Consider the following 124,862-nt stretch of genomic DNA (forward strand, 5'->3'; position numbering starts at 1 on the left):
TTGCTTCTAAAATGCAAGGGGATTTAGGATTAAGGATAGCAAATTAGCCTTTAGGTGACTGCAATGTTAATGCATTTCATGTTGCCTTGGGGGAAAAAGGGCAAAGTAGTCATTTCTGAGACCAGGTTACAGGTTTCCCCACAAATCAGCAAATATGACAGATAGGCAGCAGTTGTATAACTACATTGTACTATAGAAAATATGCAAGAGTTTAGGTGTGAGATTGGTATGGGAAAAAAAGTAAATACAAACATGTTTTAAGCAACAGAAACATTTATTTTACAACTGCAAATCAAATAAATTACCAATGATTTTCAGCAATACAGTACATAAATAACCATGCTAAAATAAACATGACAGTTTTTATGTACAGGAATCCATGGGCATCAAGTCCTGTAGTTAACATAACCACATCTACTTACATCAATTTCAACTATGGTCCTAAAGAATATACCAAAAAATTTGCAGAACAATGGTTTATTCTATTTTTACACCAATAACTTGAATTTTAAAGAAGGTCAAGTTTCAAATACAGTTCACACAATGCATTCTGGCTTTACATTTTTCTTCTCAGCAGCCACATTCAACAACATCTGGGACAATCTGTAATTCAGTGTTATCTCTGTACCAAACGAGAGCAGTATGCATCAAATTTAAAAAATGACAGTTGTTCATTTTAATTCTGGTAACAGATTAAAAAAAAATCAGCTTATTTGATCACTGATAATAAATGTACTGAATGATCAAATATCTCTTCTGTAGTTGCAAATTTCAGCATGGTATGTCACAAAAAAGTACACATGCAATCTTGATTCTGCTTCAGACAAAGAAAATTGCACCCTTGGTCTGCAAAACCAACATTCAGACAACACATTTCACTTTGTTTTACAACTTAATTGGAGAGCACAAAAGGTTTGATTGAATTAACATTTGCAGAGCGGTGAGAGGAAGCAATAATAGGCAACCTAAGATTTTCATCCTTCAACAAACAGAAACAGGCTAGAATCCTTATTTCACAAGCTGCTTTTGCATTCCTTCATGTTGCTACAAAGATAATGGTCTTATTATTAAACTATTATCTGGCATAATTATTAAGAAAATGTTTACAAAAAAAATAGTAAGAACCTACACAAAATTCATCTGAATTTCAGTCAGAATCCCCAGTAGGCACAATAAAACTTATATTCCTATATAGCAACTTTTTCAATGCTAGATAACTAATTAAATAAAACAGACTGCAAACTAGTTATGGTCATATAGACCACCTGAACGTTTGACCCTTTGTTTTCTACAATTTGGTGCATTACACACCCTGTGCCAATGTCGGTATATCAAACAAGTATCAGAAATATTCAAGCAGCAGGAAAAACTGGCATCATTTACCTAGTTCTTAGGAATGCGTTAACTATATTGCAAGATTCTGTAGATCATTTATGCTTCCAGACTCGTGAACATTAAAAATTAAGTACTGTACTCCATCATTCAGCACCATGGTACCAGCTGTTCAAAAATCTGTTCTTTTATTTCACAATGTTAGCCTAAATATAAACGTCAACGCATGAGAGGAAAATAACTATATATAAACAAAATAATTTACAAGATATACTATTAAAAAAAAATCAATTACACCTATATTTTGTGCATTTGAAACGGAATCATTACAGAATAAAGCAGTTAAATTCTCCACAATAGCATTACATTTCCACATGTTACTGTAGCAGACATATTACTACTGCGATAGCCAACTAGACTGATGCCAATTTAACTGAAAGGAAGCAAACCATGCTGGAAATGATAGCTCACTTTGAACTTTCTTTTAAATTAGAGATGGACAGTGCATATAAGCTATTTAATATTATCAATTTTAAGAAAAACTTGATAAATACCATAACTAGAAGGAATGCACACTAAACAGTAGAGATAGGCGGCTTAGAGACAATACTTGAATAATTCTACGGACATTGTGTTGAGGGCTCACATTGTTGGCTCCTGGAAATGCTATTAGTGAATTGCCACATCTCATTTCAACAACACATTTTGAAGTGCAGATGGAGTCCATCTTGCACCTTACTACATCCAACAGGTTTACAGATCCTTTAGAGACTGCAACTTCCATATCTATCAATTGCTAGAGTAAACAATCATGAGGGAAGAACTAAAGGTGGCACAGGAAAAGGTTTTGGATACATCAAATGCACTACAAAAACGAGTCAAATGAGTGAATGCTTCACATAAACAAGTATCAGGTATTCTCGGCTGACAGCTCCAGAGAAGCTGACCTGGATTCAGCATTAACTACGTTTTGTGAACATCAATACAAATTCCATGTCAGCGTCTTTTCGGTCCATTGTTACCTATTTTAAAATTATAATAGAATGATGTCTGTGCATCAGGGAGACAATGGACATGTCTCCCATTGATTATCAAGCAATATAATTAAAAGCAAAGTTCGGAGGATGGTGGAGATCTGAAATTAAAACAAAGTGCTGGGGGTTTCAGTAAATTTAACAGTATCTGTGCTGAGAGGAAGAGTTAACATTGAAGTTGAAGAATCATCATAATACTTGAAACAGTAACGTTTTCCCCCCCACAGATACTGCCAGACTTGCTGAATTGCTCCATTATTAGGCTCAAATATTTTTAATAAATCTGTTCAGAAGTGTTATTGTACTTTTCTGGAAAAGGTGGTACTTGAACCCACAGCTTTCAGCTCAGAGGTAGGAACTGTGTCACAGGAGACCACACTTTATTAATTTCATTGACCTGATCAAGTTGATTATAAATTAATATGCAAGTTTTCAATATTTTACTCAATTAGTTAACTTTAATCCATTAATGATTGAATAATATTCTGAATTTTAGCTAAAAGTGTCAATCCTGAAAAAAAAATCTTGACATTTTAAGTACAGATGCATATTCCAAAGGGATAAAATTTATGTAATCTGAATATTATCTTTTGTGGTTTGTATGCTGAATTAATAAAATTAGATTTATTTAAATATCAGATTTACCACACCTCAAAAGCTTACAGAAGCAATGACATCACAAAGCGGAGTTAACATTAAGAAATAATGACTTGCAATTACATAGCATTCTTTAATGATCACCAAACTTCTCAAACATTTTATACCCAAGTACGTACTTTTAAAGGGCAGGTCACTATTGCAATATAGGAAATGTGACAGCTAATTTATGTGCAGTTACCTCCCACAAACAGCACTGTGACAATAAATGTGTTTTTCGTGATATCGATTGAGGGATAAATACGGGTCAGAAAATGGGAGATAATTCTTTTACTTCTTTGAAATAGTGTTATGGGATCTCTTAAACAAACCTGGGCAAGCAAATAGAGCCCTGGTTTACCATTTGATAGCCTGAAGGTGCAAACCTGCAAGGTAATTGTAATTAGCAGCATGAATGTTTGAATTAGACTTAATTACAGGAACAAAGTTAGTATAATTTTGAAGGAGAAAAATAAGGTTAGTAATACAACTGAAATAAAATAATCTTATACTTGATTTCCATCTGAAAAAGTATGATGCAATGACAAAGCAACTATAGACTAGACAAACTTATGACTTAAGCAATGAGTATAAAAAATTCAGGATGGAAAATGTTTAGAATGATTCAAGCCTTCAAAAAAAAATCTATTGCTATGACTCAAATTTTCTCTGCCAGAATCTCACTTTTATGTAACAACGTTCAAACTATCAATCTCTGCAATTTTTGTTTTTTTCCCCCCTTTGTAGCAATGTTATATCCAATATAGATTAAAAACTAAAGGAATAAGCATTCAAAGCCACAATGGAATGAACCATCCATACTGGAAGTAATTTGCTTAAAAGATGCAATTCTTAATAAAAAAATAAAATAAAAGACTTATTTCAAAATTAAAGTTTTTTTTATTTATCAGTGTCTTCTTGCAAATGATTGCCAACATTTGTTAAAATCTAGATAAACTTGTTGAAGGTTATGGTCAAAAATTAAATACCCTAGCTTTACAATCTGCTTTCCACAAAAGCAAAGTTAAGGAGTGAAGCACAACTAATTTGGGACAGGTGGCAACTTGTTCGTGCTGCAAATGTTCTGTCTCCCAAAACCTAGGTTTTTTAATGTTAAAATGGTAAAAGAACAATTTTTACATTTTTTGATTCTTTTAGAATTTTTCTCTTTCAAATGCAATGATAATGGAAAAATATAATTTAAGCAAAGCATAGTACAGATGAGGATTAATGGAAACCTGTTTAAAGCAAGTCAACGAGGATTTAGTGGGGGTGGGGGTCGGGGGGGAGACCTGTACAGTTTAGTGGTAAAGCTTCAAGTTAAAGCCACAAGCAACTTCATAGCTTTACATCAATTACAGCTTCACTTAGTCACTTACATTTTAAACCCACTTACACCCATCGCTCATTTCTATAACAATTATGTAGTATAGTGTTTTAACTCTGCTAGCTACACAGCTTTTCAAGGGAACAAACAAGAAAACAAAAGCTGTATTTCAAACAGAGCACAAGGGAGTAAAGTGTGCTAAACACACACTTGATCCATTTGCAAACTTGAATAGATAGATAGACAGACAAACAATACAATTATCAATCCTTGATGTTGTAAAAGCAATAAGCCCCACAGTAACCCTTGCTTTAGTGCAATTGTTTCAATATTAAGATGCCAATAAAAATCAGCTCTTTCAGAGCAGTATAATTTTTAATATTAATTTAATTATTGTGGTCTGAATGACACTGCAATGCAGTATCTAACTAGCATTGAATTTTGACCAGTTTTGGAAGACCAAGCTCCTAGAAACTGGGCTGAGAACTAGATTTACTTAGAAATTTTACAGCCAGAGACAATAGCATAGATCCTCGTCAGTTTAGACCAGATTCAAACTTGGCTCTTGGAAATGAATGGAGTGCACGTTTAAACATTTTATTAAAAATATCAATGCTGATGGAGTCAACAGAAACTCTAAATAAAATGTTGAGTTTGTCTGGATTTTGTCTAGCAATTTGCTACAGGCAATAACATTAGATTTTTAAAAATATGTTTTATTATTTTCAACTTCATAAAGGAGAGATTCACAAATAGTTTAGACTTGCATCAAACTATTTAACACTTCGGTGCAGAAAAAGTGCTAATTTAGTAGAGATAATTTTACTCCTATCAAAGATCATTCTTTAAATATGTATTGCCATCATAACATCATAATTAAACTGGAAATGTATAATTGTGGAAGCTTAGTTTTTAAACATATTCCAAGTCAATGTGAAATAGGGCAATTGCAGAAGGAACATGCTTTTGTAAAATGAACATTAGGATAGGAAACTAGATCAAATACTAAGAGCTCACTCCAGCAGTACACACTGGTATTTGAACTGTCAGATGCTGTTTTTGCATGTATACTTATTTAGCATTCTATTTTCTTCAAATGAAACTAGGAATCCAAAGAGAAAATGTGCATTTTCAAGAAATGTTAAAAGTGTGAACAATTTCTTAATTTTGTCCCAAACCTGTTCTTTTCATGTGAATATAATTGTTTACATTGGCTCACCGATCATTAATACAACCTGATTAAGTTTGCACCATAACTGAAAAAAAAAATTTCATTTCAAAACCAATTCTCATTCTTAGGTGAATGTTTGCGTGGAGCAAGATTACTGAGTTCATACTTTACAGCAAAGTTTTTGATTATTACACGAATGTCAGAAACTGGCAGTAAAGCATCGTAGCAAAATACTACACAATTCGATAACTTGGCAAGTATTACTTTGGACCTCAATATTAAGCTTCAAGAGATATTTCAGAAATTTTAAAAGACTGTTACGCCAACAAATGGAATACCATTCCCTATTACAAACAAGTAACTGCACACCAAAACTCCCTGAAACTTGAGCACAAAGTCTGTCATAATGACAAAGACATTATTGGCCATAATTACCCAGAGTTCCACACCCCAAAAATAAATCAGAACAAAACTCTTGATTGGCAACAATCTACAAAAGCTAACAGAAGGAAAACAACAACAGGAGTGTCAGTGGATTTTCAGGTGAATCTACTTTGGTTGTTTACATGCACTGGCTCTACTGGAAGTTAATTAGGAGACATCAGCCCATATGCACCTTACAATATGCAATTCAAATGAAAAAAAAAGTTAGTCTTCAAATACTGGTTGCTACAGCATTTTGTTACGAAGGTAATGTTTAGTGGTAAAGGCAAGAAAAAGGGAAGGTGGTCTCCTCAATGTTGGTGGCTGCTCTCATCTTGGCAGGCAATCTTGTGAAAATTCTTTCCCCATTTATAGCTTTAACTAACCCAGTGTTGAAATGAATTTTAAATATACTTTTTAATTACAAGAACAAACTTGGCTTAGTTAAATCATTCGGTGTGATAGCTGGGGTGACTGTCACTAGTCAGCTGGGTTGTTTCTGTGGCCGATGTTGGCTGCACCACAATTGCTCCGTCTCCCTCTGAAAAAAAGAAAACAAAATGTTCTAGTCATTTTTTTAAAAAAAGGATCAATCCTTACAAGTGCTGCTTTTCTTCAGGTTCATGCCAGTAATTGACAGGTGCTTAATTTGGAGTCTTTATTTTCAATTCAAGTAGCTATTTGAATACATTTTTCTAGATTGAAGGTCTGTTTACCATATTTGGACATGGCAGTGTAAGAACAAACTTTTGCCAATACAAAAACCAAAGGACTCTACAGTTTTCAGACTGAGGTGGAATGTGGGCCAGTGCTGTTGATTAACTGTTATTTGGCTTCCCAAACTAAGCATCTCAATGTACAGTCTTTAAGGGCAACCAAAAAATCCAGAACTGGAGACAGGAATAACATTGTTATGGCTGATATTCAGCTCAAAAGGCTTAACATGAGCAAGAAAAGCACAGTGGCAGATAATGGCCTGGTGGCAAAGGATTAGAATGGAAAGAAATAACCACGTTCTCCATTTGGAGGTTAGCAGTGCTCAGCAAACACATGATACAAATCAGTAACCTACTCAGGAAAGAAGTGAAAGCAGTTATTGAGGCTCCACAACAAAAGACATTGGCCCAGCCTCCACCAGGGTATTAAATGGGCCCACATGACCCAGTGTTGTGGCATGAAAAGAAACCCCATGCGACTGGGGTTTATCAAGTGAAAAAGATGGTGGCATAGTTTCAACAAGGGGACCCCAAAGATTATATCCAGAAACAGACACAAGCAAACACAAGGTTGATGATACTGTTCCTCTTACTTTGAAGTAATTGAATAAACTTAATTAGTCAACACTGCACAAAATCATTACAAACAATACTGATATGAGTTTCTGGTAGAACCACATAATCGAGATTGTAGGGAACTGAGCTAAAAGGGTTTCTGAGAAGTGCATCACTTTGCTGATGACTGTCTCTGTGGAACTGCAGTAGCATAGGAATAGCTGCCAGATAAGTGACAAATATGAAGGAAACGGCACTGGAACTCCATAACAAGTCATGAAGGATCTTGTAGCTAAAATTGGTGCATATACACTGAGTGGGCTGCTGGATAAATTTGAGATTCTTTTTTGTTGTATCTGCTACTGTATAATTTATCATTTATATTCAGCATAATGTATTTATTCATTCACGTTGACTAGATTCATTGTTGCTCTAACATTCAGGTCATGAGATTACAGGAGTAAATGCATTGAGAGAATTTTTGTTTTATATTAGTAAGAAAACCAAACATTACATTTTCAAGCCATGATTTCTGCTTTTCACACTTCATGGTTCGCTTAACAAAAACACAGGAAATTGTGCTAATCCTTCCTTTATGGAAACAATATTTCAGGGTTTTATTTAATACTGCCCTCCAACATCACGATCACGACTGTTTTAAAATTCCTCAATATTTGAATAAATGTAAGGACAATGTCACTTAAGCCTACACCGAAAGGATCATCATCTGCAGAATGCACATTTTATGCAATTAATAAAGTGGGTCAAAAAACTGCTACAGTGAATACATATTTATCAAAAAAGAATGCTTGAGAGTTTAATGTATATTTGTAATTAGACCAGTGTTACAAAATTTATCATCTGTGAAAGGAAACGTCATTTTCATTCTATATTCATCAGGATTCTGAATGCTGCTTCATGTCTCAATGCATGGGCAACCAGTGAGGTGTATACACTGATTTCTGAATTTTTTGAAAAACAGGCAACAGGTGCAGAATGACACTAACTACCAGACTTAAGTGTTCATGAATGACTGCTCAAGAGACAGCAGCTAATAAAATACTCTGACATGCACTGATCCAATTGTTCCCAGTCTGTCTGCCCATTTCAAACTAGCAGCTGACATTTTTGTGATTACACATCCTGTAAGGGAAAAGGTAGACTCAAAAACATTAATTTTGAAAAAGTATTCTATGGTAGCTGGTAACGTATTACAATTATAATATGTAAATTAAAAAAAACAGCAGCAACACAATTGTCTTTTTCCCTGACTATTCCTAAAGCTCAAAGTGTGGGAACACTATTCCATGGTTAGTTCAGTCAAGCACCACTACGAAGGGGCACGGTCAAGTCCTAAGTTCCATCACATTCAAGCGATCATTTAAAAAAAGATAAGATGCTGGGTGGTATCTGGGTAATATTCTTAGCGACCTGAATATTAAAATTCCAATACCCATGAAGTTGAGGAAACGGATTTCAGGGCAAGTATTGGAAACTCTCAGAACTCTATTTAATGTTAACCATAAATCGAGAGGAATGCGAATTAGGCTACCAAAGTATCAGCAGCTTGCACCAATGAAATCAAAATTTTACACGGTCAAACTTCTCACACTGTTTTTTAGCAAAGATTATACCAGTGGTTCTTTTACAAATTTACAAACAGCTTGAAGAAAATCTCCATTATTCAAATTGGCGTTTTACTCTTCTTACACGCCCAGGATGTGACCTGTTTTACAGATAAAGGCACTGTATACACACATTTTTAAAAAAATTACACCTATACCAATGAAAATGGTGATAACGAGAACTATCAATTTATATACTTGGCAATAGTGAGAACCACAGACTCTGGAGAATCAGAATGGAGCTGGAAAAGCACAGCAGGTCAAGCAGAGAAGGGGAGTTGATGTTTCAGGTTGGACGCTTTCATCATGACCGGGGAAGAGCAAGGGGACCGAGAAGGTGGGTGAGGTGGCAATAGATGGATCCAGGTAGGAGATGGCTGTGAGATTGATCGGTGGGAAGGGTGGAATGGATAGGTGAGATGGAAGAAGGGGTGGGGGCGCAGATTTGGAAGACTGCGAATTGTGTTGTAAGCTCTTGAGACGGAAGAGGAGGTCCTCTTCCTCCAGTCTGCCTCTGGTCTTGTGTTGATGGTGAAGGCAGCCCATAATGGACATGTCTTCAGGGGAGTAGGGGGGGGGGGGGGGTTGAAATGGCTGGTGAGGTTGACTGGAGCGGTGGTTGGAGAAGGCCCAGGATGGGCATGTCTTCAGGCGAGTGGGAGCATATAGTCAGGGAAGTATATCGTAAACCCAAGTCTATAAGTTTGGCCTTAAAAGATAAAAAGGAGAAGGTGAGGACTGCAGATGCTGGAGATCAGAGCTGAAAAATGTGTTGCTGGAAAAGCGCAGCATGTCAGGCAGCATCCAAGGAGCAGGAGAATCGACGTTTCGGGCATAAGCTCTTCTTCAGGAATGAGGAAGGTGTGCCAAGCAGGCTAAGATAAAAAGTAGGGAGGAGGGACTTGGGGGAGGGCCGTTGGGAATGCGATAGGTGGAAGGAGGTTAAGGTGAGGGTGATAGGACAGAGAGGGAGTGGGGGTGGAGAGGTCGGGAAGAAGATTGCAGGCCAAGGAGGCAGTGCTGAATCAGAGGGTTGGCACTGAGATAAGGTTGGGGGGTGAGAAATGAGGGGAAATGAGGAAGCTGGAGAAATCTGCATTCATCCCTTGTGGTTGGAGGGTTCCTCGGTGGAAGAAGTGAGACGCTCTTCCTCCAAGCGTCGTGTTGCCATGGTCTGGCGATGGAGGAGACCAAGGACCTGCATGTCCTTGGCGGAGTGTGAGGGGGAGTTAAAGTGTTCAGCCACGGGGCGGTTCGGTTGGTTGGTGCGGGTGTCCCAGAGGTGTTCTCTGAAACATTCCGCAAGTAGGCGGCCTGTCTCCCCAATGTAGAGGAGGCCACATCGGGTGCAGCAAATGATGTGTATGGAGGTGCAGGTGAATTTGTGACGGATACGGAAGGATCCCTTGGGGCCTTGGAGGGAAGTGAGGGAAGTCAAAGGAATAGTTATAACACTAATTCAATAATTATCTTGTCTTTTTACTGCATTTTGTTTGCATTTCTTCTATGAAGAGTAATGCCAACTGTCAAAATGTATCATCCCTCAAAATGGCAAAAGTAAACAGCCACAATAAATAAGCACCTGTTTTCTCTCCATGCTCCAGTAGAGTTACAGCACTCAAGCTATATTTAAAATGTACTACCCCTGGGAAATTTATCAGATGGATTTAGAACAGAAAAGTTTCTGAAAACTGCTCGCTAAAAATCATATAATAACATGAAGTGCCATACTAAAAAGGTTCCTGCCTTTTTTTTTAAATAAAGGAAAAGAACAAAAGAATTTTATTACCTTTATTACAAATCAAGTGCTATTATCAATGCTGGGACTTGAGGCTTAGAAAGATCACCTTGGCAACCATGTTATTGTAGAGATCCTTACAGAGTGCAGGATCATTTTGACTTTTATACCACAAGTGCCCACTGATAGTTTAGATGCTACCAATAGCTCTTAACTGGCATTTTGCCAGAATCCACAACTTAATGTCGATTCTGATGGCAAAATTCTTTAATGTTGCGATTCTACAAATTGGGGCATTAAAAGAAAACATGATACAACAATACATAGTTGCATCTACACTTATTGGCCTTCAAGATTTGCGAAAAGACTTTTAGCTTGGGCGCCAGTTATTGTAGTTATGCCTATGTTTATCGAGCTGGGAAGTTAATTTGTAGACGCTTTGTTCCCTGTCTGGTGACATCTTCAGTAATCGAAGCCTCCTGTGAAGCGCTGCTATACTGTGTTTTCTGGAATGTGTTTGGCTCCGTTCCTGCTGTTTCCGGTGGTTTGTTGTAGTGGCCAGTATATTGGGTCGAAGTCTATGTGCTTGTATGATAGAGTCCATGAATGAGTACCATGCTTCTAGAAATTCTCTCTCTGGCTGACCTCTGTTTAGCTTGTCCTATGATCATTGTGTTGTCCCAATCAAACGTGTGGTCCTTGTCGTTTGGGTGTATGGCTATCAGAGACAGCTGGTCATGGCATTTGGTGGCTAGTTGGTGTTTGCAGATGCGGATTGCTAGTTGCTTTCCTATTTGTCCTATATAGTGGTACGCGCAGTCTTTGCGTGGAATCTTGTAATTGTGTACAGAACGGATATCCCCTCAACTTCAACTGTAGATGCCTAACAAACAACGTGACAAGGACATACCACAACCCAGCACACTAACCACTCCAACCTTATTTATAAAACGTCTTAGAACTGACAGCCAGGGATCTCCGACCACTGGGATTCATGACAGCCCATAAACCGACAGCCACGCTCAGACAACAACAGATCGGGACAAAAGACCATATACCCATCATGTGCAAGATTAGCGCAATTTACAAGATTCCATGCAAAGACCGCGTGAAACACGATATAGGGCAACATAGCAAGCCACACCCACAGAAGCCAACTAGCCACTAAATGCCACAACCAGCTGGACCTACTAGACACACAGACACACACCAAGTACCACAAATTCGACTGGGACAACACAACAATCATTGGTCAAACAAAACAGAGGAAGCCAGAGAGAATGCCTAGAAGCATGGCACTCAGTTACGGACTCCATCAACAAGCACATAGACCTAGACCCAATATACTGGCCATTACAATGTACATCCAGAACTGACAGCCAGAAGCAGTAGAAACAGAACCAAATAAATTCCAGAAGATAATATAGCAGCACTTCACAGGGAGGCTCCAAAGCAGTGAAGATTTCATCACCTGTCGAGATAATGCAAACATCTGCGAATCAACTTCCTAGTTCGAACATATATACAACTATGACTTATTAGCCTGGATTTTTGCTAGCCCCACAGTCATTAAGCCAACATAGATAGGAGTTGTGAATCTTGCAGAATTTGCATTGTAGCTCACTTTCACAGCAATTACCTGGGAAATTTAATTTTCTAATCAACAATTCCTCCATGCCTGGAACTCCAAACATTTCCATTTAAAATTGGAGACTGGAGGGTTCCGATGAAATAAAATAAAATAGTTACAGAGGAAAAGTTGGATGATTAAATACATAGCCTAACCCAGAGTAACTATTCAATAAACCCATACTTACCTGATACACACTGAACCAGCTACTCATTCTCCAGACGCCTTACACCCCCAACACCCTGCTTTCGAACTCACTTCCCCAAGACTCTCCCGGAACTCCCCAGCATTGAATGGAACCTACCTGACACCACCCCTACCAATACAACCTGAGCAGGTATCACCCCTGCTGGGTCAGCCAACAAACCACCTCCCCTATTGAATGAGTCAAATGTCCCCTCTGGACCTAATCCAAAATCCTTCCACCCTTACAGGCGAACCCAACATAACCCCCCTACCCACCTCACCAGACTCAACATCTCGATATCCACTCACCTTCCCTGCAGCCCCCACACTGAATTCTCCCATTCATCCTAAACATCGCATTACTAACCTTTACCACTTTGCAACCAACCCAACTGGCATCCTATTAACCTAGCAGCCTGCTTTCCCAGCAGCCCAATATCACAATTACATATTTGTCGTTTGACAGCAGCTGTCAAAGAGGTTATCAGGAATCTTAAATTTCAAAAGGGTAGCTAATTGCCTTCCTCTAACAAGAGATGTGGTTACAATCTCCCCTCAGAAATGCAGAGCTCCTTTCTTTTGTAAAAAATGTCCAGCATGGCAACGTGCCCTCAGAAAATTTGGCCCATTGTTTTGTGATTTATGAATGCATAAACTATATTCTTAGCTTCCAAAGCATGACTGCCACTGTCAGCTGAGAAAATATCAGTGACTTGCTATCATTCCCAATGTTTCTGCACGATTGGTGTGCATTATTTTCCTTCCCCTGATAAATAAGATATATTTTGCATAAGACTGCAGACACCACGATCAACAACGACAGGCAAGTTTTAGCAACAAGTTAACTCCAATGAGTTGGGAATCAAATGCTCTAAATTCAAGCTGGATTGTGATAGCATTTGGTTTCATATTGAAGGAGCACGTTGTACCAATTATCTCTGTCAGGATATCCCAGAGTATTTATTCAAAGGCTTTGAAATACAGGTATTTTGCACCCAGCGAGATCCCACACTTCAGTAATTTTAAGTCAGCTGATAGGAGGGAAAATTAGCTAAGATACTGGCAAACTTGCTGTTCATTTTATATCCAGAATTCTTTATGACAAAAAAGGTGCTATACAAAACAAATTATTGTTGTATTCTTTAATATTTTTTGAAAGAATTGTTGCAAACTCTAATCATTTTAGCAGTATCTAAGGTAGTGCTATGAACCGCATGACAGTTACTTGCAAGCTGATCTAAATAATGTATTCACATAATAAAACCGTGCATTCACCGGTCCCAACAAGGCTCTTTTGGCATTCATAAATGTCAAGTCTGCAAATTAATGGAGAACTTCGATCATAACGGAGATAGGTGTATGGTGTTTATAATGTATGTTCATTTAAAGATATACTTTTCTCTTCAGGGTATTGTTAATTACCCCAAGTAAAATTCAAATTGTTACACGACCAAAGTTAATCAAAATATGTTTTAACATATGTAATAGTTCAGGCACTTTTAAAAAATACTAGTGTAAAGTTTCTCATCATCAGAAAGACTGCTTGATAATGAGAACCTAACTTCTACTATGTACCTCTTTCCAGGTCTGACTGTAACTGTGCCTCCAGATCTTCTGGTGAGACATAATAGTCGTGTTCCTCCCCCTCAGGAGGCTTCGGTTTACACTTCCCACAGCAGCAATTACAGCAGCAGCAGAGGCAGCAGCAGAAGTAGCAGCCAGTGATCACTCCACAGAAGACAAACAAAGCCTGAAAGAAAAGTCATTCACAGAAAGTTCAATCTCATGTGGGCTGGAACCAACCTGACTGAATGTTTAAATACCACAGATTTCCAGTAAATTCTACAATAACCATTACTCTTTCAAACCTAAACTGTTCCTATGTTTAGAAAGCTCAAACACAGATGCTGGTTTTAAGATATTTTCTAAATGATCTATTTATAGATTTATTACACATCTTTGGAGCAGGTGGTATTTGAACTTAGATCTCTTGGTTCAGAGGTAGGGATACGACCATGCATCACAAGAGCCCTTGGGTGTTAGCTCTGAAGGCCCCCTTAATTAAGTAGGTTGTCAAAACATACATTAGAATGGCAAATTTGATGAAGTGGCAGAAGGCTAAATGCATGTCAGTAACTACATCCCAACAAAGTTCAAATTCTTCTATTTCTTCAGAACAGGCTGGTAATATTGAAATAGATAATACATAAAAAGATTATTGGAAAGTTATGCAAAAAAAGCTTGAAAAAGATACAGATAACTGAAAATATTAATGTCCAGAAAGCAACTTAAAAGATTAAAACATTTTATCCCACATATAACCTCAAGGATGACTGCAAGAGAAGCTCAGTAACTAACATATGTGGGGAGTTGCAACTAAATATTCAGAAGCAAAGTATAGCCATTTGATTTTAATAAAGATGCTTAAAGAGTAACTGGTGGATACCAACAGAAAATACTTCAGGCCATTATCTTGTCTGAAATTTGAAATTCTTCAGAAAGTGCAAGTAATTTGGGGTTTTTGCCAAACTGATATGGCTAGCTTTCCTGGCTAGCTTATTGTACAGGTAGAAATAAAAAAGGGGTTAGGAGCTATAAAGCTATATAGGGGGAAAAAAAAATCACATATTTGTGCTTTAAAATATAAAACATTTAAATGGTAAAGTTTCCATTGGTTTGCCATTCTGCACCATATGTAACAGATAGACAGAATACATACATACATCAGAATAACTGGATTCTAAAGAAATTTAAAATTAAAGCAGGGAAGACTCAAATTGGTTGCCTGGCTCCAGTCTAAAACTTTCGAAGGTGACCTCTGTCCCCAATTTCCACGTTCTTTTATTAATGTGCTATGATACTGATTGAAACGTGCAAACATTTATAAACCTAATGCAAAATCTGAACTGAACAGATTAATGAAAAATAGGTAAAAACAATGACTGCAGATGCTGGAAACCAGAAAAATAGGTCTATATTCACTCGTTTGCACGGATTGAAGCATACAAAACAAATGGGGATATTTACTGATACTACCAAACCTGTGACCTCATGTCTTTTATTTGCTCAAATTGTTAATAATCAAGTATATTTAACCTAAATCAGTTTCCAAAATAAACTAGGTGTATTGAAGTGACTTGAAAATAAATAAACCTTAGCAGGTACTGCCAAGTGAAAAGTACGCAGAGAATAGAAGATATCTAAAAGGCAAAATGTAGATTTTGCAGCTTCTGATTCAAAATCAATGCGAAAACCTGTTCACGAAAACCAAACAAACTACTTCTAGGTGCTTTTTGAGGGGAATACAGCCTGGAGTGGTCCCTTGCTTGTTTCGCCTCATGTGCCATAGGAGGGTTTACATGCTTAGAAGGTAGAAAGGGTCCAGGCATATATCACATCCAAAAGAAAGTGGCCCTGACTGGTGTCTGCCAAAAGTGTGCGCTCAAGAGGCTATTACTATGCAGCAAATATTCTCAGTTTATTTATTGTTTAGTTGGCCTGGAGGTATAAAAAAAATTGTAAAATTTTGTAGGTTGGAGCTTTAAAGACAACAAAATTGTCAATCTAGGCAAAGGTGGTAATGCTGTCTGACATCTACACACGCATATAGCTAATAGAAACTTGTAATTGCTATCAGAGAAATCATACTCCTTTCAGGGTGTAGTGTTGCAGTTGTTGGAGATGAATTGTCATGAACTTCAACCTTTTTAAGAATACAGTATAAAAAGAACAAGAATGCAAAGCCTTATTGAATCTCATGAGTTTTTAAAAGAGAACATGCCAATAAGGCTCAACACATTCTCACCCTGCAAAGTTAATTTCCAAAGAACATTTTAAAAATTCTGTTTCTTTTAAAATGCGAATTACAAATTTACGCTAGATTAGAGTCCCTACAGAATGGAAACACAGCCTTTGGCCCAAGTCCACACTGACCCTCTGAAGAGTAACCACCCAGACCCATTCCCCTAAACTATATTTATCCCTGATTAACACACCTAACACTACGGACAATTTAGCATGGCTAATTCACCTGACCTGCACATTTTTGGATGGTGGGAGGAAACCAGAGCACCCAGAGGAAACCCACACAGACATGGGGAGAATATGCCAACTCCCCACAGATGATCGCCCCAGTCAGGGATCAAACCCAGGTCCCTGGCGCTGAGAGGCAGCAGTGCTAACCACTGAGCCACCCAAGTTACAATTGGGTTGCACAAGCTTCATTCCTGACGAAGGGCTTATGTCAGAAACATGGACTCTCCTGCTCTTCAGACCCTGCCTGCTTTTCTAGCACCACACTCTCACTCTAACTTCATCCAAATTAATGCTGGAAATCAAAAACAGAATGGTGTTGAGTCTTATTCTGAAGAAGAGTTATACTGAACTTGAAGCACTAACTCCATTCGCTCGCTAGATACTGTAGGATTAGAGTTTCTCCAGCATGCTCAGTGTTTCTTTCTAATTTGATCTGTTGTGTATATGTCCTAATCTTTATTTCACTTTCTGTAAAAATATTAAAATGCAGATTATAAAGTCTTATTTGCTTTATTAGTATAAAGCTTCAATCAGGTTGACTGATTCACTTGTCAACCTGCCTGCATTAGACCCAGCATATTGTCAAATTCAAAATTATGTTGAAATGGAGGAAATGGATATTCTACAGCTCACCAAATCTTTTTCGGTCATCTTTTCTTGGAGGCCAGAGGCAACTGCTGACCTTTTATTGCTGACTGCAATGCTTTAGTAGCCAGGCGTCTTAGCAAATGATTAACATTTTTGCTCAAATATTTCAGTATATTATAAATCCTCACCTTTGCCCACCAGCTAGACAGGACGAAATACGTATTTACATTCTCCTCACCAAACTGTTCTGCCACGTAGAGACCCAATGAGCCATACTTATCATAGATATTCCGTTTTGTTGCATCAGTCAGAATTGCATGAGCATTGTTTATTTCTTTAAATTTCTCTGATGCTTCAGGGTTATCTGGATTTTTGTCAGGATGGTACTTCAGTGCAAGTTTTCTGCATAAAAAGGCAACACATACAAGTAGTTAGAAAGAGTAATTCACTTGTGTGAACACCGAAGAATGGTGCAACTTTTAAAACTGTTCCAATCTACTTATCATAACTACTAAAACTCCTGCTCAACTTGCATAATAGATTGATCGATAGATAGGTAGTGTCAGGAGTTATTTTTAAGAACTACTGACTTCAGTACATTACATACATCAGTACATTTCTTGTGAAATTTCTTTCCAAAGTTATCTGCACTCCAACACAGTACACTAATATCCACTCTATGGGCATCCATTGATAGAATCAGGGCCCTGAGCTCTAGTGAAACCAAACAAAACACCTTAATCTTTCACCCAGGCATGCATTTCCACACTAAAAATTCACTGTAAAGACAAGTAAAATAATGGACAGCAAGCTAAAGGAGGAAGTTTTATTCAAGATGTTGCATTTTAAAAAGGGATTTAGGGGAGGATGGTTGGAGCTTATTATGGAGCCAATTAAAAAAACAGCCAAATGGCAACAGCAGCAGTAGCTTCTTACATTTATAGCACTTTTGATGGAGTGAGTTCAGAGATGCCTCAGGAGCATTATAAAACAAAAATATTGCACTAAGGAGTTACTATGTTAAGTAAACAAAACATGCAGTCTTTAACTCATTAAAAGGAACAAAGAGGGAGCGAGTGAGGTAGAGAAATGGACAAACAGTAATTCAGAGCTGGAGGCACAGTCACTAACAATGGAGAAAATGAAAATCAACAGGCCAGAATTGAAGAACAGAGGTATCCCAGAGGGCTGTTGGGCTGGAGGATATTACAAAGATAAGGAGGCAAAGAGCATATAGGGATTTGAAAACAAAGTATTTTAAAAATTGAGGTATAAATTTAATGTAGGTTACTGATCAATGGGACAGGTCATTGAGGAAATGGAATCTTGCTGAAACTATACAGGCACTAGTTAGACCACACCTAAAAATGCTGTGGGCAGATTTGGTCCTCTTATCCAAGAAAGGGTACACTGGTATTGGAGGCAGTCCAGAAATAATCTTAAGAGAAGAGGCTAGAGGCCTTTAGAAGAACAAGAAGTGATCTTATTGAAAATAAGATTTAGACGCTGTTTTCCCTGTGGGGCAGTATTGGGCCAGACGGCATTATCTCATAGTAAAAGATTGCCAAGTTCAGATATAGTTGACAATAAATTTCTTCAGAGGGTAGAGAATGCTGTAGAAGTTGGGTGGACAAATATAATTCAAAGCCAAGATACATATTTTTAACTAGTAAAAAAAATGAAGGGTACTGGGGAAAGCGCAGGAAATTGGTGATGTGAATCGGCAGACCAGCCACTATCTCACTGAATGATGAGCAGACTTGATGAGCTGAATGGCCTTCTTCTGCGTATACATCTTGTAGTCTTATTAATGAGCAGAGATAAGTCAACAAATGGTTAGCGAACTTTCAGCAGTGCAAATAAATGGAATGTGACGGAGAGGATTTGGGGTCAGAAATTTAGATTAGGACTGAAAAACCTTCTTGGTGAGCACAATGCCCATATCAAAAAGTGAAAAACTTAGAATCAGCACCTCAAAAAATTAGATGGATCATATCTAACCCAAAAGAACTTCTGCTGCAGTCATTACTGTGATCAGTTTCATTGCATTTCATTCCCAACAGTCAAATGTACGAACTACTTCTAATTTGCATGCAGCAATTAAATCACATTTTAACTCAAATTGTATGATTCATTCAAAGTTGACCTGCCCCATGTCAAGACTAAACTACAAATTGGCTTTGCAGTTGTACGATATACTGACTTTTACATTGTAATACACAATTATAAAACAATGTTGCCTAGCAAAAACACTTTAGTATCAGAATTAAGCATTTTGAAACCATTTTTTTGTTTAAATTCACCTCATTCTTCAGTTGATCACAGAATTAGAATAGGTGATGCAATTTAATATGCAAAGCCAAAAACAATTCTAGAGGTTAATGAAAACAACTAATTTATTTAAGAATGCAAGGTAAAGCCTGAGAACTATAGACCTGAGAGTCTGACTTCAGTGGTGGGTAAGCTGTGGGAAGGGATTCTGATAGATAGAATCTGTATATATTTGAAGAGGTAAAAACAAGGACTACAGATGCTGGAAATCAGATTCTAGATTGGAGTGGTGCTGGAAAAGCACAGCAGGTCAGGCAGCAACCTAGGAGCAGGAAAATTGACGTTTTGGGCAAATGCCCTTCATCAGAATCTATTCCTGATGAAGGGCTTTTGCCCGAGATGCCGATTTCCCTGATCCTCGGATGCTGCCTGAACTGCTGCGCTTTTCCAGCGCCACTCCAATCTAGAATATATTTGAAGAGGCAAGGAATGATTACAGATACTCAGCATGGTTGTGTGTAGGGGAAATAGTGTCTCAGAAACTTGATTGAAGTAACCAAGAAGCAACCAAAAAGATTGCTTATTTGGATTTTAGTAAAGCCTTTAACAAGGTTCCACATGATAGACTAAGTAGTCAAGTTAGATCATACAGGATTCAGAGTGAGATTGCAAATTGGATTTAAAAAGTTTGCTGAGCTGCAGGAGACAGAATGGAGGAGGACAGCTATTTTTTGCACTGGAGGTCCATTACCAGCTGTGTTCTGCAGGGATCAGTGCTGGCTACTTTTGTCTGTCTGTCATTTATATAAGTGAGTTATGAAAATATAGAAGGCATGGTAGTAAGTCAGATGACATCAAAATTGGTGGTATAGTGGGCAGTGAAGCAGGTTATCTAAGAGTACAAGGATCTTGATCAATTGGGTCAATAGGCTGAGGAGTGGCATATGGAGGTTAATTTCATTAAATGCAAGGTATTGCATTTTGATAAACAAACCAGGACTTATTAGGAGTTGGGATGTTGAGGTTTTGTACAAGATATTGGTGAGCCCTCTTCTGAAGTGCAGTTCGCATTGCCCTGGTAATAGGAAAGATACTACTAAGCTGGAGAGGGTTGACAAAATATTTACCAGGATGCTGCCAGGAATGGAAGTTATAAGCAGAGGTTGGATAAACTGGAACATTGTTTTCCCGCTGGAGTGTAGGAGTTTGAGGGGTTATAAAATTATTGGTGGGGGGGTGGGGGGTGCATAAAATAAGGTGAATAGCAAGTGCTTTTTTCCCTAGGATGGGGAATTTCAAGACTAGGGGGCATATTTTTAAATCATTTTCCTCTCATCTTTAAAGACATGATTAGCAATACTTTTTCTTAAAAAAGGCAGTAACTGGTGTGTGGAATAAATTTTCAAAGGAAATGGTGGATGAAAGTACAGTTACAATGTTTAGAAGACGTTTAGATAAGTACGATTGAGAAATGTTTGAAGGGATAGTTTAGTTTGGGATTAGGGTCGACATGGACTGGTTGGACCAAAGGGTCTGTTTCCAGGCTGTATGACTCCAATTCAAAGACACCAGCATAGGGAATGAAATTGACTGTACTGTGCACGCACAGGATCTCAAAACATATACTGGTAACGTTCAGTGAATAAATTGCACCCTCTAGTGTTTTGTTTCGTAGTGACAGTATTTAATACCACATCAATAGTACTGAAATTGCAAGGCTTCTCCATTATACCACAAAAATCAAATTCTTATCTAAGAAAGAAGATCTAGAGTTGAGCTTGCTCAATCACCAAGATAATGGTTGACCTCTTTCCACAATTCCATCTTCCTGCATTTATCCCCACAATCTGTAAATCTATTAGCACCCTAATATTGACATGTATTGAAGATACTCAACGAGCACGTAAAGTTCTCTGCAACAGAGGATTCCAAAGATTCACAATCCTTTTGACAATAAAAGTTCAAATTTATTTTAAAATACCAGTCTATTAACTGGCATTCCAGGTTCCCAGCCACTGGATGCATTTTCTCAACATCAGGGAGAACTAGCCATTTGGATACAGAACTGGCTTGAAGGTCGAAGACAGAGGGTGGTGGTGGTGGGGGTTGTTTTTCAGACTGGAGGCCTGTAACCAGTGGAGTGCCACAAGGATTGGTGCTGGGTCCACTACTTTTTGTCATTTATATAAATGATTTGGATTTGAATAGAAGAGGCATAGTTAGTAAGTTTGCAGATGACACCAAAATTGGAGGTGTTATGGACAGCGAAGAAGATTACCTCAGATTACAATGGGATCTCGATCAGATAGACTAATGGGCTGAGGAGTGCCAGATGGAGTTTAATTTAGATAAATGCGAAGTGCTGCATTTTGGGAAAGCAAATCTTAGCAGGACTTATACACTTAATGGTAAGGTCCAAGGGAGTGTTGCTGAACAAAGAGACCTTGGAGCGCAGGTTCATAGCTCCTTGAAAGTTTGGTCAACGGTAGATAGGATAGTGAAGAAGGCATTTAGTATGCTTTCCTTTATCAGTCAGAGTATTGAGTATAGGAGTTGGGAGGTCATGTTGCAGCTGTACAGGATGTTGATTAGGCCACATTTGGAATAGTGTGTGCAATTCTGGTCTCCTTATCAGAAGGATATTGTGAAAACTAAAAAGGCTTAGAAATTATTTACAAGGATGTTGCCAGGGTTGGAGGATTTGAGCTATAAGGGGACGTTGAATAGGCTGGGGTGGTTTTCCCTGTAGGATGGGAGGCTGAGGGGTGATCTTATAGAGGTTTATAAAATCATGAGGGGCATGGATAGGGTAAATAGACAAGGTCTTTTCTATGGGGTGGGGGAATCCAGAACTAGAGGGCTTAGATTTAGGGTGAGAGGGTAAAAGATGTAAAAGAGACCAAGGGGCAACTTTTTCACGCAGAGGGTGGTACGTGTGTGGAATGAGCTGCCAAAGGCTGTGGTGGAGGCTGGTACAATTGCAACATTTAAAAAGGCATCTGGATGGGTATATCAATAGAAAGAATTTGGAAAGATATGGGCCAAATGCTGGCATATGGGTCTAGATTAGTTTGGGATATCTGGTTGGCATGGACAAGTTGGACCAAAAGGTCTTTTTCCATGCTGAACATTGCTATGATGCTACTGCATTCCAATAAGGACTGCATATGTTTCAATTTTCAAAATGGCAGAGACCACAAACTCAGTCCACTAAATTGCTCCTCACAGGCTGACTTGCTCATTCTAGGAATCAATTTATTTATTTATGATTCTACTTCCTATGAACAAATATACAGGCAGGGATTGGGGAAGGTGGAGCAAAAAAGACAGAAGCAAAGCCACAACACGTTCCATTAGAAAGAACAGAATGGCAGTTTTGTTCTGACAATAAAATCAAAAAGAAATAGCAATTTCAAAAAAAAAAGCAGAAATTGATGGAAAGGAGAGTCAACGTTTCAGATCCAGTAATCCTTCATCAGAACTATTTACCAGTTTTGAAGGCAGGCTACTGGACCTGCAACATTGACTGTTTTCTCTCCACAGATACTGCCAAATCTGAGTTTCTCCAGCAATTTGTTTCTGTTTTAATTCTAGTTCTGACAATCTTTAAGGCAGAGTCAGAAAGAAGTCTCAAGTTGCTTTAGCAGTACTTAATGTTTTTAGAATTAACTGAGAAAAATCAACATTTGTAACCATTGGAGGGAGACAGAGAATCACAGTGTGAATATGGAGAATGTCACTGATAAGAAAGACTTCTGACCTCATTAGAAGAGTAAAAAATTCTGAAATGGAGATAGGAGCAATATTTCAAAATCAGATTTCGTGGTTATAAAAGGATATTGTTGGAAAAATGGTTACTTTTGCTATTCGCTGGTCAGGACTAGATTTTTCCAAAGTGCTTTTATGCAGATTTGGTTCATTTTCCTTTTGTGCAATACACTTGTAGTACTTAGATGGATCACTTGAACTACCACTGTATACATGGAAACAGGCCAAGTGTTGGAAAACATGACTAGGATAGATAGGTGCTTGATAATCCAACAAGACTTGATTGGGTTGAAGGTCTCTTTCTAAACTGCAAAACTAACTCTAAAGAATGCTACATTGTTGTAGGATAACACTATTTTACCATGATTTAATTATTCTGTGATACGACATTACATCATCTAAACTTCAATAACTATAACTAAAACGACCTATCATCCTACAATATAGTTGACTAGTCATGATACTGTTCTTTCAACATAAAATCTGCTCATTCTCATAATCAAACTCCTTTTGCATCATTGTTTCAATCTTCAGGTACAGAAATTGGAAGTTGAATTAAATTAAAATAGAAGTCATCTTTCCTTATTTGCACTCTCTCCCTTAGGGTGAGAGGAACACAAGAATGACTGGCTACCTATACAAACAAGGAAAGAACACGTTGCTGAGGGGAGCATCACAGTCAACTAATAATTTAAAAAGAATACAAATGTCAAGGTTGGGTCAGTTTGATACAAACTAGGGAGGTATATTTAATCAGAATTTTTGAAGCAGCAATAATGAAAATGAGATGGGCTCATCTTCTTCGAAACCATGTTGATAATTACTGGGAGTGAAAGAAAGGAAGGCAGTCTCCAAAGATTCAATTCCAGACAAATACTTCAAAAATCGAAGTCTCAGGCTTTGAAAGAAAAAACAACCTTTGCATAAGAGTGTCTTCAAATTGTGCGAACTGCAGCATTTCATTTTGAACTTTGTTCCAAGAACCTTTTTTAGCCCACTAAAAAGAAACTACACGATAATGATTATTCACATATTGAACTGTCTGGTTTAGCTACTTATCAATTTGGGATTGATTATCTTAAAGAAAGACAAGCAAAAAGCACCTTGCTTTCTCAGTTTGAATTTACTCATTTCTTAATAATCTTAATGAAAATTAGCTACAGTGTACTTGACGTTATCACATTTCTGATTAACACTCATTCTACCAGATTTATTTTTCACCATTTGTGGTGCAATAACCTGACAATATTTGTTTCACAGGCCACACTTTCAGGTGTCATAGGTCTGAAAGGCAACATGGTAAATAAATACTGAAGATGAGGTGTAGATATCACATTATTTGTGACATTCCACATTATTTGAATGCTTTACCTGTATGATTTCTTAATGTCTTCTGGCGTAGCATTTTTGTCAAGTCCCAAAACAACATATAATGTTTCCCCTGAGGTGGACAATGAGCGCTGCCTTTGGTCAGCCATTTTACACTAACAGAGGAGAGAAAACAAGAAGTGATGAGAAAACACAAATGGTCGTTTCTCAACAAATGTAGGTTTAATTCAAATAGCATTTTCAAACCACAGTGAATTTTAACCAACTGGAAATGTGTTACAGTAACATGGTTTTAGAAACTGCTAATATTAAAAAAGAAACAAATTTAGAAAAAATTGACCTAATTTTTCCAGTGCATTCTATCTGTACTGACTGTTTACAACTGCATCCTGTACTGCTTAACATGCATGTCAGTTGTAACTTTGAAACCTCCAAAGCTGTAGATTATGGTAAAATGCATTACGTTGAATTAATTAATTATAATGGATTGTCTGTAATATGATGCACAGATTTTTGTTTTTACTGTGTATCTTACAAGCTATATTCTGCATTATTGCATTAGAAATTGAAATGTAAGAAGTTGGGGAAAGAATTTCAAACTACATTTGAATTTTTGCTACTTGCCCAGAGAAACATCCTCAAAATCTATAAACATCTATCAAATTGAGACAAACTATCTCCCTGCATTCATCTGCAAAACTGTACAGAGGTGGATTTTACTCCATCTGATCAACACATTTTATGGGCAGGTGCAGATTGAAGCTACCAACACCACACAATGCCCCTTCATTAATTTTACACTATTGCAGCCAATACATAATACACAAAACAGTAAAACATATACCTTTATACATATTGGTTACACATTTACAATAACCTTTAAATAAATAACATGCTTCCACAGTATTGCGATTTTTAACTAGATTTTGATTTCATAAGTTTTAGGTTAAATATTCAACGGTTTTGCCATCATGTCCATCTTTTGTGTTTTACAAGTAGTGATTCGGATTTTCAATGCACTTATTAGAAAAGATGAACATTGTTATTTACCACTAATGAAGACAATGTGCTCAAATTAAAATACCAGCAGGCAGACATTCAAGATGTTACAGCATAACTTTCCCCATAAGTAAAAACAATTTAACATTCATCACCACAAGTATTCAGATGGATTTATATGCAAGTCATCATTACCAGAAAGTACATGCCCATATTGCTGGCTGCCAGTAAAAGTCTTGAAAATCAGTAAGTGACAAAACAAAAAGCTAGAACATAAACAGACACACCATGCTGACAAGAAACAATATTGAAAATGCAAAATCGTGAAGTTTGAGGTTTGCGTGAAGATTTGTAGTTCGGGTGCCAGTTGTCATAGTTATGGGTAGATTCTCTGAGCTGGGAAGTTGATTTGCAGAGATTTTGTCCCGTCTAGGTGATATCTTCAGTGCTTTGGAGCCTCCTGTGAAGAGCTGCACTATGGTGTCTTCTGGAATTTGCTTGGTAGTCCATTAGGTGCCCCATTGATCTGTTCATAAATTTGGTTGTTGAATGTGAAGTGTGTCATCAAGTACAGGTTTAGTAGTTTGAGCATGAAGTCCTTGTTGATAGGTTCTCCCCTCTTGTTGTCTGTTCTGCCTGTCCAGGAGGTTGGCTACTGTCCCTCTGGCTTGAGTTTTGTCATTTGAAGTGAACAGCGCCGTTACATCAAATGAGCCCATTGCTTTGTCTTTGTCTATGTTTATGTTCTTGACATTGACTAGGAATTCCTGTGATGATTGCATAGAGTGTTGGGATCTGCTGATAAGATGTTTCAGTTGCTGTTGGAGTTCTTTTGTCAGTTTGTGCGATGAAGTTCCTAGAAGTGCCACCATAGGTCTAAGTGGTATGTCTCATTTATGTACCTTTGGAAATCAGTAAAATCTTGGGGTATTGTTTCCTTCTGGTTTCATTCTTGATAGGTCATTCCTGGTTAACAGTCCGCATACTCAAACTATTAGACTTGTGCTTGATGACACACTTCACATTCAACAACCAAATATATGAACAGATCAATGGGAAACCTATGGGCTCAACCATCTCCAGGCTCATAAATGAGAAAAGTATACAAGGTATGACCAGGTGGGGAGAGTGTTAAATTTAGGGTTGCTTGACAAAGGCTAAGCTGGCATGATTTTGACCAGATAAGAAACTGCAGTTATCAATGAGGTGCTGGAGGAAAGGATAGTGGGTTACTGAGGTGAAAAGCATCCATTATGTAATACCAGTTAACAAGGATAAGAACATCCACTGTATAACGCCAAATGGTTTAAACATTACTGCAATGCTTGATGCTTGCTGATTGCAACAGTCACCCAAACATTGATGCTGCCTTATTCAGATGCTGCTCCCTGCAAGTAACTATATAATTCCTTAAGAATCTGCTGTTCAAGAGAAGACCAAGAATTGAGAGGCAATCGTTTCCTCCAGGGCCCGAAACAAAGATGATGGAGGTAAAGCTATACTGGGTCTCTGGGTGTTTATTTTGACTGATACTCTGATAGAGAAATGGGATGACAATAGCAGAAGCAGTGAAGCAAAGACTGGTTTCAAACAGCCCTCCCACAAATCTGACCCAAACTCTGCATCAGATATGCAGACAACACTTGTGTAATTAAGTTAACAGAGATTGAGAACACACCAATACCATGCTTACAGAGATCAAATTTACAAGAGAGGAGAAAACCAACAATCAACTCCCATTCCCAGATATGGTGGTAGAAAGAACACAGAACAGTGAATGCACCACAAAAAACAAAATGCACAGAAAAGCCACACACACTGACCAAGTCCTGAACTACAACAGCAACCACCTAAACATACACAAAAGCAGCTGTGTTAGGGCCCTGTTCAAAAGTGCTGCAGTGATTTGTAGCCCTCTCGACCTGCAAAGAGAAGAGCACCTCTACAGAGCCTTCATCAAGAATGGATATCCCAATAACTTCATCCATAGATGCCAAACAAACAAAGACTAGGACATGCCATGATCCAACACACTAGCCACACTACCTTACAGAAATGACATCTCAGAACTAACAGCCAGACCTCTGCGACCACTGGGATTCATGGCAGCCCATAAACTGACAGCCACACACAGACAATTCTCACCAGGACTAAAGATATTATACTCATCATGTACAAGACTAATGTAATTTACAAGATACCGCACAAAGACTTCACAAAACACGATGAAGGAACAAACTGGCAGACAACTAGAAATTTGCATCCATGAACACCAAATGGCTACTAAATGCCACGACCAGCTGTCCCTAGTAGTCATGCATTCAGAGGACAAGGACCACAAATTCGACAGGGACAACACAACGATCGCTCGTCAAGCAAGCAGAGGACAGCCAGAGAATTTCTAGAAGCATGGTACTCATCCACAGACTCCATCAATGAGCACATTGACCTAGACTCAATATACCGGCCACTACGCTGAACAACTGGAACTGGCAACCGGAAGCAGCAGGAATGGAACCAAATAAATTACAGAAGAGACAGTACAGCAGCACTTCCCAGGAGGCTCCAAATCACTGAAGACGTCACCCAGAGAGGTAACACAACATCCACAAATCAACTTCCTAGCTTGGCAAACATACTTCACAAATTACTGTGGCTGTGGTTGTGGTTATCAAAAAGTGAACAACAAATGGAAGTAACTGACATGCGTGCAGTATGAAATATAAAGAGCATTTGGCAAGGATATCAAAAGGAAAAAGATCTTTCTTGACCAACTTAGTCAATTTTGTTTTTAAACAAGGTAACAGTGGCAATGAAAATGCATTTTGTAGAATCTACTTGAACCTTCAAAAGACCTTCATAAAATGTCAGACAACCTGTAGTTGGGCAAGTAGCCAATTGGATTGGTAGCTAACTTCATTTAGATAGAAAACAGTGAGAGTAAAAGAGGTAGTCATTCTGAGTGACAGATGGGAAATTCCAGAAGGATCACTGGTGGGATCAATGTTTCTCAAAATTTACGATGATTTGAACTTCAAAACCAAAAGCCATTTCTAAATGTGGTGCTGTCTTTTGAATTGTTTGCTGCATATGTATATAAGCTTGCAGTGACGTATTAACAAGGATACAAAGGTCTCTTTGGACAAATACAACTTCCAGTCTCATCATTTAAAAAAATGCTTTTCACTTTTGTTGCTCCTCAAAAATGGATGATCTCGGTTATCCACATTTACATTCCATTTACTGGGCTCTTGTTCACTCATTCAGCTGCTCTAAATCCCCTCTCTGTATCCTCTCATTCATTCCCATCAGGTTTTGTATCTTTTACAAACTTGGAAAAATTACAACTGGTCCCACATCCAAACATCGGTATGGATTGTGAAACGTTGGAGGACAAAGCCCTGATCCTTGAGCTACCTCACTTGTGGCAGACAGCCAATTGCTAATGACATTTATTCCTATTCTTTACTTGTGGGGAAATGTTGTTTGGACATAGATGATCAGCACTGATCTAGAACGGCAGAGCAGGCTTAAGGGGCTGAATGGCCTACTCCTGCACACATGTTCCAAGAAACATACTCACTGCTGTGTCGTTTGGATGCTACAAGACCATTTGACTCCTGACCTGGTTACAACTTTGACCCAAGCATGAACAAGGATTGAACTCCAGAGGAGGGGAGAATGACTGTCTTGGAGATCAAGATAGCGGTTGACTGAGTATGTCATCAAGGATCCTTGAAAAATTGGAATCAATGTAACCAGAGTGAAATACACTGCTCATTGTAATCATATCTTGCACAAAAGATCATGCTCATGCTTGTTGGAAGCCAATAATTTCAGTCCCAGGGTATCACTGCAGAAGCTTCTCAATGTAGTGTCCCAGGTCCAACTAACTTTAACTGCCTCAAATCACCTTCCCTCCATCAGGCTGTTCTGTATCATTCACAACTTCCCAAATATTAAAGTAGTGCTTGTGCTCATGTGCAGCAATACCTGGGCAACCTCCAGGGTTGAACTATTAGGTAGCACAAATGCTAATTGCTAGTTAAGTGGCAGGCAATGAATATCTCCAAGAAGAGAATCTAACAGCTTCTCTTTGATGTGCAATGGCATCATCACTGAATTTCTACTCTCTACGTCCTGAAAGTAGAAATTGACCATAAAATGAACAGGATTCAAGTTCAGGAAATCCGAATAAAGAAGTGGTTTGGATAGAGATTAAAAGTTATTATAAAATGAAATCACTTGCAGAAGTACTGTATAGGCCCTAAAATATAACTACATAGCAGAATGGAGTATCAAGGAAGATAATTTTTGGACTCCTTAGAAAAAGACAGCAATAAGTCATGGGAATTTTCAGTTGATAGGAAAAGTAGACTAGGGGAAAAAAAAATCAGATGGTCATAAGGTAGCCTAAGTTGTGAATGGGGTGCCATTGTAACATCCACTAATACTCTAGTGATATTCCATCTAAATCCTGAAATTGCACATTGAATTCCTCCATCTTGCTCAAGTATGCTGAGATCTTCAACATGAAACCTTTTTTTTAAAAAAAAGCCTTCGTCTCTGCCCTTTTCCACTTTCACAGCTTGTTCAGAACCAGAAAACGAACAACCACATGTTGACAACTCAATACATATTTTATTTCTTGATTTAAGAAAATTGGTGATTTAAGGCATATCTAAGTATATGCGGGACTTTCCATCAACTTAACTACTTCAGAATGGAGGAGGAGTTCACTGTAGCTCACATTGAGTTTAAGCAAGGCTTTAAACAAGGTGTGCTGAAGGGCTCTTGCTCATGTCAAATCTGTGACCTTAACAGCAATTTTTACTGCACGAGAAAAGTCTGTAACCTTACTCATTTTTGCTTGCTAGAAGATTATACTGTGGTTATTGATCAAGAGCAGAGGAGAAACAGCACCATTTCTGCAAAATGCAACCACAACACCATATTTGCATAAAGCAGAGCTAGGATGTCAGCAGTTGTGATGGCAAAATAACTGCACAGAGGCTGATGTCCAGTCACCCTTTATTTAAATTGTGCACAGTACACTGGTCAGCCAGCTCAGGATAAGTCCCCTGAACTAAGTTGATTCTAAATCCCTTGCTTACATTAGCGAGTTAAGAAGATTTGTAGCTCAGGTTCTGGATGTAAGTTTGCTCGATGAGTTGGAAAGTTCATTTTCAGATGTTTTGTCGCCATACTAGGTAACATCATCAGTAAGCCACCAGTGAAGCACTGGTGGTATGGCCCGCTTTTTGTTTGTGTGTGTAAGTTTACTGCAGTTGCTGATGTCATTTCCTGTTCTTTTCCTCAGGGGTGGTAAATGGGATCCAAGTCAATGTGCTTGTTGATAGAGTTCCAGTTGGCATACCATGCTTCTAGGAATTCTCGCACGGGTCTCTATTTGGCTTGTCCTAGGATGGATGCATTGTCCTAGTCGAAGTGGTGTCCTTCCTCATCTGTATGTAAAGATACTAGTGAGAGTGGGTCATATCTTTTTGTGGCTGTTGATGTTCATGTATATTGGGGGGTAGCTTTCTGCCTGTTTATGCAATGTAGTGTGTGTTATAGTTCTTGCAAGGTATTTTGTAAATGGCATTAGTTTTGCTCATTGTCTGTACAAGGTTTTTCAATTTCATTAGCTGCTGTTTTAGTGTGTTGGTGGGTTTGTGGGCTACCATGATACCAAGAGGTCTGAGTAGTTTGGCAGTAATTTCCAAGGTGTTTTTGATGTAGGTGAGAATGGCTAGGGTTCCTGGATGCATTTTGTCTGCTTGTTTGGATTTGTTGCTGAGAAATCGGCAGACTGTGTTCATTGGGTGCCCGTCCATTTAGAATACGTTGCACAGGTACTCCTGCATAGGAATTCTTCTGCTCTTTGTAGTTCTTCTGTGCTGTAGTATATGGTGGCTCATTGAAATAATGTTCTAATGCAGCTCTGTTTGTGGGTGTTGGGATGATTGTTTCCATAGTTCAGTATTTGTCCATGTGTTGCTTTCCTGTAGATGCTGGTTTGAAGTTCCCCATTCGCTGTTCGCTCTACTGCGACATATCTGGGATAATTATACTACAGAAACAGTCAATCATCCCAGAGATATCGCAGTAGAATGAACACCCAACGGGGGAATTTCAAACTAGCATCTACAGGAAAACAACACAAATGGACCAAATACTGAACTACAGAAGTAATTTCACTTTTTTGATCAATTTAGCATTGCCCCGAGTAGGGCACTGTTTGTCACTGGCAACTCGGGTGTTTCTTTTCTTCCTGGTAATGGAATATGAATCAAATTTTCCTCACTCGTGGTTTTTGCATTGTGTCTTCCAACCTGCACACATGACATGTGTGCTGGGAAAAATAAGCACTGCAGCTGTTTGGTGGTAGTGTCAGGGTTTAGAAATAAAAAAGAAAAATATATAAACAAGAGGATGTAAACGTTTGCTCACTGAGCTGGAAGGTTCAATTTCAGATGCTTTGTCACCATACTAGGTAACATCATCAGTCAGCCTCCTGTGAAGTACTGGTGGTATGGCTTACTATACCAGTGAAAGAAAATTAGGAATATTCAGAAAAATAGATCTTAATGCTCTAGAGAAGAAAAATGGCTTTACCAGAAGGCAAAGTGACAGTAGTACTGACATCATGCTTTGCTGACTATTCTGGAAGTTTCTCACATTTACCCCCCAGGCCAACAAGCAGGCCGTTGGCCTACATTGTCATGGTGAACTCTGACAGTCCCACTGCTAACAAGGCCTTCAACGACTGTGGAAACGCTCAAACACTTGAAGTGACTGATACCAAAATGTTCCACCTTCAGCAAAATGCAAGAGAAAAGCTTAAGATGGGGGGGGGGGTAAATTACCTAGTCAAAGCCTGTACTTTTGCATATATAATCTACTTATGATTAAAAGAAAGGTCTGGGATTGTAAACACAGTATTCAACGTTGAAGTAACCCCACTTTATGAAGCAACTCCTCTCGGAGACAGTGAATATCTGAAAAGCAGAAACAAAGGACATGTTCCTTGTAGCAGGTTGGTCAGCAACAGCACAAAGCAGACCATTCAAAATCTACTTAGAAACAAATTATAAATTGACATTCTGCAATAGCTTTATGTTAGACAGTACAGCATTCCATATCTGTTAACTTAGCACTCCAGTGCCTCTTTGTTTAGCTAGGACTTGAAACTGCCTTCCATCAGAATCACTTGAATCTAGTGGGAAAAAAAATCTATCATTGACATTTAAAGGTTTATTAATGAATAAAGAAACAAAATACTATGGATGCTGGAAATCTAAAGTAAAACCAGTGCTGGAGAAACTCAGGAGGTCTAGCAACATCTGTAGAGACAGAAACATTGTAAAAAGTAATCCTCAGTTTTGAAGAGCAGCAACATCAACCTTGAAAGATTAATTCTATTTTACTCTCCATTGGACTGGGGTGGGCAAAGTTAAAAATCACAACACCAGGTTGTACTCAAACAGGTTTATTTGAAAGCACTACCACCTGAAGCAACAGCACTTCGAAAGCTACTGCTTCCAAATAAACCTGTTGTGATTTTTAACTTTGCCCACCTCAGTCCAACACTGGCTCCTCCAAATCATTGTTCATGAATGGAGAGTAAAACCTGGTGTTGAGTGACCATTAAACTCATGGCTAAGACTGACCAGCTAATCAGCAACTGCAACCCTGGAGTATTGCATGGACGAGGCAAACAATGAAATTGACCAAGTATGATCGATTCTTCCATTTTTAAAACTGGGTGAAACATCTTGGGAGTCAATTTAATGAACATAGCTTTGCTCGTTTCTCTCCTCCACCAAACACCCCATAAGCCACTTTGTTACTAGCTGATTTCAACATAATGGAGAGGACTTAATCTCTTAGGACTGGTCGGTAGGCAACAGGAACTCCTACCAAATGGCAAGATGATGAACTTCTAAAATTCAAAGTGCATCAGTACAATGAACCTGACCAAAACATTAGTACCTAATGCAATTGTCGTTTGTTATATACAAATGTAAAGTTTCAGTTGCTATTACTTTACTTTTTGTAATCAATTAATTGAAGCACACAGAAACAATAGATCAAATTATGTGCATAACCAGTCTTCAAAATACAGTTATTGTATAAGCATTTGATGACACTAGGTCTGGTGTACAATAAATCTTTGACGTGATTTGTGTGTACTGGTCTTTACATCGCTAACTGCTTAGAACAGGTGGTGCATTGGTTAAGCAACCTTTCTCTGCAAAGTCTCTTGGCTGTTAAGCATCATAGATCAATGCTCAATGCTTCTAATTGTTGTTTGAGATGAAATGTATTAACATGGCCCAAGAATAACAGTTAGAACATTCCCTGTTAAAATGCTTCTATTATGTAGCGTATGGTGTTTTCATCCACTGAAACATTAGGGAAACTCAAAATAGCCAAAAGCAGAAACATGCTATTTCTGAACCTTTGGATCTTAATCCACAAATATTGAAACACAGATCAGTCCAGAGACTGGGTGACTGAATTAATGTATAATCTCAAAGTGACAGACTACACACCATTCTTATCTTGCATAATGGTGCTTCAGAATAAAGTCAGAAAATTAAACAAACATTATTTGCTGGAGTCTGGAAATCTGCATAATGTATTTTTTTGTTTTTACATTCTCCCTCTCCTCCACTATATTCATTGAGTTTATTTTTTCATAAGGGCTTACCTCCAAAACACAAACCAAAAATCAATGCTTTCTAATTGACCTACAAGATGGTAGCGATACAAAAATAGCCAATGTAGCACTGAAAAATTGCTGCCAAGCATGATTTTTTTATAAGACTGGTTTTTATTTTGAAGGGAACAAAGTACAAAATTAGGGAAGTCATGCTAAAAACTATGCAAGGCCCTAGTTTTACCACACATGGAATTCTATGTACAGTTTTGGGCCTCTAATCCAAGGAAATACATACTGGTATTGGAGGCAGTTCATATTTAATCTCAGGTATGGATAGATTTTCTTATGAGGAGAGGTCGACTAAGTTGGGCCTATACTTACTGGAATTTACAAGAATAAGAAAACACCTCATTGAAACATACAAGACTCTTAGGGTGATTGACAGAGTAGAAGTGGAGATGTTGGTTTCCCCTTCTAGAAGATACTACGACTAGAGAGCATAATCTAGAGTAAGGGGGTCACCTGTTTAAGACTCACGAGAGATTTCTTCCGAGAGAAGCATGAACCTGGAATTCTTTACCATGAAGTTCTGTGGAGGCTGTCTCATCAAGTATATTCAAGGCCGAGACAATTAAATTTGTGAAGAAATCAAAAGATGTAAGGAAAAGGCAAGAAAGTGGAATTGAGAATGATCGGATCAGCCAGGATCTCATTAAATGGTGCAGCTGACTCAATGTCCTACATTATATCAGCAACTTTCCACTGTTGGGACTCAGCACAAAAGATGACTATGATTGCCAGTAGTCAGTCATCTCAGCACCAGGACACCTCTGCAGGAGTTTATTGGGACAAATATTTTGAATCAATCCATTCAGGTATGTTGTGAGACACTTCTGGTGCAGATGTGAATCTGTTAAATCTGAATCTTCAGGAGCCCCAACAAACCTTCTCCCATCTTCAGGTGATGAGTGGGGATGGTTGCTGAGGATTGCACAACGTTCGGCACCACTCAATTCCTCAGATACTGAGGCAGTCAATGTCGAAATGCAGCAAGACCTGGAGGATATCCAGGTCTCAGCTAACAGGTGGCAAGTAACTACATCAAATATTAAGCAATGACCATCTCCAATAGGAAAGAATCAAACCATTGCCTGGTGACATCTAAAGGCACTTCCATTAGTGTTCAAAGTTTTAAAAAAAAAATCACAACACCATATCATAGTCCAACAGGTTTAATTGGAAGCACTAGCTTTCAGAGTGCTGCTCCTTCACAATCAAAGTTAGTGCTTCAATTAAACCTGTTGGACTTTAACCTGGTGTTGTGTGATTTTTAACTTTGTACACCTCCAAATCATTCTATTAGTGTATTATTGTAACACCTCAAGGGGTTACCACTGACCAGAAACTAAACTGGACTAGCCATATAAATACTGTGGCTACAAATGTTGGTCAGATGTGACAAGTCCTGTAGTGAGCACCTCAGTTGACTTCCCAAAACCTATCCATCTACAAGGTGTAAATCAGGCATGTGAAAGAAAATGTAATCTATGGTATTGGGCATTCTAATGGTTTTGCTCATCATTGATTGCCATACTTTTCAGATACCAAGTACATGTGCTTTGGAATCTCAACTGAAACCTTTCAGTTGCTTCATATCAACTGCTTGGAAGTGGAATTTCTTCCACACTGAATTAGATATGTAGTGATTGTATAATTGTACAATATTAAAAATTAGCCAGGATAAAGGAAGGACTGTAAAGGAGAAATACCTTGTTTGGAAAATACATGCCAGTTTGATAATAAGGTTTTGTTGGAACCCTTGTTGATTTTTTCATTATTTTTATTTCATTCTTTAAATCAATTTTGGTTCGGAGCTATGAACTGTGAAGAGTTGAAAACATCCTCTTGACTGTTGTCAGCAGCATGTTTTAAAAACCCATAACAGATAAGCTGTAGTTTGTTACTGAGGTTAGTTCTGAAGTTAATTGTAAGTTGAATCAAAAAACATTTATAGCTGCTTGTACACCAGGGGAGAACAGTATGCTTAACAGATAATGGACACCAGGTGCTGGCCACGAATGTGGTCTGCACCTAGGAACTGTTTCCAGCAAGTCTGGGAGAGACCTTACGCTCCAACAGACGACATCTGTTGAATGATAACTGGGAGCTCATGGTGAGATGATCATTCTGACCATGAGTGGTTAAGAGTTCAGCACTGGGCTTTCTGGAAGAGTTTGGCTGTTGATATTAGAAGGTTAAGATTTGAAAGCTCCCCACCTAACCACCTAATATCAACCATTAGAAAGTTCAAAGAATAGAAAATAAGTTACAAGAATTGCAGACTTCTGTCAGTGAGCCAAAAAGATAGCCATGATTGGCATCTTCAGATAATCAACCATGAAATAAATCATATGCATCTGTGAAATAATATTGTGAAAACCACTCAAGTAATCTGAAAGAATGACTTAAATAATTTAAAAAGTAGATGATAAAATTGGCTTCATTATCCTGGCATATTAATAAAAAAAAAGTTTGCCTTCATCTGGAGCTTAAGATTGACACTTGTGACCTTATGAAGAGTTAGCATTTGCTCCCAAGGGTGATGCAAGCTCAAAAACTAAAATAATTAAGAGGAAACAAAATGGCAGAAACACCAGGGGATGTTTCTGTGCACCCAAGTAAAGAACAATTCAGAATCAAGTATTTCACTGATCAGCCTGCTACTCATTAGGGGCATGTTCAAAGTATCCTTTAATCTGTCCCAATGCGCCATGAGCCTGTGAGTGGCACTCCATTATACGTAAAGGATTCTCTACTTGGCTCCAATTTCGGAGTTAGTGTCAGAAATGCTGAATTATATGGTTTCAGCTGTTGCTGATATCCACCCAGAATTGGATCTAGAACACAAAATTCATCTGGTTAAGCATGCTACAAACTAAAATAGGGCCATTCATTCAAACATCCTAAACAACTTAAAATTCCAGAAACAAAGGAGTGTGGGAATTCCAATGGGACCAAATTGTACGATTGTGTAGAATATGACAGTAAATTGGCAGCACATTTCCATTGTTCTAGCTTTGCTTTATTTCCATTGAATGGGTTGGTGAAAAATTTGTTAACATAGATAATAAACAAAAACTCTGAATGGTTGGGTGGGCCAGGTCGTGGATGTTATAACATAGATATATATGTTTCTATAATTAATCTGATCTATTTCTCCACCACAGGTAAAAGCAGTGTTTCTTGGCTCAAAACATATTTCCCATAATAAATATGTAGATAGATTTCTGTAGAAATATTAAAAGCACATGTATTTGCAATCACTTGGTTTGAAACACAAAAGCATTGGTAACTACTGCATAGCCTTTCAATTGTTTTGTTAGCTCACTATGCACTGCACTTCGCACTTGACAAGCACTACAAAAGATCTGAAGAGCATGCTATTAAAAAGGTTAATTAACAACAGTATTGGACTATTCAGATTGAAGAGAAAATCATCTGCAGACTGGATAACAGAAACTAGTAAAATGGCATGTTTCACCAAATTAAAACCGGAGTTAGATCTCAATACTGTGCGGTTTTGCTCTCCTTGCAATGTTTGTGATATTAAGGCCAAGACATTAATTATCAGTCAAAAAAAAAAAGTAGGATTCAACATAGAGTGGGGAACAAGCACAGATTTAGTGGCACGCTGATGAAGGCCTTTTGCTAAAAACGTCAAGAGTTAGCCCCATTCTCAGAATAGTATACCATTAGAATAGGCTGGCGAACATATCTTTGAATCCCTTCAAAATAAGAGCTAGGTCTGTTTCTGTCAGGAGCAGAGATCACCTTTTATAAAAACAGAAGGCACTACAGAGTAACAATCAGGAGCAATATGATCTCCTGGAATGGTTTCAATTGGTTAAAAGTCAAGAAGGATTTCAAAGGTTTATTCCACTAACTCACCTTGCATTTCAAAATCAGGTTTCCATCTGTGTCTGGAGATCCATGGTTTTGGGTGACCATGTCAACTACATTCCATACACACTGCTTGGAATTAATTACACAATAGTGTACAACTAAATCTTCACCAGCTTGCAATAAATAATGTTACCATAGTTGATGTCCTTGAACAACTTCCTCCCAGGAAACTAAGTTGAATGATTCTTTTGATTGTCTCCAAAATAATTTCAAAACTCAAATGTAATATTTGAAATTCAATTTCATCTCAATTGTATCAACAGTTGCCTCTTTTTACAAATATTGTACTTGCATAAAAATGGATAATCAGCTGCTAGATGTAGATATTGAGCACTTGCGTGCAGTTCAGTTCAAACCTTTATTGAAGTGATGCAGCCCATTTCTCACTGATTTTATGCTGAAACAAGGAGGACTTGGGCCCAAAAGAATATTGCAGCCAAGATTAGCAACAGAGGATACCATTTGTTAGAACAATGAATCTTAAGTTTGTATATTTGTACTTAAAATAAAATAGTGCAAACTGCCTCATAATATCAACTTGAAACAAAACCTTGAACAAATGATTGACTAATTGCTTGAAGGTGATGAATACAAAGATCAAAACAAAGTTAAAAATTGCAACACTAGTTTATAGTCCAACAGGTTTATTTGGAAGCACTAGCTTCCGTCATGCAAAAGGAGAGATTGCACATCTAATCTGTGTAATATTTCAAGAAAAGTAGGTGCTAAGCAAAAATGTGCCATTGACTTGATAGACTCAAAACAACTCAAAGACAAACAATTATCAGACAAAAGCACAGGAACAGACTGTTTCAAGGTCACAAGGTGCACTGGTCTGATGCATAGTAACAATGCTTATGAAATACCTTTTAATGTATATTACAACTAATGAAAACAGTTTAATAAAGAAACTTAATTTATTTCTGCAATGTACATCATATGCACCTTGCACTTCCCTTCCATCTCCCAAACACAATTTTCTAACTAGGAACAGCAATAATATACTACTTTGAAATAGTTTCAATCTGACTATTGTGTTAAGACACACAAGGGTTTTATCTTCAGCTTTAGCAGAAGTGGAACAGTGGGCCATGCTGCAGTGATCATGTCCCTGTCTGTGGTTCAGAAGGCCCAGGTTTAATTTCCACCTGTTCCAGAGATATGTCATGTCACATCTGAATAGGTTGATTAAAAATATCTAGATAAAACATAAGGGAGGAGGTGGAAGAAAAAAATTGGGGGCCAAACAAATCAATAAAATTAAATGGTTTTGAATAATAAAACTCAAGAAATGGATTTTTAAAAAAAGATCAAACTGCATTATTTACTGCTTTTCAAAAATTCTGGATATCTCAACTAACTTCACAGCTAATGGTATAGTTTAAATTATAGCTACTGTCGTAACGTGGCAAAAATGTATAAGAGGTTCAGACTAAGAAGCAACGTACAATCATCTACAATTTGTGGACATGACTTATGTCGAGTGTTATTGACCCCATTTAAACCTTAGATCATTTCAAATAAAAAAAGTATAGAAGTAAGTGTTGGAGAATATGCAAAATCAACTTGCAGTCTGGCGTTTAGCAAACCATTTCTCTGCATGTGACCAGAGCCACCCTTCAATCGATATGGCGTTCACAAGACTGTCAGAAGTACAACTGTGTCAAAAAACAACAAATGCTGGAGATCACAGCAGGTCAGACAGCACCCATGGAGACACAGCAAGCTAACACTGAGTCTACATGACTCCTCAGAACTAAAGTGAAGTATGGACAGCATTTATGCTATAGTTTGGGGAGTAGGGGGTGTGGTAGGGCAGTGGATTATAAAGTGCTGTGGGACAAAGGAGATTGATAGTTCAGATTAAATGATTGCAATGAGAGAATGGCAGAACAACTGTGTATTTAACTGCCAGACTTGAAAAGAACAGACAGTCCCACTGGAGTGTAGAGAGGGAGAGAGAGGATATGATAAAGAATGTAACAAGTTAAAAGAAAAGGGAAAGCATGGGAGTTGGTTCAAATTTGAAAGTAATTAACTACACATTAAGTTCAGAATGCTGTAAAGTGGCTAGTTTGAAGATGAAGTGTTATCAATAAACGCATAAAAGGTGCATAAATCCCCAGGACTAATCAGGTGTACCCTAGAACTCTGTGGGAAGCTAGAAAAAGTGATTGCTGGGCCTCTTGCTGAGATATTTGTATTATCGATAATCATAGGTGAGGTGCTGGAAGACTGGAGGTTGGCAAATGTGGTGCCACTGCTTAGGAAGGGTGGTAAGGACAAGCCAGGGAACTATAGACCTGTGAGCCCATCGTCGGTGGTGGGCAGGTTGTAGGAGGGAATCCTGAGGGACAGGATGTACATGTATTTGGAAAGGCAAGGACTGATTAGAGATAGTCAGCAAGGCTTTGTGCGTGGGAAATCATGTCTCACAAACTTGATTTGAGTTTTTTGAAGTAGTAACAAAGAGGATTGATGAGGGCAGGACTTCAGTAAGGAGTTCGACAAGGTTCCCCATGGATGACTGGTTAGTAAGGTTAGATCTCATGGAATAAACTGAGAACTAGCCATTTGGATACAGAAAGGTAGAAGACAGAGGGTGGTGGTGAAGGGTTGTTTTTCAGATTGGAGGCCTGTGACCAGTGGAGTGCCACAACGATCGTTGCTGGGTCCTCTACTTTTTGTCATTTATATAAATGATCTGGATGCAAGAATTAGAGGTACTGTTAGTAAGTTTGCAGATGACACCAAAATTGCAGGTGTAGTGGACAGCAAAGAGGGTTACCTCAGATTACAATAGGATCTTAAACAGATGGGCCAAGGGGCTAAGAAGTGGCAGATGGAGTTTAATTCAGATAAATGTGAGGTGCTGTATTTTGGGAAAGCAAATCTTAGCAGGACCTATACACTTAATGGTAAGGTCCTAGGGAGTGTTGCTGACCAAATATCTTAGAGTGCAGGTTCATAGCTCCTTGAAAGTGAAGTTGCAGGTAGATAGGATAGTGGAGGCGACATTTGATATGTTGTTTTCTTTTATTGGTCAGAGTATGAAGTACAGGAGTTGGAAGGTCATGTTGCGGCTGTACAGGACATTGGTTAGGCCAATGTTGGAATATTGCGTGCAATTCTGGTCCCCTTCCCATCGGAAAGATGTTGTGAAACTTGAAAGGGTTCAGAAAAGATTTAGAAGGATGTTGCCAGGGTTGGAGGATTTGAGCTACAGAGAGAGGCTGAACAGGCTGGGGCTGTTTTCATTGGAGGCTGAGGGGTGACCTTATAGAGGTTTACTAAAATTATGAGGGGCATGGATAGGATAAATAGACAAAGTCTTTTCCCTGGCGTCGGGGAGTCCAGAACTAGAGGGCATAGGTTTAGGGTGAGAGGGGAAAGATATAAAAGAGACCTAAGGGGCAACTTTTTCATGCAGAGGAAAATGTGTACGTGTACGGAATGAGCTGCCAGAGGAAGTGGTGGAGGCTGGTACAATTGCAACATTTAAGAGGCATTTGGATGGGTATATGAATAGGAAGGGTTTGGAGGGATATGGGCCGGGTGCTGGCAGGTGGGACTAGATTGGGTTATCTGGTCAGCATGGATGGGTTGGACCGAAGGGTCTAGTTCCATGATGTACAGCTCTAGACTTATAGAGTCAGAGATGTACAGCACAGAAACAGACCCTATGATTCTATAAGTCTACAGCTGTACAGCATGGAAATAGAACCTTTGGTGCAATTCATCCATGCCAACCAGATATCCTAAAATTAACAGCCCCATTTGCCAGCATTTGGCCATAATCGCCCTAAACCGTTCTTATTTATAAACCTCTTAGGTCACCCCTCAGCCTCTTACACCCCAGAGAAAATAGCCCCAGTCTATTCAGCCTCTCAGTGTAATTCAAACCCTCTCGCCCTGGCAACATCCTTGTAAATCTTTTCTGACCCCTTTCAAGTTTCGCAACATTCATGTAGCAGGGAAACCAGAATTGCACATAATATTCCAGAAGTAGCCTAACCAATGTCTTGTACTGCTGCAATATGACCTCCCAACTCCTATATTCAAATGCTCTGACCAATAAAGACAAGCATACCAAACACCTTCTTCACCATCCTCTACGTGCGACTCCCCTTGCAAGCAACTATGAAACTGCACACTCCAAAAGGTTTCTTTTTTCAGCCTCACTGCCCAGGACCTTTCCATTTTGGTGGATTTATATACTTATTGCTAAGTACCTCATATTTATCCAAACTAAACTGCATCTGCCACTCCTCAGCCCATTGGTCTAGCTGATCAAGATCCTGTTGTACAGAGATGACTTTGCTGTCCATTACATCTCCAATCTTGGTTTCATCTGCAAACTTCCGAACCATACCTCCTATGTTCACATCCAAATGATTTACAAAGGATGAAAAGCAGGTTGGCACGGTTGCTCAGTGGTATGCACGACTGCCTCACAGGGACCCGGGTTCGATTCCTGCCTCCTCCCACAATCCAATGATGTGCAGGTTAGGTGTATTGGCTATGCTAAATTGCCCATAGTGCTCAGGGATGTGTAGGTTAAGGGCAGGAGGCTAGAGTAAATGCAGAGTAGTAGGGGAACGGGCCTGGGTGGGTTACTCTTCGGAGGGTCAGTGTGGATTGTTGTGCTAAAAGACCTTTTTCCACACTATAGGGATTCTATGATTTCAGGATACCTAGCACCGATCCTTGTGGCACATCACTGGTCACATGCCTCCAGTCTGAAAAACAACCCTCCACCACCATCCTCCAGCTTCTATCTTCAAGCCAGTTCTATATCCAAATGGCTAGTTCCCCCTCTATGCTATGTGATGCCAACCAATCTACCATGAGGAACCCTGCCAAATGCCTTACTGAAGTCCATACACCATGTCCACTGCGCTGTCGTCATCGATCCTCTTCATTAACTTGATTTGTGTTTTTGAAGTAATGAGACATGATTGCCCATGCACAAAGCCATGTTGACCATCCCAAATCAGTCATTGCCTTTCCAAGCACTTGCAAATCCAGTCTCTCAGTTTTCACTCTAACAATTTGCCCACCAGTCTATTGTTCCCTGGCTTTTCCTTACCACTTTAAATAGTGGCATGTAAACCAGCCAACCTCCGGTCTTACAGCACCTTCCCTGTGGCTATTGATTCAAGTATCTCAGCAAGCAGCCCAGTTATCACTGCCCTAGCTTCCCATAGAGTTCTAGGGTATGTCTGATCTGGTCCTGGGCATTTATCCGCCTTTATGTGTTTTAAGATATCCTCGGTAATATGGACTTTTTTCCAAGATGTGGTTATTTATTTCTTCACATTCTTTATCTTCCTTTTTGTGAATAAAGTATATTTTTGAAATAAATGAACATAGGCCCACAGATGCACACACATTGCAATGATATTAAAAACACCAAGTAAAGGATTATAATATGACATGACAAACGTGTTACACATACATCTTTGGACAGCTGGAAACTGTCTACACAAGATTGCCACTGAGATAAAAATCTGGCCATACCGGTAAAGAAAACTAGGAATTTTACATTTCAAACAGCAGAAACCTTAAAAGATCTCACTTTTCATACTACAACAATTTTTACAAGTGGGACTAATTTAGATTGGAAAACTGTCTGCATGGATGCGTTGTGTGATTCTATAACTAAGGATATCACAGAATAACAAAAGGAATGTATTAAAGATAATTATAAATCAACTCCTAACAATATTCTTCCAAATAAAACAATTTCAAGTGCCCAGTGCGCCAAAATTCAGCTATAACCATTCTTTCCACCAGAAGAGCTTTCAAAGCCTGTGATGCAGTGAGTTGGTGTATGGAGAAAACAGATTCCCAGGACTTTGAAGATGTCCTGGACTGGACACCAAATCAAATCATTCCCAAACCAAACTGTACATTTAATACTTGGAAGAAACTTGAAAACAGGTCAATAGTGCAAGGGAACGTGAAAGGTGATGTGTAGATGATTACTTATCTTATGATGACAGACTGAGTAGTTTAGGCCTATACTCCCTGCAGTTTAGATGAAAAAAAAAGAAATCCAATTGGAGGTATAAAAGATGCTAAAGGGGATTTACATGGTAGAAAGAAGTTTTCTCGTGTGGTAATCTAGAACTAGTGACCACCGTTTTAGGATAAGAGGTGGCAGATTTGGAGAGAAATTACTTCTGTCTGAGTGTCATGAATCTTTGGAATTTTCTAGGCCAGTGTGCGGTAGATGCTGGAACATTGTGTGAATTTAAAAGCAGGAGGTGGACAGATTTTTAAGTAATAATGGTATGAAGGGTTATGGGGGGCATGCAGAAAAGTAGTGTCAAGGTGAAGATAGTATCAGTTATGATCACCCAATGCAAGAGCAGGCTCGTGAGGCTGAATTCCATGCTGCTACTTCTTATATTCTTTCAACACTAATTCTAGAGATTTTTTGCCACTGCCATTTATGCTTAGTGACATGCAGTTGCGACATCACTGCAAGGCTGCTCCAGGATCCTGAAACCCTTGCAATACACTCTACCTCAAAAGTTTTCTTACTGATCAGAAAATTTTATGTTACATTTATATACTTTTTCATACAAGTTAGATTACTTCCTTTTAACATTTATTACATACTTTTATCAATGTCTCTTCTGCTCTCCTCAAACCTTTATCGACCTATTAACAGATGAATCAAAATAATCTATGGTAATATATGGAAACAGGAGGCAAGGTTGGTGATTTTGTTTGATCTCTCGCATTTGTTAAATTAGAGATTCAACTGATCTGCCTGAAGGAACTTGCAGTGATGCAACTTCAGGATTCTATAAATAAACTGCTCTAGGGGGAAGGGAAAGCGATGGGGGCTAAAGTGCAAGAAATGGGTCGGCTGAGGAACCAGAGATCCTAATTACAACAAATCAAAGTATTCAGCTCCTTTCAGTTAGAAAGTCATACAGTAATTAAAGTGTATGTGTTTTTGCTCTCTCCACAGATGCTGCCAGACTGGAGTTTCTAGAGATAACTATTTTTGCTCCTGGTACATTTATGACGACGATGCTTACCAGTATTCAATACCATTGTGTAAAAGTGTAACTTTGAAGTCTAAGCTTGAGGACAGTACTTGATTTTTCTTTCTTCATTTGTCTGTCTTGAATCTAAATTGATCTTTTATCATGTGGTATGAAACTTGATAGTGATCTAGAGTAATTACCCTTTATCAATGATAGGGTAACTACCTGAATGAAGTAATTGCTCGCAGTATAATTTCGGCATATAAAAGTTTCTCAATTCAATATTTAACTTAGACTACTCTCAATCCTAATCACTCTTATATCTGAGAGGTTACTGCTTAATAGTTGTAAAAAATAATTTATCATTCTACCAACTTCCAACTACGTAACTGACATTGAATTGCATAGCCAGAATAGTTAATTGTTTTCTGTGACAACACACACCGCTCAAGTGAATGCTACATTTGAACGGGGCTGGTTTTTGCCCCTCTCCTGCTTTGTTAAATAAATTTCACATAGATCAGAAATAAAATGGCAGCACTGAAAGCTGTACAAATCTCAACAGGATGCCAAGTCTAATTAGCTAATGGTGGCCAGATGAAAACATTTCAGTGCTGACCTATACGTTAACATAATTTGATTTCAAGTTGTTAGTTCAGTTAGGCAAAAAGCACCATCCACCAATATTCTTGCTTCTGCAAATAGGAGTAACTGAAAAAAAATTAGTATGCACAAATTTTGATTTATTTGCAAGGAAAGCTGTTCCTCAAAATGGATCAGTGAAACTGGAATAGACCCAAAGCATACAAAACTGCAGCCTCTTAACTGTCAGTACAAGACTTTTAGTATCTCTGTTGGAAACAAAGTTGACTAAAATATTCTTGCATCACCACAATGTATTTCCACATCAACTCTTCCTTTTCATCTCAACATACAAAGCAGAAACTGTTCCCTTCGCAATTATTTATGTTTCTCCACTTAGGAGAGATAATTCTTTTCCTATTAAGTTTTTCCACACACTATAGAAATAATACAACACAGCAAGTCTTCATCCCATTGCGCCTGTGCCAACACTTGAATTATTTGATTAACTCCTGTACTCTATTTCCCCTTAGTGCTGTACTTTAATTTTTTTCCCTCAAATTAATTACTAATCCAATTTTGTTTAAATGTTACCAATGAATCTGCTTCCACTCACCACTGTACAGTCAGTACGTTCCAGATCACAACTGAATTGAAAAGGTTCCCTCATTTCACCGTGAGCTCTTTTATTAAGAGTTATTAACTCTTCAACCACTGGGGAGTTGCTCCATGCTTTATCAAAACAATGATCATGAATGAACACCTGCTATCTTAATCTGTCTTACACATTTTAACCCAATATCCAACCATAAATCCACGAACTGCATGCCCTCATTTCTGATACTACTCCACTGATTCTCTTCGGTACCATTTCCGAATCCTTGGTATTTTAAAAAAAAGTGTCAGAATTGATTACAACACTTTAGCTGAGGCCTAGCCAATATCGTATAAACCTTTAGTGTAACTTCCTTGTGCTTGCATTTTGCACTATTAAAGTATTTGGAGCAATTGGTTTTAAACAGCATCTCAATTTGTCCTGCCATCTTCAAAGGTTTGTCTACAGTGTATCCTGGATTAATGTCTCCAACCATTGCCCAATCACTGATAACCAGCTTTTTCACATACTAGCTTTAACACATCTTTTAAAAAGACAGGTATGTAACATTTGCAATCCACCAGTGCTTTGGTACAGAAAGATCCAAAGTGCTTGTGCATACTTCTGGAAAATTGCACATGATTTTGGTCGCCTTTCTGCAGGACAAATATCGTTAAACTCGAGATGATGCAGAAAAGATTTACAAGGATTTGCCGGGATTGGAGGATTGGAACTGAAGGGTGAGGCTGAATAAGCTGAGACTTCTTTCGCCTTGAGCATCGGAGGCAGAGGGGAGACCTTAAAGAGGTTTATAAAATCATGAGGGGCATTGATAGGGTGAATAGCCAAGGACTTTTTCCTACAGTCAGGGTGTCCCGAGAGGTGAGGAGGAAAAGATTTAAAAAGGACCTGAGGGATGAATTTTTTTTATGTTGAGAGTGATGCATGTATGGAAAGAAATGACAGGAAGTGGTGGAGGCAGGTACAACTGCAACAATTAAAATGGCACCTGGATGACTATATGAATAGGGTGGGTTTAGAGGAATATCATCCAAATGCTGGCAAATAAAACCAGGTCAGATTGGGTTGTTTAGTTGGTCCAACTCATCCGTGCCAAAGGGTCTGATTCCGTGCTGTACATACTGCATATAAGCCATGGCTCCTGTGCTCACAAGATGGTGTCCTTTTCAATCTCTACCCACGCCCCGCTCCTTCCCACCCCCCCCATCCAATCCTTCTTCTGACCATCCTTTTACTTGTTACATATTTAAAAAGGCTTCTGGGCTCCTTTCTTATTTTAGCACCAATTCTTATACTGTGCCCCTTTCCCTTTACAATTTCCTCTGAATTTTCCTGTATACAGTTGGCTTTCAGCCACATTAAAAAATTCACAATTGTCATAAAACTTCTGTCTAATTTTAATCATTATTGTTTTAACTGGAGCACTTGAAATTTGATGTCCCTTCTCCCCTTTTCTGGAAAATCGTACCTAATCTACCCAAACCATTTTGTCTTTAATAAAGGTTCCCATTGTTCTGTGACATTTTAGGTATTACGATTTGACGCCAGACCACCTATATTAGGTCCCTTTTCAACTCACTGAAATTAGTCTTCCTCCACTAAGTATTTTTGCACTTAGTCGTAAAATATCATTTTTCCTAACTATTCTAAATTTGAAATCGTGATCACTGTTCCACAAATGTTCAAAATTAAACATATGCCCACTTGGCCAATTTCATTCTCTCAAAGTCAAAGCCAATCTCTCAAAACTTTTTATTCACTGGTCAAGAAAGGTCTCTGTGCACATTTATGAATTTTTTCTCCTTCAGCCTTTGTGATATCCCAATCTGCACCAGAATAAATTAAATCTTCAGTTATTACTGTCTTGGAGTTCTTACATAATTTGCCAGTTACTTTGCTCTAATCTCTCCTTCCCACTATTTGATGGCCCACCAATTTACACATACCTTAATACTTCTGTAATACAAATCCGACTGACTTTTTATGCCTCAATTATATCATATCTATGCAAATAAATCATCATAGCACAGACAAATGCCACAAAACAAATATCCTCCCTCAGTTTTTATGAATATTTTAAAATCACAAACAACAATTTTATTTGAGCCCGAACATAGTGCAATGTGGTCAAATGGGTTTAAAAGTTCTTCAACTGTAACAACTATATTTGCTGTATTTACAAACAGGGGTGGCACGGTGGCTCAGTGGTTACCGCTGCCAACACTCTCAGCGCCAGGGATTATCACCTCGGGCGACTGTCTGTGTAGAGTTTGCACATTCTCCTGGTGACTGCGTGGGTTTCCTCCGGGTGCTCCGGTTTCCTCCTACAACCCAAAGATGTGCAGGTCAGGTGAATTGGCCATACTAGACTGCCCATAGTGTTAGGTGCATTAGTCAGGGGTAAATATAGGGTAGGGGAATGGGTGAATCTAATCTAAAATGGACATCAAACCCATCTTGTGTTTAAACCATGCCATTTCCTTCTCTCCATCTCCTATCACCTTATTTCCCAGCTCTTTTGTTTTATTCCAGTTTCCGCTCCTGCAAAATGATGTTAAACCTTCCCTCTTAATATTTGCAACGCTCTTCATAAGAACAGTGGCGCCAGCTATGTTAGGTTCCTCAAACTGGTCCATTTGCCCAGAAATTTGAGGCCCTTCCTGCTACAATCTATCAGTATGACATACTCTAGTGAAATATAATTCAACTATACAAATACATTACGAAGAGCAGCCACTTTGCCCCTCGATCCTGCTCTGCCATTCAATAAAAATATTATTGGTCTGATCATATCTTCAACTTTACATTCCTGCCTACCGAGATAACCTTGGACCACCTGGTTTGTCAAGAATCTACTTCTGCTGCTAAAAATATTCAATGACTTTGCCTCTACTTGTGTAAGAGGTCTAAAAGGCTGATAACACTCAAAATTCTTCCTCTTCTCCACATTAAGACCACTGGTAAATGAGCTGCTTAGTTCTTGCCTCTCTCAAATTGCCCTTTTGACAATCTTCAATCAAGAAGATCATTAGCTAAAACATTCATGAATCTGTTTGAAAAATGCCACGGAGTTAACAATTAAACTGAATCATTCTGTAAATGCTTCTACTAACAATATTTGAGTATGTTATGAATTACAAACACTTCCATGGAGTGTAAACAATGGATTCTTGATGAATGGATAAGAATTTACCATCTACTGCACCAGATTAAAAAAAAATATGGGCAGATCTGTAAAAATTTTCCTGCAGATTGCAACTAATAAATAAAATTAAATTGGCTCGCCAAGGGCCTTAAAACAAAAAAGCTAATGTGGATTCATACGATGTCAGAAATTGAGAGATTGCTTTTATGTAATTGATTGTGTACATTTAAGTTCTTGCAACGTATCAAAGCGGTTTCAGCAATGGAATAAATTGGGGCAGGGCAAAAATGTGGAGAGATTGTTTTTACATTACGTGCCCTGTGCTTTCAAATTCCTATTAGAATGTAACAACATATTTTGCCACGGAGAATGGAGCAGGGTAAAAATGTGGAGGAGATTTTAAAAAAAACTGAAATTGTGGTGAAGTAAAGGAAACCCTTGAACATTAACATGCACCATCTGTTTGGTCATGGCAGCTTCACAGCAAAGAATAAGCCAGGAATAACTTTGATTAGTCAGTCTTCATAACACTCGAACAGATGGTCAACATCTGTAACAGGAATTTAAAAGCAATCATTCCATGTCAAATTATGGACACTCAGAATGAATAACTGGGAGGGAAAAAAAAATGCCAGGTGTTGGTGTTCGGTGAGGAAGAACAATGATTAGAAGTCAGCTTATTTCTTTAACTTGGTTAGGTAGCTTTAACCTTTACGATTCAACCATACTGGAGTTCTACTTCCTGTAATTAGAAGTTACAGTGGAAGCATCATACTTGCACAAAGTTAGCAAGAAATCAATTTATTAATAATGTTCAAGTAGTTTCGGATGCAATTCCACAAGAATCCAACGCGAGACAATGTAGAAAAAGAGATCGTTAGTATAAGCAAAGGTAAGGGGGCTAGGGGTGGGTAGATGATGACATGGTACAGGACCTGTCTATTGCTCTAATTAGTGCAATTTCTGGCGAATATATAAAAAAAATTTCATAACTAGAGATGATAGTTAAAACTCTAACATTAAAAAGGAATAATTTTTAAATTTTTCATTTTTCTCTTAATAAGCAATGTTAATACTGGACAATACTCCAAGCACTTATCCTCAAGAATTGTTGTGCAAAGCTTTCTTAACTTAATAATACTGCAGCTTTACAAGAGTACCCCATTCTGCATCAGTGTAACATTTATTTCCTTGCCAAATCCATGCAACTAAATCCTTCTTTTGTTAAAAGTAGCAGTAACAGTTGAAGTGATGGAGTAAAGCATTTATAAGAAACAGTATATCTGTTTCATCACGAGGATACAACAAATGATTTTAACAGCTTTCTTTTCACATAACTGCATGATTCAGCAGCATTAAACATGACATTTATGAGTCACTAGATAAACACAGCAGACAAAACAAATGAATGACATTAATCTCTTCAAGACTCTTCTACTGAGTTCAAATTAGAATGTTATTTAAATAATCAGGAAAAGTAACTGTGTAAACTTCAACACTGAATAAGAAAAACATGCTATGGAAAATAAAGTGCAGTGATACTGACTTTTCACCTCTAGAATGAGGTATTAAATCCTGTAGAGTGTTAAAAGTCATAATGAGGTCTATGACAGTTAAACTATTTCAGATGAGTTAATTCACCTCAAAGCACTAAGCTAAACCATTTGATAATTCGCCTATTTCTACTACATTGTTAAGAGTTCCTTGGGGTGGTACTCTATATTAATTGTATCATATCAGTAAAAATTGATGTTAGTTGGAGAAAAAGCAGACAAAAACTTAGTTTAACATCTGGTGACAATCCTGTACTTCAGGAATGCCCTAATTTTATGGTCTTTGGGCCTAGTTTATGGGCTCTAATCCTGGAATAAGAATTGAACTCTCTCAAATTGGTATGACATAATCAAATCAGGATGGTCACGAATCAACAAAAATGCTCAAGCAGCAAGAGTCAAAGAAATAGTAAACATTGTTAATAAATTTCAAATGAAGTTTCTTTCCCTTAAAAGTATGGTTTACAAAATGTGTGGGAGATCACGTACAATTTCAAGGTCAAAGTGAAGGCTATGGAGCAGCTTGACTGCAGAACCGTTTGGAAAATTGAAACAGGAGTAGGCCATTCAGCCTATTTGAACCTGCTCCACAGTCAATAAGGTCATGGCTGATCTGTGACCAACTTCTGTATGTCTGCCTTGGCCTATTTCCCTTGATACCTTTGCTTAAAAAATTTAAATCTGAGAGAGACAAATGGTTAACAATTGATTAGCATCAACCACCTTTTGAGGAAGAGCATTCCAAACCTCCACTACTTTCCAATATCTCTCCTGCATGGCCTGGCCCTAATTCTTAGACTATATCCCCAGGCATCTAATCTTTCCTCGTACTTTAAGCTCAGAATCCAAGTATTATCCTTGTAAACCTGCACTGAACAATCGAAACATCCTTCTTAAGGTGGCTCTCCCAGATCTGCTCACCTTATTCTAAGTGGATCTAACTGGGGCTTAGTATGACTGCAGCATAATTTTCTGTATCCTTTTACTCCAGCTCTCTAAAGGCAAAGGCCTGCATTCCAGTAGCTTGAACTATTTTCTGCATTTTAAAGAGATATGCACCTAAACCCCACCCTCAAATCTTTGTTTAACTTTGTGCCTTCTAATAGAAATGGAGCTATAATTCCAAAATGGATAGCATCACACTTGCTTATATTAAAAAATATCTGCCAAAACTTTGCCCCTTCGCCCAATCAACATCCCATTGTAACTTTATTCTGTCAGCACCACTGACTCCAATGCTGCCCAATTTTGTGTTGTTAGCAAATTTGGATATTTGACTTTTTATGACATTGTCCAAGTCGTAATTTTTTCGTAATTTACTTTTCTCAAGAGGGTTGGAATATAAAAGTACCATTGTGCTACTGAGACTTTATAAAGCTCTGGTTAGGTCCCATTTGGAGTACTGTGTCCAGTTTTGGTCCCCACACCTCAGGAAGGACATACTGGCACTGGAGCGTGTCCAGAGGAGATTCACACGGATGATCCATGGAATGGTAAGTCTAACACACGAGGAACTGCTGAGGATCCTGGGATTGTATTCATTGGAGTTTAGAAGATTAAGGGGAGACTTCATAGAGACGTACAAGATAATACATGGCTTGGAAAGGGTGGACACTAGGAAATTGTTTCCGTTAGGCGAGGAGACTAGGACGCGTGAACACAGCCTTAGAATTAGAGGGGGTAAATTCAGAACAGAAATGCGGAGACATTTCTTCAGCCAGAGAGTGGTGGGCCTGTGAAATTCATTGCCGCAGAGTGCAGTCGAGGCCGGGACGCTAAATGTCTTCAAGGCAGAGATTGATAGATTCTTGTTGTCTCGGGGAATTAAAGGCTATGGGGAGAATGCGGGTAAGTGAAGTTGAAGTGCCCATCAGCCATGATTGAATGGCGGAGTGGACTCAATGGGCCGAATGGCCTTACTTCCACTCTTGTGTCTTATGGTAATGGATATTATGACTAACTGGGGCCCTAAATACAGATCCATAAGGGATACCAATCACATCCTGCCAATTGGAGTACTTACCCAGTATTCCAACTGTGTCTTGCCACTGAACCAATTTCCTCTCCATGCCAGTAATTTGCCCTCAATTTTGCCTTCCACATCTTTTTTTTAAAAACAGTTTCTTTTATAGAACTTTAACAAAAGCCTTCTGGAAATTCCTATAAACAGCATCCATCAACTTCGCATTACTTTGGTCACCTCTTAAAAAAAAACTATGTGAGGTTTGTCAGGCATGACCTACGCCTTCATGAATACATACTGATTCCCTCTGATTATTTGAAGTTTTTTTGAGGTGATCAGTAATCTGATCCTTGATTACAGACTCCAACAATTTCCCTACCATAAATGTTAGGCTAACTGGTCTGCAGTTTGCTATTTTCAAGAGTACTCTGTCATTCTTCAAGAGTACATTGATATGAACAAATTTCCAAACCAGAGGTACAACCCCCAAATCCAGGAAATACTGGAAGATTAAGGTGCTATTACAAGGCTACTGGCATACTGAATTACACGCATTCCACAAACGTGCTTTTTCTGCTCTTTAGGTGAAATTCCCTAGTGTGGAAACAGGCTCTACGGCCTAACCAACTCACACCGCCCCTCTGAAAAGTAACCCATTTCCCTCTGACTAATGCACCCAAAACTATGGACAATTTAGCATGGCCAATTCACCTGACCTGCACATCTTTGGACTGTGGCAGGAAACCAGAGCACCCGGAGGAAACTCACGCAGGCATGCGGGGAGAATGTGCAAACTTCACACAGACCGTCGCCCGAGGCTCGAATCAAACCTGGGATCCTGGTGCTGTGAGGCAGCAATGCTAACCACTGAGCCACCAATCAAAAATTTTGCAAAAGATACTCCCTGTAGGTATAAAGCAGAATGCAGTTAACACTATTTAAGTATCTTCATTTGTTAGCGTTAGCTGCATCAAATACATTATTGCTGTTGATAGTTTTGTGCACTTCAATTTTTTTAAACTTTAGATATTAGAGCCATAAATTGCATTCTTTGCAATTCCAATGTTAACTAGAATGGCACTGACCTGAAAAATAAGCAAAAAATAAGTCATTCATAGTATTCTTTAATGAAAAGCTGGGTTCAGGTTTACTATTTTGTTGTAGCATTGCTCATTGCCTTCAAAATTATTTTTAAAAAGATGCCTTTTTCACAATGCAAACTTCAATTATTCACTCAGCATATGCAGGAAAAAAAAATCACAAACAATTATCCAACATCATTCAGAAAAATTACGTTCAATTCATATTATTTGAACAAAATCTCAGTTGTATGAATTATATTTTGAACCCGACGACATAGGAGAAGTAGTAAGCCAGAAAGTCCACTGTAGTATTAAAAGAAGATTATGGCTGAGCTAATAATCCTCCACTTTCCTGACTTCCAATCCCCCCCACTATTTCACCCTCGATTCACATACTGATTAAAAATATCCACCTCAACCATTAATTGTAAGGGAAATGTCGACCCTGCCAGGTCACTTATGCATTTTACCTTTCAATAAAGTTGCCTCTCATTCTTCTAAATGCGAATACAAGCCCAGCCTACTCAACTTCTCCTCAAAAGAAAATCCCTCAGAATGTTTTGGGAATGAGCAGGTAGGGAAAGAGTTAAGTTTGGAATGTTGTGAAACAAGATGTTCAGCTGAGCATGACTCTGATCAGATTAAAAACTTGCAGCTAACAATGGAGTGCTGGAGGCAAGGGCAATGGGTTAACAAGGTGGAAAAGCATTCATTATGCAGAGCCATTTAATAAAATTGGAAGCATTCAGTATGTAAGGTCAGTTTAACAAGGTGAAAAGTATTCATTATGTGAAGTCCATTAAGGTTAAGAACATTCCATTGTGTAACACCAGATGGCGTAATCTTTATTATTGACGCACTAATTGTAACGGTCGTCCAATCAATATGTATGTTGTCTTATCTCGATGCTCCTCTCTGTAAAACAACTATATAATTAATCAAGAAACTGCTATTCCAGAGAAGACCAAGAACACATGACCCTGTGCACCAGGGCCAGGAATGAAAATGAAGGAGGCAAAACTATACTGTGTCTGAACATTTTGCTTTGACTGAGGTGGCAGGGCGGGGGGATGGGACAACAATATTGGCATAGTAGGCAGGATCCAAATGAATAGTTATGATTGTCAGCGGCCACCAGGAACACTGTCCATCGGTATCTTGCAACAGTCGGGCCCACAAGGTAGATTTTAAACCTTGATCCCTCTTGATATTCTAATGTACTGGAGACGGTCCCCTCATTCGATCGCTCTCTATTCTACAGATCCCTTGAACGGTAATTAGGTTTTTTTTAAGATTAGATTACTTACAGTTTAGAAACACGCCCTTCGGCCCAACAAGCCCACACTAACCTGGTGAAGCACACCCCCCCCTCCCCATTCCCCTACATGAAATTTACCCCTGCACCTAACACTATGGGCAATTTAGCATGGCCAATTCACCTCACCTGCACATTTTTCGACTGTGGGAGGAAACCGGAGCACCTGGAGGAAACCCATGCAGATATGGGGAGAATGTGCAAACTCCATGCAGTCAGTTGCCTGAGGCAGGAACTGAACCTGGGTCTCTGGCGCTGTGAGGTAGCAGCGCTAACCAGTGTGCCACGAGACACAGTTTCGCTGGCACACTGGCAGGCACAGGATAGAGTGCTCTGTGCTGCACTTGGGGGGGGGGGGGGGGGGGGGGGGGGGGGGGGTGAAGGGGAGGGGGGAGACGTGTAATACAGATTACAGTCCCCTGGGTAGGTTGATTTGAGGTTCAAGTCCTCCATGCTGTGCTGAGGTTCAACCTCTCTGTTTTAAAGTGGGATTTAAGGCCTCTGTGTTTAACTGGGGTTCAAGCCCCAGTGAGAAGTAAACTGAGAAAGGAGTTACAAGTCCCTCAGTGGCAAAATTTGAGATTCCGTGAGTGTTTGTTCTGGGGGAGAGAGAGTGTGGCTTACACTGTGGCACCATATGTGCAGTGCGAGGGTTTTCTGTTTTTAAGTGTAATTTCAGTGAGAGTATGCAAAAAAAAAAGAAAAACACAAATTAAAGTTGTACTAACACTTAGGGTGAAAAAGCAAAACTTTAATGTAAATTATGCCACGCTGAGTGTTTGATGTTTAAAAACTTTGGTTTGTTAAAATCCTGGTTCAGAAAATCCTTTTAGTAGCTATTTTGCTTTGTTTGAATTAGGATCACAATTCAACGTGTTTTGTCGGCTATGTAATGAGGCAGATTTTGTTTTTACATCAAAATTGCACAACATTATGTTCTTTTTAAAAATGATCAAACTTGTAACCTTAAAACCAATTGATTTATTTGTTTGCAATTCTACAATGCCTGTTTTAAAAGAAAACAGTTGGGTCAGTGGTCATGCTTTAGCCAGATGAGAGTATCGTATTATATCTTTGCTGCTGTGTTTTTAATGTAAGAGTGTCCACAAAGAGTGTATTTTAATTTTGATGTTTTGTTTAGATTTTAGAGATTACTAGAACTGGATGCTGAGCTGATTCAGTTTTGTTAATTATTGTGAAGTTTTCATTGGCCCCCTTCCTATTTCAAATTCAAAGAACGTTGATCTCTACCAAAGTTGACACCGTAATTCCGACTTTTATTCGGGAAGTTTCATTTGGAGAACACTTTTTAATATTCAGCAATATTTGAGATTTAAATCTGAACTGAAACTGACTCTTCAATAGCTAAAGCACAGGAAACATTGTTATTTTCTTGCCGTTCCAGACTTTTGAAATACTTATCCTGACAGTTTTCACATTAGGCAAGTATTGACTTATTGAAGGAAAATAATTTTTGAATAACCTGAATGAGGTAAGAGGGTCTGATTTTAGGAATATTGATTGTTGTTTATTATTGACTGAATTGTTTAGGCAGCACAATTTAAACGTCTAAGGATTGTATAAAATTTGATAATGTCATAAATAGTGAACAGAATAACAGACATGAAGAATTCAAAGAATGTTGAAATAGGCAGACAATTTAGTGTAGTTAAACATGTAGCTGTCTTCATACTGATAACCACCTTAGCAAGGAAAGAATGCAACAGGAAATGAAAAGATACTTTCAGCAGCTAACATCCTCAAGTGTTTCTCCATTCACAGGTAAAACATGCCTTCGGACCATCGCCTACCCCTCCACAACCTGATCCAATCAGCTCCCCAGTCATGAGCACAAAAAGTGAAGAAATTAACAGTGAAGATGAGGTTAACTGATCAAGCTAACATCACAACAACCAGTTAGCTCTCTTTCATTTAAGATCAGAGCAGGAGCAGAAGCAGCAAAGAATGCTGCATTCACTCAGCCTACTACTGCTGCATGCTCTGATGCACTGGTATCCTCCATCTGAAGCATCGCCAGAAGGATGGATGTTTCATCAGTTTTGTGAAACATTTACCTGCCCTTATCCAAGGATTCAGATTTCTCCATGGAGTCGTGTGCAAGGACAGATTGGATTATGTTTTCAGATTGAACTTTACTGAAGGAGATTTCTGGAGAACTGACTCATTTTCACTCGACTTGGAGGGGATGGAGTGGTCACTAAGGACTGTGGATTTAAGAATTTGTGAATTTTTTTTCCCCACATGGGAGGATTCTCATAACTCGACTGCAATAGACTAGTAATTTTTGATGTTATAATCATTGCATGCTGCGTATCAATAACTTGCTTAAATACTTGCTGTCAGAGCCTTATGAAAGCTGGTAATGCCATCTTGGTGGTTATCATGAAATAATAAAAAGAAGGAACGAGAATGTGTTTCTGGTATAAGCAGGTAGTGAAAGAGTTAAGTTTTGAGATTTGTGAAACAAGATGTTCAGCTGAACATGACTCAGATCAGATAAAAACTTGTAGTTAACAATGGCATGCTGGAGAAAAGGGCAATGGGTTAACAAGGTGGAAAAGTATTCATTAGGTAGAGCCAGTTAACAATATCGGAAGCACTTAATACGCAAGATCAGTTTAACAAGGTGAAAGGTATTCATTATATGAAGCCAGTTAAGGTTAACAGCAGATTGTGGTGTAACAGCAGATGGCTTTATCTTTACTATTGACACTCGCCAATTGTAACAGTCAGCCAATCAATTTGTACGTTCTCTTATCTGGATGCTCCTCCCTGTAAAAATGACTATATAATTAATCAAGAAATTGCTATTCCAGAGAAGACTGAGAACTCATGTCTGTGTGCACATGGGCAATTGTTTTCTCTCCCTCCAGGGCCTGGAATAAAGAAAATGGAGGTAAAACTATACAGTGTCTCTGAGCGTTTTGCTTCGACTGAAGTGGGAAACGGGATGACACCTCCACATCCTGGATCAACTGTGTAAACCTTTTCTGGTCTGTCTCCAATGCCAGTACATTGTTCCATTATCTAAGGAACAAAAACTACTTGGTATTCTAAGTGTGTTCAACTGGTGCCTTGTTGGGTTTTAGCAAGACCTCTGTATTTTTATACTCCATTTCTTTTGAAATAAAGGTGAACACTCTGTTTACCTTGTCTATTAAATACTGAAATCTTATCCTAGCCATTGTGATTCATGCACAAAAATGATCAAATCTGTGCACTGCAGGTTTCTATGGACTTTCTCCATTTAAATAATATTGAATTCGTCTACTTTTTTCCTGCCAAAGTGCATCATTTCACATTTGCCCACACTATATTCCACCTGCCAAACTGCCTAAATCCTTCTGTACAGTGCATCACCCCAACTCTGTCTTCTATTAGTTAGCCAGTCCATTATAACTGCTGAAATACTATCCTCAATACATAAAGTACCATATCAAATGCATTTATGAAAACAAAATATATAACATTTAATTGTCCCACTTTACCTCTCCTTCACAAAGAACTCTAGTAAGTTTAAGGGTAATTTTCCTTTCTTAAGGTAATTTCTTCTTGGTTTTTAAAAACACAGTCACAATCCTCTGATTTACCAGAGGCCTTTCTCAGTGTGAAATTTGAAAGAAAATAAATACAATTTGTAAAATGCTTCACTGTGATATATCTTTGCTGGAGTCTCAATCATGTCATTGTCATGAGGTTGATGTCAGCCTTGTAGTTTTGAACTCAATTTTGCCTCAACTAAAGGGGAATTTCCACCTTCTGGCTTGACCACAAAGGCCTTGTGAAGAAGAAAAGTCAGCTAGCCAGTTGGAAACCCATTCCACACAGCAGATGGGTTAAATAGGTTCTAAGTGGGAAATCTGCCCTTCACCATGAGGATGTCCCACTCTCACATGTTGCCAGCTGATTTAATCAGCCTGTGGCTAAAAACAGGCCAAGTAGCCCTAGAACACCATAGTGGACACCACAAGAGTTGTAGGCTGGCCCAATGGATCCAGGAACTAGTTGAGTCCGAGGCCTTTGAACTCTTTTTGGAGTAATCTGGAGAGAGTGGGGCAGTCAACGACTATCATTCAGTGATAGAATACTTCTTTTCCACCCTCCACTATTTTAAGCACTTGATTAAAAAACAAAAATCCACATGCGTCAAATGGCCCACAGCAATGTTAACTTTTTTCTGGCATCCTTAATTATTTACCTAAGATGGATGCGTAGACAATTTTGGAACACAGGCATCTTCTGTGCAGATACCCTTAACTACAGTTATGGGAGATTTCATGGTTAGTCTCAACCTAATTTCTAGTAAGCACAAAACTGTTCTAACTTGCATTGATATTAAAATAAAGTATGTACCAGACCAATAGAATAAGATGTCAGTGAATATTAAAACTTTCCAATTACAGGAACGTGTTGTGTCAAAGGACAACAGAGACTAAGCATATTACAGACAAGAGTTTCAATCCCATCATAGATATGGTTGATGGTCAGAACAAATTTCCGCAGCATTGAAATATCTAAGACCAGGGGCATGCATTCAAAGGGGAGAGTGGGTTGTTCAAAAGGAAATGGGATGGGCAAGTTTTTTTTTTAGTAAGAGTGGTAGCAGTTTGAAATTTGCTGCCAGATATGGTGATGGAGGCACAAACAACAGAGGCATTTAAGGGGCTTCTAGATAAGCACATGAATATGCAAGGAATGGAGGGATATGGACCAAGTGCAGGAAGAAAGGATTAATTTAATTTGGCATCATGTTTGGTATAACATTGTGGGCCAAATGACCTGTTCCTGTACTGTACAGTTCTAGGAACTATGCTATGCATGAGTCAGATGAATCAAATCTGGTCACCACAAAAAGCAGAAGATTATTGAAATAAATACTCTCAGGGTTTACTAATATCCTTTGGGGGGAAAAAAAATCTACTATCCTTATTTGGTCTGGTCAATATGACTCCAGATCTACTGATGCACAAGCTTAGGTCAACGGCTACCAAGGCACAGTGGGGAAAGACCATCTTCTAAGATCTTTCTGCTAAAGTTAAATGGGGTATCTGGTCAGTTATCAGACCCTCCTGGTGCCTTAAGTTCACGTAAACATAGTTTTGTGCAAGAGATGCCTTTAGTTTGTTTGTTGGATAGTCAAAACTCCAATGTTTGATTGCTTCCTTAACATATTACTGCCCAGAACTGTTTTATAAACAAAGGTGTATTTCTGAAATAGAATGACTCCAGATCTACAGCAATGTGGTTAATACTTTTGAAATTAACCATCAAGCCATCTTACATTCAAGACTGCTGTTCATCACCATGTCCTCAAACAATAAATGTTAACACCTTGCCAGTGACTGCCACAAGCGAGCAAATAAAAATTGTTCTGATCCACTGACATGCAAAAATAACCCAAGGAAACAGCAAATGGATATGTATTGAAAAAACCTGTGACAGACATTTTTTTTCCAAAATGGAGTGCCAACATCTGGCAACTCTTGAAGTTTGCTATTTAGGAATTATATGAAATTTCAGTATGAAAAGACATCAATACATTTCTTGAAACATTTATACAATCAACCAACAATGTTATGTACAGTTTCTCTAAAAGGATGCTGCTAATCCAAAAATGAAAGGAAATAGAAACTGCATGAAAGAAGAGATAATGGGGTGCCATTTTAAAAAGTTGTCAGCACTATATGTTATTAAGTCTGAAGAGGATGCATTCTATGTTGTTGAAGTAGCCTTCCAATCTTCCTTTGATCTGGTGTCATTCCCATAACAGGGGACTGCAAGTGTGACACCCCATTCAAAAAAAGATAAACTAGAGATGATCTCGTTAACTGTAGGCTCTTCCACCCAAGCTTTGAGGTGGGCAAACTTAACAGCACATAATCCAGGACAAATATACTGTTGCTTAGAAAGAAATGGGCCACATAATACACCAGTTAACAAAATTAAAGCCCATTGGACTAAAGGGGCATTGAAGAGACAGCTGGTTAAATCACAGAAAGCAATGAGTAGTGATTAACAGTTGTTTATTACACAAAATAAAAAAGTTAGCACCGATTTGACACCCAAATACCTATTGAGGATGGAAGATGGGAAAATTTGTGGCTGAAACAGCTGCTCCTTTTTTGAGGTATTATAGGTGTTGGAGATTATTTCCTTGCATTCCAGGAGCAGCAATTGTTGTCTAATGTGCTATTGCATTGTTTTGGAACTTTGGAAAAAAAGTCAAACAACAGTACTTTTAAAAGGGAGAAGGACAAAACGTAGGCAGCACATGGTCAGTGAAAGGCAGAGAAAGAAACCCTCACTGCTAACTGACACAGCAGTGAATCTGCGCAGTTACTGCCTTTGCTTTTTAAATTCAGGACATCAAGGTGCGTCTAGGAAAACTTAAACAGCGAAATTCAAAACTGATCTTGGAGGATCCTATTTGGGAGAGGTCACAGCACAGAAACAGACAGTTCATAATTAAGTGTAGCCTTGCTGTAAATCTACAGTAGTGAGTAGAGTGGGCTCTTTTTTGATTATATATTTTATTGAGACCTCTCTTGATTAAATTCTAAAAATATAAGCCATAAGTATCAAGTTAGCCTGGAGCAGTATTTTGTAGAGCGATAAGAAAGTATTATTTTTGGGTCTGATTGGAAGGAGGAAAAATGGCCTTAAGTAAATTGATATGCTCTCCTTGTCCAATGTGGGAGTTTTGACAGAGTTTATGTGTTACTGAGGATTATAACTGCAATAAATGTCTTTGGTTGCGAATGTTATCAGATCGAATGGATTGGTTGGAGCAACAGTTAGAGGCAATGAGGAATTTACAACAGAAAGGGGGTGTGATGGATAGCAGTTACAAGAAGGAAGAAAAGCCACAGATACAGACTTTCAGGGGAATGTAGAACAAACAACCATGTTTCTTGTATCAAGAGAGGCTCTAATGCAATGAGGGGTATGTAGGGTTCTAAGCAATCAACTGTGTTAGGGGACTAGAAGAAAGTGAGGACTAGACCAGAGTCAAGAGTATTGCCTGGAAAAGCACAGCAGGTCAGACAGGATAATTGACATCTCAGGCATAAGGCCTTCATCAGGAATGAAGCTTGTGAGCCAAAGGGATGTAGAGGTAAATGGGAAGGTGTGGGAGGGGTGACTATGTGTGTGGGGGGTGCGGAGGTAGCTGAGAGTGCAATAGGTGAATGAACATCGAGATAATGGTGATAGGTCAGAGAGGTGGCTGGGGCAGATAGGTAGGAAGGAAGATGGTCAGGTAGGACAAGTCATGAGGGTGGTGCCGAATTGGAAGGTTGGATATGGGATGGAGAGAGGGGAAATGAGGAAATGGTGAAACCCACACTGAACCCATGTGGTTGCAGGGTCCAAAGGTGGAAGTTTGGCGAAGTAGGAAGCTTAGGACCTGCATGTCCTTGGTGGAGTGGGAGGGGGAGTTGAAGTGTTTGGCCACAGGGCATGGGTTGGTTGGTGCGGGTGTCCCGGAGATGTTCTCTGAAGTGTTCTGCAAGTAGGGGTTTTGTCTCCCCAACGTAGACAAGACCGCATTGGGAACAACGGGTACAGTAAATCACATTTGTGGAAGTGCAGGTAAAACTCTGATGGATGTGGAAGGGGAGGAGTGGGTGCAGGTTTCGCAATTCCTGCAGTGTCAGGGAAAGGTGCCAGAAGAGAAGGCTGGGTGCAGGATGACTACAGAAATTGAGGGTTTGATTAAGAAAAAAAAGGAAGCATAGGTCAGGTATAGTGAATCCTCAGAGGAGTAAAGGCAGTCGGAGTATACTTCAGAGGGAAACTGGGAGGGCAAAGAGGGGACAGGGGATAGCTTTGGCAAATAGGGTTAAGGAGAATCCAAAGGATTTTTACAAATACATTAAGGAAAAAGGGTAACTAGGGAGAGAATAGGGGCCCTCACAGAACAGCTTGGCAGCCTTTCTGGGGAGCTGCAGGAGATAGGGAGATAGTAAGTGGGTATTTTTGCATTGGTGTTCACTGTGGAGGAGGACATGGAAGATATAGATGTAGGGAAATAGATGGTGACATCTTGAAAAATGTCCACATTAGAGGAAGAAATGCTAGATGTATGGAGATGCATAAAAAGGTTGATAAATCCCCAGGACCTGATCAGATGTACCCTAGAACTCTGTAGGAAGCTAGGGAAGTGATTGCTAGGCCCAGGCTGAGGTATTTATATCTTCGATAATCACGATGAGGTGCCAGAAGACTGGAGGTTGGCTAATGTGGTACCACTATTTAAAAAGGTGGTAAGGAAAAACCAGGGAACTATAGACTGGTGAGTCTGACTTTGGTGGTGGGCAAGTTGTTGGAAGGAATCCTGAGGAATGGGATTTACATGTATTCAGAAAGGCAAGGGCTGATTGGAGATAGTCAACAGGGGTTTGTGCGTGGGAAACCATGTCTCACAAACTTGATTGAGTTTTTTTAAAGTAACAGAGCATTGATGAGGGCAGAAGGGCGGACTTGATCTATTATGGACTTGAGTAAGGCATTCGACAAAGTTCCCTATGAGAGAGTGATTAGCAAAGTTAGGTCTCATGGAATACAGGGAGAACTAGCCATTTGGATACAGAACTGGCTCAAAAAGTAGAAGACAGAGGGTGGTGGTGGAGGATTGTTTTTCAGACTGGAGGCCTGTGACCAGTGGAGTGCGACAAGGATTGTGCTGGGTCCAGTACTTTTCATCATTTATATAAAATGATTTGGATATGAACATCGGACATATAGTTAGCAAGTTTGCAGATGACACCATCTCTTCCCTGGGGTGAGGGAGTCCAGAACTAGAGGGCATAGGTTTAGGGTGGGAAGGGAAAGATACAAAAGGGACCGAAGAGGCAACTTTTTCACGCAGAGGATGGGGCGTGTGTGGAATGAACTGCCAGAAGATGTGGTGGAGGCTGGTACAATTGCAACATTTAAAGGCATCTGGATGGGTATATGAGTAGGAAGAGTTTGGAGGGATATGGCCAAATGCTGGCAAATGGGACTAGATTAGGTTGAGATAGCTTGTCGGCATGGACAAGCTGGACCGTTGTGCCTGTTTCTATGCTGTACACCTCTATGACTGTGATTCTGGAACAATCATTTTCGGATGTACTATGACAACAAATTTTGTAATAGGAATTTATTCTCTTAAAAAATTAATGCTTTGGAAAATTCTCTTCCATGAAGCCTTAGACTATTAACAGGTAAATTTGCTAATTGATTTTTGATTCACAAAGGAATCACCGATTATGTGTGACAGAAGCGTTAAGATCACAATCTGCTCAACAAATGATCTTATTGACTTAGAGAGCAGGTTTGAGGGTCCAAATGGTCCATGCCTTCTCCTGTTCTTATCTTATGGAAGGCAGAATTTAAAAGTTTGTTTACTACATTTCCAAGTATCATGTTTTTACAATGAACAAAGATAAAGGTACTTCAGAGATAAAGTTCAAACACAGGATGTACAAAGTGCTGTAGCTGGTTAGAAATAAGATGCAGTAAAGTGTGAGTTACAATATTCCAGCATGAACTGGAAAACTCATTCACAAATCTTTGAAGATGACAAGAAAAAATGCAATGAGCTGGGTGTTATAAATTGAGCACAGTACAAAAGCAATGCTAAACTTTTATAAGTTACTTGATGAGCTTCAGATCGGAAGAATGTGTCCAGTTCTGGACGCATTTCTTGAAGGATGTGAAAGGATGTTTACTATCATGTCAGTAACAGTTATTCAGAAGACTAGAGCAGCTTGGAATGTTATCCTCGCAACACAAGGAGGTAAGGGAAGATTTAGTTAGATTTTGAAGAATAGGAAGAAAACATTTTCATTGGTAAGAGATCAGTAGCTGCCAGACTGAGGTTTTAAACAATCTGAAATGGAATTAAGGGAGGTTTTTTTCCAAAAAAAAAAGAGGGGTTGTTATAATATGGAAAATACCAGAGAGTAGTGAAAGGAAACTGAATTAATACTTTCGCAAGGGTCTTGGTTATAAACTTGGAAAGGAAAATACGTAGGGCTATGACCAAAGTGTATAGCCCAGACTAATTAGCTGGCTCCTTTAAAGAGCCAAATAGGCACAACAGATCAAAATGGCCTCATTGCACTGTACACTTCATAATAATTGAAATTAAATAAAATGCTTGTTACATATTAAATCCTGAAAAAGTGAGAATTCTGTAAGTTTACAACTTCATTACAGGCAGTGTCACTTTAATTTCAGTAAGATAAATAATTTGCAATGAAAAAAATCTATTCACTTTTGGTTTATAACATTTGGCATTTCTATATCACCTTCAACTTTGTTGTGAGGATTTTACCTTAAATACAGAAGAAACCTGTTGCCCATACTGAACAGCAGAATTCTACATAAGTTAATACAATTAAGTTACCTAGATAAAAAAAAGCCATTAGGAGTTGCAACTACTGCAGCTCAATAATAAAAATTGCTCATGCTCTACGTGCATAAAAATAGACATGCAATTTCTCGTCATATGCAAAGAGCGGTGTTACACTTATGCGCTAAATATATGAATCATGAATGCCTCATCTAGAATTTGCACTAGCTATTAAATTTACAGCACAAAAAAGGCAAAATAGTTGTAAATTCTCCCTGAACATAATACACATTTGAAAAATGAGTTTTCACGGAGGGATGTGCTACATTTAAAAAAAAAGATTCGGCCGGGAAATGATTAACAATCTATCCAAGTCCTGTTACACACGCTTCCCCATCTCTGAAACTGGGACGAGCTGGGATTGCTCAACTCGCCGACGTTCACCATTTGCAGAAATCCAGGACACCCTGCCCGATCACTGACGCATTTTGTGCAGAAAGGTGATGAGAAAATCTTGCCCTCGATTGATAAACAAGTGATAGCCAGAGACTCAGGCGAATTTGCCACCGCCGACAATAACCCAACGGTTCAGAAGCTTCCACTCACGGCGACAGTGCGTGCGATTAAAAAAAAACTGCAATGCTGCTGCGCTTGATCCAAACCCTGGAGCTTCTCATTCAAAAACCTGTGACTGTTGGTCCGCTGGGTCCCCTTCACCATTTACCCCCTCCCCCCCCCCCCAGTGCTAACATATCACTTCAATGTTAAGAAGTCATCACAAACTAGCAGGCTTAAAATAAAAGCGTTATAACGGTGCAGGCGAACTAAATCCTCCCCAAATCCAGAGCGGCACAGATTTATAGCGCTATCTGCGGCAGCAGATTAGACCCAACGCCATCATGCAATGGCTCAGATCGCAGGGAACAACTAAAACACCGGCAATGGGGCAAAACAGGGGGCGGACTACAGGGTCAATACGGATTAAAACCCCACAGATTTTACTACCTTCTATTCTTGCTCGTCTCTCTCCTTCTGGCGAGTTAGCTTTCCTCAAGCTCTTGCGACATGAACCATATCAGAGATTTCCGTCAGCACTTCACCTTTCGCACAGCTTCAACGTCTCTTCACTTCCTCCCTTTGCCCCTCCCACCTCAGCCGGCGCTTCATTTACTGTCGGCAGAGTGAAAAGAAATTCCCGCTGCATCCTGGGAACTGGAATCCCGCCCACACCAAGCGCTGACGGTTGAGCCGGCTCGCGGACGCAGACGCGGACGCAGACGCGCACGCGCCGTTCCCCTCTCTCAAAGCGGTTGAGGACACCCTTTCCCAAAGTCCCAAACCCCACCAGGCGGATAAGTGACAACCGCGTTCACCAATAGTCAGCCGCACACGCCGAGTGGGCGGGACGGTGCCCAAACGCTCCAAGGGAAAGCCACCAATCAGCGCTCGGGAAGGGTGGCAAGCAAGTTCGGTTGAGTCTCGGTCACGTTCAACCAAACTTTTCTTTGAAAGATCGCGAGTTTTCCTGCCCTGCGGTTCCTGGGTACAAACAAAAATCTCCCACACTTGAGGTAGGTGCGCTAGTTTTAAAATTCAGCTTCTGACTGAAAACCGCTTTCGTTTTCAACCACTGTGTACAGTGAAAATAAACCAGGCTCCTAAATGTATCCGTGATTCTGTATTTGCTGAGAATGTTGTTGTTTACCTGTGGCAAGTTTTTTTTGTGTCTGGTGCACGTAGGCCTTGGCGACGCAGTGACTTTTCTAACGCTCTGCTGGAAATTCTGTCGAGCAGTACAAGCTTTTCACTTCCATTTACAAATTTATTATCAATATAAACTTGGTTCAGTCGCAGTTCGTTTTAAGGCTTCATTATAACCCAAGCTTTGAGATTATGAGGCAATCTACAGTTTTGAGATGAAAATCTTGATATTTTTATTCGAATTTATGCTTAAAAATTAGAGGAATTGATGCAGTTTGTTGAACTGGATGTACAGACAGTCGACATATACCTACGTCAAGACATATTTATTATTTAAGTACATATAAAGCAGAGGTTTAAAAATCCTTGTACCTTCTGTAGTTTATGAAAAACGGAATGTTTTGAACAGCGGTATATCATTTTCGGTCTTGGTTAAAGGGCAAATTTATTTCTCAAAATACAGGAACGTGAAGAATTTGTGTGTGTGTGTCTTTACATTTTTAAATGTGAGTAAAGAGAATTTCACACTTATAAGTGAGTGAACTTGCATTTTTCAGTTAACTTGCTGTACTATTGATGCATCAATGCGGCGTCGATTACCGTGGAGTATGAAGAATGGTGTGGAAAACAAATATAGTTAAGAAATTGAGTTGAAAATGCAATTACAGGGTTTTAGATTTAGTATAACGTACTGTGAAGGTGAGGGCAATTTAAACCATGAAGTGTTAAAAGGAAAAGTGTGGGCAAGAAATAAGGTGGTAACAAAGTCTAGTTAGAAGTGATTGATGAGATGGGTAAGAGTGGTTAAAATAAACTTACTAGGACATGGGCTGACAGGTTAATGACTTGAGCACCAGACCAAGCTTGTATGGATGGTAATATAAACTCTGAATTGATTGTAATTTATGCAGTGTAGAGGCTGTCAGTATATTTAAGAAATCATATTTTGGGACCCGTGAGTCTGGTTTAGAATTTTGATGCTAGCTGGAAGGAGAGGTTGGAGGAGTAATTTAGGTTTTATGAAAATGGGAAACAGAAAGTCATGGAATGGTGATAGCTGAAAAAATATCACTCCTGGTTAACCTGTCAAGTTGCTGTATCTCTGCACTTAGCTTGATGTTTCAACTGAGGAGTTGATGGAGTCAAAACTTGAGACTTGCAGGTGTAAGTAGAATCTGCTGCTTTTGATGACATTGCATTTATATGCTTTCAAGACCAGACACTCAAACCTACTCAGTTCATTGTAAAGAACATCATTTATATGAAAGTATACCTGCATTGGCTGTTGCTGTTGGTTCTGAATCTTTGTTTCTTTGTCAGTCTGGGACTAATCATATAATGCTTCTTCGGCTGGGGGTTTGCTTATGGTTTTCAGATGCTGTTATTCCACAGCTAAATTGAGGCAGAAGATTTGGGTCCAGTTTTTTGGAAGAAATTCCTGTAACACCCCTTTCAGAATACAAGAAATGACATGTCTTTAAATTGAAAGTGCTGTTTTAAATTAGCTTGTTGCATGTTTTTGAACATATCAGGTTGCTAACAAAGTTTAAATCTATATTGTTAAATCTTAGAACTTGGCCTTCTAATGTAATTGTACAGTGACTACACAGATGGTTGAAAGAGCAGCGCTCTGAAAGCTAGTGTTTTCAAATAAACCTGTTGAACTATAATCTGGTGTTGTGTGGTTTTTAACTTTGTCCCCCAACCCCCCACCCCTCCCCAGTCCAACACCGGCTCCTCTACATTATGGCTATCCTTAAAATGAGTGACTTTCAGCAATTTCCATGCCCAGTTCAGAGTCAACCATATCATCACAGATGTAGCGGTATATGAGGACCTGGCCAGATAAGGACGAGAGATTTCCTTCCCTAAAGGATCTCTGACAAAGCGCCACTCTCTGCAACTGGATCCTCAGTTTCCTGACCCACAGACCACAATCAGTGAAGACTGGGGGCAATATTTCATCCTCAGTAACATTCAATACTGGAACCCGCATGGGTGCGTACTCAGCCCCCTACTGTACTCACTGTATACTCATGACTGTGTCGCCAAATACCAGACTAATGCCATTTACAAGTTCGCTGATGACGCCACCATAGTCATTCGAATCTCAGATGGCAACGAAACAGACTACAGACGGGGGGTGGAAGACCTGGAAAAATAGTGCACTGAGAATAACCAAGCTCTCAAAGCTGGCAAAACCAAGGAACTCATTATTGACTTTTGGTGGGATGTGACTCATGCCCCCCTACACATTAACAGCACAGAGGTGGAATGGGCATATAGTGTCAAGCTCCTGGGAGTGGTCATCAACAACAAGCTTTCCTGGACTGTTCATGTGGATGCACTGGTTACAAAGGCCCAACAATTTTCCTTCTTCCTCAGGCAGCTGAGAAAATTTGGCATGAAGGTGAATACCCTTGCCAACTTTTATAGGTGTGCCATCGAGAGCATTCTGTCCGGATGTATCACTACCTGGTATGGCAACTGTACCAGTCAAGATTGGAGACGGTTACAGTGAGTGGTGAACTTGGCCAGGACAATCACAAAGGCCAACCTCCCATCTATAGAATCTATCTACCAGGTCCACTGTCAAGGAAAGGCTGCCCAGCATTCTCAAAGATCCATCTCATCCTGGCAATGTTTTGCTACAACCTCTACCATTTGGGGAGAAGGTACAGAAGACTGAACGCACACGCACACACGCACGCGCGCGCACGCACACGCACACACACACACACACATGTTTTGAAACAGTTTCTACCCTACTGTTGTTGGAATATTGAATGGACTCTCAAGCTGTTAACATTTGCCTGTGCCTGTGTTTTTGTTTTTGCCACTGTTTACCTATTATTTACCTATCTATGCTACTTAACTATGTGATCTGCCTGTATTGCTCGCACGATGAAGCTTTTCACTGCCTCAGTACATGTGACAATAAATTCATTTCAATTCAACATTAATGAACCAGATGGGTTTATAATCGATCATAGTTTTGTGATTGCCATTAAGTTGTTTAAATTCACTTAGTTGCATTGTGCATCATTAGATCATGCCAATGGATTATTCGTCAACTAACATTACTGCTATAGTACCAATGGCAATTGATCAAATTTAAATTAATTAATTACATTTCAGTAATTCAGTCAGAAATAAAATACTAGTCTCATTAAAATGGTTTGTGAAATTGATAGATTTTCATAAGAGTGTTGAGTTTAGTAATGCCCTTCTGGGAGAAAATCTGGCATCATTACCTGATCTGTGCTACATATGACTCCAGCTCTACAGCATGTGGCTTTTTCTGAACTGAAATGCTTAGCAAGTCACTCATTTATGTCATATTGCCAAAGAAAAAAGGTACTGTGGGTATTCCTGCACCATATGGACTTAGTGGTTCAAGAAGGTGGTTTGCTGTCAGTTTCTCAAGGCCAGTATGGATTAGTATTCAATGCTGGTCGTGCCATAACACTTACCCAAAGCACATTTAAAACAAAAGTGATTTTATTATCTGAAACAAATTTTGAGTACTTTATCAACTATTTGAATTCAGTTAGTTTTATGATTTTCTTGATTGCTTTGAGCTCTGATCATCTAAGTAGTAGATCTGACCATCTCTTTTAAGAAGTTTTCAGAAAATATAAGGAATTTTATCAAAACTAATATTAATATTGCCCTGTGTGTCACATACAGACTATCAAAACTACTGTTGGTACACCTGGAGTATTTGTTAATATGTTGACATTGTAATGTTATTGGTTTTGATATTTATAATGTCCATTTGGAATTTGATTTAATATGCTTTCTGCATTAATTTTTTTGAATCATATAAGTTGGAATAGGATAAAGCACTGATCTAATGCACCAAGGTAAATATTTGATATTTTGGTGTAGCAAAAATACAATTTGCTTTTGACAAAATATTTCAAGTTACGTATATACTTTTTTTGTTATTGCCTACATATATGATTTATATTGTGTTTTCTGTTAAAAGTACCAGTTAGCATAATCAGTGATTCTCCATTATTTACAGGTATTTATATAACTTCATAAAGTCTAAGGACAGAAATGGACAATGTGACCCAACTGGTCTGTACTTCAAATAAGCCTTCTCTACCCTTGCCCCTCTAAAACTATCAATGCATCTTCCAATTTGCAAGCTCTAGAATTCCCAAGTTAATGTGATCATAAAATTAGAGTCAAGAGTTTTTACAGCATGAGATTTGATTTGACTTACTATTGTCATGTGAATAGTGAAAAGTTTTGTGTGTGGTACAGGTAGATCATACCATACAAAGTGCATTAGGATGATGGAACAGAACAAAGAACACAACATCATGTCTGCAGAGAAGGTGCACAAACAGCGTAATCAACATTAAATTTAAAATCTGAAGCCTAATACCAGCAGGGAAAGAATCTATTTTTGAATATTTTGGTACATGTGTTTAAGCTTTCGTATCCTCTATGCAATGGAAGAGGTTGGAAGAAATTATAACTGGGGTGGGACGGGTCTTTTTATGTTAGCTACTTTCCTGAGGCAGTGAGAAGTTTAGGTGGAATCAATGGATGGAAGATTGGCTCGTGGATGGACTAGCCTGTTGTTCCAACTCTCTGCAGTTTCTCATAATCCTGGGTAAAGCAGTTGCCATACCAAGTTGTGACACATCCTAATAGAATGCTTTCTGTGGTCCCTCCTTTAAGAATTGGTAAGTGTCTTTAGCCTCCTGAGGAAATAGAGGTGTGGTTGTGCTTTCTTCACCGTAGCAACAATGTGGTGGACCAGGACAGATTGTTGTAACTATCACTACTCAGAACTTGACGCTTTGGACCATCTCCACCTCTGCACTATTGAGGTAGATAGGGGCACCTTGCTTTCTGAAGTCAATGATCAGCTGTTTCATTTTGCTGATGTTGACGGAGCGATTATTATGTTTACACCATGCCAGCAAGCATTGTGCTTCCTGTATTCTGTCTTGTCATTGTTTGAGATTGACCTATAACTGTGCGTCAGTGAACTTGGAGTTATGACAGAAATTGGCCACACAGTCATGAGTGTATAGGGAGTATAGTAAAAGGTTCGCAGTCTTGCGGGACACTGGTGTTGAGGATTATTGTGGAGGAGTTGGTGTTGCATATTCTGACTGCAGTCAGTGGGTCAGGAAATCAAGGATTCAATTGCAGAGGATGGAGTTGAGACCTAGGTCTCAGAGTTTGGAGATTAATTTGGTTGGAATTATGGTGTTGAAGGTAGAGCTGTAGTCAATAAGTAGGAGCCTGACATTGTTATCCAGATGTTCCAGGGATGAGTGTAGGGCCAGGGAGATAGAATCTGCTGTGGATCTGTTGCGAAGGTAGATGAATTGGAAGGGATCAAGGTAGACTGGGAAGTTAGAGTTGATGTGAACTATGATTAACCTCTGAAATTAAATCAACTGGACTCAAATGCTAGCAAGAGCAAAGAAAAAGTTTATTTCGGACTCTGCAGGGTCGACTCAATACATTTGGCAAAACACCGCATGTAAGGGGTGTCTGAATAACTTTCACTTATTCCCGTTATACTAAACTTCGCTTATCCTTATCACAGCTTGAGGCCAAGAGCTTGGAACATTCGAGCTCCTTTCCACATGTGGAATTGTTTTTTCTCATTCCTTGACTGTTGATGTGATAGTTTACTGTCCTTGTGAGACTACTGAGAGTCTGGTTTAACTTACATATTTTTCCCTGACTTTGCTTTTCTGTCTGCCTGCAAGACTTTGCAAGATATTCTTTTACAGATTTCACAATAAATGTTAACTTTCCATTACATTTCCCCCCCTTTTTGTTATTTTATGACTATAATGACAAAACCTAAAACAAGTGTACAGAGCCAGATAGCTATACATCAAATTGCTTAGGGAGCACCAGGCCTTTCCTCAGGTGTGCTTCATATGGTGTGATCTCTGCCCCCATTATGTCCTTGGGTGACGTCAATCCACTATGGGTGTTATGGACTTCAGTGAGGCAGGTAAGATACCGGCACACTGTCTCACATTCTTGCTTGCACATTGCAATTTTGGTCATGTCCAGTCAGACTGGGAATGCCTCCCTACAGGCGGTTGCTAGTGCTGCAACAAAAGCATCAAAGTCTCTGTTCTCCTCCGCTTGCGGGTTGGCTACTCTAGCATGGACATTTTGCAGCTGGCCAATTTATGCTTGATTTTGGTGATATCGGCAGCCAGTTTTTGTCCCAAGAGACGTCTCATCTCATGTGACGTAGGTCGGAACTCAATACGAACTTTGTCACTTCTTCTTCGAACTTATTACCTCCAACCTCACATAGGTCAGGCAACTGCCCATAGGCACTTTCCAATTCCTTCATGGTCCATGGCCGGTGGACCAACATTGAGTACCCTTATCTGCAACTTCAACCACTGGTGCTTGCAAAACCACCTAGTTAGGCGATCGTACGCAGTACTCCCGCCGTCCGTCATGGTGTGATCGTGAACAGGCCCTGGATACCCTTCCATCTTGGAGTGGCCGTCCTTCTTTTGGGCTGCTTGCTTCAATTGGTTGTGAGTACGAAGTGCTACCGGTGATCCCAGCAAACTCGGAGGTGGCGGCCGCTGACTTGGAACCTTCATAGGGGGACTGTAGGTCTCGGAGGGCAGTCATCAAGGTCAGGATCTGAAACAGACTTAAGACACTGTACAGCTTCATTAGTTTGTTTTCCGCGCGTGTTGGCATGTGCGCTGGTGTTTGTATGTGTACTTGATCTATCTTTTATTTGAGGTTTCCTTTCCCTGATATCAGCCTCAGCTTTCCACATGTTATAAGCACTCCAATTCACAGATTCTATCTTTCCCTTCCGTTTCTCCTCTCTGTCTCTCCTCCAACCGTGACCTCTGTATTTCCAACTGCCTTTTACTAAAACTTCCTCCCTCAGGAAAACCACATTCCTTGATCCACAATTCTAACTGTTTTACAGACTCTGGGCTGTAATTACTTGGAATGGCCATCCAAAAATACAATACGATACATGCTAAGTCCTGTGTGAACCCTCTTTTTGTTTGCTCTTGTTGGAGCCTATTTTCACCGTTACTGGAAAAGTGTTCAGCGCTCTCTCTCTGTACTGTTACCCTTTGACTTTGACTTTGCTTTTACCTCCGGAGGTCCCCTCTCACACTGGAGGCATCTGTCTCAATGCCTTGATTTTCATAAACCAAGAAACCATGTACCCGGTACGTCTTTGGCGATTCCAACTCAGCCATTGGTGGCTCCAATTCTAAAACCACTCCTTAAACTTGCTGTCTCTTAAGCACTCTAGAGACAGCAATCTCTTCCCTTGAGTTTTACTTGAATACCGCGTGAGAGTTCACTAGACTCTTCCTGATTTATTTATTCTATTAAAACGAGTCTCTGTAGGATTACGTAAGCTATGACTCTTACCCCGACCCCATTTGGTTCAGACCCTGGCGCTGGGGTGATCCACAGATTTCCAGTCCTCTCATGCAAAGGGGCCAATTCAGCACTCGAGATGAAGTGAAAGTCCTTCAAAGCGCTGGCGCCAACACCTCCTGGGAATCTTCAGAACCTTCCCCAGTCATGGGATCCTGGGCAAGCCCCCGAGTTTACTGTCGTGGAAATTAAATCAACTGGACTCAAATGCTAGCAAGAGCAAAGAAAGTTTATTTTGGAGTCTGCAGGGTCAACTCAATACATTAGGCAAAACGCCTCATGTAAGGGGTGCCTGAATAACCTTCACATATTCCGTTTATACTAAACTTTGCTTATCCTTATCACACTTAAGACCAAGAGCTTGGAACATTCAAGCTCCTTTCCACATATGGAATTGTTTTTTCTCATTCCTTGACTGTTGATATGATAGTTTACTGTCCTTGTGAGACTACTGAGAGTCTGGTTTAACTTTACATTTTTCCCTGACTTTGCTTTTCTGTCTGTCTGCAAGGCTTTGCAAGGTATTCATTTACAGATTTCGCAATAAATGTTAATTTTTCCATTACACTTCTTGAAGCACTTCATAATTATGGAGGTCAGAGGCGCCGAGCGATAGTCACTGAGGCATGCTGTGTGAGTTTTCTTTGGCATCAGGATGATGATCTTGTTGAAGCAGGTAGGGACTTCAGATCATAGTAAGGAGAGGTTGAGGATGTCAGTGAATACTCTGCCAGCTGACACGTGTAGGATCTGAGTGCAGGGCCAGAGACTGCACCTGGGCCAGTTATTTTCTGTGAGTTCACTGTCAAAAAGGTCGATCTGACGTCTGCAGTGAAGACTAAGAATGGTGTCCTGTTTCCCCCCCTCAGTCGAAGCAAAGCACTTAGAGACACAGTTTTGCCTCCTTCATCTTGGAGGGAGAGAGAATAATCGCCCACGTATGCTGGGACATGAGTTCTCAATCTTCTCTCTTGAACAACAGTTTCTATTTTTTTCTTTTTATTTCTTTTTTCTTTCTTTTCTTTTTTTCACTTTTTAAAAAATAAAACCCCCACACTACTGCCTAACTGTGGTGGTGTTTGTATTAGAGTGGTGCTGGAAAAGCACAGCAGGTCAGGCAGCATCCAAGGAGCAGGAAAATCGACGTGTCGGGCAAAAGCCCTTCATCAGGGCTTCATCAGGGTTCCTGATGAAGGGCTTTTGCCCAAAACGTCGATTTTCCTGCTCCTCGGATGCTGCCTGACCTGCTGTGCTTTTCCAGCAGCACTCTGCTCTAAACTCAGCATCTGAAGTCCTCACTTTTGCCTAACAAAAATAACTAGTCTGTTACAGGAAAGAGAGTTTGAAGAATCCTCCCATGTGGGGAAAAAAATCACAAGTAAAGTTCTTAAATCCACAGTCCTTAGGGAGCACTCCATCGCCTCCAAGTCAAGTGGAAACAAGCCAGTTCTCCAAAATCTCCTTCAGTAAAGTCCAACCTGAAAACAAAACTCAGGCTGTCCTTGTGCACCACTCCTTTGAGAAATCTGAATTGGATAAGGGCTGTTAAATACTTAACCAAGCTGACTAGACTTTTGGAGATGCTTCAAATGGAGGATACCAGTGCATCTGAGTATGCATTGCATCTGCAGGTATAGCAACAGGCTAAGTGAATGCAGCATGCTCTGCAATTAAATATAAGAAAGCCAACTGGCCGTTATGATGTGATGACCGCTTGATCAGTGAACGTGGTTTAATGTTCATAAGAAGGCCACTGACAAAAAGCACACCGACCTTCTCTTTGTTGTTGTTGTTGTTGTTAGTTTCTTCACTTTTTGTGCTCATGATTGGGGAGCTGATTGAATCCATTGGATCAGGCTGTGAAGGGGTGGGCAGTAGTCCTAAGACATCCTTTACATGTGAATGGAGAAATTCGAGAGACTATGTTAGCTGATGAAAGTATCTTTGCATTTCCTCTCAAGTTCCTTCCTTGCCAAGGCGGTTATCAGTATGAAGACAGTCACATATTTAACCGCACTAAATTGCGTCTGCCTATTTCAACATTCTTTGAATTCTTCAAGTCTATTACTCTGTTCACTGTGACATTATTAAGTTTTATACAATCTGTAAGCTTTTAAATTTTACTGCCTAAACAATTCAGTCAATTATAAACAACAATCAGTGGTCCTAAAATCAAACTCTCGGGTACCTCATTCAGGTTATTCAAAAATTATTTTCCTTTGACAAGTTGATACTTGGATAATGTGAAAGCTGTCAGGAAAAGTATTTCAAAAGTCTGAAATGGCAAGAAAACAACAAAATGTTTCCTGTGCTTTAGCTATTGAAGAGGCAGTTTCAGTTCAGATTTATATATCAAATGTTCAAGGGAAACAAATGCTGAATATTTTAAAATTTTGTTCTCCAAATGAAACTTCCCAAATAAAACAGTCTGAATTACAGTGGCAACTTTGGTAGAGATCAACATTCTTTGAATTTGCAATAAGAAGAGGGCCAATGAAGTCTTAACAATAATTAACAGAATTGAAACAGCTCAGCCTCAAGTTTTAATATTCTCTCAAATCTTAACAAAACATCAAACTCAAAGTGCACTCTTTTTGTGAGTAATCTGCATTAAAATACAGCAAAGATATTTTAATACAATACTCTCATCTATCTAAAGCATGACCACTGACCCAACTTTTTTTTAAAACAGATATTGTAGAATTTCAAACAAATCAGGGGCTCAAGGCATTGAATCAATTGGTTTTAAGGTTACATGTTTGATAGTTTTAAAAAGGACATAATGTTGTACAATTTTAATGTAAAAACAAAATCTGCCCCATTACATAGCCCACAAAACCCATTGATTAGATTAGATTAGATTACTTACAGTGTGGAAACAGACCCTTCGGCCCAACAAGTCCACACCGCCCCGCCGAAGCGAAACCCACCCATACCCCTACATCTACATCTGCCCCTTACCTAACACTACGGGCAATTTAGCATGGCCAATTCACCTGACCTGCACATCTTTGGACTGTGGGAGGAAACCGGAGCACCCGGAGGAAACCCACGCAGACACGGGGAGAACGTGCAAACTCCACACAGTCAGTCGCCTGAGGCGGGAATTGAACCCGGGTCTCCAGCGCTGTGAGGCAGCAGTGCTAACCACTGTGCCACCGTGCCGCCCCACTGTGTTTGAGGATAAAGGTCAGAGTGATAACCTATCACACAGACAGTGAGACACAGAGAGGGAGTGAGGAAAAAGGAAGCTTCAGAAAACTCCAAGCCCCAGAGGAGAGGCATTGAATCAATTAACCGAATCATCAATTATCTGGACACAATAGTGCCTGCCCAGCTCGTTCGGATAATCGAGGTTCCTCTATATTGTCATCCCATTTCTCCCCCTCAGTCGAAACAAAATAATCAGAGACATAGTATAGTTTTACTTCCTTCATCTTTATTCCAGGCCTGGAGGGAGAGAGAACGATCGTCCATGTGCGCAGGGACATGAGTTTTCTGTCTTCTCTCTTGAACAACATGAACAAATGAATTATATAATAATTTTACAGGGAGGAGCATATTGATTGGGTGACCGTTACAATCGAGTGTCAATAGCAAACATTAAGTCATCTGGTGTTACACATTGAATGCTCTTAACCTTGACTGGCTTCATGTAATGAATACTTTCACCTTGTTAAACTGACCCTACATACTAAATCCTTCCGATTTGTTAAATGGCTCTACATATTGAATGCTTTTCCACCTTGTTAACCCATTACCCATGTCTCCAGCACCCCATTGTTAACTGCAAGCTTTTAACTGATCTGGGTCATGTTCAGCCGAACCTCTTGTTTCATTAAACTTAACTCTTTCTCTGCTCATACCCGAAATACATTCTCAAGGAGACAGGTGCATTTGACTGGGCAACTAATGTGGTCTCACTAACCAATTGTTCCAAATAAGCATAGAATGCTTTGAGAGCATCAAAGAGTATTTCTGTCCATTATTCCATTCTGCTTCATTATGTAGCTTGATATATTGTGTAAGCCTTGCCACAAATGATGGGTGTCCATGTGGTAAGTTTGGATCTCTAGCTTCGTCTGGTATTTTAGTGTCTCTAATAGCCTTATGGTGGTCATACATGAATTTCCTGTAAGGGTCAGGCTCGTGTGACTTGAACGTTTCACACCTGGACTTCTGTGGGCAGTCAATCTGCCGGTTCATCCAAGGTTCCCAGTTGGGGAACATTTCAGGTTAACTTCTTTGGCAGGCAGTCTTCTACACACTTGCTAATGAAGTCTGTAACAGTAGTGGTATACTTATTTAGGTTGGCTGCTGAATTCCCAAATGTAGCACAGTCCACTGATTCCAAGCAGTCCTGCAGAAGTTCTTCTGCTGCCTCAGTCCAGCACTGTATTACTTCCTGTAATAGAACATTCATCTGTTCTAATTCTATTTTCCAGCAGTTTGCCCACAACCCTCTACGCAGTGGTGTTTTAAATGCTCATCTAAATTGCTCTTAAGTATCTTGAGGGCTCCTGCTTCTACCATCCTCCTGGAGGAGGGGGGGAGCAATTTGCTCAAATCCACTTAAACTTTCTACCCCTTACTATAATGTTAGGTTCTTTTCCTTAAGTTTCACACGAGATGCAACTCGCACACACCAACTTCTGCAAACGGTTAAAGTTTAATAAAGCTTGTACAAGCTAGGTGACCCCCTTTTTGACCCTCTTCGCAGGCATGCAAAGTTAAGTCAAAGTGAGGCCCTGAACAACGAAAACACATCTCCTTTTATACAAGTCATTTAGCTATACTGACAGATACTCTGGCCAATCCCCCATAGTCACATGCAATTCAAGACAACCCCCAGTCACATGTTACCCCAGGTACAGTGGTAGAATGAGGTCGAAAGAGATTGATAGTTTAATTTGTTGATAGTAGGGGAATAGTAGCAAATGACTGTAATTGGGATGTGAGTAATTCCTACTCTTGCGTGAATGTCATCCCCACCCACTTCCAGAATGTTCAGCTTTGCAGTATATTACATTAATGTTCAGAGAGAAATTCCCATTTAATCTTTTAACATTACAATAAAACCATACCCCTGGTTATTAACCCCTCTACTAAAGGTAAACATTTATCCTGATTTGTACTCCTGAGAACTTTGTACACCTCAGTCAGATCCAGCCCTTAACCCTCTCTGCTCTAAGGAAAATAATCCCACTCTGCCTAGACTCTGCATAGCTGAACTGCTCTTGCCTAGGCATCATCCTGGTGAAGCTGTTCTGCACCCTCGCTATGGCAGTCTCATTCTTCCTATAGTATGGTGACCAGAACTGCACACAGTAATGAGCAATGGTCTAACTAGGTAGAATTGAAGGAGATACAATCCTCCAGATGGATCTATAAATGGTGATGAATTCCAGTTAAGTTCAAAAGAGATAAATACTAAGAGATAAAACTTAGAGTAGGAGTACACTTGAAAATATTGACAGGCGTAGATATTAGTTTGAGACACCTCTGTAGCAGTGGGGTCCTGAACTTGGGATTCCTGGCCTAGGGGTAAGGTTACTACCACTGTACCACAAGAACTCAGATATGTTGCAACATATCTCGGGTGAGTGGTCTTGAACCTGCATCTTTTGGCCCAGAGGTCAGGGGCGCCATCACTGAACCATAAAAGACTTAACAGCATACTCTGCCCTTCATTAAATATCTTTGAGTGTAGCTTGGAAGACGTTTCATTGGACCATTTTAGAAAATAAGAAATATGAAAGTGAGCTTGTTTAAAAGTCAGAGGATATCTATTTAAATCTGTAATGGCTGGTTTATAGTTTATTTCAAACTTACAAAACTTATGCAGTCCAAAATTGTAATTGTTGCTTGGTTGCACTGGTTAAAATCTATTAAATTTGAACAGTAATTAAAATTGCTCATGGTTCCGTCTAGATGTGCTTTTTCAAGACTGAGAAAAATGTATGTTGCCTAATCTTTATACAAAGGAATTCCAATATTTCAGCAATACTGGTATAAACTCAGAAGGACAGTGTCCAATATTTAAAGTAATTATTTCTTGAAGTCGAAACATTGAAAGGTAGTGAAATAAAACAAACAGATACAAGACGTAAATGGATTTGATAAAAATAACTTGGGCAACTGTTGTGACCTTCCAAAAACCTTCTCATTGCAGCATCTTTTCTCAGATTTGTATGACTTTAACCCTTTGATTAAAGTTTTAGATACGAGTGAGCTACTCATGATATTGGCTGATGTCAACTGGTGAATGTTTTTATGTGCATGCAACAAGGTAATAAAGAGTTAGAAGTGAAGCACAATTTCCGATTGCAATGTGACAATAAAGTTGAGCAGAAAATACTGACATTTCCTTTTTTTTTGCTCTCTCTACCATATTCTTTATCCACCCCATTTTTGCTTTCACTTCTACTTTCTATAAATAATTTGAAGTGAAATGGACTATTTTAGTTTAAATTTTACGGTATAGATTATTCAATTTAGTTGACTAGAGTGACTCAAAAGTCAGATTCCCTGTCAAGGTAATTTTTTTTTGATCTAATAACTGGAAGCACCTGTACCCTTACCAATAGAAAGTAAGTGCAGATGTAACAAACAACTAGCTGACTACAAAATGAAAACTCATCAATAAACTGGATTTTCAGATTATGCCTAAATATAACTCATACATCAAAATTATCTGCCTGCAAGGCATAGGCAAAAGTGAAGACTGCAGATGCTGGAAACCAGAGTCTAGATTAGAGTGGTGCTGGAAAAGCACAGCAGGTCAGGCAGCACCCGAGGAGCAGGAAAATTGACGTTTCGGGCAAAAGCCCTTGATTGGGGCTTCATCAGAGTTCCTGATGAAGGACTTTTGCCCGAAACGTCGTAATGAAACAGTCTTAGAAGACGCCATAATACATTGCCATTCAATAACTCTGCCTGTAGTGTTGGATGCATTAGTTAGGGGTAAATGTAAGGGAATGGGTCTGTGTGGGTTGCTCTTCAGAGGGCTGGAGGTGCAGTGATTGTTAAATTGAGACAAGGGATGTAAGACAATAGTGCATCAGTTACTGAGGGAGTGGGTTGTTCATCAACTGTCACAACCACCCTGGCTTCAGCGGGACAGTGCAGCATGTTGGTTGACATGGCTAAGATGCAAGACTGAAATTCAAGGGGTAATATTGGGAGATGAAAGCCTAAGTGAAATTAACAAGGGAACATTGAAGTCTGGTGAGACTGCTTGATTACCAGGCTGAGCATGCAACCTGCATTGACAAGCAAATCCTGAATTGCCCTCCTCCTTCTTGTGAATTGTAAATGTGCAATGGAAATTGCAATGGAGAAAGTAGGTAAGAACTTTCAAAAATTGATCGGGGTGGATGTTCTCAGATAAAGGGATGGCTGGAAAATGAGAAGCCTTCAAAAATGAGATAATGAGAGTTAAGAGACAGTATGTTCCTCTTCGGGTGAAAGGAAAGGCTGGTAGGAATGCTGAATGACTAAAGAAATTGTGATTTTGGTTAAGAAAAAGAAGGAAGCATATGTCAGGTATAGACAGCAGAGATCGAGTGAATCCTTAGAGTATAAAGGCAGTAGAAGTATACCTAAGAGGGAAAACAGGAGGGCAAAAAGGGAACATGAGATAGCTTTGGTAAATAGGTTAAGGGCATTTCAAAGGGATTTTATAAATACATTGAGGACAAAAGTGTAACTAGGGAGAGACTAGGACCCCTCAAAGATCAGCAAGGCAGCCTATGTGTGGAATTGCAAGAGACGGGGGAGATTCTAAACAAGTATTTTGCATCTGTGTTTACTGTGGAGAAGGATATAGAAGATGAAAGAATGTGGGGAAATGAATAACCGCATCTTGAAAAATGCCCATATTACAGAGGAGGTGCTGAATGTCTTAAAATGCATAGAAGTGGATAAATCCCCAGGGCTTGATTAGGTGTACCCTAGAACTCTGTGGGAAGCTAGGCACAGTGATTGTTGGGTGATTGCTGGGTCCCTTGATGGAATATTTACATCATCAGTTGTCACAGGTGAGGTGTCGGAAGACTGGAGGTTGACTAACATGGTGCAACCTTTTAAGATCGGTGCTAAAGAAAAGCCAGGGAACTATAGACCGGTGAGCCTGACATCAGTGGTGGACAAGTTGTTGGAGGGATTCCTGAGGGACAGGAGTTACATGTATTTGGATAGGCAAGGACTGATTAGGGATAGTCATTTTGGTTTTGTGCATGTGAAGTCATGTCTCACAAACTTGATTGAGTTTTTTGAAAAAGTAACCAAGAGGATTGATAAGGGCAGAGCAGTGGATGTGATCTATGTGGACTTCAGTAAGGTGTTCAACAAGGTTCCTCATGATAGACTGGTTAGCAAGTTAGATCACATGGAATACAGGGAACACTTGTATTTCACTCCAAAGGGATTTTATAAGTACATTGAGGACAAAAGTGTAACTAGCGAGGGACTAGGACCCCTCAAAGATCAGCAAGGCAGCCTATGTATGGAACTCCAGGAGATGGTGCCACTTGGATACAGATCTGGCTCGAAGGTAGAAGATAGAGAGGGTGGTGGTGGAGGGTTGCTTTTCAGACTGGAGACCTGTGACCAGTGACGTGCCACTAGGCTCAGTGCTTTTCGTCACTTATATAAATGATTTGAATGTGAACATTAGAGGTATAGTCAGTAAATTTGCAGATGGCACCAAAATTGGAGGTGCAGTGGATAGTGATGAAGGTTACCTTTGGGTACACTGGGATCTTGATCAGATGGGCCGCTGTGCCAAGAAGTGGCAAATGGAGTTTAATTTAGATAAATGTGAGATGTTGCATTTTGGTAAGACCAATCAGGCAGGACTTATACACTTAATGGTAGGGTCCTGGGGAGTGTTGCTGAACAAAGAGACCTTGGAGGGCCGCACAGTGACTCAGTGGTTGGCACTGCTGCCTCAAAGTGCCAGGGACCCGGGTTCAATTCCAGCCTCAGGTGACTGTCTGTGTGGAGCTTGCACATTCTCCCTGTGTCTGCGTGGGTTTGCTTCGGTTTCCTCCCACAATCCAAAGATATGTAGGTCAGGTGAATTGGCAATGACAAATTATCCATAGTGTTAGGTGCATTAGTCAGGGGTAAATATAGGGTAGGGGATTGGGTCTGGGTGGGTTACTCTTTGGAGGGTCGGTGAGGACTTCTTGGGCTGAAGGAACTGTTTCCATACTGGAGGGAATCTAATCTTATCTAATCTACAGATTCATAGTTCCTTGAAAGTGGAGAGTGAAGAAGGCATTTAGTACGCCTTCCTTTATTGGCTAGAACATTAACCATAGGAGGTCATGCTGTGGCTGTACAGGACATTGGTTAGACCACGTTTGGAATATTGTGTGCAATTCTGGTCTCCCTCCTAGCAGAAGGATGTGGTGAAGATTGAAAGGGTTCAGAAAAGATTTACAAGGATGTTGCCAGGATTTGAGAGTTTTGAGTTATAGCGAGAGGCTGAATATGCTGGGGCTATTTTCCCTGGGGTGTTGGACGCTGAGGAGCGACCTTTTTATAGAGGTTTATAAAATCATGAGGGGCATGGATAGGGTAAATAGACAAGGTCTTTTCCCTGGGTTGGGGGTGGGGGGAGGGGAGTCCAGTACTAGAGGGCATGAGTTTAGGGTGAGAGGGAAAAGATTTAAAAGGGACCTAAGGAGCAACTTCTTCACGCAGAGGATAAGACCATAAGACATAGGAGTGGAAGTAAGGCCATTTGGCCCATTGAGTCCACTCTACCATTTAATCTTGGCTGGTGGGCATTTCAGCTCCACTTATCTGTACTCTCTCCGTAGCCCTTAATTCCTTGCAAGATCAAGAATTGATGGTGCATGTATGAAATGAGCTGCCAGAGGAGGTGGTGGAGGCTGGTACGATTACAACATTTAACAGGCCTCTGCATGGGTGTTTGATTAGGAAGGGTTTAAAGGAATATGGGCCAAGTGCTGGCAAATAGGACTGGATTAATTTAAGATATCTGGTTAGCGTGTACATGTTGAACTGAAGAGTCTGTTCCTTGCTGTACATCTCTATGACTAGATGCAACCACATCTGGAATGGACAGAGTAGACAGTTATTCTTCTGTACCAGCACATGTGCTCCACTTATGGGCGACATAAGGCCCTTCAAGGGGAAATTGTATAAATGGGGCATGAAGCTGATTTAAGAATCAAAACATTGTACAGTGTGGAAAAGGGCAGTGTGACTCATTGAATTATACCAATCCTTCGGAAAGCTTCCCACCCAGACCCAGCTTCCAACCCTGTCCCTGTAACTCCATAGCTACCATGGCTAACCCATCTAGCCTGCACATCCTTGGATGTAATGTAGTTATTTGCTAAGGCAAGTCTACCTGACCTGTACAACATCTGTCTCCCTTTGAACTGTAAGTATTCACCAACATGTTATTATATTCCGGGCTGCTTTGCACATATTAGAAGCAGGTCCCCTATATCAAAGATCCATGCAGAGTCATTCTATTGCCCTTATTGTTCGAGTCCTCCATGTCCCACTCTGAGGACTATGCTAAAGCACTAAAGTGTGGTCATGACTGCTGACATTGCCAAGAACCTGATCTTTTGTGATCATAGGTTTATTGGAACCGTGTCCAATGAATCTAGTCACAGCAGAAGTCATCATTTTTATGGCAGCAGTGTTATGAAGATGCAGATAAATGGAGGAGCAATTGTGCCAGCGATTCCTGTAGCAGCAAGAACCTCCAGTGGTTGCCAAACAGCCTCTCATTATGAAGTCACAGCTGAAAGTCCTCTCAGGATGCAGAGAAGGTGCAGGAGCTCCGGATATATCTGCTATTTTGTCCAGATGGGCAATGAATATTGCCACGGACAGAGGATGTCCCAGGACAAAGTATGCCAACTACTGATGTGCATCTGTTGCCTGAAAGGATGGTTGGTCATCCTGTTAGCAGTGCAATTCATGGTCGATCACCGCTTTGTATCATTTTTCCATGATGAGGTCACTGCTGCAGCTCAGTCAGTAAGCAGTCTTATCATTCTGTGCTGCTTGCTTCAGATGAGCCAGGTGCATTGCTTCAGACTAAGGAGATCCTGGAACACTGTCACAGAACTATGTGTGGGATCTGTGACCTGCGCTGTGTGGCCATTAAAGTGACAGTTGTACTAAACGTTCAAGGTATTGGCTGCTTTAAAAACTTACTGATACCCTATGTGGAATCTCATAGTCTTCAAAGATTGGGAGAAGATTTGTAGCTCGGGTGCTCGTTGTTGTGGTTCTGTTCGCCGAGCTGGGAATTTGTCTTGCAAACGTTTCGTCCCCTGTCTAGGTGACATCCTCAGTGCTTGGGAGCCTCCTGTGAAGCGCTTCTGTGCTGTTTCCTCCGGCATTTATAGTGGCCTGTCTCTGCCGCTTCCGGCTGTCAGTTCGAGCTGTCCGCTGTAGTGGCCGGTATATTGGGTCCAGGTCGATGTGTTTGTTGATAGAGTCTGTGGATGAATGCCATGCCTCTAGGAATTCCCTGGCTGTTCTCTGTTTGGCTTGCCCTATAATGGTAGTGTTGTCCCAGTCGAATTCATGTTGCTTGTCGTCTGTGTGTGTGGCTACTAAGGATAGCTGGTTGTGTCGTTTCGTGGCTAGTTGGTGTTCGTGTATACGGATCGTCAACTGTCTTCCTGTTTGTCCGATGTGGTGTTTTGTGCAGTCCTTGCATGGGATTTTTTTTTCATGAAATTATACTAGTTAATAGAGCAGGTGTAGGCATAATGGACGAAATGGCCTCCTTCTGTACCATAATAGTTCTGTGATCTGAGAAGTCTGTGCAACGTACTCTGAGACCGGCCGTGATGCCTGTATCCTCGAGAACTTGCTCTTGCTTTGTTTCAAGGACTGAATTTCTTACAAGGGTAGTTACTATATGATGAGGGTTGCCTTCTGAAGCCATGGCACATGACTCCTTTACACAGCCTCCTTCATTGAGGCCGAGCGTAGCTGTAGTTCAGTTTATTCTTCCACCACTTATGCAGCAGACTATCGTCTGACAGATCAGGTTGGTGGGATCTTGCAGTACTGACATGATAGAGTGCAGTGTTGGGCATAACAAGCCAAACAGGATTTAGTTAACACCTAATTCTAATAGAACTGGGCACAGTGATCATTGACTGCAAGTTTGTGGTTGCATGAAAGATGAACTGTTACTATCATTCTCAGAAATGAACATAGCTTTTTTTTAGTTTTTTGCCTTCGCCTTTGCCATTGTCCGATTAAAATGAAGATCTTCAACCGTTTGAAGGCTTTCAAGTATGTGATGCTCTGTGTTGAACACTAAGGTAATATAATGCTACGTGGTGTTACGGAAAGAGTAGAAATCTTTAGGACAGGGTTCTAAGATGGTATCTTAGTTAGTTAAGATAGTTAACCTGATGCTTGTAGTTGCTGTTACATCATTATGTGTCTTATCAACAATCACTGTATGATACAATACATATGTGAAAGTGAGTTTGTGTTAGAAATAAGATGTCACCCGTACCACCCTCTGAAGCATTTGTATTTAGTTCCCCTCCTCCAATGTGCACTGTGAAGAGCAACTCCTCCTATTTTGTACTGCTGGTATGGCTGACTTTAAATATGGTGCCATGATGTCAGCATAGTGGCATGTACTTCCATCTTTGCTCACTGGTTGCATGAATGGAGTACCATAGAGGCATAGTGTATGCATAATCAGGTGAGCATGAGAGAATTGTGTTGGAGAAAGAAGCTCTAGCTCACAAGAGAAGTCCTTCATGAAAGTTCCTGAACTTGGCATTCAGTCGAGTTTTGGTGAACTTCAGTCCCACATTACTGTTTTGTGGAAATGAATTTCTTCTCCTTCATCAAAAATGCAGCTTTTCTGTTTGCTGTCAATATCACTATTATTACTGTCCTCAAATTGGCTGTCACATTTCCTGCATTAAAACTATGACTACCAATGTAACTTCTGATGTATTTTCACATAGTATGGTCTTTGCAGAACAGCCATGTGTGCATAGATCTTAAAAAGAATCTTACCCTCTTGTTGACCATTTGCTTTCTGTGCACCATCCTTATGGTTGCTGCAGGACTTGCACCTATATTGTTATTGGTGACTATGCTTAAGTTCATTAACCGTAAAGCACATGCCTTCCTGTGATTGTGAAAGGCACTCTATAAATGCAAGTCATTTTTCTTGCTTTGTTTTCCATCTTGTTTTTGATAATTAATTCTGAAGTTTTAAGGTTTACCTTGTCTTATTTTAATTGATCCTCAGCGACATAATTACATGTGTTATCTTTGGTCCTACAGCTGTTTCACTATGAGTTACACAGAAAAACCAGATGAAATTACTAAAGATGAATGGATGGAAAAACTCAATAACTTGCACATCCAAAGAGCTGACATGAATCGTCTTATAATGAATTATCTAGTTACAGGTAAGACTGACGCAAAAAATAACAGAGATAATATAGATAATAATAAGAGCCCTAAGAGCCCCTAATAACCCAGTATTGCAGGCAGAATTTTAGGAACAAATCTATTTTGCCAAAAAAGAATCTTCATCTGAAGTGGATTAATTTTCCTAGTTTTGAGACCTTGCAAGAAATTGGGTCAAGGAAAGGTTTATATTTTGTAAAAGCTAACTTGAAATAAACTGCTTCAAATAATGAAAATGGATAAAATGTAATATGTCAGAATTTGTGAACAGGCAGGTTAATGTTTTGTGTGTAAAGGTGTTTATTTTCTAACTATGTTTAACTGTCAATGCCTATTTTATACAATGCAATATTAAGGGTCATTTCTATTGTATATTTATAAATGATATTTTATCATCCAATAGATAATATCTTCAAGGTATGGAGGATAGAGGAATAGAGTACAAAAGCAAAGATGCTTACATCTTTATAAATTACTTGTTGGGCCACAGGTGGAGGTGTGTTCAATTCTGAGCGCCAGAAAGATTAGGAAGGATTTTGAGATGAGAGGTTCTGAAAGCAACTTGTCAGACCACACCAGGGATTTGGGACTTAAGATCTATGAGTTAATCAGAGAAGCTGGGATTGAGCTCCTTGGAGCAGAATAGATTTAAAGGGAGATTTGATGGTCATGTTCAAAATCTTCAAAGGGTTTTGGCTAGTTTTTGAGAAAAGCTTTTTGTAACTGATCAGAGTTAAGGTACTTGGCAAAAGAGTTAGAGGCAAGACAATTTTTTAAAATGATGCACGTTGTGCACTGGAATGCATTGCCTGAAGCAGTGATGGAAGTGTATTCAGTATTCACTTTCAAAAGGAAATTGGATAAATAAGGGAAAAATAGAGGGCTGTAGGGATAGAATGGAACTAATTGAACAGTTTTTCAGAGGCACAGGTCTCCAATGCAGTATCTTTTTATGATTCCCTAAATGATAGGACTTCAAATTGATTATATGAGCTAGCTGAATCAAAATAATGCGAGTTTTTTTTATTGGTCAGTCAAATTAAGATTTTTTGTACATTGAAAATTTATAGTTAAGTCAGTGGGCACTTAAATATCATAACCATGCTAATTTTTATCAAATACTTGAGGGTGTAATTCAGTAATTGCTCTTGTTTTTCTATTGTGACTTTATCGATGGTATCAGAAGTTTGAACAATTTAAAGCAGTACTCGTGACTAAGTTTTTTTGCTGCAGCCCTGCAGAGTATTGCAAAATAGCAATACTGCTATTCTGCAAACATTTGTAACTATTACGTTGGAGAAACATGTGATATTGAGAAAACTTTTGACATAATTATGCCAATTTGTCTTAGCATCTGCCCATAAACTGTAGGTACCACAACAGTAAAGTACAGTGGATGCTGGAAATGTTCAGCAGATCTGGCAGCATCTATGGTCAGAAAAGTTTAGTTACATTTAAACTAAGTGTCTCTTTATCAGTTTGAAATTATTATGAAAGGTCAGTGACCAGGAATGTTAGTTAACTCTGTAAAGAGGTTGCCAAACCTGAATGGTAAAAGCTACTTGTGTTATGCTACATTTTGTTTTGATAGAAAGGTTGCAATCAAGTCGAAGTCATCTGCAGTGAGTTCAACTTAATTTTATAATAGCAACATATTCAGAATTCTAAGATTAAACATTCAGAATATGTACTGCATTTCAGTTTATGCATCTTTGATATTTTGTTTTGCAGTTAACATTGGGCCTAAGCCAAAATATGGTCCATTTTATAGGAGATAGAATGATCAGGCACACAAATGGATGTTGCCGTTATTTCAAATGTACTAGAAGTTGTGCACCTTTCTTGGATTGGCCAACAATACTTTTTGTTGCATTGTTTAAAGTGTGGGCATAACATCAGTTAGTAGTGTAGGTAGGATGAGTTTCTAAAACTTAATGTTACATTCATCAAGAAGAAAGAAAAAGTAATGAAGGATTTAAGATGGAATGGGAAAGAACCTAATGTTACTATGAATCTAGATCATCTTGGGGTTATTAGGTCTTCAATTAAACTTTAACTTATCAGAAATGCTTTGATAGTTTTGTTTTAAATTGCAGAAATGGGACAGACTATTGATGCACTAATGAGGGATTTGGAAATGAGGTCAGCCATCACGTAGTCAGGAGCACATGTCCTGTTTTGTATTTTATGGTTATGCAGTGATTGGATGTGTATGGAAACACTATATTCATGTTAAGCATTCTTTCAAAGTGTTGTGTGTGATGTGGATTAAATTTAATGTTATGGAAAACTATGAAAGTTTGACTTTTCACTTCATGTGAAATTTTAAGGAATAATAAAATATTTTGTGAGGCGTTTCCAGGATAATTTACGGTTTACCTGCTAATACAATTATAATTTAATGTATGATTTGTTTCAGAAGGATTTAAGGAAGCAGCAGAAAAATTTAGAGTGGAATCAGGGATTGAGCCCAGTGTTGACTTGGACACCCTTGATGAACGTATTAAAATTCGTGAGGTGATACTTAATGGACAAATTCAAGAGGCAATTGCACTAATCAATAGTCTGCATCCAGAGCTTTTGGATACAAATCGTTATCTTTATTTCCACTTACAGGTAGGGAAATCTTGACATTCAGGTGTTAAAAAGAGGAGTGTTGGTGGGGTCAAAATCTAGGTCCTATTTATTTATAAATTATAAGTAGCATTTGATGAACAATTGCTTAAAAAACATATTTGAAAGTTTGACGTGTGTGTGTGTATATATACAGCCATAATTCAGACCATAATAGGCATCATAACTATAGGTAAAAATAAATTTTATGATGTTGCTTAACTACTTCGTGCATGTAAACTATTCACCCCATCGCCAACCCCCTTTTCTCAAATTCTTGGAAGTGTTCATTGCCTCCCAAACCTTTGTCTACATTCATACAATTCTATGTACACATTCCTCCAAGTAGATTTTCTGGCCAAAGACTGCAAAAGTCCTTAAAGTCATAAATGCTGTTTCTTATAATAGTAAACATGATAAACTTTTTGGTTTCATCCTTCTCACCCTATCTTCAGCAGGAAAATGTGGTACCTGGGCCCATATCCTCATTGCGAGAATGGAAAGAGCATTGATTGAAGGAGCAGTGGCTGTGGGAGACAGGAAAGTTTTCATTAGAGGAGCAGTGAACTTGAGCTGATCAAGTTTGACGTTGTGGGGGGAAGGGGTCGTGTATCTAGAAGTGAGTATGAGTGGAAAGCGAGGACTTGGATACTGCCACAGAATCTAGGAGACACTGCTAAAAGGTTGTGATTGGGTTGGGATGTTGGAAAATTCCATTGTGGCTGGTTTTCTCTGTTGTGGGGGGGGGGGGGGGGGGCGGGGGGGGGGGGGGGGGGGGGGGGCGGGGGGGGGGGGGCGGGGGGGGGGGGGGGGGGGGGGGCGGGGGGGGGGGGGGGCGGGGGGGGGGGGGCGGGGGGGGGGGGGGGGGGGGGGCGGGGGGGGGGGGGGGGGGGGGTTGTTGTGGAGCACTTGCTGCCAACATTGGATTTCAGCCAGGTTTAGGATTGCACCCTACTGAGCAGCATTTGGTAGCTTGTCATTCAATCTGGAGCAGGATGGCCCAGAAAGACTAACAAAAGTTATATATACATAGTGAACACAGTTCATCATATCCATGTGAACACATAAATACATTGGATGAAGTAAATGGATTTAATCTCGATGCATGCTTCATGATTTCTGACCTGCAGGTTTATGAAGAAAGTTGGGTTATTTATCATTTGTAATGCATTGGGCACGGTTACTAAACACCTACTTTTAAAACCGGCAGGGCAGCACATATAAAAAGGAAACTGCATTTGATTTGAAGCTATGTGGATGAACAAATTAATTTCATTTCATTATTTGCTGAAATGGGTGGATTTTTAAGACTGTGCTAAATCAAGTTGTGTTAACCCTTCCTACTGCTGTCACATTTCATCATCTCTCCTGAAAATGTGAACTTTTGTGTCAGGACAGGTGTGGCATCCATGAGAGGAATAAGAATGTGACTGGATGAAGAGTTATGATGGATATGGAAACAAGTGAAATCAGTGATCAAAGAGTTTTGACAGGACATAGGCATGTAAAGAGAGACTTTAGGTGGGTGGGAGCTGGAAGAAAATGAGACAGGGACAGGCTGGGGCTGGAGGAGAGCATTAGATGGGATGGGTGGGAGCTGGAGAAGAGGGAGAACGTCCGTAAGGTGGTCATCAACAGGGTGGTGATGGTTTAGTGATATTATCGCTAGACTATTAATCCAGAAACTCAATTAATGTTCTGAGGACTTGGGTTCAAATTCCACCATGGCAGATATTAGAATTTGAATTCAATAAAAACGATCTGGATTTTAGAGTCTTATGATGACCATGAAACCATTGTTGATTGTCAGGAAAAACCCATCTGGTTCATTAATGTCCGTTAGGAAAGGAAATCTGCCATCCTTACCTGCTCTGGCCTGCACGTGAATCCAGACCCACAGCAATGTGGTTAGTTCTTAACTGCCTTCTGGGCAATTGAGGATGAGCAATAAATGCTGGACTAACCAGCGACGCCCTCATCCTGTGAGTGAATAAAAAGATCTGTGCTATCAGGTGACACTTACTGAGCCAATAAGAATTAGGGACAATAAGAATTAGGGACTCTGTACTGTATGGCATCATATCTACAACAAAGGAAGACAGTTATGATTGTTGGAAGTCAGTCATTTCAGCTCCAGGAGATGACTGCAGAGGTTCCTCAGGAGAATGTCCAATACTACATCATCATCAGTTGATTCGTCACTTTACCTTCCCTCCATCATAAGGTCAGAAGTGGAGATGTTCACTTTTGACTACAGTGTTCAACAACATTTGTGACCAATTGAAGTAGTCCGTATCCAAATGCAGTAAGACCTAAATAGTTTCGGCTGGTGAGTGGTGAATAACAAGTGGAAAGAAATGACAATGTCTAACAATTAAACCATTGTCCTCGACATTCAGTAGAACCACCATCACTGAAGTCCCAATATCAACATCACCAGTGACCAGAAATTGAATTGGACGAGGCATAGGTATTCTCTGGCGAAAAGAGCAAGTAAAAGGCTGGGAATCCTGCATCAAATAACTCACCGAAACCTGTCCACCATCTACAAGGCAAAAGTTAGGAGAGTAACGGAATACGGAATTCCCCAATTGTCTGGATGAGTGCAGCTCCAACAACACCTCAAGAGATATGACACCATCCCAGACAAATCAGCCTTCTTGACTGGCACCACATCCACAAATATTCACTCCCTCCTCCACTGATGCTGCAGTAGCAGCAATGTGTACTGTCCTGAAAATGCATTGCAGAAATTCACCAATGCTTCTGAGACAATATTTTCCAAATTATTGACCACTACCAGCTAGAAAGATGACAGTAGGAGATACATGGGGACACCACTTCCTGCAAGTTCCCCTCTGAGCCAGTTGCCATTCTCACTTAGCAACCTTGAAGAAATGGAAATATGTTTCTCTGGCAAAATCCTGAAATGTCTTCTCTGACATCATTTTCAATGTTTCTAGACCCAGTAACTGCAACATTCATGAAAGCAGCTCACCCATATCTTCTTGAGGACAATCAGGGATGGGTAATAAATGCTGGCCCAGCCAGTAATGCAACCCTCCCTTGAGTGATGTAAATATTCTGCTGTTGTGGTTGTGGGTATGTTTGCCGAGCCAGGAAATTGATTTGCAGACATTTTGTCTCCTGTTTAGGTGACATCTTCAGTGCTTTGGAGCCTCCTGTAAAGCACTGCTATACTCTCTCTTCTGGAATCTATTTGGTTCTGTTTCTGCTGCTTCTGGTTGCTGGTTCCAGTTGTTCATTGTAGTCCATGGCTGAGTGTCCTGCTTCTAGAAATTCTCTGACTGTCCTCTGTTTAGCTTGTCCTATGATCATAGTGTTGTCTCAGTCAAATTTGTGGTCTTTGTCATCTGTGTATGAATACTAGGGACAGCTGGTCATGGCGTTTAGTGACTAGTTGGTGTTCATGGATGCGGATTGCTAGTTGTCTGCCTGTTTGCCCTATATTGTGTTTCATGCAGTCTTTGCATGAAACCTCCTAAATTACATTAGTCCTGCACATGATTAGGTAAAGGGTCTTTTGCCCGTGAAAGTTGTCAGAGTGTGGCTGTCGGTTTCTAGGTTGTCATAAACCCGATGGTCGGAGAGGTCTGGCTGTAAATTCTGAGTTTTTTTAAATGTAAGGTAGCGTAGCTAGTGAGTTAGGTCGTGGCATGTCCTCATTGTATTGTTTGTCTGTTAGGTATCTGTAGATGAAGTTGCGGGGATATCCGTTCTTGGTGAATATTCTGTTGAAGTGTTCTTCTTCCTTTCATTGGCTGGGAGTGCTGCAGTCTGTTGTAGCCCTTTTGAACAGGGTCCGAATGCAGCTTCTCTTGTATGTGTTTGGGTGGTTGCTGTTGTAATTCAGAACCTGGTCAGTGTGTGTGGCTTTTCTGTACAATTTTGTGGTGCATTCACCATTCTGTATTCTTTCTACCATTACATCCAGGAATGAAGTTGATTGTTGGTTTCCTTCTCTCTTGTATATCTGATCCCTACGACTGTGATGTTGATAATCCGGTGTGTATTCTTGATTTTGGATCTCTTAACGATAACAAAATTGTCATCTACATATCTGATCCAGAGTTTGGGTTGGATTTGTGGTAGGGCTGTTTGTTCCAATCTTTGCATCACTACCTCTCCTATGAGCCCAGAGATGAGTGAGCCCATAGGTGTTCCATTGATCTGTTTGTATATTTGGATGTTGAATGGGAAGAGTGTCGTCAAGCACAGCTTTAGTAGTTTGTGTGTGCCGTCCTTGTTGTTAGGTTCCCTGTCGTGTTGTCTGTTCTGCTTGTCCAAGAGGTTGGCTGTTGTCTCTCTGGCTAGAGTTTTGCCAATTGAAGCAAACAGTGCCGTTACATCAAATGAAACCAATGCTTTGTCCTTGTCGATGTTTATGTTCATAATGTTGTCGAGGAATTCCTGTGATGATTGTATAGAGTGTTTGGATCTATTAATAAGATGTTTTAGTTTTTGCTGGATTTCTTTTGCCAGTTTATGCGATGACGCCCCTGGGAGTGTCATGATGGGTCTAACTGGTATGTCTGATTTGTGTACTTAGAATAATCCGTAAAATCTTGCGGTGTTGATGATTTCTGGTTTCATTCTTTGTAGATCAATCCTGACTATTAGTCTGGTTTTTTTAAGGTTCCGTAGTGTGTTGTTTATTCTACTGGTTAGTTGTGGCATGGGGTCACACTCCCTCTGTGTAGGTAGGTGTCAGTATCTGCAAGTAGTTTCTTTGTCTGAATATGTTTCTCGATCTTGTCCATTAAACTGTCATTCTGCCCTAATCCGCTGGTACTATGATTATGTTCTTGTCATTTTTGAGTGTTTTTTAGGCTTCTCTCTCTCTTTGGTGTTGAGGTTATTCGTTTGTCTTTTTTTTTGTTGGTTTGTCTGGCTGTTTGCTGTATCTCTTCAGTTACTCCATTAGTTCTGAGTGGACATTCTAGTGCAGCTAGGAAGCCTGTTGTTTTTGCATTCTTGTGATTGTAGTTGAGGTCCTTGGCTAGTATGGCCTTTTTTTTGTGTCTGTAAGCTTTAGAGAAGTTTCTAACCCAGGTGTCTGTCGTGTTGTCTTCTCTGTTGGTTAGCTTAGTCGTTTTGTCTTGTAATAATATTCTCTTTCTGTATGTAGTTCTGTTCTGTCCTATGGTGATAGCCTGTTTGATTGTCGTGGTCCACTTCTGATTTGTTGTTTTTGAAATTAACAATTTTTGGCGCACAATTTCTTGTCTGTATCTCTGTGGTCTGTTGTGTGCATCCATAATCATAACCCTGGTCTTCCTGAAACCGTTTTGTCTGACTGTTTCCCTGGCTTAGAAGTATGACACTCATCCACTGACTCCCATCAACAAGCACATTGACCTGAACACAATATACTGGCCACAACAATGAACAACTGGAACCGGCAACCAGAAGCACCAGGAATTGAATCAAATAAATTCCATAAGAGGCAGTACAGCTGCACTTCACAGGAGGCTCCAAAGCACTGAAGGTGTCACCTAGACAGGGGACAAAACATCTGCAAGTCAACTTTTCAGCTTGGCAAACGTGCCCACAACTGTGACAAATAATACCCGAGCTACAAATCTTTACACAGACCTTGAATATTCTGCTGTGTTGGTGCTTTATAAATGCACATTATACAAAATGGAGTATATAAATAGGGAAGTTTTGGTAAATCTGTGCAAGACACTAGTTGACAATGGCTGGAATACTGCAAACAGTTTTGGATCTGCTATCTAAGGAATGTTATATTGGCATTGGAAGCAGTTCAGAGAAAGTTCACCTGGTATAGAAGGATTGCTTTATAAGGAGAGGTTGACTATTTTGGGCCTGAACTCAATGAAGTTTAGAAGAATAAGTGGTGACGTTATTGAAAATTCTGCATTCCTAGGGGGCTTGATGTAGAGAAGTTGTTTTCCTTTGCGGGAGAGTCTAGGACCAGAGGGTATCATCTCAAAAGAAAAGGTTGCCGAGTTAGAACGGAATTGAGGAATATTCTTCCTTGCATGATGATGAATTGGCGAAATCCATCCCATAGACGGCTGTAGTTGATGGGTCGTGAAGTGTGTTCAAAGCTGAGAAATTTTTACTCTGTAAGTGATTAAAAGTTGTGGGGAAAAGACAGGAAAATGGATTTGAGGATTTTCAGATTAGTCACAATCTCAGTGGTCTTGTGGTCTAACCTTACTGGATGGAATCCAAATTGCATGAAAGTAAACAAAAAAGGGATTAATCAGTGATCTGTACACTTGGCTAGAAAAACAATTCTGAAATTAGAGTGTAGAGATGAAATAGACTTGGGCTATTAAGATTAGCCTGATAGGATTGCGAGTAAGCCATTCAGTCCCTTGAGTTTGCTCCACATTCATCATCAATAAAATTTAGCTCTGACCAGAAAATTGAACAATTTCCTTTGGTCTGCATGTCTCCGCCAAATCAAGATCAAGTCTATTTTTTTAAAAAAAGTAACTGGTTGAAGAGAATCTTTAAATAGAATGTTGGTGGGTCAGCAAAACGTTTGCTTATTAGTTGGCAGCAGCATTGGTAAACTGTCATTTTATTTTTCATTGAAATCCGATCAAGAAGAATTAATTGTTACCGTATCTGCCTGATCTTCAGTAAAACTTTCTTTAATTACAGTAAATATTTAATGGTGCATTAATAGTAAATATTTGTGGAGAAGAGTAACTTTATTGCTCCTTCTCCATTGGAATCTCCTAGCATCTGAACAGGTTCAAAACAAATCTGAGCAGTCTATTTGTTGATGCTTCTGGATCATCAGTCAAAAGTGCTTGCATACTGCTAGTAATCGTCTTGAGAAAAGCTATAAGAATGAATTGATGAAATAGGTGCCAATGTTAAGACATTGACATTAAAGACACATTGGAATGTAGTAGAGAAAAGTCTTACTTTTCATGTGGCAATGAGTTTTAATGTGTGTACTAACTTTCTAAATTTGTGCAAAAATCCACTGGAAGAATACTATTTTACAGATCAAATATTTATATGACTGTAAAATTGAAAGTAGGATTTCATTTTTGTTTCATCGAAATAAAGAATTCGAGGACTAAGATGCTGAGAAGGATGGAGGTACCAATTAATATATTTGCATGACAAGATGTTGAAGAATGTGAAGGAGGCAGTTATCTGACCTAGTAGTCGATTAGATGCGCCTTCTGAACTTTTGGAGGTTAGATAATGGAAAGTGTTTCTGTTGACATCACGCTTGAGGAAATGGCAGAGGATAATTGATCATTCTGGAGGTTGATTAACTAGGGGTTCAGAGAACCCTGTTGTGGGTTGAAGCTGTGTGGGATTGGGAAATGTTTCTTTCCACAGATGGTGCCAAACCTGAATATTTCCATAACTTCTGTTGTTTTTATCTTCTGTTTCTGTGTCTTGACTTTGGCTGTTCCTTCAATAGGCAATGGCCTATTGGGGACCCAAGTTTAAATCTCACCATGACAGATCATGTAATTTGAATTCAATAAGGATCTGGAATTAAGAGTCTAACGATGACCACAAATCCATTGCCAATTGTTGGGAAAAACCCATCTGGTTCACTAATGCCCTTTAGGGAAACACACTGCTGTGGGTCTGGAGTCACATGTAGGCCAGACCAGGTAAGGATGGCAATGTGATTGACTCATAACTGTCCTCTGGGCAATTAGGGATGGGCAATAAATGCTGCTTAGTCAGCAATGCCCTCTCCCGTGAATGAATTTAAAACATAACAATGGATTTGTTCGGTTTGTGTACGTGGGTATAATATTTTTTCAAGTCACATATCATAGAATCCATAGAATGCCTACAATATGGAAGCAGTCCATTGAGCCCACACTAACCCTTCACAGTCTATCCCTATAACCCTGCATCTACTATGGCTAACTCACCTAGTCTGCACATACTTGGACACTATGGACAATTAAGCATGGCCAATCATCTAACCTGCATGTCTTTGGAATATGGGAAGAAACTGGAATACCTGGAGGAAACCCACACAAACACTGGGAGAATGCACAAACTCCACACAGGCCGTCACTGAAGAGTGGAGTCAAACCCAGGTCCATGGTGTTCTGAGGCAACAGTGCTAACCACTGAGCCACCTTGCCACCCCAAAAAAAATGACCTCAGGAATTTTACTGAAACTGCTATTTCCCTCCGATTTTTTTTAAACAAAAGGTCAAGAATGAAGGTGACTAAAAACTGATTCAGACAGTGTATTTAGAGACAGTCGGTACCAGGTGTGTCACAATTCGCACATTTTGTAAAACACTAAAGGAAATGTGTTCAAGCTGTCTCCAGCAAGTATTTCTGGGAGCCGTTCACATTCTAGATTAGATATTTTGACACTGCTACAAAGGTTAATCCTGCTGCTTTATTCATGCAAGATCTGGTTTTCAGGTTTTTAAATTTCAATTTATTGATGCAATCTGCTACAATCATAGCAAGAGTGCTTTTATGATTTAAAATGAAACTATGCAATAAAAGTAATCTGGATAGAAATGAAATCTGCATTCTTAGTGGCCAACTTTCAAGCATAGTTTTCAACTGTTCTTCGTTTTGATGCTTAAAAAACCTGCTCCAGCAGTTTGCAGTTAAAATGTTATTTTGTTACTTCAGCATGAATTAATATTTTCCAGTGACCTAAAATGTTTTTAACTTCAATTTAATATTTAAAACCTTAAATTTCTACCTCATCTTCCGGTGGCATGCATCAGTGGTGGTTAAGTTGTTGAAGGGGATTCTGAGAGACAGGATCTACATACATTTGGAAAGGCAAGGACTGATTAGGGCTAGGCAGGATGGCTTTGTGCAAGGGAAATCATGCCTGTCAAATTTGATTTGAGTTTTTTGAAGAGGTGACCGAGCAGATGGGTGAAGGCAGAGTGGTAGACATTGTCTACATGGACTTTAGCAATGCTTTTAGCAAAGTTGTGCATGGTAGACTGGTTAATAAAGTTAGATCACATGGGATCCAGGGAGATCTGGCCAATTAGATATAAAGTTGGCTTGACGATAGGAAACAGAATGTAATAGAGGGTTGTTGTTCAGACTGAAGGACTGTGACCAGTGTTGTGCCGCAAGGATTGGTGCTGGGTCCACTGTTGTTCATCATTTATATAAAACAGTATGACTGAGAATATAGGAGACATGGTTAGTAAGTTTGCAGATGGCATCAAAATTGGAGATGTGGTGGACAGTGAAGAAGGTTTTCTCAAGAGTACAATGGGATCTTGATCAACTGAGCCAGTAAGCTGAGGAATGGCAGATAGAGTTTAATTCAGGTAAATGCGAGGGGTTGCATTTTGGTAAGACAATCCAAAGCAGGACTTGCACAGTTAATGGTAGGGTCCTGTTGTCAAACAGAGAGACCCAACGGGGCAGATACATAGTTCTTTGAAAGTGGTGGCATGAAGGCATTTGGCATACTTACCTTCTTGGACAGAGCATTGAGTTCAGGAGTTGAGACAGCATGTTACGGTTGTACCGAGACATTGTTAAGGCTGCATTTAGAGTATTGTGTACAATCCTGGTTGCTATAAGAAGGATGTTATTAAGCTGGAGAGGGTGCTGAAAAGATTTACAGAATGTTACTGAGACTAGAAGATTTGAGAGATAAGGATAGGCTGGAAGGTTTTTCCCTGAAGAATCGGAGGCTGATGGGTGACCTTATTGAGGTTTACAAAATGGTGAATGGAATAGATAAAGTGAATTGCCATGGTCTTTTCCCCAGGGTAAGGGTGTCCAAAACTAAAGAGCATTGATTTGAAGTGAGAGGGGAAAGATTTAAAAGGGACCTATTTGACTCTCTGACCACTGTTAGAAATTAAGCAGGACGCCATTGACCAGGTTCTGGTGCAACAAGGTATATTGCAGTGCTTTAAACTTGCCCCTGTATCTCTTCATTTTAAAGTGTTTTTATGCTTACCAAGCTGATGACAATGCAGTGATGGGAGAAGGAAAATCCAGGACTGGAGTGAATAGGGAAAAGAACAGAACATCTCCTTGCCCAATGAGATTTAAGAATTGAAAAATTAAGATTGAGAAAGAAGTTGGATGTTCAAATGTCAAAGTTGAGATTTTAAAAATAATGGATAAATAGGGAAACTTAAGACTGGATTGAGACAGAAAGAAGGAATGAAGGGGCACTTTAGGGATTTTTTAAATGTCTTTTGAAATTCACAACTTGAAGGACTGTGACTTAAACTTCTAATAAATAGTGTTCAGATAAGTAAATTTTTAGTGGTCAACAATTATCATGTTACTGAAAGGGTACTTGCTGCAAATTTCACAGTATAAACATCAGCTTCAGGTATGGCTTATATCCACACCACAAATACAACAACCCTGTGATATGTAATGCATGTCAAAACTCAGGCAGGTGGCAGACTTCCAGTTTTGTAAAGCTAACAGTGGAGCACAAGTCAGGAAACAATCTTTGGACGTTAACATATAACTGCATTTGCTTCTCATCTAAAGTTCCTCTACAGTTTACTTATAAATAATAAGTACACCATTGGACTCTCCACTATATTTTGACAGTAAATTCTGGTCCAGTATAATGTAATCTTTAGCAGTAAAACAGAAAACTAATTTTTAAAAGAAGAAACCTACTTGAACTAGAGTGTTCTTGCTGAACAACTGTGTACCAATAACATTACTGGCTGTATTGTTGATTAGTTAACCTAACATTATTAAATGTGCTCTCTACAGCAACAGCATTTAATCGAGTTGATTCGCCAGCGTGAGACAGAGGCAGCTTTGGAGTTTGCCCAGACCCAACTTGCTGAGCAGGGAGAGGAGAGTCGGGAATGTCTGACTGAGATGGAACGCACACTGGCTCTACTAGCTTTCGATAATCCAGAAGAATCGCCATTTGGGGATCTGCTTAATATGATGCAAAGGCAAAAGGTAATAACTTCAATTCAATACTGCACCATTAAATATTCTTAATAGAAAGATTGGTTAATTATGTATTGTCGGAAATATTTGTTAAATGTACAAATTTTTTTCCTATGCAATTAAAATGTCTGGTAAAACTTGCCATAAACTGTCACATTGCATATAGGACACTGGTGTAGCTAAGTGATTCTGCATATAATTACCTATAATTTAATTGAAAACTGCATTTGTGAAAATCTATTAAATCTTGCACATTATCATTGTGCAAGACCTGCTTGATGGCATCTTCAATGACATTTTCCAAATGTGATTGAGAGTAGACTAATTTGGTGTAATTGGTTCGGTCTGTCCTGCTTTTTATGGCCAGCTTAAACTGAGCATATGTTGTTTGTAGAACATTATTTACTAAATAATTCTCTGTACTAAGAATTACGCTCACAACCACTTTGTCTTTTTAATCTGGTTTGTAATGTGGTCCATTTCCCAGTAGTGGAGTCTCAATATATTATTATGTAGCACTTTGTTCTTCACTGACAGAACATGTATACACATTCTATCTGGTTAATCTTAACAAAATAGGTGACTGCCATTCTGCTTCAATCCTTAGGACAATGCCTTGACCAAAGTTTGGCAGTTAACTATCAGTCACCATCGTTCTGTTGTATTCTCCTCTACCAATGTTCCAACCAATTATCACTTTATTTTTACATTTTATACTGTGTGAAAATAAAGCAAACAAGTTCAAATGCTGGAAATCTAAAAGAAATAGCAGGAGAAGAAGCTGAGTCTACAGAAGGGTGACTTAACTCAATATTGACTCTGTTTTCTCTCCGCAGATGCTGCCAAACCTACTGAGTTTCTCCAGCAACTTCTATTTTTGTTTCAGCATAAAATGTTATTCCCTTTTACATTGGTATTCGTGCAAGTTTCCTGATGGGTTCAAGACAAAGCACTTCAACAGAATATCTTTTTTTCCACCAAGCCTCTAGTTTTCTGCCACCAAATGCATATTAGAAAATTCAACATTTTTATTTATGAAAGTGTGAATTTCTGTTTCCAGTAAAATGTGATCTTGAGTAGAAAGCTTCTGGTATCCAACTGTGTTTGTCTTTTATAGAAACTCAATTTGAATGTTGAATTTAATGGACTACAGTCCCTTTTTTGTTTTAAATCTAGGTTTGGAGCGAGGTGAATCAGGCAATTTTGGATTATGAGAATCGTGAATCAACACCTAAGCTAGCCAAACTGCTAAAACTTCTATTATGGGCACAGAATGAGCTGGACCACAAGAAAGTTAAATATCCTAAGATGACAGACCTCAGTAAGGGAACAATTGATGAACCCAAGTAAAGACTATATGATGGGACTGAACAGGATTATGAAGCATCTTGCTGTACGTTTACTGGTTACAGTATATGAGACAGGACTATAATTTCACTAATAAATGACAGAACATGTGAATATGACTTTATGGTTAAGAATGATCAGATTTAAGGCTGGGATGAAGTCCAAAGCATCAACAACACATTACATCGGAATGCCACCAAATGGCTGCTGAAGGGTCAAGAGAGTGCAAGATTCACCCCAGTCCTAAATTCATTTTTATGGTAATTTATAACTTTACCAACTTCACGCGTTGGACTGAAAATACTGAGTATTTACGTTTGGCTGCTGTATAGGATTTCTATTTGTAGTTTCTTTGCTTCATATGCCAACAGTTCTTAAGTGTATGTTTATATATTTTCAAACCAAATTTTCTAAGTATCTGCCTGTTCTCGATTCAATATCCATACTACATCTGAAACTAACCTCATAATTTATTTCTTACGAAATATCCTCAGCAATGTTATTCTTAATATAGTATCTTCTATTAAAATTATTTGGAGCCAGTTGTGGATGTAACATGGATACTAAGAATGTAATTAGTATAAACTGACTATTCAGTTTACATTTTCTCAGTCCCATTAAAATTTTTCCACTGTTCAGGAAGAAGTTCAAATACTTGTTAATTTTCATTAAGTAGCCTTGCTATCAAACTAAAATTCACAAGCTTGTAAGTCATATTATTTAATCTCAAGGTTTTGTATATTTTGTAGCAATGAGTCATTTCAATGAGTTGTTTGTATATAATGCAATTCCTTGCAGAAATAAGTAGTTTATTGATTTCCCAATACTCAAATGCTTTACACTTTGAAATTCATCCATAGTGCTTTTAAACCCTCCTTTGTGTGTGCATTACGTGTCTTGAGCTTATTGATATGTTCTGTTTTTTAAAAAAAAACTAAAATGTTAATTTATCATTGCATATATCGGTGAATACTTTGAGAGTGTACAATGGAAAGTCATTGACCACTATTTTAATTAGTTTTATAGCTGAGGAATGCAGATTCTGTGTGTTAGGTACTTTTCAGACAAAATAGTTGATGGTACTTATTTCGTTAGAAGAAAGACTAGAAGATGATTAGAAGTTTAGAAGAAAGATTCCAGATGCCATCATCTGTATTGTAAATATTCCCTAGATTGACTTTAAACATGTAACTGAAGAATGATGAGATCAGTTTTGTAGGAATAGATGCAAATGTTCATTATTAACAAAAAGCCAAAAGAACTGTGGATGTTGGAAAACAGAAACAAAAACAGAAATTCTGTGTTTGTTGCAAATGTTCATGTCTTCTCCCTAACCCCATCACCTACTACACTTGTTTTTAAAGTTTGCTCATGATCAATTTAATATTTCAGGGGCTTATAACAGGGAAGCTTACCACAACTTTGAGAATGCTTTGTATCTTGGAAAAATCTTTGATAAAACCTGTTTTAAATTTTTAAGATTCTGTAAGAAAGTCATTGAAGTTGATTTTCTGAAAAATGATCCCCTTCTGATTTAGTTTTAATACTTTTCTCAGCAAACATACATTATCTTCTCAATCTAAAATTTGTGTCATTAACCTATTTCAGTCACCAAAAAATGGACATCTAAGAGATAAACCATTGTATAGGTGGTTTGACCATACACTCAGTTATGCTATCTTTGTAGTAATGCTGTCTTGTCCCTCAATTCATCTAATAGATACAAAGATCTTTTTAGTGAATTCAACAGTGCCATGTTAATTTTTTTTTTAGCTTCTTAAAAAAAATGAGCATGTTCCCAGAGATTAAAGGTTTGAAAAACTATAATCTTAACTAATTATCTCTACAAATGGTGAGGTCTTCTAATAGTTTGCAGATTAAAGTAACTACTGTACAGTTAAATAAAAGTATAAGATGTTGATTAAATGTTAAAAATACAAAAAAAGTGAAAGCCCATAATTAGTAATTTATTCTTTGTAAAAACTATTTGAATGAATAATGGAAGAATTCAAAACTTTGGTTTCAAGACAACTCTTGTTTAAAATACTGTTATGCAATGTATTATCTTGTGCAGTGAATGGACTGGAGGATATTTATTTTTGTCTGATTACATAGCAGAATGCTGAAGAATGCACGAGACCAGAAGGATAATTGTGGTCCATTGACCAAAATATAGTTGACGAGTGTCTTTATGTTCCCCTATCTGCAGCCAAAAGTAATGTGTCTAGTTTCTTGAATTTGCTAGAACTTGTCTCTACTGTCTTCCTAGGAAGCTTTTCTACGTGTTGATCGAACTTATCACAAGAATCATTATAACCCTGTTCATAAATCATTAACATGTTTTTCTCCCTACTCTTTACTTCAGTTTTTATTTTCATGCTCTCTCATTTTTTTTTCCTGTTTTAAAAATGCTCATTAAAAATGCATTCAAATCTCTTTTTTTGTTATTCCCGGTTTTCATAAAGAAAATAACTTGAGAGGGTACTTGGCATCACATCAAATAGAAATAAAAATATAGTAAATCCAGAACACTACTACAATGTGCAAAATTGGTGAAAAGGCAATTGTGACTGAGGTCAGAAGTAATTTGTTCTCTTGATGAATCATTTCCACTTGGATTGTTCTAGCTAGAGTGATGGAGGCAAAAGATGTTAAATTCACTGGAGAAATGATGAGAAACATGCTTTTTTTAAAAAAAGAAATAAAGTGTGGATGAATGAATGTGGTACTCTGCAAATTAGATTGGTAAATGGAGAGAAAGATAGTACTATGAAGCATTGTAAGTTGTGGAATATTTTTAACAACCAGCTTGAATGATTGGAAACATCTTTAGAATTAACTGAAAAGGTTATATTCTTTCCTCAACAGGAGTATTAACATTATTTTGTGGCAAAACCTTACATGAATGCTTCAAGTTAATTATTAGTAAATAAAATAATCTAAAATTTACTTAATTTACTTTTAGGTTTCATAATTTGTCATTTGGACCTAACAATTTATAAATAAAAGTTTTGTTTATGCTTGACCAATATTCTAAAAAGCTCTTCAGTTCTTTCACATTATAATGCATTGTTATGATATAAATTCCTTAACTGATTTTAGCTGAATTACATTCCTTGGTTTCAGCAGTACTTACCAATGGTTTAGATGTAGAGAGCATGATTAAGTTTGAAGGTGATTCAAGAATTGTCCCTGTGTTAGGGTTTGGGGAGGAGCAGTAAAAAAAAAACAGAAATTTGCAGGAAGATCTTCAGAGGACTGATCAGGTGGGTAGGATGTGAAATGTAGAATTCTATTCTGAGATGTGTGAGACCAACCAAGGCAAGGGAAGAATACTGGGAAGTGTAGAGAAATGGAAGGGCCTTTTGAGTGTTGCTGCAACTCTCTGAATATACCAAGTCAAGGTTGATAAGATGATTAAGAACACAGAGGTAATTTCTGGATGTAGGTTTGCTCGCTGAGCTTGAAGGTTCATTTCCAGACGTTTTGTCACCCTACTAGGTAACATCTTCAGTGGGCCTCAGGCAAAGCACTGCTGAAAATTCCTGCTTTCTATTTATAAGTTTGGGTTTCTTTGGATTGGTAATGTTATTTCCTGGTGTGAAGTCACTTCCTGTGCCTTTTCTCGGGGTGGTAGATGGGGTCTAACTCTGTGTTTGATGATAGAGTTCCGGTTGGAATGGCATGGTTCTCGGAATTCTCATGCGTGTCTTTGTTTATATTTTTCTAGGATGGATGCGTTGTCCCAGTCGAAGTGGTGTCTTTCCTCATCCGTATGTAAGGATACTAGTGAGAGAGGGTCATGTCTTTTTGTGGCTAGTTGGTGTTCATTTATCTTGGTGGCTATTTTTTTTTTACTAGCCACCAGGATACATGAACACCAACTAGCCACAAAAAAAATGACCCTCTCTCACTAGTATCCTTACATATGGATGGGGAACGACACACTTCGACTGGGACAACATATCCATCCTAGGACAAGCCAAACAGAGACACTCATGAGAATTCCTATAAACATGGCATTCCAACTGGAACTCCATCACATCAGGTTAGACCCCATCTACTACCCCCTGAGAAAAGGAACAGGAAATAACATCACCAACCCAAACATATAAATAGAAAGCAGGAATTTTCAGCAGTGCTTCGCCTGAGGCCCACTGAAGATGTTACCTAGGAGGGTGATGAAACATCTAGAAATGAACCTTCAAGCTCAGCAAGCAAACCTACATCCAAAACCTCAACCTGAACTACAAATCTTCTCAAAACTCGAAAGGTTATTTATTTTACATGCTGAGACAGAGAATGTGAGAAAACAGAGTTTATTGCTAGAACTTCAGATGCTGGTTAGGCCACAGCAAGAATATGGTGTACATTTCTGATTGCCACGTGATTGAATTAGAAAATGGACTGAAGAGACTTAAGAGCATGCTGCCAGGATTGCTGAGGAAAGGTTTGATACGTAAAGGTTCTTCTGCTTGGTAATAGAGGGAATTGTGAGGTGTTTTAATTGAGGTCTCTAATAGGAGTCCATTTTTCCTTAAGTATTAAGTTATTTACTATGAGAAGTTGGTAGAAAAATGAGAGGGGAGTTAAGATTTTTTAACCATGAGTGCAGTGGGAGACTAGAACTCACTGAAAGAATGGGAGAGGAAGAAACTCTCAAATGCATTAAAAGTGTACTTGGAGTTTTGCAACCTCCAATATCATGGACCAAGAGCTATATTTGGCTGGGTAACTGTTTTTGGCTGACACAAGGGGCTAAATAACTTCCTTCCATACTATAGATGTCAATGATGATTAAAATCAAGCTACCTGAGTTTAATTTCTGTAAATGGCTGTGTGGGCCACTGAAGAATCCTAAATAGGTCACGTTTGTCCTGTTCATTGACTAATTTAAAGTATAATTCCATCAACAGCTAATAAGTTCTTAATATGTTTATAATACATTGAAATTTATGATTAGTACAAGGGCAATGGCACTCCTGACCCCTCAAAAAGGTGCCCAGAAAGAGACAATAATCATTTCGAACTAATTTCCTTTTTCCTGATGTTAACAAAGTTAATGGGTTTTCCAGCCTTCATGTGATAATATCCTCAAAAAGGGCAAACAGATAATTTCATATACTGGATTAGTGGTGCTGGAAGAGCACAGCAGTTCAGGCAGCATCCAAGATTTCGCTGCTCCTTGGATGCTGCCTGAACTGCTGTGCTCTTTCAGCACCACTAATCCAGTATTTGGTTTTCAGCATCTGCAGTTATTGTTTTTACCTAGATAATTTCATATTACCACTGGTAACAAACCAAAGCCAACTCACTTTGATTGAGAAATGCACATTATATAAGGGTAGAAGCTAAAATATCAACTGAAATTTAAAACAAATGTTTAATCAAGGAGACACTTGGCACTCCAATATAAAATCAGTCCCTAAGGGCCTGCTTAGCAGCGATCATGAACTACGAAGTAATTTAAAATCCCAATTGCCTCTCATTCAACAAGAAGTTTTCCAAGTGCCTTTAGATACTTTCTGATTGACCTGTTCAGAGATGTTATGACAGACATTTTGGAGCTGGTGAGACTTGACCCCATGCTTCCTGGTCCTGAGGTAGGGGCACTTACCACTGTGCCACAATAACCCTTCAAGTGTTTTTACAAATAACCTAACGATGGATGCATTTGTCAATGATGTCTAGCTGATTGCATTTTGGAGTTCCACAGTAATTCAGCCTGTGGAGAAGTGTAGGAACACTGACAAAAACATTGATTTTTGCATGTAATTCTGTGTTACAGACAGGAGAAATTGCTGCTCATTTAAGGAGTAATGAGAGTAAATACTATCAGTTTCATTATTCTTACCACAAGTATCCAGGCCATTGGTTTTGGCTGCTTCAAACATATCCTTAATTTGTTTAAAATGTAGACCCTAAGAATTTTGCAGTGGGGCCATTACTTTTGTACATTGGACTCCTACAGTTCTGCTGTTAAAATGATATGTTTTAAATCCATATTACAGTTGAAAATGCATGCAAGGCAAACTATGTTTTGTCCCCAGGAGTAACAGTTTGCAATGGTAAGAACCCATTAAAGTGAAAGAACGGTCAGCACAAAGTTTTTCCAATCTACAAAATTCCTGTACTGAAAAGGAAGATGACTGGAGGCTGTCTTTGATAATAAAAATAATAATGAAATCTGATGGCCCTGAAGTCATGCTATTCCACATTAGCTGCAGAATACTTGCTTAATAATATACTATTGTCCATAAAATTAGTAATCCATGTATGAAGTTGGCTTAGCAGATTGGCTTTTATATACAGAAACCTTTGAAAGAACTACCACATTTCATCTGCCACAACTTCAAAGTCTTTCACGCTTTAAATAAAAGAAAATCATTTTGTGCACTCTATTTTATCTGTGAGATGGAACTGGGTGTCTACAAATCACTTATGGGCAAAATGCAAAATAGATTTGCTTTCCTTATCCACTGCAACTGACTGAACAAATTGATACCTCCATACTAATGTTGTGTAAGTACACTTTCCATTGGAAGCCAACTTCTTATGAAGGATATCAATTAGAAATCTGGTGTTTTTTAACTTTAAGTATTTGTGTTCTGTGAAGAAAAATAAAACACAAATAAACCATTCTGCATCTTCTTTACCAAAATAGCTGCAGCAGCATCTCCATGTTACAAAAGATAATGCTTAAATAATACTTAAATTCAACTTATGCAGAACTTGCAATCTTGAATAGTGATACTTACTGAATTTTCTATATGAACTTTCTATTGCTAATTAGATTTCTCAAACTTGTAAAAATGTAAATACAATTACTATAACATAGCATTAAAAATAAAATCAGTGGCAATATTGCCAAAGTTTGTCATTTTCTTTTAAAAGCTAGTACATCTTAATATTTCCTCAGTTTGTTTTCATTATTTCATTCTTTCTTATGGTTGTGTAAAATAAAGTTTTGATTACTTTCGCTATGCTGAGAACTTGGCCTATAAAGGATCTTAATCCAGTGGGGGTTAATGGACAGCAAGTCCCAATGCATAATTGTCAAATTTTGCTGAAAGATTTGGGTGCTTGTAATTAGTTTAACTTGTGAGCGTCTAGTTGAATGGAGTAAGTGTTAAGCGGAAACAATTGTTGGATCTTAGCCAGCAAGTTTAGCTGTTTTGCCAGCTGGCATTTATGAAGTGTTTCCATTTCTCATCCCGTTCTGGGTGCCTGAATACCTTGACCTAAGTCAAATAAAATCAATCAGAGAATACGTTTCCAACCCACCTCCAGCTACTGACAGATTAAAGTCTTAAACCTTTCATAGACCTGATGTTTCCATTGGTCATAATTTTGCTGCTGTTTTGTCACATTTTTTTGATTCTGGTGTACTGCTCTAATTGTAACCCAGTTTATTTGCTGGCTGTTGTTGGAACACAGTCCTTTTGCTGTGAATCTACTCCACCTTGTACTTAATTTCAAACTCAATGGTACTTTTAGTCGTGCTTATTTATTGATAGTTTGGATCTTTTTCCTCAGTCACTGCAGACAGAAACAGGTTAATCAGACCAGCTGGTCAATACCCATTGTTTATGCTTCAAGCAAACATATACCCATCTAAACCTCATCTCACTCCATCTGCATGTCTTGCTTCATCCTCTCTCAAGTAGAAACTGAGCTTCCCCAATCGTAGATAACCCATCGATTTTAGGGAAAAGAATATCCGTCGCTTTAGCCTTACCTAATAAGTACATTCTCAGTTATAGTATCACTCATGAATATTTATTGCACATTCTTCTCTACCCCAGTTATAACATGGAGTTCAAAACTATGCAAAGTACTTTGTGTGGTCTTGCATGTCCACTTTTCATTGCTATCTGTCTATGAATAAACCATAGTGCTTGGCCTTTTATTTTAATTGACTTATTTAACAATACTGTTACTTTGTGTTTGTGCTTTAAAGAGAAGGACAAAATTACTGAGTAAAACTTTTGAACACATAAGGTGTGTAGTCCAAATATGGGTCTTTTGTACAAGTGAATGGAGTAGAAGGAGCACCTAAATAAACTCCAGGCTCAACCTGAACCTGGCCAGAATGGCACAGTGGCCATTACTGAGGTGTGGCTACAAGACTATCAGCTGTCAGAAATAAATGCATCAGAATATAAATTTTACATTAATAGCTAGGTAGTTTGATCTGTCCTGTCTGAAATGGCCCTACTAAACTTGTATGGGACCTAGCAGAGCTGAAAGGATATACTGTCAAGAACAAAGGTTAAACAGGCTGAAGATCTTTTCTACAGAAAAGAGAATTGCTGAGCGATGATCTGTTAAAGGTCGTTAAGACAATAAAAGATTGAAGTAGAGAAGGTCTATCAAAGATTTTCCTACTGTCAGGAAATACAGAATTATCAGCCACAAATACTAAGTGGAGGTGTTAAGAAAGCTTTTTTTACCTAAATAGTGTAAGAATGTGAAGCATATTGCTACAAATAGTATTTATGATGTACTCATGGGTACATTTACAAGGAGATAAGCTATAAAAGAATGTAAATGGGATAAAAGGAAGCTCACATGGAGCATAAATGGTGGCACTGACCAGTTCCCATAAGTGGACCATTTGGCCCATCAAGTCTGCTCCACCATCCAGTGAAAACATGACTGATTTCCTAATCCTCAACTCCACTTTCCTGCTTTTTTTCCATATTTCTTGATTCCTTTACTGACTAAAAATGTGTCCATCTCAGCTGTAAATATATGCAATGACTGAGTATCAGCAGTGCTTTATCATAAAGATTGCACAGATTCTTTGCCCTCTGACAGAAGGATTTCCTCCTCGACTCTGTCTTAAACATGAAATTCTTAATTCTGAGATTATGCCCCCGATCCTAGACTCTCTCTCAATGGGAAACGACCACTCTACACCTACTCTGTTGAGTCCCCTAAGATTATTGTATATTTCATAAGGTGGCATTTCATTCTCCTATATTCCAATGAATACAAGCCCAATCTACTCAATCTGTCCTCGTAAAATAATCCCGCCATACCTGTTACAGTCTGTTTTAATACTGTAGACTGTGTCGCTCCACAAACACAAATATTATGAAAATTGTAATTTGATTTAAATATAGTGAACTTCCACTTTTTCTTTACCTTTACCTGATTTTACATTGCCATTGCCTCTGTTCCAGAAGGGAAGTCCAAAATAGAGTCACAGAGATGTACAACATGAAAACCATCCTTTGGTCCAACTTGTCCATGCCGACCAGGTATCCTAACCTGATCTAGTCCCATTTTCCAGCATTTGGTCTATATCCCTCTAAACCATTCCTATTCATATACCTATCCTGATGCCTTTTAAATACTGTAATTGTACCAGACTCCACCACTTCCTCTGGCAGCTCATTCCATACACACGTCACCCTCTGCATGAAAAGGTTGTTGCTTAGGTCACTTTTATATCTTTCCCCTAAACCTGTGCCCACTAGTTTTGGATTTGCCCAACCCAGAGAAAACACCTTACCTATTTATCCTATCCATGCCCCTCATGACTTTATAAACCTCTATAAGGTCACCCCTCAGCCTTCGAAGCTCTAGGGAAAATAGCCCCAGCCTATTCAGCCTTCCCCTATAGCTCAAACTATCCAACCCTGGCAACATCCTTGTAAATCTTTTCTGAACCCTTTCAATTTTCACAACATCCTTCCTATAGGAAGGAGACCAGAATTGCATGCAATATTCCAACGGTGGTCTTACCAATGTCCTGTACAGCCATAACATGACCTTCCAACTCTTATACTCAATGCTTTCCTTGACTAATAAAGGAAACATACCAAATGCCTTCTTCACTAACCTATCTACATGTGACTTTACTTTCAAGGAACTATGAACCTGTGCTCCAAGGCCTCTTTGTTCAACACTACTCCCTAGGAACTTATCATTGTGTACAAGTCTTGTTCTGATTTGCTTTTCCAAAATGCAGCACCTCTTATTTATCTAAATTAAACTCCACAGCCTATTTGCCCTTCTGATCAAGATCCCATTGTACTCTGAGGTAACCTTTTTGCTGTCTACTACACCATCAATTTTGGTGTCATCTGCAAACTTACTAACTCCACCTCCTATGATCACATCCGAATCATTTATATAACGACGAAAAGTAGTGGACCCAGCACCGATCCTTTTGGCACACATGTTGGTCACATCATTCGACTGTGAATATTTGACAACTCCTTTAACAAATAATTGACTGGACCCTACCCCTCTGGTTGTGCAGTTGTATCATGTTACAAAATGGACCATTGATAGAATAGTATTTGTGCCAATGCTGAGTCTGTGGGAAGAAAAATAAACCTCAACAGAAGTTGTTACAAGCAGCACTAATATGACAGAGCTATAAGTCAAACCACATAATAACTGGATTTGACAGACTCAATTTTTAATTATTTTTCTGTCCCAATTTTACTCTTCATAATTATTACAAACAGCATTTTTCAATAAAATCCAAAGAACAGTACCATTGCCTAAGACGTACATGCTTCATTCCAGAAAGCAATACAATCTGGAGTGGTCAAAATTTCGTTTGTGGAAATGGACAAAGACCAGTTAGTCCAGAGGCACAAACTGATTTTTTTTTTCTACAAATCTGCTCTAGCCTTCTACTCAATTTCAAACTCAATGGTACTTTTATTTGCACTGTTCTTGATGCACATTGAACATTTGTATAGTTACAGACAAAAAATAGATTAATCAGGCCAATTGGTCAATGCCAGTGTTTATGCTTCATGCAAGTATCTTCTATGTTAGCTCATTTCACTCCATCAACATATCTTATTTCTTCCTCCCTCAAGTACAAACTGAGCTTCCCCACTATTAGACAACCCATCAATTTAAGGGAAATGAATATTTGTCACTTCAGCCTTACCTGCTAAGTACATCCTCAGTTGTGATATCATTCTCGAGAATATTTATTGAACCTTCTCTACCACATTTATAAATATGAAGTTCAAACTATTCAAAGTAATTTTAGTGTCCAACAATTTTTTGTTAAAAACATTAACTTTTCTACTTTTTATTTCTGTCTAGAAATAAACAACAGTGTTTGGTTTTTTAATAAATGGACTTATTGAGCAGTATTGTTACTTTGTGTTTGTGATTTAAAGGGAAAGCCAAAAATAGTGACTAAAACTTTCAAGCATGTGTAAGGTCTGAAGTCCAAATAAGGGCTCTTTATACAAATGCATGGAGTATAATGAACATATAAATAAACTCCAGGCATAATCTCAACCTGGCCAGAATGGTGTGGCTGCAAGACTATCAGGTCTCAGAAATAAATCCGTTAAATTATAAATTTTACATGGAAGATAGGTGGTATGATCTATCTTTTCATTCCTTGTGGATTTGAGGTGCTATCCTACATTGCTGGGTATTTCGACCAAGGATGGGGAATTAGATTAGATTAGATTCGATTAGATTCCCTACAGTGTGGAAACAGGCCCTTTGGCCCAACCAGTCCACACCGACCCTCCGAAGAGCAACCCACCCAGACCCATTTCCCTTTGACTAATGCACCTAACACTACCAGACCTCAAAATATATTAAGAAGGTACTCTAGACTCTAACTTTGTGCAATTCGATTGATCAAACTACTTGACATTAAAAATACCCCAATTTATTCAAATATTGTAGTTAAAATGCAACAAATTTAAGAGGAACTTGGAGTAACAACTTTACTGGAAAACTTAAAAGAATAATACATACTGTAACTATGACTAATTAAGTGTTCCAAAATAGTAACATCCCATAAACACACCTTGGCTTCAAGACAAATTCAGAAATCAGATTTTTTCACATGCAATTACTGCAGTAGGAACAGAAACCCCAGCTTCTAGCATAACTGAGAGAGGGGGAAAGAATAGCTTTTACTTCTTTAAAACTCCAGCAGCTTGTGCTGAATTTAAAAGCTAAAAAAACCTAAAAATCTAGAAATCCTGCTTTGTGAGAGCTGACCACACCTATCCAGGTTGCTTCTTTGTTCCAACTTTATAAAGAACCCAAAGCTTCACAAGCTGTTTATGTTACCACAAAATCAGAAGTCACACAACAAGTTATAGTTCAACAGGTTTATTTGAACTCACAAGCATTTGGAGCACAACTCCTTTGTCAGGTGAAAGAGCAGTGCGACTTCTGACCTTGTCCACCCCAGTCCAACACTGGCATCTCAACATCATGGGTACATTACCACAGTTTGCTCTGCATCCCCTGTTCAATCTCATGCTTAAAACAAACCAGGTCAAAATGTATCTTTTAAAAACACAGCCTCATCACACACCGCTCTCTCCTTAAAAAAACAAACCATCAATATACAAAGGTGGCTTCATTTTTTTAAAAAAACCTTTAGTCTTACACTATTAGTACATTACAATATGTATACATTACTTTAAGTATGCAAACACTCACTGCGACATTCCGTTTCAGTCTGCTTATTTCTGCCACCGAACGCTTCTGACTTTCTTGACCACAGTCATGATGTGTCGGTAATTACGTTCTCTTGTCCTGCCACATATAACTTTCAAATTGAATGGCTGCAATTATAAGTTCCATCTAAACAATGTGAAGTTTTGTCCTTCAATTTCTCCAAAAAACTTTAAAGGATCATTTACAATGGTCTCAGACACATTACTGGCAATATAAATATTGAAATGTTGTTACTCCAACACCATGCTCAAGGCTTCCTTCTCAATTGTGTAATATTTCTGTTGATGATTATTCAATTTTCTGGGAAAATCCACAATGGGTCTTTCTACCTTCTTGTCATCTTCTTGCATGAGTATAGCACTGATAGCCACATCACTTGCATCAATTGTCATCTTGAATAGCTTTGCATAATTAGGTGTAGTTGATACTGGAACAGTGGTTAACACAGTATTCAGGCTGTCAAATACCTTCTGACAGTTTGCTGTCCACTCAAATTTTCTGCACTTCTTCAATAAGTCAGTGAGTGAAGCAACCACACACTGCTAAAATTTGGTACAAATTTCTTATGAAAAGCTTTTCATTCCCAGGAATTATTGTACTGACCTCTTTGTTGAAGATATGGGAAACTTCCCATGAACCTTTGTTTTCATATCCTGTGGGACCATCTGTCTATTTCCAATCATATGGCCCAGGAAGATGACTTGGGCTTTTGCAAACTCACTCTTAGGTTTATCACCAAGCCCGCCGCCTAAAGTTGATCAAAATGCTATGATAGATGCTGAAAGTCAGGTCGATTTATGATTAAAAATCACCAGATCGTTGACGTACACCACACAATTGGGTAATCCAGAAATGACTTTATTGGTTAGTCTTTAAAAAGTGGCTGGCGCATTTTTCATACCTAATGGTATTACTTTAAATTAGTGTCACAAAAGCTGAAATTGCCTTTGCTCTTTTGGATGAAAGTACTGCCAGTATCCTCTGACTAAGTCCAAGTTAGAAATATAAGTTGCTAGTCTCACCTTCTCAATACAGTCTTCCAAATGTGGACTACGATATGAATCAGTCTTCGTACTGACTTGCTCCAGTTGCTGCAACTCACTTCAATTATGTTGTTGTTGAGTACGCATTCAGTCTCTTTTTGAACCTTTGCCAATTTTAGAGGGTTAAGTCTGTAAGGATGTTGCTTAATTAGAACTGCATTTCCCAGCTCTTCATCATGCATAATTAGATTAGTACTTCCCAGCACATTCCAACACATCTCCCAATGTGATTGTAATGATTCTTTCAGGTCATTTTGATTTTCCTCCGGAAGGTAACTTAATTATTTTTCACAATTTTCAAGAACTTCCTCATTGTTCGATTAAATTTGAGGAATGTCCAATTCTGATTCATCTGAACTTGGGTTCTCCACACTGTATAGTAACCAATAACACATTTTCCTTTTGCTTCCCTTCCCTATCAAAATATCTTTTGAGCATATTCACATGACACATTCTGTGAGATTTCTTTTTATCTGACATTCATAACAAATAATTCACCTCACTCAATTTCCTTCCAACTTGATAAGACCCACTAAACTTTCCTTTTAAAGGTTCACCTACTACTTGAAGTACTTTATCTCTACCAGCAAAATTGTGAACTTTTGATTTCTTGTCTGCTCCATCTTTCATCACATGTTGTGCTACTTTCAAATGTTGTCTAGCCAACTCACCGCTCTATTTAAATGTTCCCTGAAATTTGGCAACTAGTCCAAATATGTGGTCTCTGAACTCTGACTCACCAATTTCTCCTTAATTACTTTTTGTGGTCTTCTCTCCTCATGCCCAAAAACTAATTCAAATGATTGAATTTGTTAGATTAATTTGGTGCACCTCTACTTGCAAAATGTTCAAATGGAATTCCTTTATTCCAATCTTCTGGACAGTCTTGACTATAAGCCCTCAATATGGTCTTTAATGATTAATGCCACCATTGTAATGCTCTCTGGATATTCTGGATGGTACATTGTGGATTTGAATTGTTTTATTCCTAAGCTATCCATAACTTACTTTGAATAATTTTGATGTAAAAATTGATCCTTGATCTGATTGTATCTCTGTGGGTAGTCTGCATCGAGTGAAAAAATTGTATAACTCTTCTACAATCTTTTTAGCCATGAAACTGTGTATTGGAATGGCCTCTGGAAATCTAGTAGACACATTCATTATGGTCAGCAAATGCTGATTCCCACTTTTTGTTTTAGGTAGACGTCCGACGCAATCAATTAAGACTCTTGTAAAAGGTTCCTCAAATGTGGGAATGGATATTAAGGTTGCTGGTTTTATTCCTGCATGAGATTTTCTAATTACCTGACATGTATGATATGTCCAGCAAAATTCAACCACATCCAGTTCAGGCCAATAAAAATGTTTTTTTTGTATTTCAGCTTGGCTTTTCTGTACTCCCAAATAACCCCTACAGGTATTTCATGGGCTACCTGCATCACCTCCTTTCTATAATCCACCAGTGATACAACTTGATGAATTTCTGCCTGTTTCTCATCTGCTTGAATATTATGGTCTCCATTTCCTCAACAAGATGCCACTTTTAACATAGTAACATTCTACAATACACTCAGACCCTTCTGTATATGCTTTTTGATACAGTTACTTTAAATTAGATTAGATTAGATTCCCTACAGTGTGAAAACAAGCCCTATGGCCCAACCAGTCCACACCGACCCTCCGAATATTAACCCACCCAGACCCATTTCCCCTCTGACTGATGCACCTAACACTAGGGGCAATTTAGCATGGCCAATTCACCTGACTTGCACATCTTTGGACTGTGAGAGGAAACCGGAGCACCCGGAGGAAACCTACGCAGACACAGGGAGAATGTGCAAACTCCACACAGACAGTCACCCAAGGCTGGAATCAAACTTGGGACCCCGGTGCTATGAGACAGCAGTACTAATCACTAAGCCGCTGTGCTTCTGTTAATTTCTTTGAACCATAAGTTTCCTCTTTGTCTTACACCTGTTTATTTTTCTCAATCATTTGATCAAACATAGTCTCTGATAATTGAACTTCAGCTTCCTTATCTTCTAGATTTCTCCTCCTACTTCAACCTGTGACTTTGTGACTTAGTTACCACACAGTCAGGAAGAATCACAGGATATACTTGTGTAACAACTCAGTTGTCTGGTTTTCCATTGGCTTTTCAACCACAGTAGGTATCAGTCCCACCTGTGATTCAGCTATATCATTACCAAGGACAAATTGTATTCCTGGAACCAAGAGTTACTCCAGTACTCCTACCACAACTTCCCCACATTTGACTCTCTAACTTCACTTCATATCCTATAACACTTCTTCTCACCATGAATCCCACATATTATTATCTTTTCCGACAATGTTCCTTCAGAATGCATATCTACTCACCTCTCACCACCAAAGATTGAAATGCTCCCATATCTCTTAAAATTTTAATATTTTTACCTTCTCTTCCTGGCAGATATGAGTAAACCGTACCCTCGTCAGTAAGTTCTTTAAAGAGATCTGGCACTTTTTTCTCAACCAACCCCTGATCAGATTGTACATTCTGTTCCAGGTATTTAGTTTCCACTGTGCTTTCCTTTACCACTTCAACAAAACTCATTGGCTTATCCTGTTTTCCCACACTTGTCTTCCCAGGGCTTTGTGACTTCATGTGGCCTACTTTATTGCAGTGAAAACATTTGAGCTTTTTTTAATTCACTTTCTCCCTTACGGGTTTCCTTTTTACCCTGTGGTCAACTATCTGCACTATTTTCAATGAGATGTCTTGTCCCTTACCACCTGAGGATTTCTCTTTTCCCCAATTTCTATCCCTCACGGACTCAATTGATGTCAGGAACCAAACTTTGATTTATGAACCAAATCATAATCATCTGCCATTTCCGCTGCTTATCTTGCCATTTTAACGCTCTGTTCTTCCAAATGAATTCTCACTACTTCAGGAAGTGAATTTTTGAACTCCTCCAAAATAATCATCTCTCTAAGAATGCCATATGTTTGATCTATTTTCAATGCCCTTATCCACCTATCAAAATTACTTTGATCTTTTCAAACTCAATGTATGTTTGACCAGGGTCTCTCTGTAGTTTCCTGAAATGTCCGTAGGTTTCTGGTACTAGCTTATATGCACTTAAGATGGCATTTTTCACCCCATTATTCTCCACAGATACCTCCTCTGATAGTGATGCAAATATCTCACTAGGTTCACAGTATTGAGAGAGTTCCTGTAGCTCAGGTTGTGGATGGGCTGTTGACTTGCTCACTGAGCTGGTAAGTTGATTTGCAGACATTTTGTCATCATGCGCGGTAACATCATTAGTGCTCCTCCGGTGAAATGTTGGTGTTCTGTCCCGCTTGCTATTTATTTCTCTGGGTCCATTGGGGTTGGTGATGTCATTTCCAGTTTTGTTGCTGGTTCTGTTTCTTAGTGGTTGGTATATGGGGACCAACTCTACATGTTTATTAACAGAGTTCCAGGTTGAGTGCCGGGCTTCCAGGAATTCTTGTGCATATCTCTATTGGGCTTGTCCAGGATGGATATGTTGTCCTAGTTGAATTGGTGTCCTTCATTGTCCATGTGTATGGATACAAGTGATAGCTGGTCATGTCTCTTGGTGGCTAGTTGGTGTTTGTGTATCCTGGTGGCTAATTTCCTTCCTGTTTGCCATATATAGTGCTTTTGGCACAACAGAATAACAAAATATGTCCGGACACACTGGCCACACTGCCATACATAAAGGACAAATGACCACCAGACTACTCTGACCCCTGGGTATCGTGGTAGCCCACAAACAACTACTACATCATGACAGCTACTAACAAATATAAAGGATCCCATACTCAGAACCAACAGGACCAACATTAAATATAAAATACCATGGAAAGACTGCCTAAAGCACTACATAGGCAAACAGGAAGGAAATTAGCCACCAACATACACATACACCGACTAGCCATCAAGTGGCATGACCAGCTATCCCATGCATCCATTCACATGGACAATGAAGACACCAGTTCGACTGGGACAATGTATTCATCCTAGATAAGCTAAACAGAGACATGCAAGAGAATTCCTGGAAGCCTGGCACTCAACCTGGAACTCCATTCACAAACACGTAGAGTTGGATTCCATATACCAACCACTAAGAAACAGAATCAGCAACAAAACCGGAAATGACTCCACCAGCCCCAGCAAAACCAGACATGTAAACAGCAAGCCGGGCAGAACACCAACTAATTAGCGAAGGGATGCTCTCGATGCTGCCTAGAATAGTGACAAAACATCTGCAAAAAATGTTACTAGATCAGCGAGCAAGTCAACAATCTCACCTCACTAGCTCTACCTACCAACTTTGTTTGGATCAACAATAGCCACATTTGTTTAGCCACTTTCTGCATGAAATGAAAAAGGTTTCTACTCCTTCTCGTTTACCTTAGCCATGCTTGGACATACTTAAACAGATCCCCACTGGGCCTTTGGCTACAATGGATTTGCTCATCATCACTATCCTCCTCATTAAGCCTACCTTCTATCTTCACCCTTGTGCTTTTAAGTCAACTTTCCTTTCTAATTGCCAGCTTATGATATTCAAACTCTCCCACTTTTTGCTTTTCTTCTCTTTTTCATCTTCTGCGTGGACTTTTTTTTCCTTTAGTTTTTATTTTGCTAAGGCTATTCTTTCCATTTCGTTTGCTTCCAATTCAAGCTAATTACTTTGCAACTGAATTTTAGCCATTTGCAAGGATTCTGATGGAATTTCCAACAATTATAAATGTTGAGCTATTGCTGTAATTACCACCTCGTTTTGCAAAGGAACAAAGGCAACCCCAACTCCAACTGGTCTGCCAATTCCAAAAACCTTCCCTTGCTCTGTAAAACATGCGACATGATTTCTTCCAACCCCTAGGAAACTCTGAGTGACTGAAAGCACCACATGAAGCACACCCTGTTTACACCAATTGAATTCAACACTTGAAACAAAAGACACAAATACTTACCACTCACTGCTGTTGAGTCTAATAATCCTAAACAATTTAGAGAGTCTGATCCTGACAAGAACCCACGATTTTTATGGATCAGGTCAGACCCCCTCAAAATATATTAAGAAGGTAGCCCAGACCCTATTGTTTTCTTATTTCATGTGAGGAGCTGTATTCCAGATGCGATTTGATTGGTCAAACTACTCAACATTAAGTAAAAACACGAATTATTTAAACATTATAATTGAAATACAACAAAAGAAATTAGAATTTGGAGTAACTTAACTCTAATGGTAAACTTAACAGAATGATAGACACAGTAACTATCACTAATTAACTGTTTCAATACAGTAACATACCACAAATACACCCCTTGGCAAAAAGGCAAATTCATAAATCAGATTTTTTCACATGCAGCACACACAATAGGAAGAGAAACCCCAGCTTTTAGCTATCACTGAGAGAGGGGAAAGAATAGCTTCTATTTCTTCAAGACTCCAGCAGATTCTGTTGAATCTAAAAACAACAAAAACTAGAAATCTTAGTCGATGAGAGGTGACCACACCCATCCAGGTTGTTTCTATTGTTTTGATTCCAAAAGAAATCAAAGCTTCATAAGCTATTTACATTACCACAGACTGCTCTGCATCTTCCATTCAGTGTCTCTCTTAAAAGAAACCAGGACAAACAGTTCTCATGAAAGATTATTCCATTCCCTCTTCTCAGGGTCTTAAGAGCATGTTGCTGCTGATGACATCAAATAAGATGACACCATCTTATATATCATCATGTTATTAACACATTCATTCTTATTCCAATATAATTGCAAAATGTTACAAAGAGGAGTCGTCTTAGTAATTGAGGATATAAACACATCAATATAGAGGATATAACAAGAAGGGAGAACTAGCCATTTGGATGAAGAACTGGCTCAAAGATAGAAGACAGAGGGTGGTGGTGGAGGGTTGTTATTCAGACTGGAGGCCTGTGACCAGTGGAGTGTCACAAGGATCGGTGCTGGGTCCACTTCTTTTCGTCATTTATATAAATGACTTGGATGAGATCAGAGGTATAGTTAGTAAGTAAGTTTGCAAATGACACCAAAATTGGAGGTGTAGTGGACAGCAAAAATTACAACAGGATCTTGAACAGAGGGGCCAATGTGCTAAAATGTGGCAGATGGAATTTAATTCAGATAAAGATGAGGTGCTGCATTTTGGGAAAGCAAATCTTAGCAAGACTTATATACTTAATGGTATGGTCCTTGGAAGTGTTGCTGAACAAAGAGACATTGGAGTGCAGATTCATTGCTCCTTGAAAGTGGAGTCGCAGGTAGATAGGATAGTGAAGAAGGCGTTTGGTATGCTTTCTTTTATTGGTTAGAGTATTGAGTATAGGAGTTGGGACATCATGTTGCAGCTGTACAGGACATTGGTTAGTCCACTGTTGGAATATTGCATGCAATTCTGGTCTCCTTCCTATTAGAAAGATGTTGTGAAACTTGAAAGGGTTCAGAAAAGATTTAGAAGGATGTTGCCAGGGTTGGAGGATTTGAGCTATAGGGAGAGGCTGAATAGGATGGGGCTGTTTTCTCTGGTGTGTCAGAGACTGAAGAGTGACCTTACAGAAGTTTATAAAATCATGAGGGGCATGGATAGGATAAATAGAAAAGTCTTTTCCCTGGGGTTGGGGAGTCCAGAACTAGAGGGCATAGATTTAGGGTGAGAAGGGAAAGATATAAAAGAGACCTAAGGGGCAACTTTTTCATGGAGCAGGTAGTACATGTATGAAATGAGCTGCCAGAGGATGTGATGGAGGCTGGTACAATTGCAGCATTTAAAAGGCATTTGGATGGGTATATGAATAGGAAGGGTTTGGAAGGATATGGGCCGGGTGCTGGCAAGTGGGACTAGATTGGGTTGGGATATCTGGTCAGTATAGACGAATTGGGGGAGGGTCTGTTTCTGTGCTATACATCTCTATGACTCTAAATAAGCAGCCAATAGAAATGTTGAGTTGAATTAAGCAAATTATTTTAATTTTAATTTTAGAACATTGGGTTTCATTGGTTTATATTTGATTGATTAGAGTAATTTTTCTCCCAACAATTTGGATACTTTCCCACAATATGTGGTATACCTGCAAACAGTAAATAATAGCACATATTTACAATGACTCTGGTTGCTTAGACATCTTGTGAGCTAGAGTCTGTTTCAGGTGATCTGTCTATTGACCAATCTCCACGTCTTTGGAGTGGCTGGACAAACCATGCTACTCACTGAAGCAGCAAGTCATTTTCAAAGACCTTCTTTACACCTCTTACTTTCTGAGATTGTGTGCCATATAAGGTCATACATTTTTTAGGCCCATTTGGTTGATTTCTAATTACATCACCATCCTCTTGGAAGCTGTACCCTCTGCTCAATTTCAAGGCTGTGCTTGAACAAATATAGGCCTTTGTCTGAAATGTTATCTCTAACACACTTATCAAACTCCAATGCTGGCGCGAAGGAAACGTTTTTATGGCTAGACAATGAGGTGACTTTTCTCTCACAGCTCCAGCACAGTTTAAAAACCAATTTGCAGATTTTAGTAAATCTGTGTCTTAACTGAATTGCTTATCCTGCCTTCCTGTTCTCAACCCAACAGTGAAGTTCTTCAGTGAAGGTACCAATTTATTCTTTGATCTTCCAGTTTATCACACACAAACCAGGACTCCACCACAACTATATATGTTCATTAATGCGAAAACAAGTTATATGATTCAAAGTAATTAATATAACAGTAAATAATGCATTGGCTTATAGGAAATTTGTGTGTTTGCATGTGCATATAAGCTTGCATCTGGCTGTGTGTGAGCATTGAGTTACAATAGTCTTCCTATTTCTTTGGAGAATGATTTGTCCTCCTTATTCTTTCTAGAATACATCCGTGATATTAAACGATGTTTATCCACATTTAAATCTGTCTGAAGTAACTTAACCTGATTAATTCTAAAGTGAGCAAATCTTCAACATAAAATGCTTAAATTTACATTACTTACATCAGGATTTTCAAAATATCTTCTCTGGAATCTAATGTGTTCCAGAAAGGATCCCAAACGATCAGCAAAGTCATCAGATTGTGCTATTTGACTCATTCGTATCGTTATTTCAGTTAACATATTTGGAATACAAAAAATCTATTTCAGTTCTTCTTGTCAAGTTTTTGTTTCAAACTTTTCCTATGATAAATTACTATCTCCACAGTTATAATAGAAATTATTGACGTGAACTTGT

At 39.0% G+C, this 124,862-nt stretch overlaps 2 protein-coding genes across 3 annotated transcripts; one reads left to right on the top strand and one right to left on the bottom strand.

Moving 5' to 3' along the window:
• Window positions 1-255: 255 nt before the first annotated feature.
• Window positions 256-66,767, bottom strand: LOC140463045 (dnaJ homolog subfamily C member 5). Its single transcript, XM_072556671.1, has 5 exons — window positions 66,620-66,767; window positions 24,407-24,519; window positions 17,185-17,398; window positions 13,949-14,123; window positions 256-6,464 (listed from the first exon to the last, which is right to left on the bottom strand). The coding sequence occupies exons 2-5, from the start codon at window positions 24,511-24,513 to the stop codon at window positions 6,373-6,375; spliced, it is 588 nt and encodes a 195-aa protein (XP_072412772.1). The 5' UTR covers window positions 24,514-24,519; window positions 66,620-66,767; the 3' UTR covers window positions 256-6,372.
• Window positions 66,768-67,090: 323 nt separating this feature from the next.
• LOC140463047 (glucose-induced degradation protein 8 homolog) lies at window positions 67,091-106,115 on the top strand. 2 transcript variants are annotated; one of them, XM_072556679.1, is made up of 5 exons: window positions 67,091-67,185; window positions 88,076-88,203; window positions 90,627-90,820; window positions 101,555-101,752; window positions 102,920-106,115. In XM_072556679.1, exons 2-5 carry the CDS (start codon window positions 88,086-88,088, stop codon window positions 103,091-103,093), a joined length of 684 nt encoding a protein of 227 aa, XP_072412780.1. In that variant the 5' UTR covers window positions 67,091-67,185; window positions 88,076-88,085; the 3' UTR covers window positions 103,094-106,115. The 2 variants fall into 2 exon arrangements, with proteins under 2 accessions (XP_072412780.1, XP_072412779.1); XM_072556678.1 differs by having other exon boundaries at window positions 67,092-67,185; window positions 90,624-90,820.
• The last annotated feature ends 18,747 nt before the right edge of the window (window positions 106,116-124,862 follow it).

Source organism: Chiloscyllium punctatum, chromosome 37, assembly GCF_047496795.1.
Source record: "Chiloscyllium punctatum isolate Juve2018m chromosome 37, sChiPun1.3, whole genome shotgun sequence".
Classification (NCBI taxonomy): Eukaryota; Metazoa; Chordata; class Chondrichthyes; order Orectolobiformes; family Hemiscylliidae; genus Chiloscyllium; species Chiloscyllium punctatum.

What these genes read in the sequence shown, in the direction of transcription:
- LOC140463045 (XM_072556671.1), bottom strand. Translation starts at nt 24,513, where the DNA reads ATGGCTGACCAAAGGCAGCGCTCATTGTCCACCTCAGGGGAAACATTA. An exon ending in TGTCTAGCTGGTGGGCAAAG is followed by an intron (nt 14,124 to 17,184) that starts GTGAGGATTTAT and finishes CTTTTCTTTCAG; the next exon opens with GCTTTGTTTGTCTTCTGTGG. An exon ending in ACAGTCAGACCTGGAAAGAG is followed by an intron (nt 6,465 to 13,948) that starts GTACATAGTAGA and finishes TCTTTTTTTCAG; the next exon opens with AGGGAGACGGAGCAATTGTG.
- LOC140463047 (XM_072556678.1), top strand. Translation starts at nt 88,086, where the DNA reads ATGAGTTACACAGAAAAACCAGATGAAATTACTAAAGATGAATGGATG. An exon ending in AATGAATTATCTAGTTACAG is followed by an intron (nt 88,204 to 90,623) that starts GTAAGACTGACG and finishes GATTTGTTTCAG; the next exon opens with AAGGATTTAAGGAAGCAGCA. An exon ending in ATATGATGCAAAGGCAAAAG is followed by an intron (nt 101,753 to 102,919) that starts GTAATAACTTCA and finishes TTTTAAATCTAG; the next exon opens with GTTTGGAGCGAGGTGAATCA.